This window comes from Danio rerio, chromosome 20 (assembly GCF_052040795.2).
Source record: "Danio rerio strain M-AB ecotype USA chromosome 20, GRCz13ab, whole genome shotgun sequence".
NCBI lineage: Eukaryota > Metazoa > Chordata > Actinopteri > Cypriniformes > Danionidae > Danio > Danio rerio.
In genome coordinates this window covers 20,958,283-21,102,461 of record NC_141040.1, presented here as the reverse complement: position 1 = coordinate 21,102,461, position 144,179 = coordinate 20,958,283, and the positions used below count along the sequence as shown (strand labels likewise).

At 36.2% G+C, this 144,179-nt stretch overlaps 1 long non-coding RNA gene across 1 annotated transcript; it reads right to left on the bottom strand.

The window, feature by feature from the left end:
• Positions 1-37,058: 37,058 nt before the first annotated feature.
• On the bottom strand, positions 37,059-126,997 carry LOC141379546 (uncharacterized). The gene is made up of 5 exons (XR_015518344.1): positions 126,713-126,997; positions 107,257-107,362; positions 107,026-107,182; positions 39,274-39,397; positions 37,059-38,533 (listed from the first exon to the last, which is right to left on the bottom strand). It is a non-coding gene; the product is annotated as an uncharacterized LOC141379546 (long non-coding RNA).
• Between the last annotated feature and the right edge of the window lie 17,182 nt (positions 126,998-144,179).

Below are 144,179 nucleotides of genomic sequence, written 5' to 3'. Positions count from 1 at the left end.
ATACAATATCACTCAAATTGCCAACAGAGGCAATGCTGAACTACTGTATGAATTGATCAGCGGGGTGAGACAAGGGTTACAGACAGATACTTCAGATAAATTTGGCTGTAGGTTTACTTTTTTAGTGCTGTGTAAATGTACAGTTCTGTCGTTTATAGGAGAGACAACTGCATTTCACAACCAAATTACCTCCCGAAAATTGCGGGTAGTGACAATTGCATTTACAGAAATGCAATGCAGTATGCAAAGAAACGAACTGAAGTTGATAATGGCACATTTAAATGTGAATCACAGATGTGCCGCTCTTCTGTACAGTATGTACAGAATAATAACCAATTTCACAGAGGAGAAAATTGCAGGGAAAGTGGATTTGTGAGGAATGTGCATTTCAGAAGACTCAAAAAAAAATTCATGCTTGTTCAAACTAATTTTTAAATTAGCTAAAACACAATTCTCGACTTGTTTTAAGGACAATTAAATTGTTTATGTTCAATCAACTTAAAGTTGTAAAAAACCATTAAGTTAACAATTTCTCACTAAAGCAAGATGGATGTATTGTGTGGAACTCAACATTTTTTACTGTGAACTAAGAACCCGTTTACACTAATGCGTTTTAGTTTAAAAACGCATACGTTTTGCTACGGTTAGGCCATCAGTCCACACTACGCCGGAGTTTTCGAGCCCTGAAAAGGGATTGTTTTGGAAACGCTGGAGAGGCCGTTTTCATTCTAAAATGCTACTGTTCCGTCTCAGTGTGGATAGGGGAAAATGGAGACATCTGAAAACAAAGGCACGGCTGCAGACATTTGCCTCTCTGATTGGGGCTTTTTCCTCAATATTAAGTAGCCTACATACACAATTCAGTCTTGCATCCTCTCCGTGTAAGTTCAGACTTCGCAAGTTTGATATAGAAAACAAACTCCCGAGTGTCATTTATAAAGTCCTTCACATCACCCTGGTGAACTGCTAATTTCATTTTAATATTAGCAACTTAACAGACATAAAAAATGTTGAGGCGTTGTGTAGCTGCTTAATATGAGCGTCATCTTCATGCATATTTATAACAAAACGAAGCCTATAACATTAATGCCTCCTTTCGTTTTCATTGAAAATACGAAACACACCCTCTCTTTCACTGAATATCAGTTTTAATAATCAATAATTGCTATTATAAAAGTATAACGTAACATAAGTTTATACAATAAAGAAAAAAAGGCAAGCAATCAGTCAATTGTGCAGAATTGGAGTCCGCAGTTACATTAATTAAGATATTAACCTAACTTATACTTGCGCTCAGCCAAAACACATTACCTGAGAACAAGTAATAGGTTCAAAAGACCAAAGTCGGGGGATCTGTTGTTAGATATAGACAACATGATGAATTATATATAACATTTAACAAATATAGAGAGATTAGATCTAACGGGAGATCCTCGATGAACAGTCCGACTTGCACAGCTCTCATATGGGTATGTGCTCAAAGCACACTGCAGCGCAGGCCAGAGTGTGTGTGGTCACTTGATGTGCGTTTTCTCCATTTTAATGTAAATGGTGAGCTGTTCAGAAATGCTGGACAAAACGCTAGTGTGGACGTGGATCGTTTTCATTTTAAAACGCCGTTTTAAATCTAAAATGCACTAGTGTAAACGGTGTCTGTGGTTGATACGATATGAATCTTGCAATACATCATGATACGATACAAATGTGAATGTGCGAATGAATGAATGTGACCACACGCAATGCTGCAGTGTTGCACGGTAAAGCACAAAATGGTCTAACACAAGAAGTACGTGACCAGCAGGGGCAGTTATGTAACATAGTGAACATACTGAACTGATATAGCAGTGCACACCCGGAAAAGCGCAAAGAAAATTAAATAGGCTAACCATGATTGTCTCATCAGTAGTATCATGAGTTTTTTTTTTTTTTTCACTAAAAATGACATTTTCAAAATGTTGTGGATCAACTGCTAAGAGTTTGAATGCTATTTCATTAGAAGCATAACAGTAAATACCTAAAAAAATATAATGAAAAGTATTTCACCGCGATCAAATTAACTCTTGCAACTTTTTTTTTTTTCATTCCATTTCAGGTTCAGCTTTTTTGCTTTGTCAAATTGTCAGTATTCTCCTTCAAATTACTGTCATGTTTTTTTTAAAAACTGTTTAAAATATTAACTGTACATGAAAGATATATATGAAGCAGTTACGGATAGGATATGATGCATCCTTCTTGCAATGCAGTACAATCCAATTGTGTTTTAAGTCGATTCAACATGATGAAATTGCATGTAATACAAATCAAATCCTCATTATGATGATGAACTAATCCACATTTGACGTGTTTTGTTTTATTCACACTGCGCTTGATCAGTGTTGCCATTTATTCATTCATTCATTTTCTTGTCGGCTTAGTCCCTTTATTAATTTGTGGTCGCCACAGCGGAATGAACCACCAACTTATCCAGCAAGTTTTTACGCAGCGGTGGGGCAGTGAGTAGCATGTTTGCCTCACAGGTCAGTTGGCATTACTGTGTGAAGTTTGCATGTTCTCCTCGTGTTTGCATGGGTTTCCTCTAGGTGCTCCGGTTTCCCCCACAGTCCAAAGACATGTGGTACAGGTCAGTTAGGTATGCTAAAATTGACCGTAGTGTATGAGTGTGTGTGTGAATGAGTGTGTATGTGTTTCCCTGTGATGGGTTGCAGCTGAAAGGGCATCCGCTGCGTAAAAGTAAAATTTGCTGGATAAGTTGCTGGTTCATTCCACTGTGGCGACCCTAGATTAATAAAGGGACTAAGCCGAAAAGAACATGAAATAATGAATAATAATAATAATAATAATAATAATAATAATAATAATAATCAGCAGCAGCAGCAGCAGCATCATCATTATCATCATCTTTGGGGAACATTTTAGAAATGTTGTTGTATTGTTGCAAAATTATAACCTATAATGTTCTGCATAAGTTATATTTAGTTTAGTAACCTACATATCATATGTAATAGATTAAATTAAAAAAGAATGTTACTAGAATGTTCTTATTTTGTTGGCTACTAGTATATACAGTATGTGTGCTAGCCATTAGCACTTAATTCACAAAAAAACTTACACTCATCTTTCACAGCTCTGTTCACTAATGTCCAGTGGTTTATCTTATAGTAGCTATTTGACATCTTTATCATTAGCAACAACATTATCAGAGATTTACCCTATATACTCTCTCTCAGGAGCTCAATGTTTTAGTCTGCAACTTTGCCGCATTATGCATAAATTAAGTGGCATCAGCTTTTGTGTGTTTTGCTGAGTGTTTCATACCATAAATAAACAGAGGATGGTAAAAGCGCTATTGTAAAGCTGTGGATGTAGACTTTAAGCCTCATTGTGGCCCAGCTCTATGACTAAGACATATACAGTAAACCCTGAAGAATCCATAAAGATAATACAGCTAATAACAGCTAATGCCTGTACAATGCTAATGAACGATCCCCCACTAAGGACTTCACGCTCCCACCCTCATCATTTCTCTCATTTTGCTTTATCAGCAGAAAATCTCTGACAAATCATAGAGAAACAGCTTTATAAAAAACACACACATACACACACACAATTAGCAGTTGCCCCTTGTGCATTTTGGAGTGTGTGCATGAATAAATTAAGTACATTTTTGTTGTTTGTGTTATGCCAAATTGGCACTTTTCTGGAGTAGCTGAAATGAATGGCCTTCACATTTCATTTTAAAACCACCCTTTGTCCGAAGCTCAGTTTATGTTAAACTGATGTGTTTGGTTTTACAATATGAGGTATTTCAGTAATGTGCTGTGGAGAGAGGAGAAAAAATTTAATGGTGCTTAAACCATGGTTCTCACCGGCCACTATATTAGGTACACCTGTCCAACTGCTTGTTAATGCAAATTTCTAATCAGCCAATCACATGGCAGCAACTCAATACATTTAGGCATGTGGACATGGTCAAGATGATCTTTTGCAGTTCAAACGGAGCATCAGAATGGGCAAGAAAGGTGATTTAAGTGACATTAAACATGGCATGGTTGTTGGTGCCAAATGGGCTGATCTGAGCATTTCAGAATCTGTTGATCTACTGGGATTTTCACGCACAGCCATCTCTAGGGCGTACAGAGAATCGTCCAAAAAAGAGAAAATATCCAGTGAGCGGCAGTCCTGTGGGTGCAAATGTCTTGTTGATGCCAGAGGCCAGAGAATGGCTAGACTGGTTCAAGCTGATAGAAAGGCAACAGTAACTCAAATAACTACTCGTTACAACTGAGCTATGCAGATCTCTGAATGCACAACATGTCCAACCTTGAGGCGGATAGGCAATAGCAGCAGAAGACCAAACCAGGTGCCACTCCTGTCAGCTAAGAACAGGAAACTGAAGGTACAATTCGCACAGGCTCACCAAATTGGCCGATAGAAGATTGGAAAAAAAGTTGCCTGGTCTGATGAGTCTCGATTTCTGCTGCCATATTCGAATGGTAGGGTCAGAGTTTGGCATTAACAACGTGAAAGCATGGATCCATTATGCCGTGTATTAACGGTTCAGGCTGCTGGTGGTGATGTAATGGTGTGGGGATGTTTTCTTGGCACACTTTGGGTCCATTAGTGCCAAATGAGCATTGTATCAACACTACAGAGTAGTGTTTCTGACCATGTCCATCCTTTTATGACCACAGTGTCCTAATAGCTACTTCTAGAAGGATAACATGCCATTTCATAAAGAACAAATCATCTCAGACTGGTTTCTTGAACATGACAATGACTTCGCTGTATTCAAATGGCCTCCACAGTCACCAGATCTCAATCTAATAGAGAACCTTTGGGATGTGGTGGAATGGGAGACTTGCATCATGGATGTGCATCCGACAAATCTGTAGCAACTGTGTGATACTATCAGGTCAATATGGACCAAAATCTCTGAGGAATATTTTCAGTACCTTGTTGAATCTATGCCACGAATGATTAAGTTAGTTTGGAAGAGGAAATATAGGTAAAGTGTACCTAATAAATAGGCCGGTGAGTGTATATAAAATGCAATTTGTTTACTGGAACTTTGAGAGTAAAAAAAATATACAAGCAAAACACAATACCCATAGTTTGAGACAATAAATTGAAGTCTTATGAAGCTCAGGACTGTCAGTGAGGCTGTGTATTAAAGCTAAAAACATAATGTTTCTTCAACTTCCTTCAACTCATAAATGTTTACAAAGATAATGCTCATCTTTTAGCATGTTGAAACATTATACAAAGTGTTTTAACCCAGTTGGTAAATGAAAATGTAAAACAAAAACTGCATTTTTTACAGTGTTGGATGCTGTACAGCCACACATGCCAAGTATTCAAACCTAATCTTTAAAATACATTCTGATGGTGGTTTGATTTGGAAAATTGAATCAACGGAAGATTGAACATGCTGACCTTCTACAACCAAATGCAATGGGTAGGCATTTTAAAGATCTTAAGGTACATGCACGATTAAACTGAGATATTTCCAAGGCTCATTTTTAGCAGGAGTAATTTTATGTCCTTCAATAGTTCAAAAGGTGATTTGGGGGACCTGAACAAAGTAGGATATCGAGTTTTCTGAATATTCGCAAGCAGTTCGGGTCGAGGTGCAGTCTGCCATCTTTTCAAACCATAGAAAAACAGTACAGTAGGAGAGCGGGGAATGGGATTGACTTGAACTCAGGTCACTTGAGGCGCAGCTGCACTATATGTCAAAGTAATGCCACAAAAGCTATGCTTAAAATGGTGCTATTATGCCCTCTTTGCAAACTGTAATATAAGTCTCAGGTGTCCCCAGAATATGCTTGTGAAGCTTCAACTCTAAATACCCTGCTGATCATTCATTGTACTACGCTGAAAATTCCTCTTTTGGGTGTTTGAATGCTGTTTGTGTGTGCGTGTATGTGTGTCTTTAAATGCAAATGAGATGCAGCTCACCATATTCTCTAAGCAGTGCAAATAAGGCAATGAAAAAATTCACCTCAATCAAGTCTTACATGCAAGTTTAAAAAATTCTACTCAAATGTATAAGCCTTGATTAAAAATTTAAACTATTTAACCTATTAACCAATTCAAAATTAATTCATTAATACTAATTTAGTATAATATTGCTCGGAATACTGTATAGCTTGTGCAATGGTTACTCCAGCAACAACAAACAAAACATGCTTTTCAAGTACCCCTTTCACACATACAGAGCTTTCTGAAAATTACTGGCAATTTTCCGGAAAGGGATCATGTGTGAACAGGAACTTTTTGAAAATACCGTTAAATCTGAAGAAAGAAAATTTCTTCAAGAAGCTCTGCTTCAGTTGGTTGACACGTGTGCATGTGAAGCAGCCGATGAGCACCAGCACACACACATATTATGTACCATCAAACATCAACAAAAGCCTGACCTCTTCTGTGTTTACAAATGAAGAGTTTGGTTGGAAAACACGATAAACACCATTTTTTTGACATTTGGGATTTTATTACTGGAAGTCACTGTTCAGATGTACCTTTATCTGTGAATTGCTGCTATTAATAACATTAAGGAATGTACATTTTAGGTTGAGTACAAGATGTATTTTTTCACAAAACGCGATATCTGCCAGACCAGTATCTTTACAAAATGCGATATAACAGTAATAGAATCTTCAGGATGCTGCGTGAGCTCAACATCCCCTGGGAAGAGAGTCACCATCGTTGAAGTGCTCTAAGTTTGGTCATTGATTTAGCGATAGAAGATGAAGCCTTCAACTTCACAAAAATGTATAAAACACTACAAAAGTGGAACAGAATCCTGCGTCTGTCAACAATACACAAATGCAGTGGAATAGTCTCCGCTGATGTCAATTAAGAGGAAGGCCAAGGAGCACGCCTTTTTTCCTACACTTCTCCCCAGATACCTGTTAGTAAGTTTATTTCTTTAATTGTTAAATCTTAATTATTTAAATCTGAAGATTTATGCGGTTGCACCTATTATTTATAGCCTAAAACCTCACGTTAATTCTTGTTGTTGATTTATTATAATGGAACAAAAAGGCACTTGTTGTTATGAAGTAATTTTATGTTGCATTTTGGCTTGGTTTTTGACCTATTTATGAACTATTTATGGACATAAATTAAATAAAAAATATCCTGGATTTGAAGAATATTGTGTTCCTGGCCTTCACTGAGCTCAAGTAGTAGTTTAATGTACAAAAAATGTGAATAAACTTGACTCTTGATGTTTTAAAAAATAATGTCAAATAACCAACATTTTTCAAAATGGATATATCTCGTTTTGCAACGAAACTCTTCAAATACAAGCGCAGCCGTTTAAAGCTCATTTCTGGTTAATGATGTCAGAATTTCACAATCACACGAAGTAAGTGTTCATAACAATGCCACATTGGATTAATATTAAAGAATGTTTTCTCTTGATTCCACTATCAAAACTGTGCACACATACACACACGCACACACACAATTATTCACATAATCTTAGTTAAAGTCATTTTAGTGGCCGATCACACCAAACATACTTATTTTGACTGAGAGGCGCCTTTTTGAATGATTTACTAATGGCCGCGAGCGTTTTGGACGCTGCTTATGCACCCTGCATGCCTTATTTTTTAACTGGCTGCTGCGCTTCGCGTTTTTGCAGTTATGCGTAGTGCGCTTGCATTTAACTCTGAGCGGAAAAAGCATGTTACGTCAACCGTGGTCTTTTCATTCTCCAATCAAATAAAAGCAAATGTGGGGTTTCCGTTGAGGTGACAGCAGTATTTGTGTTGATGGAGGAGAGACTAGCGGCCACTCTTTTAAACTATCCGGAGCTGTATGACTTCACAATTCTTGAATATCAAAATACAATTAAATATTTCAATTATAACAATATCTACAGCAATGCTCGCACACTATACATAGCTGATTCAGTCATTGTCTAGAGACATAAAAAGCAAACCACACTTTTTTTTTGTCAGCAAAAAACAGCAGTGCAGTGCACTTAGAACAAAAAAGCACATTTGGTGTGATCAACCCCTTACTCACTATTTACTCTCCCTCAAGTGGTTGCAAACCTTCATGAAATTCTCTTGTTTTTCTGCTCAACACAAAAAAACATATTTTTAGGAAAGCTGAAAACCTGTTACCATTGACTGCAATTTATTCATTCATTTATTTTCATGTCGTCTTAGTATCTTTATTAATTCGGGGTCGCCACAGCGGAATAAACTGCCAACTTATCCAGCAGGTTTTTACGCAGCGGATGCCCTTCCAGCCACAACCCATCTCTGGGAATCACCTCATCCACACACACATTCACACACACTCATACACTACGGACAATTTAGCCTACCTAGGCTGCGTAAAAACATACTGGATAAGTTGGTGGTTCATTCCGCTGTGGTGACCCAGGAATAATAAAGGGACTAGGCCGAAAAGAAAATGAATGAATGCACATTGTAAAAAGAGTAAAAGGGTTCATCTAAATAATCAGGAACGGAAACACAATTTCGAATAAAATGTCATGTAGTAAACTTTAAACCTACATCACTAATCAGCTGTCACCATTGTTAGCTCTTTTTATTGTTGGTTGCTAGGTTACCAATACTACAGTCAGCCACTCTAAAAGCTTGAGGCAAAAGCACCTAAATTGCATCTGCTATTTCTTCTTTTAAAAACATTAATAAGATTTGCTTCACATTAGGATGGAATATAGTCACTTAAATATGGTAACAAATAAAATAAAATAAAATAAATAAGATAAAATAAAATAAAATATAAATACAATACAAATTGTGTATTTGGCCATTTGTAACATTGCAGGTGTTTTTATTGTTCAAATAGCGTGTAAAAACAGGACCACTTTAATACAGTCAAATAGCAAAAATGTGTTAAGAGAGAAGTCTGGGGTTTCTCTCCTAAGACTGCTGCCCCCATGACCCAGCCCTGGAATAGGCAATGAATGAATGAATGAATGAATGAATGAATGAATGAATGAATGAATGAATGATAAAGTTTTCAGTGGGTTGTGGTGGCACAGTACAATGAATGATAGTCATTGTTTCGGGGACATTAATAAACATATGATGTTTCCAATAATTATTAGTGTTAAATTAGCGTGATCTCAATATTGACTAAGTTAATCGTGATTATGATGGAGGAGCACTCCACCAAATATCTCCATCCATCTGTAATTTCTGAAAATGACACTTTTACAAGAAAAATGGTCTCAAGCACCACTCAACACCTCTTGTTAACAAATGAACATTAAAAGCGGGTTGTTAGTAAGAGCTTGTTAGCCTGGTCAAAATGAAACACTTTCAAATATGAGCTGATTTATACAAGAAAAACCTTGATTTATATAATTTAATCATGAACATTGGGTGTATAAAAATCAATTGAGATACATTAGCGAATTTACTTAGCAAATTTACTTCTCGTTTTAGTTCAATAAACTGCATGTAAATGCAACAAGTGGATTATTTGAGTTGCCCAATTAAAGAGCCTCAATTTTATGCTACAAGTGTTCCTGACATGGCTAATATCTCTAGTTTTACATTTGAGTCGCTCTACTTATTTATTTATTATTTATTATTATTTTTTTATTTTTTGCTTCTACCAGCCTGTACTAGCAGCAGGACAAATTAGCATTTTAAAAAATAAACACATAATTCATCATATTCAGTTGTGAAATTTGATCTTAGACATTTTTAAATGCTATAATTATTTCCTATGCATTATCTTGTCCACAGGTCCAACGCAACAATCAACTGCTAAACATGATAGACCTAGAAATGTCCAGCCAAGGTAGACTTTTTTAAATTTTTTTTTGTACTGGCAGAAAAAAAATGACGTTGTATACATCCAAATGCATTAAAGGGGGTAAGTGATTGTTCAGTAAAGATGTATGCGTGCATGGGCATAGTCTCTCAATAAGCTAAAAATGTTTGTTCACAATGGAGTAGCAGGACAGGTCTGTTGTAGTTTTCATCTAAATAGTGCTTACTTGTGGTTTTAAGATGATTCATTCTGTTTGGAAAAAAAAAGTGACCTCAATTCGTGACCACTTTTCATAGTTTCCAAATGTTTTATATTCATAATGTGAGTGGAAGATCTTCAAACTGACAAACATGTTTTTACAAGAATTTTTAGCTGAGGCAATTGATTAAAGGCAATCATGTTGTAAATATTATTCAGATTCTTCCATTTTGTTTAAAATATTTCAGCTAAAAATGACATCTTTAAGGTTTTATTCCTGAAAAGCAATTACCTAAATGTTGGTTGATCAAATATTATTTTTAGCATATGCGCTCTAAAATGCTGGATTGACAACCCAATGTGTGGTCAAATATTGACATTGTTTTTTTTTTCAAAAATTTTTTTTTAACCTAATGGTTATGGGCTTGTAAATATTTAACCTAACACAGGATTATGACAACCCAATGTTGTGTCAAATATGAACAAAAAAGCAGTTTTTAGAGTGTATGGGTGAAAATCCCTTTATCCCATTCCATTTGATCAATTTATCAAATTAATTTATTTAAATTTAAACACTCATTTGGGTGAAAAAAAATCTGACACTTCTATTCTATGAGTTTCAATTTTATTTTATTTTTAATGTTGGAAACCACTAACTCATTAACCTAAATTTATTCATTTTTTTGGTCAGGTTTTTCTTTTTTTTTTCTTTTTGGACATACACAAACCAAAACTACAAACACAACATAAAATGCCCGACACAAAACAAAACTGCATATACAGAAATATAAACATGGAAAAAGCCATAAACCTTTGTGCTACAAACAATACAATATGGTGGGACCAGTGAGAATTTAGAAGAAAACGGAACACATGAATGAATGTCTGTACATTATGTACCATACAGTGCATGAGCATTATGTCATTCAGAGTCTCAAAATGTCACAAACAGCAAGGTTTATATTGTCTATCTAATGAGAATTAGTTGGCAAGTACATTATAGATGCAAAAGAGACCATGCATGTAGACCAGCAAAATAAAGTGTTTATACCAAAGTGTGTACACCAAAATAAAGTGTACACCAAATCAGTTGTGGAGTGGCTAAGACTTCCAGGGGAATCGTTTCTTGAATGATTGATTGCCATCCTTTCATGGGGTTTATCATTGATCCATGACATCATTATTTATTTTTTTATTTGTTTTTTTCTGGCAGCAAAAGTTAAAAGGCAGAACTATCGTTGTTCATACTTGTTTCTAATCAGTTTGGAAGGAAAACCCAGGAGAAGGGACAGAGAGTAACTCAACTTAAAACTCTAAGGCAATCAGCTTCAGGATATTTTTTGAGTTGATTCAACTTAAACCGAGTCAAGTGCAGTACTTGAATTGAAAGTTGAGCCAACTCAAAAAAGTTCTACAGCAAGTTGCTTACAATCTTGAGTTGAGTTAACTTGGTTTTTCTACTATGAAAGTAAAAGGTTGCTCTGATGACCCATGATTGTTGTGCAAAACTTAATCACATTATTAAATATGCTGATGACAGCACAATAGTGGGTCTCATCCAGGATAATGATGGGAGGAACTACAGGGAAGAAGTAAAGCTCTTTACAGAGTGGTGCAGTGATAACAATTTAGTTTTGAATGTTGAAAAAACTAAGGAGTTGGTGATCGACTTCAGGAAGAAACGCCTCACTTATTCCCCTGTATATATTAACAACACTGCGGCGGAGACTATATAGCAGGTAAAATTCCTGGGGGTCCATGTTACTGAGAACTTGACTTGGTCTCTCCATACCACTTTTCTTACGAAGAAAGCGCACCAGCGACTGCACTTTCTGAGAAGAGCACACCTCAGCCCATCAATTCTCACAACTTTTTACAGAGGATCTGTTAAGTGTTCTTACTAATGGCATCTCCCTTTGGTATGAGAATAGCAGTGTGTCTGACAAGAACACCATTAAGAGGATCATAAAGTCAGCTGAAAGGTCTGTTGGAGTCAAAATGACATCTATTGAGGAACTTTATCAACGACGTTGTCTGTCTAGGGCAAATAGCATTTTAAGGGATCCAACCCACCCTGTCCATAGTCTGCTCACGCTCATGCCATCAGGCAGGCGTTACAGAAGCCTGAGGAGCAAATCAGTGCGATTTCGGGATAGTTTTTATCCTGTCATTATAAGAAGTTTGAATAATAACATTTCTTAAGCATTGATGATAGCTAATTTTAAATAATAAATCAATAAATTAGTTAAACTAGCATAAACAATTAATATTACAACAAATGGTGAAATATGTATTTAAATATTAAGTTATTCTCTTCAGACATTTTTTTTTAAATAGGTTATATCTTATATAACTATATTTTTATATTTTTATGGAATTATAAAAGCTTATTTATTATGTTAGGATTTTATAGTGTTTGTATACTGATGTTTTTTATGTTCTTGTTGGGTCTGTTGCAATGTAATTTTGTTCTGCATTACAATTCTATTGTGATGTGTTGAATGACATAAATAAAGGAATATGAACTGAAACTGAACTGAAACTGATGGGTTTCTAACACTCCTTAAAATATCTTATGTGTGCCTGCGTATGCGTGTGTGCATGTTTAACAGAAAAAAAAAAAAAAGTTTGTAACCAATTGAAGGTAAGTAAATAATAAGTACATTTTAATTTGTGGTTGAACTATAAAATAGTATAAGCTAAATTGTGTACAAGAGGTATATATTTTTAGATTATTTTTAATGCTTAAACGTCAACAGTTAAAACCATATTTTAACCGTTAAATAAAACTGACATAAAACACAATACTAGAACCAAACACTAAACTATTTTAGTATTGTGTTGGGTTGCCTCTTGATGTCAAAATCCTGAAGCGAAACCAGTCGAGAATCACTGAACTAGAGATAAAGCAGCAGGGTGGGAGAAATAAGAGGAGACAGAATCAGAAAAAAAGAGAGGGTGATCTGTTGCAATCTTTCAAGGGAAAAAGCCCTACACTGGCTGAAGTGTTTGAGCCCAGCAGCGCAGACCCCTCAGAAAGCAGAGTCCCCTTTCACCGTCTACACTTTCTCTTTTATACGCTCTCCCCTCATCTACCTCTGTCTGTCTGAAATAGATTGGTTATGATTCCTTTTCACTGCAAGGCAGGAGAGCCGCTCTCCTCAACCGTACCTTATACGCACACATATACACACACACACAATCAGATTTTCACTCCTCTACATTCTCCATTATCACTTACATATACACAGCCTCAGAGAAGACACAGCTTTAATATCTTTGCAGGCTGTTCTCTCTCTCCCTTTCTCTCTCTCTCTTTCTTCGAACACAAGTTCAGCCCATAAAAGAGAAGGCCTCGGGCTGCAGACGCTGGATTTAAAACTGGACACATCTCTGAAATCCTCAATCAGCCAGAAACGAGAACAAAGAGCCTGCAATTGGATAGTGTTCTGCTATATGTTGCGCGTGAGGGAGCAGAAAGAATGGGCTGGTCGCTAATCGCTAGCTGCTAGCCGTCTGGTTGTTAAATAACGACATAAATGGAAATCTTGTACGGCTATATTGTGCGGAAAAGGCCTTGAACTCTGTGCGTGAGTGCATCTATATGAGCGTCTTGCTGATTTTCTATCACGAAGACATCCGCTAACCATCTAAGACACATTAGCGACAACCCTGGCGCGCTCAGCTTTCAGCAGATGTTAATGTGCTTTTATGCTAGCTCTGAGCACGAGGGGAATTGGGTTAGGTGCTTGGCGAAGACTGCAGGCGGCTGATGCACTGCTTGGATCTGCACTTAGCGGTTCACGGCTAGCTCTCTGTGGGGCTTTAGTTTAGCACTTACACAAGTCTCACTTTTGTTCCCGCTAGATACTGTAGGTACTGCTAGCCTTTCCACGCTAGCCAGATAGCAAAGAATCCGCAAACATGCAGCTCTTTTAATGTAAAACAGATGTTTTAATGTGCCATGCAGCATTGATTTTCCAGCATTGCTAATCTGCTGCATTAGCATAGCTCTTCCACACTCCTGCGTTCAATAATGCATGTTATTAAATGGAGGAGGCTAAGAAACCCTCCCTCGTGTCCTGCTTTTCCAGTGACCTCAGACGAGACTGAAAGGTTTCCACCAATCTCTCTCTCTCTCTAAGAACTCTAAGAAGAAGGAAAAAATCAGAGGTAGTGGTTTGCTTTGTTCACATCTGGCAGAGCCTGGCTCTAATCCCGCACGGCGCACTGGAAGAGAGAGCAGTGGATTATGGGAAGAATAATCTGCACTTAGATTTTGAGCCTTGCAGATTTGAACTTGAGTTCGTCTGATGTGGCTAAAGCTCAGTAGCGCAGCTGTTCAAGGAAAGGCAAGGAAGCATTTATTAACTACAGGGATGAAGTGTAATCTTTCAATATTTCTGATTATAAAAAAGTAGCACATTACAGTACACATATTTGACTAAGTTTACTTAAAAATACGATTGAAATAGGCTTACAAGGTTCTGTGTATTCGTTGTTCTTAACATGCAAGACAAAAGCAATTCAAATAGATTTATCTATAAAGGTAAAAGGTCATGGAGACAAGAGTGACTGTAGTTTAAAGACTACGCAGGGTTATTGAAGTGTTACCTTTAAAAGGTTGAGACCCAAATGTCTGTTTCGTTTGGAGGCAGAAATAATTATTATTTTTTTTTTTTAAATCACAGTATATTAGAAAAAAAGCAAAGAACATATTGTTAACAAATTAAAAGGGAAAACATAAATTAAGAATATGAAAACATAACAAAAACACATAAAAATCAATGCAAAATTAACAATGTCCAAGCAAATCAATATAAAATAAACAAAAGGCAAAGCAAAACAAAACCTAAAATCTAAAAAACATAAAAATCCATCACAAATATTTTATTTATAAAAAAAAAGCCTTAGTTATAAATAAAAGTGAATTATTAGCCCCCTGTTTATTCTTTTCCACAATTTCTGTTTCAAGAGTTCACACTCATCTAATGATTAATTATAAAGCGTGTTTGTCATGCCATCCCGGGAGAGAGCCCTGAGTTCATAAGATCTTCGATCCCCGGGCTCCCTCCTGTTTACAAGGCGAGAGGGGAGTTTGAGCTCAGGTAGATCTCAAGGACTCCCCTGCTGTAGTAGCTAATGAAGAGATAGTGATTGCTCTTAAGAGATAACTGCTTACTAGGTGCAGGAGGAGTAGGGGTGGAAGGGGGGATTCTTCTAAACAAAAATGGCTGTGATATGGAACTCGGTATTTATAGTGGCTTAGGAATCGTCTGACTGGTGAATCATAAAATGAATAATGCGGGACCAAGCGCAAGCAGTCATACGCATGTGATCGAAATTAGTTTATAAATTAACTTCACTTAATGGTTCTTCAACACATTTCTAAACATAATGGAATATGTTATAACTCATTTCTAATAACTGATTTTATTTTTTTATCTCTGATTATAGTGAATAATAGTTTACTAGATATTTTTCAAGACACTTTTAAACAAATTAAAGTGAGATATAAAGGTTTAATTAGGGTAATTAGGCAGGTTATTGTATAATGATGGTTTGTTCTGTAGACTATCAAGAAAATATATAGCTTAAAGGGGCTAATAATTTTAAATATGGTTCTTAAAAAAAATAAAAACTGTTTATTTTAGCCGAAATAAAACCAATAAGACTATCTCCAGAAGAAATAATATTGTCAGACATACTGCAAAAAAGTCTTTGCTCTGTTAAACATCATTTGGGAAAAAATTTAAAAAGAAAAAAGAAAATTTAACAGGGCTAATAATTCTGACTTCAACGGTATCATATCGTATTATCTGTTTGCAGAATCCGAGATTATTATATTTAGATGTCACCTATTATTTTACAGGTAATATCTAATTGTGTTTTTCTCACTAATGATGGCACTTTCCAATATATTAATAAAAAAGTGTCAGCAAAAGCCACATGATTATATTTATTTTGAAGCAATAATGTGCTATATTTTAATTGTTATGTTTCATCATTGCACAGGTTTTGTTTTGTCATTAACCTGCATATGTTATTTTTAGATGTGAGTTCACAGCTAGCATCGCTGCATGATTCTTATTAAAAGTGAAGACTTAATAATAATTAATAAGAAATACTGAAGTTTTCTGTCTAATGGCTGGTTTCCAGCAGCAAACATAAACAGGCAACAGTTGTTGGGTTTTGTTGGATCAGTATGTTAACTCTTTTGTCGTTTGTCGGTGCCTGTTTTCACTGGCTGAACATGTTTAATCAGGTCTGCCAATGTTTGCACAGTATGGAGTGATTTTTCCCATCAAAACAAATGACATAATCTGAATTTATCACAAATGGTTGCCTAGAAAATGTATGAATATTGTCCTTTTCAAATCAACAGCAATTATTGTCCATTGAAATGCAAACCAAAATCTAAGCCTTAGGGTTTTTCAATGGCAGACTTAATTTAATTAGGTATATTGTATAAGTATCTGACGATTCAATTTATCATTTTAGCTTGTTGATGTACGTCTGTACTTTGTACATGGGTTATTTCTAAATGTAAATAATGTATTTTTGTTTACTTTATTGATATTATTTTAAGGACGTCACAGTGGTGCAGTGGGTAGCACGATCGCCTCACAGCAAGAAGGTCGAGGTTCAAGCCTCAGCTGGGTCTGTTGGCATTTTTGCATGTTTTTTTTTTTTTTCGGGTGCTTAAATTGCCCGTAGTATATGTGTGTAAATGAGTTTGTATGGAGGTTTCCCAGTGATGGGTTGCAGCTGGAAGGGCATCCACTGCCTAAAACATATGCTGGATAAGTTAGCCATTCATTCTGCTGTGGCAACCCCATATTAATAAAAGGGACTAAGCCGAAAATAAAATAAATGAATCAATTTTTGTGTAATTGTTATTTCTTTTTCTTTTCTTTTTTTTATGGGAGGAGGGTTGGGAATAATATTTGATTAAATTTTCTGTAAAACTATCCTGCTATTTGCAAACAAAAATAAAGTTGCAATAGACTCACTTTGACTAAATATACCAATGCACCGCAACCCCCTTCCCATGAATTTCATAATGTTAAACATTTCATGAATGTTTTTTATTTTTTTTACTTGCACATTTAACTTTCTTTGGACAATTAAGTCAGCACAATTAAGGGCATGGCCACTTGAGTGACAACTAGGTCTCGCTGATCACCGTAACATCACCTTAGCTGATTCCGGCCGATTAGCCGCTGAACTCGACATATACATTGTATTTTTGTTTTGTTTTCTGTGGCTTTATACAGTCAGTTGCTTTTTGGAATTATTTCCAACAATTATCAGATAATATGGCTGGCTCTGTGCATTTAATTGTGCTCACAAACCATTCAAGTTGTCATCATTTCCTAGGTGAGTGCAATTATATACATATTTACCATATCTATAAATGTATTTGCTTTATTTATCATTCATAATTTTCTTTAGAGATGTAATGCACTCCAAAATCTAACAGACTGAATAGCTGTAAGCTATAGAACAGACATCTGAAACGTTGTCATACAGTGTTATGCCTGGATTTCATAAGTAGCCTTACATTTACTAACACAGACTGTATTTGAAGTGTTTGGAAGTAATTCACCTTTTCCTCCTGTAGAAAAAACATCATAAGAACAATGTTTAATGTAATGTTTAGTACGTATTACAACAGTGTTTTTTAAAGACTAAACACTTTATGGATAAAGCACATGTGGTCAAAACACAAACGAGTCACATGCAGGTAATGAGCTATTAAGCTCTTCTTCCAAAGAAAAACCCATTTAAGCAAAATGCTAGCTGTCATCTGTAGCTCCACTAATGCTCCGCCTCTTTGCTCTTTTTTGGTCAACCCTGCTCGGTGCGATGACACTCTAAAGCTGCGCTCTCATTAAAGTTTGAGCATGCGATATTCTGTCTCGTGGCGCTGCAAAAAGGGGCGGGATTAAACAAGCTTATTAGACATTTTAAAAAGCGAGTGATCACTCTATGTTTTAAATTTATGACCAGAGAGGTCATGTTTTGCAGTCAAGTGATGTGATTTCGCAGGTAAGCGTTCACCAAGCTTAAACTTTGCACCTCAGCAACTAAGAAACTTGACGCATGAACCTGCGTTTCCGGTCTGACGCATTCGCGTGCATATGAATGGAAGTCTATCGGGGGAATAGCCCAGAGTGACCGCAGCTAAACAAAATGTTGATGGTTGGTCACGCCTAATTGTAGTTTCATTTTCGCTCTTCTGAAACCTATGGGTGACATGACGGTTACTACGTCCATATCTTTTACAGTCTATGATTTTTACAGTTGGAATAGTGACAGCCAGCAAAAATGATTTTACAATTAATTTTTGTAAACATTTTGATCATGGATTCCTCCACAAATTTTCAGTTATTTTCAAAAGAGTAAATCAAAATTCCATCCATTATGTATTAACTATCTTAAGATGTCTAAAATGCTGGAATATCTCCCAACATAATCACACAAAATTTAGCATTTCCAGCTTTCCCACCCTCTCTTTAGCTATTGAATCAAAAAAAATGGCTGTTTGCTGGGTCAAAATAAGGATAATCAACTTACAAAACATTTGAAGAGTTATTGATTGCTTGTCCAGAATGAGCCAGCATCAACAACTCACCACTAACATCGCAATCTCATGCATATTAATGCTCAAGCAAGAAACCAGATTGGCTAATTTCCAGCTGACCAATAGCAGGCTCTGTTAGCATAACCAGAGGGGAACTACAAGCAGAAACCATTTCACGCTTAGGCAGGGTGTCTAACAAGAAAGGTGCAGCATCCAGATGAATACAGATCCTTTAAATAAAAGAAGCAAGGACAGCTCTGTGAATGAAAGATGCTGATGAAGGCACTTATCGCCTGTTCATGTTTGTGTGTGTGTGTGTGTGTGTGTGTGTGTGTGTGTGTGTGTGTGTGTGTGTGTTTGTTTGTGTTTATTAGTTAGCTCATTGTACTCACTCCTGAGAATGATTACACTTAAAGACACTAATGATGTTCTTTTTCTATGCCACCACCAGACAATGCAATTAGCATCAAATCAATGTTTGGGATTCCTGAGGGCCATTATTCCCTTAACTTTTTTCCTCTTGCCCTCATATTATTTCTTTCGCTCATCTTTGTGTGAGAGAGTTTGTTTTGTGCATTTTTTTCCTCCTGATCTCAAAGATGCAATATGTGTGAAGTATTGAGTGTATGTCTGTGAAAAGCCTGAACAAAAAGAGAGACGGCGTTTGACAGTCTTTCAAACTGCGCATGCAGTATTTAGTACGTTTCCAAGAAATGCCTAAAGAAAGGCTGTATTTGTGACAAAGTTTTCCTTTTTAAATCCCACGCAGGTTTTAATGGACAAGACACATCAGAAGAATGTGTTTCTCTGCGAAATCTCACTATAAACAAGAGCGCGCCGCACAACATGATGTAAAACTGCAATCTAGCTGGCAGCTTTGTGGAGTCCGTATGAAGTCGGTGGAGAACGAGACCAAAGCCTGGTCAGGGAAAAGAGAAAGAAGTGTAGCAAGAGCAATCATATTTTGAAGCCTTGATCAGAAGACTTTGCTGCCACATCCTGCTGGTAACTTGCGTACATATGGCCAAAAAAACACCCCTCTGGCTCACGGTTGCCATGGCGATGCGACTCCGCTCTCAGTATGTCCGCATGAGACATACAGTGTGAATGTATTTTGAAACAGGTACTCATTTAGCCTGGTAAAAAAAAAAAAAAAAATTAAGAAATAAAACTAGCATGTACATGCAAGCCTCGGCATGCACAGACTTGCACTGACACTCAAATATGCCCAATGCTCCAATTATCACATTTCACATTTGCTCATCAAAAACTGAAAAATTGCAGCTGAGCTAAAAAGGGATTTCAAATAATAATAATAATAATTATGATAATAATAATGATAATAATAATAATAATATTAATATTAATAATAGTTTAGCATTGACAGTATAGCAGTCAATTTCTGTGAGAATTTGTAATATGCTGTTATTTTGTTAGTTAAAGGCACATTATGCAATTTTCACCACTAGAGGGAGTCCATTCACAACAAACAAATCCATAGTTTGATTGGACATCTGGAGAAATCATGTTCATGGATGAACTAAAGTTTTCAAAACTAGTAACAAGTATTATTATTGTTATGGTTACTGCTAATAATTGGGGGAATTATGCTTAATTTGAACTTTGATTTAAACAAATTTAATGTAATTACAAAAATTTAGTTTAGCAAAAAAAAATAAATAAATAAATAAACAGTTGGAGCAACAAAAATATGAAGTTATGAGAACTACAAAATTCAATTTGATGTAAATGCAAAAAAATATTTGCAACAAGTAGAGCAATTATGTTGTGGAGACTAGAAAATTAATTTGTAGCAAATTGTTGACAACTACAGAAATTAAGTTGTAGCAACTAGAAATATAAGGTTATGAGAACTAGTAAAATAAAGTTGCATAAGCTAAAGAAACATTTGCAGCAAGAGGTTGTGAGAATTACACAATGAAATTGTAGTAACTAAAAATAGGTTACAGCAAATTGAAAAATTAAGCTATTTGAAAAAAATATTAAGTTATTATTAGCAAAAATTAAGTTGCAATAACTAGACAAATTAAATTATGAAAACTGATGAACAATTGAGTTGCCGTAACTAAAAAAAAACTTAAATTATGAGAAATAGAAAAAATAAGCTACAGTTACTGGTGTGGCTGGCTGGGAACTGCTTTATGAAGTCAGTACCACAGCAGACCCATTGGTCTGCAATGCTTAAAGGTTCAAGGAACCCTGGATAATTTTTTTTTTGAGAAGTTAAAAAATTTGTTTGTGTTGAGCATCAGTTAAGCCAATGTTAGCACCTGTTAGCTTTAATTGTGGGGAAAACTAGATAATTTTGAGCGTTTGTCAGGTAATTTCTTGTTTCGGGTTTAGAATAATTTTTGGGGCGGGATCAAAATCGGTGACCTAGCGCAAAACTGCAAATGGAGTGATGATGCGTCGGTTTCTCATTATTATTCATAGTGGAGTTTTCTTATCCTATGAGAAGAGCATGCTTCTTAATTATTCATGAGCGCATGCTTTCCGAAGGCAAAGCAGACCTGCCAAGCTGTGAGATCCAATGACTGGGTGAGATCATGATCATGTGTGTTTTTCCCATGATCCACAGGGGTTGTTGCATGTTTTTCCCCGCAATACTGTCCGGGCCGATACAGTAAAGCTGTTGGTTTGCATTAAGAATGTTTGTTGGGAGAGCTATATGAGAATTGGAGACGGGCGGACTTGTCTTTTATCAGTGGAGTTCGTTACCATCAGGTTAGCATTAAGAAACATCGCCCATATCCGTGCTGCTGTATTCGCACAAAATCCTCCAGATTACCGGCAGGGTTAATGGTTGGAATAAACAGGGCAAGAGACTGCATTGCTATCCACTGTGTCTGCATTTAGACCCGGGGATTGAGAAGGAGAAAAGTCCTCCTCATTTATAGTGTTTATATAAACACAATCATCTTTATAATGATTTGTGGATTATAACAATTTGTGGCTATGTGTATATGTAATTACGAATGACAAATGTAGCAGGGCATTACATTACTTATTGTTTATTTCATTTTATTACATTTTAACTTTGTAAACTATAAAATCAGTCTCTTCACGATTAGGATCTTAGTTTGTGAGCCAACTGACTGTTCGATTAAATCGATTTTCCCCCTGCACTGTCCGCCACACCCACTCAACCCTCTGCTCACAGCGCTGCTCCACGCTCATCTCTGAGCATTTTTTGAAAAATTTCAAAATGTACCCATGTCCCATGTACATTAACTTCAAACATGTATATCCTAATTTACTTTATACAAGACTTGCACAATCATGCAAAATGTATAATTTCATAAAATGTAAAGAACAGTATATGCAGTGTCACGGGTTGTCACAAACAATAATTAATTTAAAAGTAGGTGTATCATGAATATTGATAAGTTTTCACTGCAAACACTATTACAAAATTGCTGTTCTAATTATGCAGTGAATTCAATAGCTTTAGGACACAAAAATCAGCATGAAGCCCTGCAAATCCTGCTGATTTAATTATGTCTGTTTCTCTACCAGAGATCTGTTGTAGCCCTTCAGTAAAACCAAACTTTAAATTAAAATGATTACTGAATTAAGAAATGGATGTTACTGGGATGAAAAACCCTTTTGGCACTGTTACATTTGTGATCAAGAAGTGCACGCCTGGCCTGTGAAAGTCAAGCAGACTTGAAATAATCAGATGTGGGAGCTTGACTCTATAAATAATGATTACGTCCATCACAGACACTGTGATAATGTGTTAAGAGCAACATGACACCATCCACTGTTATCATCCACTGTCTGCTTGACATGCTCGATGTGTCTCATCACCTCAGATGAGCTTCTACGCTGTTATATTTTGAGCCGAACTGTAGAAAGCATCTTGGTTGTATATATTTATGAGCCTTACTTTTAATGGAAATTTGAAACACTGAAATTATATTAAATGTATATTTATTAACACTAATACAAATAGGAAAAACAGGATTATGTATAAAATAACCTTTTCATGCAACGTTAACAGTAAAAATGATGCACAATTAAATTTTAATAAAATTATGATAACTTAACTAATTAGGTTAATTAGATACTAAATCTAAATATATTTAAGTAAAGAATGATAAATATACAAGCTCAGAAAACTAATACTCAATTTAATTCACCTTCATTTGTATAGCCCTTTTACATAGCAGATTGTGTCAAAGCAGCTTTACAAAGAAGATCATAGTGAATTAAAACAGTGTCAGTCCAGTTTTCAGTGTTTAAGTTCAGTTAAGTTCAGTTCAGTGTGGTTTAATAATCACTACTGAGAGTTCAAACACTCAAGAGCAAATCCATCGATGTGCAGCTCTACAGTTCCCGAACCATGCAAACCAGAGGCGGCAGCGGTGAGGAAAAAACTTCACCAGTTGACGAAAGTGAAGAATTAAAAAACCTCAAGAGAAACCAGGTTCAGTTAGGCACGATCATTTCTCCTATGGCCAAACGTCTTGTGGTTTAGGAGCCATAAATGACAAAGCTCGACTGCTTTACTCGACTTTGCAGTTCGAGGTACTACGAGAAGCCCTGAGTTTTGAGATCTTAAAGAGCGAGTTGGATTGTAGCGAGACAGAAGGTTGGTTAGATAAACAGGAGCTTGATTATTTAAAGCTTTATGGGTAAGAAGCAATATTTTAAAATCAATACGAAACTTAACAGACAGCCAGTGCAAGGAGGATAAAATTTGTGTGATTTGATCATATTTTCTAGACCTGGTAAGAACTGTATGTAACCCTGCCGGTCCTACACCAACTCCCTCTTAGCAGGGATCAAACTGGCAATTCTTTGAACGACAGTCAGTTGCTCTAACAAGGAGGTTAAAGACCATGGCCTCTAGTGTCTGTCACTACAGCATCTTTGGAGGTCAGAGGAGAGAAGTTTACCTGCACAGCACTACACCAGCTGGCCTTTGCTACACTTACCCACTTTAACCTCACTCCCATTCGAGTCACGGCACCAATGTAACCTCGCCAGTCCTACACCACCCAACCTCCTCTGAGCTGGGATTGAACCAGCAATTCTTTGTATGGGAGTCAGTTGCTCTAACAAAGAGGCTAAAGACCCTGGCTTCTAGTATCTATCGCTACAGCACTTTTAGGGTGCTTTCACACTAGCACTTTTGGTCCACACCTGGGTTCGTTTGATGTCACAGTACGGTGCGTTTAACAGGTGTGAATGTGTTGTCTGAACTCGGGTGCGCACCTGTGAACCGTACCCGAGTCCGCCTGAAAGAGGTGGTCTGGGGTACGGTTCACTTTTGATGTGAATGCATTCTTAGCAAATAACGGAAGTGAATCGCCGACTGAATATCAAACTATCGTTTTCCTAACATTCGTTTGTGTGTGTGACGCAAGCGTACCGGGGTTCAGAAGGAAAAAAAGACAGTGTGAACACAATCCAACCGAGGAGGTGGCAAGGGGGGGCAATCGAACTTGGGTACGGTCAAGGCAATTGAACCAAGTGTGAAAGCACCCTTAGAGGTCAGAGGACTGAGGTTTATCTGCACAGCACTTCACTTGCTGGCTTATGCATGTACATCTACTAACAGACTACAGTATATATAACATTTACATTAACATGATGAAAACTAAATAAATAAACCTAAATTTAGTAGAAATATTATTGTCATTGTTTCAGTAGTTTTTTATTATCATTTTTTTTATTTAAAAGGTTTTTGATTCTTTTTCAGAACTACTCATTGAAATATCTGCAATAAAATTGCTGAAAGTTGGCTAATTAAGTAAAATGATATTAAACCAAAATGTATTCGGTTTAATAATTATTTAAACACAGACTGGATGTCTGCTAAGAGCTGCAACCCAATACCTGCATATTTTAAGTATCAATAATTACACAAACATGAAAAATGGCTTATAAACAGCATTGATTTGAAGCCAAAATTCTGAAGATCAATGTCACAATCCATTAAATGTATGAAATAATATATTTTAATCAGCTTGATCTCACAAGCAAACATAACTATTGTTCACGAGTTTACACTCACAGATATTTGACTGAATAGAACATGCGTATTTAGCGTGCTGTCCAGGGAGGGGGCTCTGAGCTCGAAAAGATACCCTAACTTGTTTCATTCCCCTTATCAGCATGGAGAGCCAGGCACCAGAGTGCTCCCCCAAAATTTAAGTGGGGTTCAATGAACCGTTTTCACAAGCCTGTTATGATGCATTTAACAGTTATCAGCATCTTAAATCCTTTTCTGAAAGTTTTTAGAACATCATCGTGGAGTTTTCTTTAATTTTTTCAGCAAATAGGGCTGTATAAAATATTTGTTGTACTCTGCCATCCACTGCGGTCTTTTAGTTTTCCCAACTATGATGACTTTCTACTTTTCTACTGAGAAACCCAGAAATGTAATGGCTCTATACTATAGCATACCCGTAGCCATGGCCAAAAGGTCCAGAATTTGTCCTTTTAATTATTTTATGTAATTTAATATATTTATTATATAATTCATATAAAATGTTTATATTTAATATATATATTGTAATAAGGTGTAATTGTAAATAACTCTGGCCAGTAATTTGAATCCCATAGAGCAGAGGTCACCAATCTAGGTCCTGGAGGGCCAGTGGCACTGCAGGGTTTAGCTCCAACTTGCCTCAACACACAGCCTGGATGATTCAAGTATACCTAGTTAGACCTCGATTAGCTTGTTCAGGTATGTTTGATTAGGGCTGGAGTTTAAATCTGCAGGACACCGGCCCTCCAGGAACAAGCTTGGTGACCCCTGCCATAGAGCCCTCAAAGCCACAATAATGTGACGTGACATAACCTTTCAATCTTTGATGCGACATCCATACTGAGTAACGCTGTGAATTGAAAAGAGCAAGAAGGCCGAAAAGGCATTATTGCGAAATATTGAACATATGATCAAAAAGACTGCCAAACAGGGTAAAGCAAAAGTTACTTACTTCGTTTAAATCCCTTACAGATGAAAAGCTGCTTCTATCCATGAGTTCTTGGCTAACTGGCCGCATTAGCCGGGACGTCCAGTATATTTCTTGACTTTTCCAGTACATGACCTCCCTTTCCCTATTTTTGATTTTTATTCATTATTTTTTTTTTAAATAACTGTCCAACGAAGGCTTTAATGGGAAGTCCTCAGCTGTCAGATGTCACTTCACAGTAAAAGGTGCTAACGTTAATCCCGTCTTGCCTGTGTTTTTGAGGCTTTTTGGTCTCTTTATTCGTTTCATTCTGATCGGATCTAAATCCATTCGCTCAAACCACTTCAGAAAGTGATCTGGGATGCATCCCAGGTGAAACTGGACAGGTCTAATCATTTTTTAGACAAAATTAATATTAACAAAATAAATCATGACCTGGAAAAAATCTGACCTGCGCCTGAAACAGCTGTAGGTGCACTTTTGTAGCCAAAATTCTATTAAAAACATGTTTACTGTAAGCATAAAACCTGTTCTAACTTTTTATTCCTGTAGCCAGGGGGATTCAGGTGGTTTGGAAGACCAGAATGTGTCCCATACATGACCTCATTTGTCCTATTTTGACTGCTATGCCATCATAAGTAATGAAAATAATCCATCCAAAAAGGCTTTAAGACAAAACGGAATCATTTGTCGGCTGTTGCTTTGGTGGGACTATAATCTGATGTAAGGGAAGTCTTCTTTCATTACTGTATTGTTTTTAAACAAAAACATTTTACAGGTAACTTTTATTCTAAATCCAGTTCAATGTGCTGGCCAGTTTTTTTTTTTTGTCTAATAAATAATAGTAGGCTACAGTTTTTTATTTATTTATTTATTTATTTATTTATTTATTTATTTATTTATTTATTTATTTTTTATATACTTTAAAAGTTTAACAGATTGCTTTTTCCTAATGATATCATCTAATAAATTTTTATTTTCAAAATTAGCCTTGTTTTAACTTTATTGCAATTTTTTTGAAAATATTTTTAGTACATCAAAAAGCGTGGTTATGATGACATCTGACATCAGCAAAAAATGTCACTAAAATGCAATATTTCAATCTCATAGTTAAAGAGAAACTGAGGCGTATAACTGCAAAAAGGTTCTAAATTATAGGAATGAGATCGTATTAATTCATCCGAATTAGCCAGTTAATCAAAAAGGTACGAATGGATGTGAGATTGTGTTGATTATAATATATAATAATAAATATAATTTTGTTCAATATTATATCTTGATATTAAATTGCAATTAAATTAAAATACATTTTTTTTGTACCATTATATTGGCAGATATTATTAAATTTAATACGACTACTACTACTACTACTAATGATAATGATGATGATAATAATAATAATAATAATAATAATAATAATAATAACAACAAAATTTAAGTAAACTGGATGTGCCAATTTCTCCACCACATCTCATAGGATATTTGGATGAGACAATCAATTGAGCCCTGGGTTCAATTATCCAGCATTACAGAATGGCATTTGGAGAGAAGATAGAGGGTCTCAAACCAGGCCAAAAGCCTCATCTCTGTTTGCTCTGACGTCCAACATCAAATCTGAGAGCCTTCAAACTAAAGACCTCATCTGCTCTGACACGGCGGATCTTTTGGAAAACTCTATCTAGCAACACTTGAGTCTTGAGTGTCAATGCTAACAACATTAAAGTCTTCATAATGACATTACAATTTCAAGCAAATCAGCCTTATAGCCTCGCGCTGTGCACACAGATTTGTGGCTTTTATCTCAGATTGAACACATATAGTTTTCTCAGCATGACTCAATGAAGATTTGCGCTCTCCGTGCGAGAGGCTAATGTTACGCAGATCTCATCGTTGGCTAATGAATCGACAGAGTTTAGCCGAGCTCTGCCTGTTTGAGGCCATTCCCTGTTTGTTTGAGTGTTTGGAGGCTTGTTTATGATCGCAGCATGAAAACAGGCATGCTCTGCATTTCCCTGCTGCTACTTAAACTTGTCTCGCTGGGTCTGAGACCTGAATTTAAAGAGAGGCTCGGCGTTAAGCACAGCGCAGAGGAGTAGAGTCACTCCCTGTGGCTAAGAGAAGAAGAAGAAGACGACGACTAGAGCTTGCGGACCTGAAATAGTAATTATTGTTTACCCAACAAAAGCTGTTTTGTTAATAGCATGTCCGGATGAATTAGCTACTTGATTGTGGAGGGTGAGACGTTCTTTGTGCCTTTAGGAAAGGGAATAAACCTGGCCAGAAAAATCTCTAGATTTGAATTAAGTAATTACTGTTTTTGTGAGGCAAAACATAATGAAAACAATAATCTTTTGGCAGGATTTACAGGAGACGATCATTACAATTTCATTTAATGTAACAATACAGTAATATACATGTTAGAATACACTAACCTCAAAGGTCCCAGGAAGTGCTTTGAAATGTGCATTTTTAAATCTATGTTTGACATAATATCAACTAAAAAATGAAGACAGCCAATAGTGTTTTGTTTTTATCATAGCACTGCCAGTGAGAGTTGTTGAGCCCAAGCGCATCAAATGGAAAGCAATTAAGAAGCGCCTAGAAAGTATTTCATTGGTCATGATTTGATGAGAAACTGAAGTATAAACTGATGTGAACTAAATCTTTGATCAATTTAGGCGGATGTGACAAACTGCAAACTTCAGATGTTTATATCAGTATTATACAATACTATACAGTACAATAACCTAGTGGTTAAATGCGGAAACACATGCAACCAAGGTGCTCATGGTTTAATTCCCGGCTCATGGTCCTTTGTCTGTCAATTCTCTTCATGGTTCCATATAATAAATGTTTTTTTTCTAGGGTCGACGAAATAACCTCTCTCTATTCTCCACCTCCTTTTCTATCTCTCTCCTCCGTCCTGTTCCAAGGCCCAGAGTGCGAAGACCATCCACACCAGCACCCAGACTGCAGTGCACTGAGGCGGATCCGCAGCAGGTCCCGCTGAAAGGGGGTGCCTATCAGGACGGAGGGGCGGTGTTTCCACCCCTGGCTGCTTCTCAAACAACACCAGGGCTCTCTCCGGTTCAATCGGTTGGTCTTGCTGGCCCAGGGGGTATAGTGGGAAGGTCTGGGCCGATGCATTGGCGCCGCAGGGATGAGGATAGTGCACCAAAAATCTGCTCCGTGAAGGAGGTAAGTGCGTTGATTCGCATCCCAGACACCAATTATCACCGCTGGTTGCAACGGGCTATACCAAATACCTGTGAGTATAAAAGGGGGTACATATCACGCTTTGGTGGATTCGGGGTGAAATCAGGCCTCCATCCACCAAAGCCTGCTCCAAGACCTGGCAATTCATATGAGCCGCACGGTAAGGGTAAGGTGTGTGCACGGTGATGTAATTCACTACCCATTAATTGCGATAGATATTCAATTCCAGGGTAAAAAGCAAAGCGTTGAGGTAGCGGGTTAACCAGCACCTCAAACACCCGCTCATTCTGGGAACCAATTGGCCTGGATTTAATAGAATTTTAGGGATCTTGGAAAAAGAAATCACGGGAGAGGGGGCCGGTTGCTCAGCTGGGGGAATTCCAAGCCGTTGCGCACTGACTCAGGGGAAGGGCGGAGAATTTCCTGGTCTAAAGACTTTGCCAGGGAGCAGTCACGTGACGACACGCTGAGACATGCACTCGAAAGAGTGCAGGTCATTCATGGACCTCTCAGATCCCCTCTCCTATCCGTGTTTTGCGATTATTAATGACAGGGTGTATCGAGAGTGGAAAGGTTTAATTGCATGTTTAAATCAATAATCCGTAAATTCATTCATGAGGATGCGAAAAATTCAGATAAGTGGTTTGAGCCCTTGTTATTCGCTGTGCGAGAGGTTCCCCAAACCTCCATGAGGTTTTACCCTTTTGAGCTTCTCTACGGCAGCCAGCCCAGAAGGATTTTGGATGTCGTTAGAGAGGCTTGAGAGGACGAGCCTTTTTAATAGTAAAAATGAAATTCAGTATATTCTGGACCTTAGAGCAAAACTCCACACACTGGGGCGGCTCTCTATGGAAGAATTTGCTTAAGGCCCAGGATGACCAACACCGGCGATGTGACAAGGGCACTAAACTACGTAAATTTTTAAAGGAAGATAAAGTCCTTGTACTGCTACCCACTTCCAGCTCTAAATTACTTGCCAAGTGGCAAGGGTCGTTTGTGGTCACACGACGAGTCAGTGATCTCAATCATGAGATGGTTCGTTTGGACAGGGCTGATTCACATCAGATCTATCACGTTAATCTGCTGAAGCAGTGGAGGGAGCCAGAGAAAGTGGCACTGGCTACGCTTACTAATGAGGAAGACCTTGGGCCAGAGAGCCCCGGCTGGGAACGGCCTAGCACTCTAGTTACAGGGAGGCAATCATCTCTCAGCGAGCGAGCTCCTCGACATCCGGTACCTTCAACGTGAGTACTCTGATGTGTTCTCGCCCCTGCCCGGTCGTACTGATTCAGCACCATATCGTGACTGTCTGGGCATGGTTGTTAGGACCCGGCCGTATCGCCTACCTGAACACAAGAAAAAGGTAGTTCAGGAAGAATTGAGTAACATGCTGAAAATGGGTGTAATAGAAGAATCCCACAGTGACTGGGCCAGCCCGATTGTCTTGGTACCCAAGACTAAAGGCTCTGTCTGGTTATGTGTGGATTACAGAAAAGTTAATCTTGTAAAGGTTATTGTTTTGAGATTCGACGCATATCCAATGCTGTGTATTGACAAGTTGATTGACCTGTTAGTCGTTTCTCGATATTACTCGACATTGGATTTGACAAAGGGATATTGGCAGATCCCCTTAACTCCGGTGTCCCGCGAAAAAAAACGGTCTTCACGACGCCGTTTGGATTACATCAATTTGTGACACTTCCGTTTGGGCTGTTCAGGGCACCGGCGACGTTTCAGTGTTTGATGGATAAAATACTCGGTCCTCACGTGGCATATGCCGCTGCTTATTTATAAGCAACATATGCAATACCTGATGGCGGTATTGTCAGCGCTGAGACGGGCCGGGCTCACGGCCAACCCACGGAAGTGCGCAATTGGGCGAGTGGAGGTAAGGTATCTGGGCTTCCACTTAGGTCACGGGCAGGTGCAGCCCCAAATTGGTAAGACTGCAGCTATTGCAACCTGTCTGTATTGCAACCTAAGACCAAAAAGGAGGTGAGACAGTTTTTGTGGCTGGCGGGATATTACAGGCGTTTTGTTCCTAACTATTCGGCCTTTGTCAGCTCATTGACAGATTTCACAATAAAGGAGGGTCCAGATACAGTCGGAGCAGGGCCAACAGGCCTTCTCAAAAGTGAAATCTATACTTTGCGGGGGGGCGCTATTGTACGCTCCTGATTTTGCTCTCCCTTTTCCGTCACAGACGGGTGCAGGACAGACGACTCCCCGGCCTGAGGCGGGTGGTGGGGGGTATGTGGAAAGGTAAGCATGATCGAACACCCAATGAGGGGAAAAAGAGTATGCTCAGAGCCCGGCGGCTAATCAGCAGGCCAATCAGAAATAATAAATAACACCTGTTTGTTCTAGTGATTGGGCCGGAGAGACACCCTTCTTAAGGAGAACAGAGAGAGTAGCCGGGGGAAGAGAGGAGAGCACACACACACACACACAGCTAAGCTTGTGTTGTGCGTTTATAAAAAATAAACTTCTACTTACCTTATATCGCCGACTGTGTCTTCTTCTTCCCACACAACAACTAACAGTATTACACCCCCTAAATTAATTGTATGTAAAAAAAAAAAAAAAAAAAAAAGCCAACATTATATATATAATCAATTTCACAGGGGACAAAAAGGACACACCAAGCTGATGGCCAGCCATTATACTTCATCACTACAACAGTCAGGCTAGTTGGGCTCTCAGGCTGTCATTGGGTCAGTGTGTAGAATCAGCTCTGCGGATCATATGATACATTTTTTTACAGTGTACACTTCTCAAATATTTGCAAACAATATGGATTATTAGATCATTAGACATGTTTGAACAACAAAATCCATGGTGAGAGACAATAACTGTGATAATGGTACTAAATTCCTCTTTGCTTAGACTTTGTCTTTGCGCATCAAAAGTTTGGTTTCCCTTTGCAGGATAATACCAGATTATTGGCCAACTCAGGTTTATTCTAAAACTGTACAGCAGTATACATTTCTAGAGAACGTCAAATATATCCCAGGAGCTATGTTTGCAGTTTTTGTTTTCGCAAATCCATCAGAGGCATCTGTGTATGCTTTTTGAGATCTCAAATATCTCTCTTGAGGGCCATTTGCGCCTGCTGTACTCGTGTAAATCCACCAGAGGCCGATGTCGACTGACTGACTGACTGACTGACTGATCGACTGACCCACACTCCTCCTTCCCTAAACCCAACCCATAGTGTTTTAAAAAGCAATACAGAAAAAAAAAGTCCTCTCCTAATTTTTACCAATTTTTCAGATTTTATCACATTCTCAGCCTTTTATTTATTTGTTTATTTTTTTTTTTTTTTGACTTACCTGCTTTCTGGAACCATTCTTCACCACACTCGAACCCTGTCAATGTGATCAATTCCTCTCTGCATCTCAAATCTGCCCATGTACATGGCGAGCTAACTTGACAAACTGTAGCAGCCGTCCATATGCAGGTAAGTGGTCAAAAAGTTTAAAAGGAATGGCTTCATACCATGCTATAGTATACGTACTTCTGGTTACATAATTTGTGACCTCCCGAAATGTATATAGGCTATGTTTTCAGACTGAGCCTGCATTGTTATTGCCACCTGTGAATCAGAAAGATATGTGCATAGAATGTGGATTCAGTTTCAGTCAGCTTTTTTTTGTTGTATGTTCACAAACAACGTTTTGGTCCTGACACAATCCAATGCGATGTGATCATTGTTGACATAAAAATGTTTAAACCTGTTGCTTTTAATGTGATTAGTTCATTTTACTTAAAAAAAACGGGTAAACCCGCTGCTTATATATTAATATGTTGACTTTACTATAAAAAAATCAGTAAACTCATTGTTTTTTTTAAAGTGATTAGTTGACTTTAAAAACCCATTAAATACAGTAAAAAAGCCTGACGACAACATTTTTTTTTGTCTTTGACAAAAAAATTGTAATATAATTGTAAAGATAAAGATAAAGATAATTGATAAAGATAATTGTAATTATCTTTACGCTCTATATAAAAAAAAATTAATGCATGAAGGAATTGTGTGGAACCCAGCATTTTTAGAGTATATGGACACTTTTTTGTTCTTTTTATGTTTCCTAAATCAATCCAGAAGAAATGTACGCAGAGATGCATTTTCAGTGTTTCAGCAGCGGAATGATTGACATCCAGGTGCACAGTGTGACATACTGTACTGTCCTTGTCTCATTTTCGCTGGCAACATTGAATATGCCGTCTGTGGTGTATGACTGAAAACTACTGCTGTTGCACAAAGCCTTTGCCTTTAAAAATCTTTTTGGAGTGAGGAAAAAATGGAAGCATATTGCAACTATCAATCAACAGTGAAGCATTGGAAAAGAAATGTCAAGAAATCTGAAGCATTCTGAAAAGTGATAGATCAGAAGAAATAAGGGCAACCTTTAAAACAACACTTAAAAAATGTAATAACATATATATTAAAAAAAATAATGTAAAGGTGAAAAATCCAACAGGAAAACATATAAATATCAACAAAACATGGTGTCCACTGTGTTTTTACTCCATATTGTGTTTATAGCCAGGGACTGATACACATTTCATAAATCGATTGAATACCAGTTCATGAACTCTTGATTTAGTCTGATTCATCTGGAAATATATCAGCTATAGTACCTATTGATTTCACTCTAGAAAACCTAATGCTGTATAAAGAACATTATCAGTCGGTACACTATAAAAGGTTAGAATAGAGTCCCATAGAGTCCAGCTGATATTTATATACAAATAACAATTCAGATGCAGTGGCGACACGGTGGCGCAGTGGGCAGAGCTGTCACCTCACAGCAAGAAGGTTGCTAATTCGAGCCCCGCCTGGGTCAGTTAGTATTTCTGTGTGGAGTTTGCATGTTCCCCCTGTGTTCGCGTGGGTTTTCTCCAGGTGCTCCGATTTCCCCCACAGTCCAAAGACATTCTTTATAGGTGAATTGAATAAACTAAATGGGCCGTAGTATATGAGTGTGAATGTAAGAGTGTATGAGTGTTTCCCAGAGTCTCTTTGCCAGGTTGCAGCTGGAAGGGCATCCGCTGCGTAATAACATATGCTGGATAAGACAGCGGTTCATCCTGTTGTGACAACCCCTGATTAATAGAGGGACTAAGCTGAAAAGAAAATGAATAAAATATGCATACTTATATTTACACTTTTATATAATTGTATACTTAAACTTGATAAAAAACATTAAACAGTAGCTTCCATAATAATAATAATAATAATAATAATAATAATAGTAATAATAATACTAATAATGTAACATTTTGCAAGAATTTTGTACATTATTTTAATGCATTAGTTAACATGACTTATTTATGATCAACTCATTTCTTAAGCAATAAACCTGAGCTAAACCTGAGTCATTGTTTATTATTTGTTCAGAGTAAGGTTTTTTTTTCTATTTCTCATGACTTCATTTTCTTGTTCTCATTACTTATTTTTTCTAGATACCACAGCTAAATATTTCTAGTTACTGTTAAGTCATGTTTACTAGTTTATTAGTCATGAGTATTTAATAACTAATATGACCTTATTGTAAAATGTTTTGTAGTTTATTCATTCATTCATTTTCTTTTCGGCTTAGTCCCTTTTTAACCTGGGGTCACCACAGTGGGATGAATCGCCAACTTATGTACATATGTTTTACGCAGCAGAAGCCCTTCCAGCTGCAACCCATCACTGGGAAAATATTTTGTAGTTCTCATGCATTTTTAGTTTTTCTGTCATACTTTGTTTTGATGGTTTGTTTGTTGAATTTAAGTTACATTGCATCAACATGCCAACTAATTCTCAATAGATTATAAGTCGACTGTTTGGTTAGGGTTAGGGTTGGAGATAGGGTTGGGGTAAGTTGGTAAGGTAAGTTGACATATACTTGTGAAGTTTCTTATAGTCAAAAGTCTGTTAAAGTATCAACAGATATTAAGCAGACAGTCTACTTATACTCACTAGTCATTAGTATACTCGCAGCATACTAATACTAATAGAGCAACAAAATAAAGCATTACCTATTTTCTTGTTAATTTTTTCTGGCAACTTTTTCAATTTCTTTTAATTTAGTTTTTTAGTGACTTTTCTAGTTCTCGTAACTTATTTTATTTATTTATTATTATTATTTTTTTATTTACTTTTTTTTGTAGATTTCATAACTTTTTTCAAGTAAAAAAATACTAGAATGAGGCTAGACGAAATTGTGTGCAGGGGCCTCTGAATTCTTAATACAGACCTATGTGTACGGTTTTTCTTTTTAGATCCAAACTTCATATAAAAGAAAATTATTTTCTTGTGTTTGCACTAGTCAGAATACTGTTTACTCTGCTAATATTCTATGCAGTCCAAAAATGCATTTGTTAATTTATTTTGCAACTGTGTTGTTAGTAGATAAAACACCTGACCATAGACTTAGCAATTCTTTTTTTTTTTATTTGAGTCAAACTAAGATTTTCAGCTTTTTACATAATAATAATAATAATAATAATAATAATAATAATTATTATTATTATTATTATTATTATTATTATTATAATAATTCAAGGCTAAAAATTGTTGAAAGAAAGACCAAAGTCCCGTAATGCAATTTATAGCATAAATAAACAGGGTAAAAAAATAATGAATTACAAAATACAGAATACTGCTGCTTTATGGATATATATATATATATATATATATATATATATATATATATATATATATATATATATATATATATATATATATATATATATATATATATATATATATATATATATATATATATATTATTACATTGTAGTTAATCAAATTAACCTAGTTAAGCTATTAAAATTCACTTTAAGATGAATAGTAATACCTTGAAAAATATCTAGTACAACATTATGTACTTTTATCATGGCAAACACAAAAGAAATATGTTATTAAAAATTAATTAATAAAACTAGTGTTCAGAAATATGTTGCAAAAGATTCTTAAACAAAAATTGGGCAAAAGATAAAACAGATTTCAAATTTAGCAGAAGGGCTAACATTTCTGAGTTAAACTGTATTGCTAGACACCGTATCTTTTTCCACACTGACATTTGAGTCCAATATATTATTTATACATCTCTTAATTTACTCTTGAGTTTAAAGGAACACATCTAACCAGAGCGCTAAGAGCGCTTTAGGTCCAGTTCCCCAACATTACAAGCCTCCTGTCAGACACTGCAAGCACAGCTGGAAGACACTGATCACCATGGAAACACGCTAACAATTAGGACTGCTCTTGGTTAATTGTGCTGAAAATCTCTGCACCATTTATCTCTCATATGATGTATGCTTTCATATACATAACTATATATATATGCAGTTAAAAGACCCAAACGTTTTATCCAAGAACTTTGGTTCTGTCATTCTATTTTTTGTTTTTGGAAATGCTGTTTACCAAAGAATGATAGGAGCCCAGTCATTACAAAGAAATTAAGCTTAATTATAAAAATTACCTGTAAATTTTACAGTAAAAAGCTGGAGTTGCCAGCCAGCTACTGTAATGTTAGTTTAGAGACAAATTTACAACTAGTTTTGCTTAAAGTTGACTGCATCTGTAATTGCTTTATATCCATAAATGTATTGCAACAAGTGTGCTAATATGCACAAAGTTCATGTGTTGCCTAAGCGCCAACCTCCTGCTCTCCCTCGTGAAGCCAATACGGAAGTAACTGAAACTGCAATTCATCGACTCACCATTAGGGACTGGCTGCAGTAAATCTAGATGTTCTCTGAATGCAATGCTAAATTGGCCAATTTTACAGCTGATAAAAAAAAAACATGTTTAGAGCCTGGTACAAAAGATGGTTTTGGAGTATAACTTATCCGTTTCATTATTATTACGTTATATTAAACCTGCATAATTAAGGGCGTAGCCACTTGAGTGACAACTAGGTCTCCCTGCTCACCGTCATGTCACCTCAGCTGATTCTGGCTGATTAGCGGCTGAATTTGGCATTTGCATCATATTTTTGTTTTGTTTTATGTGACTTTTGGAGTTTTTCCTACAATTATCCGATAACATAGCACACTGTGCACTTAATTGTGCACAAAACCATTCAAGTGGCTTTAAGATAATTTATCATTTATAATTTTCTTTAGAGATGTAATGCACTCCAGAATCTGACAGATTGATTAGCTGTAAGCTATAGAACAGTCATCTCAACTGTTGTCGTACAGCGTTGTGCCTGGATTTCATAAATAGCCTTGCATTTACTAACACAGACTATATTTGAAATTTTAAAAGTAATTTGCGTTTGTAGAAAAACATAATGAGAATAATGTTTAGTGGCTCAACAAATTACAACAGTGTTTTTAAAAGTCTAAACACTTCATTGATCCAAGCACATGTGGTCAGAACACAAATGAGTCACAAATGAGGTAATGAAGTATTATGTCACACATGGGCTCTCTAAGAGAGACATAGGATTGCATGAGTTATCAAACATGTAGATTTACTTACAAACACTCACTTGGAAGACAGGAAATACATGTGATTCAGGAACGACATGGAGTGTAAACAATGCACAATGTAGAATACCAGACAATGGAATAACTAATCACAAGGGTATAAATACACATGACTTAATGGAACTAATGACTAGCAGGTGTAAGAAACAACTGGAACTAATGAACCTTAGGAAACAGTGGGGAAACAAAACAAAGGATCACATGGGGAAGGTCACATGATGAAAACATAAGCACATGGAACGCAGGACCTGACATTAAGCGTTTTTCCTAAGGAGAAGTCTATCAAAGTAAAATGCTAGCAGGCATCTGTAACTTCGTACAATTTGTTTTAAAGACAAAATGCAACCATACGTAGTTCTGGCTACATAATTAGCGATCTCCAGAAATGTATATGGGGACATTTTCAGAATAAACCTATGTTGAAATAGTACATTCTACACCCTGCGATTTTTGCTAAAGTGGATTCAATATAAGCTGCTTTTATACTACTATGAACATTTTGAGTTCTGAAAGTTAATAGCTAAAAAATGTGTAAAAAGATCAGGCAGTTTGATTTCTCAAGTCATAAAATGCCCTCTTTAAGCTTAAATCTTAAAAGCTTGGATTTCAAGAAAAATCATGTTACCATAATATTTTTATAATTTTGGTATTTAAAACAAAAAATCTAAATTCATAATAATGAATGCATTTTAAGCATTTTAAAGTAAAACAGCTGAACAAAATACAAGCGTCATAGTATTGAACGTGCTAGCAGTGGGGGAAACTCTCTTTTAGCAAATCTGTTGTCTGTATTTCACTGTTAATAAGAGAAGAGAAGGCGTTTGAGGTAACGTCTTGAGTGTTTGCCGGGGGCGAGCATCAGGGTGCTGCAGAGATGTTTTTTGAGAGTCGGGCCCTTACGGCTTGTCCCCAGGCATAGAGTCGGTCCCCTGCGCTGACTAACTCATCTTCTGCTCGTCTTCACTATCACTGAGGCTGTCTTTAAGTATTAGCCATTACTGAAGACAGATCACCGCAGAGAAAAAACTAATACATCTAACAGCTCCACTGTGTGTGTGTAAGATTGCCTGTACAGATGCTGGTGTTTGCGAGTTGTGCGATCTCAACAAACGGCACCATTTATGTCCTTTCTGTCTCCTTTACTATGTTATTCTCCTCTTTTAATCTGTCTTCCCTCCTTTATTTGTCATCTTGACTGCCTCAATATCTTCTTTGTACCCTCTCGCTTCTCTCTCACCCTCTCCATCCTCTCTCCTCCCACTCTCCTTGGCAGTCTCGTTCATCTTGTTCTTATCCTGATAGGGAGCTTTGAGATATGCTCCTGTAATCACAGTGTAACTGGATTAGTCTACTACATCACACTTACTGAGTATATAACACACGTACACACATATGCACACATGATGAGTGGATTCTATGGGCTAAACGCACACTCAGAAGGACCAGATCTGCATAATAATATTGTTGCAAATTAATAAATGACATTGTAAATTACACTGCATGGCTGAGCAGATACAAACTAACCAATGACATGAGGATATCTGCTCTCCGCTGCCTGTGCTGTAAGGAACAGATTATGGCATAAAGTGGTGATGTAGAGACATCCGTTGTGTTCTAACTGCATAAGCCATCTTTTTTGTCTGTCTTAACATAACTTCAGTGAGAGTCATGAAAATTGATGATTTTTTTCTGTTTCAACTTATTTAGTAGTGGCCCATCCCACTGGGATATCCAACCCAGTCTCATTCTGATTACGTACCCCATTATACATTATTTTCTGGAGTGAGCAAAGTACATCCCGGGAGCTATGTTTTTGCAGTTTTTGTTTTCACAAATCCACCAGAGGCTGCTGTCGACTGACTGATCAACCACCCTAAACCCAACCAATAGTGTTTTAAAAAATGTAGATTGCCCCGCCCACCCCCTTTCCTAAACCCAACCAAAAGCAATCCAGAAAAAGAAAAGCCATCGTCTTATTTTTACAACGTTTTCACATTTCATGACATTCTCACCCTGTTATTTACTTGTTTATTTATTTTTTAGCATCAGTTTTTGTTTTACCTGCTTTCTGGAACTGTTCTTCACTCAAACCCCATTGTCACATTCATCTTCGATTTATGTCTCAAGTCTGCCAACACCACCCGGACAAACTGGTACGCGCGAAAAGGAAAGACATCATACCACCCTGTAGCAACAATAAAAGATAAAAGATTTAAAGATAAAATGCAGCCATACGTACTTCTGGTCTAACTTTACATTACAGAGTACGTACTGTGTGTACACAAAACATTGTCTAATCTGATACAAAGAAATGTTTAACTACAGTTTAGATCTGGCATAAGATCTCACTTAGTGAAGTTTTATGAACTAGTTTCGAGACATAATATAATTGATTGTGGCTGGTCTCTCGTCCGTAAACAGCAATAATCCAATCAGATTGATCCAAAATAGACTGAATTCACCCTACTGCCTTATCTTTGTTTTGGAAGAATCCCAACTCGGGGGAGTGCTCGAGTCCTACCTGATCTTGGACCCCCTTTATGTTAACTAATCAGGCAGTAGAACATTATCCGAGTTCAAGGCTTTGTCCGAGGACAACATGCCAAACCTCCTGATAGCAACAGGCAATATCTAAGTGTGAACTCTTAAACCTTAATTCAATGCCCCTTTCAATTGACTCTGTCCCATTAAAGAAAAGTTCCCATGTTTTAGAAAACTGATGCTTCTTATTCGGTAAATGGTACTGTATTCGTTCTAGATGGAATACCTTTGTGTGTTTGCTGAGAGGAAGGAGACTGAAAGAGGGAGGATATTTATTTTACCGAAGTTTAAGCTGTTAAAAGAAAAATGCTTTTGAGACTTGGATAAACCAAGTGCATGGCTTGAAACCACAAACAAAATTAAGAATTAATGTAGTTCAATAGTTTGATTTGTGCTTCCGGGGAAAAAAAAGAAAGATCTTGCAAGTCTTGAAGAGTAGGACATAAAGCTTAACTATATAAAGCGGGATTGAATCAGATATCTTAAATTAATCACATTTTGGGCAGACAGTCCTGTTTTGTTTTAGAGAAACAGACTGGAATACAAAATAACAAAATAAAATCTAGCATGCTCATCAAAACAAGTCATGTGATTTTGTTTAACAAATCATGTGATATCAAAAAGGGCTGTAGTAGGACAGTGTTAGTGGACTGGCCACACTGCAAATCATCTAAAATCTTGTTTTAATCATTCTTAAATCCCTTGTCAAAGTCTGTCATCAGTGGTACAATATTATTACATCCCAGAACTTGATTGGCTGTGCTCAAAAAAAAAAAAAAGGTCCTCAGTGGCTTCTCCCAATGCGCCAAAAGATAAACTTGTTCTTGTTGACTCATTGGATGAAAATGGTGCTTAATTCTCAAATGTTCTATGCAAAGTTCTGAATTTACACATTAAGTCTAAATCACATGTTTGGTTGTAAACATAGCTAATGATAGACAGAACAACAGACACAATGGCCTTCGGCTTCCTTCAGCTTTGTCCCTTTTTTACCATGGGTAACCACAGTGGAATGAACCGCCAACTATTCCAGCATATGTTTTACATTGTGGATGCCCTTCCGCCCACATCTGAGTACTGGGTATACACCCATACACACACACACACACACACACACACACACACACACACACACACACACACACACACACACACACACTCACACACATACACACACACGCACGCACGCACGCACAAACACACACACACACACACACACACACACACACACACACACACACACACACACACAGACTAATTTACCTATAGCTCATGTCTCTGGACTGTGGGGGAAACCGGAGCACTGGAAGAAGTCCAGTTAAACATAAGGACAACAGGCACACAGAAATGCCAACTGGCCCAGCCAAGACTTGAACCAACAACCTGCTTGCTGTGAGGCAACAGTGCTAACCACTGAGCCACGTGCCATCCTCTTTTAAATCAAATAATATCAAATAACAGGGAGAATGACAGACAGAATGTCAGACATGACAGAAAGATAGAAAGGCAGACATAATTACACAGACATATTTACAGACAGTCAGAACAACAGACAAACAGAACAATAGATAGAACAACAGACAGACAAACAAGAATATTACAGACACAATGACAAAATCATACAAACAGAAATACAGACAGAACAGCTGACCTAATGATATACAGAACAACAGACAAATTACTGAAATATAGAAGGCTATGACACACATACTGAAACATACATACTCTAGACACAGACAGAACAACAGACAAAGGAATTATAGATATAACAAAGATAGAAAGAATAATAGACAAACAGCAAAACATCAATACAGACAGAATGACAGTCAGAAATACAGATAGAACAACGGAGAAAGAATAAAAGACAGAAAATCAGACATAGCCATAGAAAGAACAAACAAACTGACCGAAAGATAGAATAACAATAGGCAAACAACAGACCTTATTATAGAAAGATAAATAAACAGACAATATTATACAGACATTATTACAAACAGACAGAACAACAGACAGAAAGAAAGAACGATAGAATGACAATGACAGAAAACAGAAAGAAAATGACAATTTAAAGACAGAATAAAGACAGAATTACGGATAGAACAACAGAATGGTAGACACAATAGCCCCTTTCACCCATACAGATCATGAGTGAACAGGCCCTTTTTAAAAAAAAAAAGACTGGTAAATTCGTTCAGGAAATTTTCCAGAAAGTGATGTTGTAACATTACCAGTAATATGCCAGAATGCTGCGCTGTGTGAACGCAGAGGGAAGATTGCTGGAAAGAGCACAATCACCTCTAGAACATGCTGAAGTGAGACGACTACTCCAGCCAATCAGAAAACTCAAACACATTCACATCCGCGCTGTTTATGAAAATAAAAGCCTTTGAATATTTTTCCAGACACATTTAGCTGCTAGATGTTAGTCCTATAATGTTTCTATGTTCCTTCTTAATGCCAACTGTGGAAAATATTATTGATAAAATGCTTATGATAAACCCTCGTTTGTTTACCTTCAAGCTCTGCTTCAGTTGTTTGACGCGTGCATGTGAAGCAGCTGGTGAGCAACAGCGCACACACATAATTTGTACCATCAACCCTTCTGTGTTTACAAATACAAGTGCAACTGTTTAGAGGTCATGTCTGGTAAATGATGTCAGAATTTACCAGTATTGTGGAATGGATGTGTGAAAAATTCCGGAACATTCTTGCCTGTGTGAGGAGCGCTTTTTTAAATTTACCAGTAAAGTTGTTCCAGTAATTTTTCGGATATTTACCGGTATCACTATATTCAGAACAGGTAGAATTTGCTTAATTTTCTCCATCTATTCAAAAAAATTGCAACTAACACTAGCAAAATCCCCAAATTAGACTAAAACATCCACATGTTTTTGTCTTGGCAGTGTTTGTCCTTTAGGTTCAAAAGCAGAGAAGGTAAGAAAATGAATGTGTTTTGTTGTCCATAATGTTGTTTTATGTCTGGGCTGCAGGTGTGTGCGTGTGTGTGTGTACAGGGTCATCGGCTCCGGCGAAAGCCACGGACTGCACACTTCACTCCGCCAACAGCTCCTGCAGCAAGGCTAATGCACTGACCTCATAGTTCACAGACACACAAAGAGAGAGGCCGGACAGCGGAGATTGAAAGGGAAAAGCAGAGAGGGCTAAAGACTGAAGGTGACATCCCAACCCCCTGTTCTCCGACAACATCCCTGAGCTGGCTTCTCATTAGGCTTCAGATTATCACATTATTTCCTCCGGATCGTAATGAATGCTCTCTGCTGACCCCGTGGGCCGTTACATCATCAGCTTTAACCAGTCAAAAACAGTCCCTTCTCTATCTTTTATTAATTTAACAGCATTTTTTGTCTTCAGGCCCATAGCCAGTTATGAGGTCACTAAGGTGTAGACCACAGCAAATGTTCATGTTCAAAGCAAAAATATAAACGTTTATACATTTAAAGGGCATCTATGATGTAAATTCATCTTTTGTAAGCTGTTTTGATAGAACTGTGTGCAGGTATAGTCTGTCATACCGTCACAGTCATACAGAGATCATTTAAAGACAACACGTCCCTTTTTTAAAATAAACTGACATTAAAATAGGATCCAAATCCCTCCCATTTTGATACCCACTGCAAAGTGACGTAGGAGTGCAGTTTCTCCACCCACCGAATTGACTGATTGCTGCGTATTAACATGTCTCCGTAGTAATGTGTATAATTATATCAACAACACAGGACAAGCGCAAAACAACTGGGTGTAAAAATCTGTTCAGCTTTCTGTGAGTGCATGTTTGTAATGAATTACAGCAATTTTACTGTCTTTATCACCACAGCCCCATGTCAGTACAATTATAAAAGAAGACGCTTAATCCCGGTTTGTGGACATTAAATCAGTTTTGTTTTGTACATTAACATAACGGATATCCATACAGCAGTGGATATTAACGTGTATCCTGTCATATTTAAGTATAAAAAAAGTGCAAATTTAACTGTCTGTGTGTGTGCATGAACTTTGTGACGACATTGTTTGTGATTCATTGTTGCAGAAAGGGTTGAATAAACTTCACAAAAAATTCATTAAGTAATCATTGGGAAAGTTCTTACTGTGGTATTAATCACAAATGTTATTTGAGAACTGCTTCCTTCATGTCTGTCTCTCTTATCTTTATCTGACACAGACGAGGCGGAGATTAGGGCACACAATTGATGCACACTTTAACAGGAAAGTGAGAATGATAGGCGAGTAGAACCAGCATTAAAAGCACAGGCAACAAAAACAGCTACATAGTGTTCAGAGCAGAAAATGTCAACATTCTGAAAGGTATATTAAATAATCTGATAGGTGTCTTGAAATTTTACAGAAACATTCTGGAGACACAAAAGACTATTTTTGGACCAGCTATTTTTTTTTTCTTCAAAACATACTAACCACACATTATATATATATAATGATTACTTAATATATATATATATATATATATATATATATATATATATATATATATATATATATATATATATATATATATATATATATATATATATATATATAATTCTGACTTCAACTGTATGTGCTATATACAGTTGAAGTCAGAATTATTAGTCCCCCCCCCCCTGAATTATTACCCCCTCTGTTTATTTTTCTCCCAATTTCTGTTTAAAAGAGAGAATATTTTTTTCAACACAATTCTAAACATAATAGTTTTAGTAACTCATTTCTAATAATGGATTTATTTTATCTTTGCCATGATGACTGTAAATTATATTTTACTAGATATTTTTCAAGACCAGTCTATACAGCTTAAATTGACATTTAAAGGCTTAACTAGGTTAATTAGGTTAACTAGGCTGGTTAGGGTAATAAGGCAAGTTATTGTATAATGATGGTTTGTTCTGTAGACTATAGAAAAAAAAATAGCTTAAAGAGGCTAATAATTTTGTCCCTAAAATGGTGTTTAAAAAATTAAAAGCTGCTTTTATTCTTGCCAAAATAAAACAAATAAGACTTTTTTGAAAAGAAAAAAATATTATCAGACATACTGTGAAAAAAAATCCTTGCTCTGTAAAACATCATTTGGGAAAATATTTTAAAAAAGAAGAAAAAAAATAAGGGGGCTAATAATTCTGCTTCAAATGTACATCAATAATTGTCACATATTACTGTAGCACAGTTTGTGCTGAATACAAATAAAGTACATGTTGGCCAATACTTTGTAATAAGTAGCTGAAATAAGCACACATAAGGACCCCAAAAATCACCTCAGATCTCTGTTTAATACTTGGGTTAATACTTGAATAATTAACTCATTAATTAGGACATTACTAAAGTGTAAAGAGGGCAACGCAGTGGATTGCGCTGTCGCCTCACAACAAGAAAGTTGCTGGTTTGAGCTCTGGCTGGGTCAGTTGGCATAGTGTGTGGAGTTTGCATGCTCTTGCTGTGTTTGTGTGGGCTTCCGTCGGGTGTTCCCGTTTTTCACACAGTCAGAAGAAATGCAGTATAAGTAAATTGAATGAGCTAAATTGACCTGTGTATGTGTGAATGCAAGAGTGTATGGATGCAAAAAGGTTTGGTGGTATTGCTTTTGTTTGTTTTACATGGCAATATCAGCCAACACTTTGAAAATAGGCACTTCAGCTGACAGGAAGAGAGTGAAATAGGGACATGTGGATAGTTTATGGCTGCGGAGACCACATTGGGTAAGACAAATGCAATGATCATAATATCATTATTATGGAACTGTGCCAAATGCTATCAACAAACAATCATTCATTTTCCTTCGGCTTAGTCTTTATTTCAGTGGTTGCCACAGCAGAATAATCCCCCAACTATTCCAGCATGTTTTATGCAGTGAATGTCCTTCCAGCCGCAACCCAGTACAGGGAAACATCCACACACCAATTCACACACATACTCATACACTACAAACAATTTAGTGTGTAAATTCACCTATAGCATGTCTTTGCACTGTGGGGGAAATCGGAGCACCCGGAGGAAACCAACACCAACACAGGGAGAACATGCAAACTCCACACAGAAATGCCATGTTATTAACAGTGATATAATAACCTTCGTACAAATAATCTGTAAAAAAAACAGAAGCAAAAACAGTGGCCGCTTACAAAGACAAGATAAAAATAAAGGGATGGTTTACCCAAAAATGACAATTTTGTTACTGTTTACTCACCATTCACTAAATATCTATTTTAATTCACTACATAAAACCTGTTTTAGTTTCTTTCTTCTGTTAAACTTAAATATATATAATAAAAACATATTCTCAGTCAAAGTCAGCCAGCATTTTTCAAAATATCTTCTTTTGTGTTCTACAGAAGAAGGAAATGTATAATTTTTTAAGACCTCACTTTATTTAGAGAGTGAGTAAATGATGAGGTAATTTTAAAGTTTGTATGAACTACCCCTTTACCAATGCACACTTATATGTTTTATTATTGCAGAATTTCTAACAACCAACAGACCTCACTGATTTACAAAACCTGGCTGCAGCCATGTTTAGTCTTCCTCTTTCTTTCTCCCTCATGTCATTTCTGTTTCTCAGAAAGGTTTGTTTGAGGGACTCTGTGTCAGCTTTTATTCAGGGACTTCTCTCAGCTTGTTCCAGTTCCATATGTGTGTGTGTGTGTGTGTGTGTGTGTGTGTGTGTGTGTGTGTGTGTGTGTGTGTGTGTGTGTGTGTTAGAGAGATGAAGCCCTTGATTTTTACAGCTCAGTTCAGACCTTAGTGAAGAAGCTCTTAGGCCATCTGACCCAAGTGAGAATAAGACTTGTGAACATGAAGAAAGAGCTACTGAGAAAAAAAAAAAAAATCCAAACTTCTTTAGTCATTGTAGCCCTGCAATTCACAAAATATAGTTTTAAAAGTATGAAGGTAGTTTAGAAAAAAGGTACAACATATTTCATAGCCTTGTTTTGTAATAAATACATATTTACCTTTTAAGATTATGTTATGGATGGATGTAGGGCTCATGGGGATTAATCAAAAAGTAATCAAAATAAACATTTAAAACCTTTTATCAATCTAATTTTGCCAGGTCAATTTTTTTCAATTAATTTCTCTACAGTGTGTGGAGTCATGTGACCCCGTTCTGTTTGTACTTCTGCGTCGAGTGCACACATATGATCCAGCACAGTCTTCGCAAAGTTGGATACCTCTCGCAGTGGCTGACACCAACCCTGAAGTTATATATTAAAACAAAAAAGGTGATAATTTTAGGCATGTATGTTTTAATTTCAGTTGTTAAATACCGATGTTCAATGTATAAGTATAGATATTAAATAGTGTGTGTTTTCTTAAATTATTTTAAAATCAAGTAATGCACACTTCATTCAAAAATCTCTAAGTTGTAATATATGAGAACATTTACTGCACAAAGAGTTTGTTATTTGAGATGTAAACAGACACTGCAGCGCTGCTGAAGATTGTGGGTGTTTACAGCGGTTTAACTGATAAATATGAATCTGGCTTTGCTAAACTAACCTAATTGCCTGAACTCCAAATGAGCCAGTGTCTCCCTTTGCATTGAGCATTGAGTGTATTACATTTAGAGATCTTGCTCATGTTCACACAGCTACTTTACACATCAACTAAAGTTTAAAATATTGTATCGTAATGGATCACCCCGTTAAATTAGATGTTAAACATATTTAGGGTAGGCTACCTAAAATGCATATTAACATGTTTCTTTTTATTGCATGACTTGAGATAAACAAGCAGTATTTATGAGAACATTGAATATATTGAATATGTCTTTCTCCATATGAGCTGTTGATCAGAAAACTGCTCTAGGGTGTGATAGCTTTGAGAATTTTAAGTCAAACTAATCTAATCCGTTGTTCACTTTTTTTTTTTTTTTTTTTTTTTTTGTTCTGCAGTACATCACAGAGATTAGGAGTGAATGAGAGAGAAAGACAGTTTAACTGTGAAGATGAACCAAAACAGAATTTGTCTGATCTCAGCAGTGATTGCATCTGAGGTCACAGGCTTTTTGTCAGCTTTGTAAACACATTACTCTATTTTCCCCCTGACAGAGAGAGATTTACACAGATATATTGAAGAAATAATCAAAAGAAAACATTGCTGTTCCAAGAATTTCTCATTTAACTTTAGCATTTTCTAATACAATGGATTGTGGGAACATACTTTTACAACACAATTGCAGGAATGAGAGTCATTGAATCTCAGAGGTAATTTGACTGACTATTGTGAGCTACAGTACAGGCAGTGACAGATGTATCAGCGCATTTCATTTAGCTAGTTAGCTGTTAGCAATACAGATAATAACCTGCTATTATTTTCTTTATTGAAAAAACAGTAGCGCACACAATGGTTTAAGGCTAAAAGGTTAACTTTTAATTAACAAAACCATACCTGTAGGATCAGCATGTACTTGAACCAACCAAAATCCACATTGAAGGTGCTGTATGTGCATTTTTGACTCTTCTAAAGCATAAAAATACCATATGTTTATGATATTTAAGAAACATAAAGAAACTGATAATTCATTTTTTAGATGTTTTAGAAACATCCTTGAGCAAGTGAACATTATTGTTCTTGTTATTTCTCTGAAAAGCAATGCTAAAGTCAAATATTCTGCTTTGAAAATTTATGTTACGTGGCAGAAAGTCTGTCTTTGTTTTAGGCATGTAACCCACCCAATGCAAGTTTAGCTAATTATATTTCAGCCCCCAAGGTTGTCTTGGTGGAAAACTGCGTATTTCATTCCTTCAGTCAAAAAGGCTCTGAATGTGTGCGTGTTCATGACCGAAATGCAACTTTCAGTAGAAAGTAGCAGACTCTGAATTGAAACATAGATTCGGAGTTCCACATGAGGTGGTTAATAATTTGTGAATAATATAAATATTACGGATGTAAAGATTAGGTGAACTGGTTAACATTGTAACGTTGTGTCCTAACAACATGCTACATGAGATTTCATAAGCAATTTGGCTGTTAGCACTAGACAAAACACGACAGAAATTTAAATACAGCTATTCAGAAGCACAGAATAGTGCACTTACTGCACCCCAACGAAATGGTAAGGTTTATAATCTAATTAATACACATTAAACCTCTTTACCATTATTGAATGTACATGCTGAATCACACATATGTGTTGGCTTGCACTGAGGAGCAGTTCTAAAGTTCAACTGAAAAAAGTATTTTTTTAATTTCAAGATCTGAGGTGATCTGTTGCTGCTTTCAGTAGTCTGGAAATAAATGTCATGTGAAATAGCATTCAAACTCACATTAATTAGAATTTAGCGTCCTTGTCAGCTTTCTGTTGATCACCAGTGAAAATTAGATCCCGTTTTTAAATAGAAATTTACGATGTTGGTTAGAAAAAAAAAAATCCTTCTATCACACGCCGTTGCTTTTATTTAGAAGACAGTTTAAATCAGCCTTTAGGCTTGACAGTTAGGCACACTGCTGTTGCTGTCGTCAATCTGGCAACCTGCGCTTGCGTGTGCAAAAACACCTCACTCCACAGCATAACATTTTGCATCATGTTACTTTAAATGCTAATGAAGCAAGTTTGTTTGGGGCAGGCACTTGTGGTAGCTGATTGCAAATAAACTGGCACAATTCAAACAGGTCAATTATGACACATAAATACACTCAGTTTATATAAAAAAAACAAGCTATGTGTTTTTTTTCAACTTGTAATGAATGAGCAGATACAACATGAACTTAACTAAATAAAAAAAACAACCAACCAAAAAAAAAAAAAAGTTATAATGTATTTCACCATTAATGTATGTCACCTTTAACATGGATGGAATTATTCTGATAGTCACAAAACTTCAGCTGAACATTTTGAGATTGTGTTACAAAGACAGATAACTTTTTCACCTTTTCACCAAACTTTTGCTTTCAAATGGCAAAGCTAAAATCCTGTTTAGCTATCAATCTGTAACAGCATGTCCCTTAAGACTCATGCCAGCAGGCTGACAGTAAGTGCTCTTTTGTGGCTTCTTGAATGCATTTAAACACATGAGTGTCTAGCAAAAAAGTAAAACCATACAACTGCATTTTCGACTGCCATTTGACATGTTCAAAATGTTAAAAATTTTGTTTACACCTGATTTTTGTGTGCCAACAAATGATGGATCAACAAAAATGCATCTTATTATTATTATTTTTTTTATCTGATTATAAAAAAGTCCCATGTAAGGGGATTAGTTAGATGTTTGTGAAAATAGGAAGCAAGGATGACGTTAAACCACTTTTTTCATGTCTTTTTAACACGTTTTGAGGATAAAACACTGCAGTAGAGCCGACTCATTATTCTGAACACGATTTCTCTTTAAACATATTACAAACAACAGAAAGACCAGAGACAGCACTAAAAACATATTTTCACCACAGGAGTCCTGGATACTTTTATTGTGCTTTGTCAATTTTGGAGTCGCATACTAAACGCAAAATAAATAAAAAAATAAAAAAATATATTGTGTCTCAAATCAAACAGAGCATAAAATGATAAAGTACCAAGCATGAATGTCATACATTTCATTTGCATAATTTAAGTTTAGTTGTAAATTGAGTTGACACTATAGTGACAAGTCAAACTAACTTTAAAGTCACAAGAATTATGTTTCCTCATAAGTGTGCGTAAAACACTTTCAACATTTACTCGGCAAACCTCTTAAAGGTTAGAGTTTAAAAGAGCTTGCATAACATGAATGATCTGAAATTACAGTGGAAAGTAATTTATTGTTAAACAACAAGAACATACAAGCATGTGTCTTGCGTGATATTTCTGAAAGATTTCAATGTCACTACTTAGTCCCTTTTGATTATTCTAATAGGAGGAAGAGAGGTCTTATGAAAGCATATTTAAGAAATTTATATACTTTATTTTCTAAAACAGTTCAAAAAACCTAAATGAGATATTTAAAAAACTCTGATCAAAATTAGAAAACAGTTTCAGATTCCTCGAAGTTACTGGTGTTAATCTGCACATGGTGGTAATTTCCCTATTATATTATTAAGTTTCACTGACTTAGTGGTGAAATGACTGAATTAATCATATCCCTTTATTATTTGAGGGTCACTACAGCGGAATGAACCACCAACTTATTCAGAAGTTTTACGCAGCAAATGCCCTTCCAGCTGCAACCCATCACTGAGAAACACCTATACACTCTCATTCACAAACATACACTATGGACAATTTAGCTGACCCAATTCACCTGTAACATGTCTTTGGCCTTGTGGGGGAAATCAGAGCACCCGGAGGAAACTTGCACTAATACAGGGAGAACATGCAAACTCCACACAGAAATGCCAACTGACCCAGCCGAGGCTCGAACCAGCGACCTTCTTGCTTTGAGGTGAGAGCTCTACACACTGCACCACCTAGTCATTTTAAATTAATTATTTTTTAGAATATCACATATTTACAATTTTACCACTCAATCAATTCTCCCATTAAAGCTGGTTGTCCATGAAAGACAAAAGCATGGGACAGGAGGATAAAGAGAATCGTAGTGGTCAGTCTGTTAAACACTGGGAGGATGTCTCTCACAACATATACTGTCTCAATGTTCTTTCTGACTGAAACCCTTGCAGTGACCAATCAGCAGCCTCCACAGAAATAATCAAAAAACAAGACTAACCTTCCCTGAGAAATGTGGACAGAACTTCCGAACTGATTAAAGTAAATTTAGTTTATCTGGGTTCAATGTGAATCTCTTAGCTCTATTGTAATGATCTAAGCACATGGTATAAAACACACAGTGCGTGTGCACTCAAGGCATGCCTGAATCTGCTTTTGTTATTTTAAATATAGGAAGAAAAAAAATGGTGCACCCAGCGCATAATCTAAAATAGTTGTCTTTATTCTCTTAATGACCTATGTGCTTGTTTTGCATGTAACTTGCAATAAACTTGTAAGATACTCTTCTCCCATTGCATTTATGTGTTGTGGTCATGCTATGGCTAATGAATGAATCAGATATCTTTGTGCATGAGGTTAAAGCATGTGAGCACACCATCGGAATGAGCCAGATTCCATTAAAGTCCCCTGAGATGAACAAGGAGTAGTAGGAGGTAGTGATTTTTAAATGCAGACAAAAATAATTGTTCAAATTTAAATATAATATTTTTTTTATATTAGAAGATCAGACCCCCTAGTTTTTCTTTTTTTTTTTGGTGTGAGATTTCTGCAACGAAAATGACTGATTTGTGGCGATAATTCCTAGAAATTTGCGAACAATTTTGCATTTAAAAAAAAAAAAAAAAAAAAAAAAAAATATATATATATATATATATATATATATATATATATATATATATATATATATATATATATATATATATATATTTTATTATTTTTTTTATTTTAATATATATATTATTTACCATATTAGGTAGCCTACTATGTTAGGTGTCCTATCTTTTGGTCTCTTGTCAAGACAAGATTTTAAACGGTATGGATTAAGCCCAAGAAAGATTTTTATCTACAATTTTACCTTCTCTCTTTCAGATTTCACTCCCTGGAGCATCTGACATCATGTACCTCACTCAGGACATCCCTACCATGATACACTTAAAACACGGATTGCTGTAAAACTAGTCAATGGCCGGGAAACATTTTCTCGCGTTAACTGTAGGGAAAGAGTTAAACGAAATAATTTATCAATTTGACGCACATCATAATACCAATGTAATGATTGTGAGGGCACACGTGAGACATCACTTTTTGAGAGACGCTCAAATACATCACACGTGCTGCATATGCAACATCTATAAGTCATGTAAAACAAAAAATTGCAAACTGAAATAAATAGAATTTGATTATATGGTTTGGAGTTGGATGTTTTATGAGATTATTTACATTTTAACGATTATTTTGCATTTAAATTAAGAATTTTGCAGGATCGCATAAATCTGTGACTTTTTGTTTATTTTGCGTTGGATTGAGCGATCTCAAAATCACAAAAAACTAGGGGGTCTGAAAGATATATGTGTACAGCTGCGCATCCCATTGTCTGTAATATGCAACATGTACAATGTGCTCTTTAAAAAAAAAAAATTAAAAAAATGAAATACTGCAGCATTGACTTTAGACCAGCCTTCATTTGGTCAATGGAGCAGTCTTTTTCAGTTTCCTCAAAGTAGCAAAGCAGTAACAATGTCCTGTAACTAACCACAAAATAGTGTATTTCATAAAAACGAAAACCAATTTATTTAAATACTGTTCAAGAGTTCACACTTAGCTGATGATTAATTATAAAGCTTGTTTGGCATGCTGTCCAGGGAGAGAGCCCTGAGCTCATGAGATCCTCGAGCCCAGGGCTCCCTCCCGTTGCAAAGCGGGAGGGGAGTTTAAGCTCAGGTAGATCTCGAGAACTCCCCTGCTGTAACAAGTGAATGCTCTTGAAACTAATTACTAACTAGAAGCGTGTCTATGTTGACAATTTGGATTGTTCAATTGACTTAATTGCATGTTTTTAGGCGGTGGGAGGAAACCGGGCAACCCGGGGGAAACCCACGTGAGCACGGGGAGAAGTGCAAACTCCGCACAGAAATGTCTGCTAGTTTTGCTAAAGCCAGGAACCAGAGACATTCTTGCTGTGAGGCGACAGTGCTAGGCACTGGGCCACCGTGTCACCCTTCTAAGAAGGAGGAGTAGGGGAGGAAGGGGGGACTCTTCAAAACGAAGATAGCAATGGAATAAACCCCAGGGTATTTATAGTAGTTTAGGAGTCATCTGATTGGATCGTAGTTAATTGGATAATGCGGGTCAGCTGCTAGCAGTCATAAGCACGTGATCCTCTCGAAATTTGTTTATACATAAACTTCACATACCAAAATCAAAATACTGTTTACGCCTTAATTTAAGAGTCCAGACGAGTTCAAACATTTCCACAGATCATACATCATCTTACATAAGCCCAACAAAGTTGACGCATCCTGTAATTAAAAACGTCCTGGCAAATTGAATTCCTGTTGTGTTTTCATTTAGTTTTAATTTGGGTTTCTCCTTGTCACCATTCATCTTTTCATTATCCGCGGTCGCCCTTGGCATCTTCTGTTGAAGCTGTTCTTTCTTCGCTGTGGCTGTTGTAGTTTCTGATGTGATTGTTGTGCTGTTAGCCTGTTCCTCGGGGACTGCGCCTGCACCTTAATGCACTAAGTCAAATCCATTAGAGACCCATCACTATCTAATTACTGAGTTTTCAGCTAAGGACAAGACGCACACACACACACGCAGAGAGACAGGGAAATACAGAAAAGAAGAGTCTTATGGGAGATGAGTGTTTGACCTCCCACATCTCTCCTTCTCTACTCTCCAGAAATGGAAGTTTGGGAGGAGGATTTGACAGGCAGAAATCTTTGGCCCATTACATCAAGATCGATACTGAGAGTGTAAACATGGTGATATATAGGTCCTACTCGGCTGCTGGGTAATTAGAGTGTCAAGGACAGCGCCATGTGCCAAAGTCTTTGAGCTGGAATCTAAGGTATCGCCATTTCTTACCATTTGAAAAGCAGCAGACACGGGTTACAGGACATGTGCTTATCTTGAAAACGTTCAGTCACGTTGCACTTGTTGACGCTTTAGTTTAATTAATTCTTTTAATTCTATCTGTCTGTTTATATCAGCCAGCAGCCACTCTGCTCTCAGATATACTGACAAGTTGAACTAAACGATATTGAGGAAAACGATATTGTGTTTCTGTTTCTTCGTTATTTAAAATATGTGTAATTACTAGCGCTGTCAAAATTAACGCGTTAACGCATGCGATTAATTTTAAATAATTAACTCGTTAAAAAAAATTAACGCATTTAACGCAGTTGCAGGTTTTTTTTTACTTTCTGTTGTGGTGGACATGTGTTCAACATGCAATAAATGTGAATAATATCAAGGAAGCACTTTTTGAAGGCAAGTTTCAGTATAAAACAATTAGTCGCATCACCAGGCTCTCCAAATTTTCATGCAATTTCGGGTGTTTCATTTTTAACTTTTGACTTCTGTTGTAAGTTGATACCGCATGGCGAACAGAAAGAAAATCTTCCGCATTTCGTGACTCAGTGTTCCTTTAAGGTAAGGTTCCTTTTAAGGCTTCACGGTAGAATTTTAATAAGATTATTATCTTAATCATATTAAATCGGAGTATTAGTGTCCTATGTGAATGTACTCAGAACGTCTCTGGTGAGGTCGTGAGCTGTCAAAGACAGGGCATTACTCTGCCTTTCAGCGTGAGCCCTCCAAGTTAGCGTGTTTCCTCATTAAACGCAACGAAAGCCTATGCTTCGCGTTGCTGTGTCAGAATCCTTGTGAAATACAGAAATACTTTAGGACGCTTAATTTAAGCAAATTTGATGAACGTGATCATGCGTGTTGAATCTGAGGGGAGTCGCTCCAGTATGGAAGGCCGTAGGCCAAAACGTCTGCAGCTCGTTGAGTGTGTGTCTGTGTGTGTGTCTGTGTCAGGGGTGGAGTGAGCGACGTATTTGAGTAGGGGCGAGAGGGGTGTGCAATGTATTTAATGACCGGTTTGCTAGAAATTATCATTCATTTGCGGGCATTTGGGAGTCTCTGTGCACTTGCTGGATACTCCTTGTCTTAGCAACTGGATGAATGTAAAAGAGGATTGAGCAAAATTGTTTCTACTCTATAACTAATGTTCTCAACTCACAGCAATAAAACTTTACAATGAGTGCAACAGTTTGTATTCTATAGTTTATTATTATAATTTTTCATTTTCCATATCTGCAATGCCTGTATTTTGGCATTTTTTTGCAGTCCACTTAGAATCCAACATGGAAATCAATGTTTTCTTTATTGGCATTGATTGTTTTGAAATTTAAATGTCATTAACATGCCTATATTTTAATTTCTGTAATAAATATGGCTGTCAAGCCAGGATCTTGATGGTTTATTGTGGGTATGTTGTTTACATGAAGAAATCTGTGTTACAAGTTAAACAAAATTTCTATCAAACAATTATATTTTGAATTTTAATTCTAAAAAACAATTATATTTTGAATTTAAATAGTTTTTGTCTTGCGTTTACATAAATTTTACATTTAAATAGCCAAAATTACAAGTTTCAGTATTTTAAATGCGATTAATCGCGATTAATTTTTTTAAAAAGGTGCGATTAATTAGTTAATTTTTTTTTTAATCGATTGACAGCACTAGTAATTACTCATACTTAATGGAGTTAAAATACTCATACTTAAAGGATTTCTTTCGCATTCAAAATTTGTTACAGATTTTTAGTGACAATTGGGTTGAGAGGAAGGAGTAAAGTAAGACCATATAAGAAGCAGTTTTTTAAACTAGAAAATACAACCCTAAATAAATTAGAAAAAGTTGGGACAGTATGAAAAATGCAAATAAACAAAGAAAGAAGTGATTTCTAAATTTACTTTGACTTGTATTTCATTGCAGACAATATAACAGCACATTATTGAATGTGTTCGTCAAGATTTTGCACATTTCAAAAAAGTTGGAATAGTAAAGCATTTACCACTTTGTAATGTTTCAATTCCTTTTCACAACACTTAAAAGACATTTAGTGTTCTGGCGACAGCAATGAAGTGTTTCAGGTGTAATTTTGTCCCATTCTTCCTGCAAACAAGTCTTAAGGTGGGCAACCATATGAGTTCTTTGTTGCTGCATTTTGTGCTTTAAAATGTGCCACACATTCTCTATTGCAGACAAGTTAGGTTTGCATTCAGGCCAGTCAAGTACCTGTGTCCTCTTACTCTGCAGCCAGGACTCTGTAATTTGTGCAGAATTTGTTTTTTCATTGTCTTGTTGAAAGATGCATGGATGTTCCTCGAAAAGCATATTGTGCTCCAAAATTGCAATGTACTTTTCAGCATTAATGATGCCATCACAGAAGAACAAGTTACCTTTGCCAAAGGCACTGGCACAACCCAATACTATGACAAATCCTGGCTATTGTACTTGTTGCTGGTAACAGTCTGCATGATCCTTATCTTCTTTGGTTTGGAGCACACAGTGTCCTTTTCTCCCTCAAAATTTTCTAACATACTGATTAATCTGACCACAGTAGACATTTCCACTGTGTAATGGTCTATACCAGATGCCTTCGAGCCTAGAGAAGTCGGTGGTGCTTCTGGACACTGTTAACATGGGGCTTCAATTTGTCACAGTACAGTTTTCACTGGCAATTGTGGATGTAACTACACTGTAAACCCCACTCTTGTCATTACTAAAGATATTAAATTAATTAAATTTGACATTATTTAAAATACTAAGTTTTAGCATCAAAACTTATACAGGCGTATTTAACTTATTAGGCAGCAAAAAAATGTAATTAATGATTTAAGGTCTCTGAAATCAACATTTTAATTTCTTTAAACGATTCACAATATCTCTATTTAAAATCACTGGTTGCACTTGAAATTCTGCCTTGACAACCGTGCTGATTGGTCAATATATGTTGTATGATAGTGCTGTCACCTCACAGCATAAAGGTTGCTGGTTTGAGCCCTGGCTGGGTCAGTTGGCATTTCTGTGTGGGGTTTGGATGTTTTCCCTGTGTTGATGTGAGTTTCCTCCGCATGCTTCAGTTTCCCCCACAGTCCAAAAACATGTGGTATAGGGGAATCAGGTAATCTAATTTGTTCGTATATATGTCTGTATGTTCTGGTCCTCCAGGTTGACGGATGAGCATTGGGCTAACAACCCACCTTGTAAAAATTAGATGTTACAAAGCACTAACACGGTGCGCCTAAATATCAACTTCAATATAAACAGCCCTGGGAGTAAGTAAGTAAGTAAAGAATATAAAACCTGAAAGATTTGGAAGTTTAGTCTATTAGCCATTTTAAATTATCTTTAATTAAACATTTAAGTTAATTCAGTGAAAATACCACATTTGCTCAATTAATTGAATTGTTAATTTTTCTCAGTTCATTTGAGTAATAGGAATCCCTTTCCTCAAATCATTTAAGTAGACTCTTTATAGGGTTTACAGTGTATGCATAGTGGTACTTGACAAAGGTTTGGCAAAGTAGTCCTGAGGCCATGTTGTAGTATCTCTTGTACATTAATGACAATTCCTGAAGCAGTGCCGTCTGAGGGATCAGAGATCACAGTTCAGCTTAGACTTGCACTGTCCTTAATGCACTGAAATTCTTCCAAATTTCTTGAATCTTTTAATCATGTTATGCACGGTCGAAGAAAAAATATCCAAGTGTCTTTCTATCTTTCTTTGAGAAACATTGTTTTTTTATATATATATATATTTAAATAGATTTCTCATGTATTTGTTGGCAAACTGGAGATAATCGTCCATCTTTGTTCCTAAAGCACTACACCTTTCTTGGATGCTGAATTTTGTACCAAGTCATAATTACAATTACCTGTTGACATCACCTGTTTCAAATCCCATCATTATTCAACCGATTTACCTGATTACTAGCCCTATATTGCTTAAGTCCCATTTTTTGCTATGACTTTCATGTTTGAATGACAGGAAAGGATGTATATTTACAAATGAAATGAAGTTGATCAGACAAAACCTGATTTATTTTGTGTTCATAATATATGCAATGAAATACAAGTCAAAGTAAATTTGGAAATCACAATTTTTAATTTTTTTAATTTGCATTTTCCATACTGTCCAAACTTTTTCTGATTTAGAATTGTATATTAAATCATATAGCACATCTTCACAGAAAACAAATTTAAAAATGCTGAAAAAGACTTTTTTTTTTTTCATGTGACGAGTAATTACCCTGTCAAGGACGACTACATGTGCCAGGGTCTGTGCTTTAAATGCACCACATCACTATGTCTCACACTGAAAAGCAGCAAACAGTCTTTCCAGGAGATCTACTTATCTCCAAAATCCCCATGACTTGCTCCCATCTCGAGACACCTGTTGACACTTGCTGTTTCTTCTGGATTTTCAGCTGATCCACCATCAGATACTGCTGCACAAAGTGGATAAAGTGCTGCTGTAAGTGATTTAGATCTTCAGATCAGACGCCCTATAGTGTCTTTTTCGTCATCCTCCTCTCTTTCAGATACAACCATGTTCACGAAGAGGTGGTAAAAAAAAAAAGGGCTCGGGCTTTACGACCGTGACCGTGTTTCACAAAGGTCGCTAAATGAGAAAACATTGTGGGAGGCTAATCAATTATAAACAGCAGCTAGCCTGAGTGGCCAAGCGCGACGGCCAAATCAGCCAGACCGCTGATAATTTATCTCCCCGAGACTTTTCATTTTACCCAGAAGGCCATGGGGCATCCAGCTGCCTTACTTAGGGCCGAGCAGGGCATAAATCTCATTGACTCATGGGAAATGGAGAGTACACTGATGCGTATGTGTGTGTGTGTGTGTGTGTGGGATACGCAATCCCAGTGTGACTCAGGTGACCTATGACTGGACACTGTGCCATCCTGCAGTTTTATTGTTTGGAGGAGAGTAATTGAAAGATAAAACCATGACCATATAAAACACTGGAATTAACTTCACTCAAACATTGGAGTCATCAGTCAGGATGAGATGACACCCGCAGAAGCCATCTTTAACCCTGCATACCTAGAACTGTACTGTCTACTACTACTACTATTAATAATCATAATAGTAATAATAATAATAATAATAATAATAATAATATTATACATTTCTGTGTGGAGTTCGCATGTTCTCTCTGTGTTCGCGTGGGTTTCCTCCAGGTGCTCCGGTTTCCCCCACAGTCCAAAGACATGCGCTACAGGTGAATTGTGTAGGCTAAATTATCCGTAGTGTATGAGTGTGAATTGGTGGGTGTGTGGGTGTTTCCCAGAGATGGGTTGTGGCTGGAAGTGCATCTGCTGCGTAAAAACGTGCTGAAAAAGTTGCCGGTTCACTTCGCTGTGGTGACCCCGGATAATAAAGGGACTAAGCCGAAAAGAAAATGAATGAATGAATGATTGAATGAATGAATTAATTATTATTATTTTTATTATTATTATTATTACTATTATTCAATCATTAATTAATTTTCTTATCAGCTTAGTCCCTTTATTCATCCGGGTTGCCACAGCGGAATGAACCACCAACTCATCCAGCACATGTTTTACGCAGCAGATACCTACTGCGCCACTGCATCACCACTATTATTATTATCATTATTATTCATTCATTAATTTTTTTGTCGGCTTATTCACTTAATTAATCCGGGGTCACCACAGCGGAATGAATCGCCAACTTATCCAGCAAGTTTTTACGCAGCGGATGCCCTTCCAGCAGCAACCCATCTCTGGGAAACATCCATACACACACTTATACACTACAAACAATTTAGCCTACCCATTTCACCTGTACCGCATGTCTTTGGACTGTAGGGGAAACCGGAGCACCCGGAGGAGACCCACGCGAACGCAAAGAGAACATGCAAACACACAGAAACGCCAACTGAGCCGAGGCGCGAACCAGCGTTCCAGCGACCTTCTTGCTGTGAGGCGACAGCACTACCTACTGCACCACTGTGTCGCATTATTATTATTATTATTATTATTATTAATATTATTATTATTGTTTTCATCATTATTATTGTTATTATTATTATTATTATTATTATTATTATTATTATTATTGCTATTCAGAAAAAATGAAACCCCCTGCCTCCTGCAGTTTGATTGTTTGGATGAGTTAAAAACATGACCAATTAAAACACTGCAATTAACTTTGTTCAAACATGCTAGTCATCAGTCAGGACGAATTGACTCATTAACCATGCTTACCCAGGAGTGTTCCTACTCTAGCTGACTGCTGAATCACAGACAATAATAAACTTGCATTTTCTCATCCGAATAAACAAGGACAAATAATTACAGTCTGACTACAATGATCTCGAAGACAACAAACAAGCTGTTTGGTAGCAGAGATTGTGTGATTTTGCCAGAAGCCTTTGCGTCTGTTTTCATTTTTGTTTCATACTAGTTTCATTAACACTCAGTCATGAGCATAACACGGTAATGGGGCGTAATGTCAACATTTTTTAGCCATAATTACTTATTGCTAAAATGAAGTCTCTTCAAGCAGTGTCTGCCTGTGGTAAAAAGGAAAAAAAAAGAGTTGTGTCCATCTAAAGGCAAAGTCAATATTCAAAATAGCCTATATCAAAAAATAAAAAATAAAATAGTTAAGTATGGCTTCTGCAATAGTAATATCACAAAGGTTTGAAATCAATTAAATGGGACCTATTATGCAAAATTCTAATTTTATTTTATGTGAAAACTAGCCTACTTACTCCCAGGGTCGTTTATATCCAAGTTAATATTTAACTGCACCACTTCATTAGCTCAATGCTCAACCCTCAACCTGGAGGAATAGGACATACATAGGACATACATAGGTGACAGCGCCACCCAATGCACCACCATGGCATGAAAACTCACCTATAATGGTTAAAATCACCCCCTTCTTCTTCTTTTTCTTCTGTATTATTATTATTACTAATATTATTTTAATAATCCCCATAATTTTTAAACCATTACCCCAAATGCACGGTTAAAGATTTATCTTTTTTCTATATATAAGAATAGGAAAACCCCGTCCGTGACTAGTGACAATCCATCCCATTAGCATAGATTTATCCTTAATTAATGCAGTTCTCTATTCCACCACCAGTCTCATCCAGTAGTGTTAGACTTGTAAACCGATATTAAATATCTCCAATCCTAACCAAAAGCCCACCCAACCAACAACTTGTCAGAGTGCACTGCAGATGGAGAACCCAAGCCTACTGGGATCATTAGGTCATATCAGATGAGAGCAACACAGCAGATATTTCCTTCCCTGAGCTAGAGCCTCAAGACATGTCTAACCAAGTGCAAGAGCCAGTGTATATCAACACGGGAGTCCTCGGGGAGATTAGGGGTTGGATTGGGACCTTGCCCACACTTCCATAAGTGATTCTTTGAATGAAGATATTTAGCCAAACACAGTGGCTTCATCTAGTTCTAATAGATGTAACCAGGGACAGCTATGGTCTGATATATAGAGTGTTGGACTGTGGACATTAAAATGGGTTTAAATAAAATGCCCTAAAACCCTGAACACCTGGGAACTACACTGTTGTGATACAATCACATTGCATTCTGGGTGCTAACATCTCACATATAGTAAACATATAAAGCTGACCTGCTCCCTCTGCCAAATTTGATGGATCAAGAGTATGTCCATGTAAGCTTTCCTCATTGACTTGATGAAGTGGAGCACGCTTTAAACTGGTGGCAGGGGTTTCCCTGAGTGGAAGAGAAGTTTGCATGTGCATCTCTTAAAGTAGAGTGGAACCCATCATTGCACAGTTTTCCACCTGCCACCAACTTGATTTGTCTTGCTGGGCTTCATTCCTCTGGATAGCTTCATTGGGTTCCTCCCTCGGGCACTACCTTGGTGATCTGTTGCTCTGACACTGCTGTGGTCTCCCAGATCTCCTCTGGTTTGTGTTACAATGGTTCCAAATTTCTCAAACTCTGCTTTTGCATCCATCACCATTGGTTCAATCAACTTTGGTAGTCTCCCTGTGTCATCAGCCCCATCCCACCATTGGATTAATTATATTTGATATCAAATACTTGGTATCATTTGTGTTCCTTATCCATCCCAGACATATTTTTGTTCAGACTCAATTAAGCTAAGACAAATGGTCTGTAGGGTATCTTGGCTAACAGAAACATTCTGGGGACAACAAAGAGTTATATTAGTTATGCATATTAGTTATATCATGTGAAAAGGCATAATAGGTTCACTTATAAGGAACATTCCAGTTTTTGTAAAAATAGGCTCACTTTACAAGAGTTGAACAGTTGAGTTTTAGGATTTTTTTTATTCCATTCAGCCAATCCCTGGCTCTGGCAGGAGCACTTTTAGCTTAGCTTAGCATAGATCATTGAGCTGTACATTGATGGATTTGCTCTTTAGTGTTTGGACTTTCAGCATTGAAATTTAAACCACACTGAACTGAACTAAAGTTAACATTAACTCTGAAAACTGGACTGACAGTTTCAATTTACTAGAACTTCTATGTGAAGCTGCTTTTACACAATCTACGTTGTAAAAGCCCAAAAGAAATAAAGATGAATTGAATCAAATTAAATCATTAAATCAGAATAGACAGAATAAAGTGAACAATAGTAATGTTAACATCGAGATGTGCAGCAATGTTCAATGCCTGCTGACAAACAAAAACTGCTAAATTATCAGTTAATAACTAATAGTAATAACCAAATAGAAATAACTACCATGGTGTAAACTGTGGTGTTTTGTGATGGTGTATCAGCTACTTATATAGAGTCTAAAACAGTATTGGATACAGGGGCGTTGCGAGGGGGGGGGCTTTGGGGGCTTAAGCCCCTGATGTATTGTCAAAAGCCCCTGATCTCTTGGAATATGTTGCACTTAAATAAAAATATGTTGTATAACATTTATTTTGTTATGTACGTACTAAAAATTACCACATACATCACGAACATTCCACTTAACGCAGCGTTTGTGTCAGGTAATTAAACCGTCAGCTGTTCAGCAGTACCTGTTTCTACCGGCAGGTGGGAGTGGCTCTGTTGTCACATGGTGTTAAAAAAATCCCTCTACTGCACATCATTCATTCATTATTTTGAGGAGCTGAAGCTAATGAGGTAATAATACAACTCTTTCGCGAAACTGAATAGTTTTAACTACTGATGAAGCTTGTTTCCACAGTATAAAATGTGTGTAGTTTTGGTGACATAAAATAACTATAATCAGTAAAATGTGCATCATATCAATGTAAATACAAGTAAAAAAAAACGTAAATTGTACTAGCTTTCTAGATATGATATGTTTATATGATATAGCAAGTCACATCTGTTTCTGTAATAGTTAAATCACAGTGAGTTTATGCATCTAGCTTATTATTATATAACTCTACTGTAACATGCTATGTCAGTTTGAATCAAATTATATATCGACTTTCTTATGAAAATACCTAAAATGGTTGGAAGAACACACAGTTGAAGTCCCCGTTTATTTTTTCCCCCAAATTCTGTTTAACGGAGAGAATGTTGTTTTCAGCACATTTCTAATCATAATAGTTTAAATAACTCAACTCTAATAACTGATTTATTTTATCTTTGCCATGATGACAGTAAATAATATTTGACTAGACGTTGTTTAAGACACCTCTATACAGCTTAAAGTGACATTTAAAGGCTTTAAAGGCAGGTTAGGGTAATAAGGCAAGTTATTGTATAATGATGGTTTGTTCTGTAGACTGTAGGAAAAATATATAAAATCTTAAAGGGGCTAATAATTTTGACCCTAAAATGTTTTTTTTTTAAATGTAAAACTGCCTTTATTCTAGCTGAAATAAAACAAATAAGACTTTCTTCAAAAGGAAAATATTATCAGACATAGGCTTCTGTGAAAATTTCCATGCTCTGTTAAACATCATTTGGGAAATATTTAAAAAAGAAAATAAAATTCAAAGGAGGACTAATAATTCTGACTTCAACTGTATAAAACAATTATTGTCGCAGTCGTGTAAATGATCAATTAAAGCCTTTTTATTTTTATTCAGATCGTATTTTTATTCTACTACAGCAACAGCTGGATGCCTTCATCCATATTAGGGATTTCCTAGAATGTTCTACTACTTTTGTGAAGAATATATATGGAATTTCTGCTCAAGTATGAATAAAACAGGCATTACATGCATTTAAAGTGCTACAATGCCCACATCACCCTATTTTGAGGAAAACTGGAAAAAAAAATCCCTCTGAAAAATTTTAAAGTAAACATATTTCTAGCATATAGATCTTTATTTTTATTTTTTTGTAGCCTTAGCTAGCCTACTATTTTTGATAGAATTGTTATTATGTAAAAAATAGTAGCCTATTGAATATCAATATTTTGCAAGGTATTGAATTTAGAAATTCCATTATTTTGACAACACTACATCTCAGTTAATCACTCTGTCCAAATGAACATTGTAGTGAGTCAACGGATCGTTCCAGAACCGAACAAGCCACAGACCATGTTATCCTTAAAAGATTGGTTGGTGCCTACGAGTCTGAGATTGATTTCATTTTCAAAGCAATCCACAGGCACCCAGCAAAAGGCAAATCCACAGGATAACTAGCCAGTCAACATCACAGTTGCGTGTTAATTAACTTTACACCTTAAAACAATAAGAGGCTCTACAATCAAAAACCCACCAAACCGGTTTTTGAGAAGTACCTTTTGGTTCGCGTGCCCTTTGGCGTCTGCAAGGAATACACATTCTCAGGCAGACACAGAAGCGATCAGAAACAGTTTAAACATGATTTAAACCAAAGAGCTGATTCTTACAACATGTTTGTAGCTTTGTATCACATTAGATAACAACTCACACTATAAAAATAAATCATATTTTCAGGGTTCTTTGGGGCTAAGCCCCTTATCCCTTTCGACCCTAGCAACGCCCCTGATTGGATAATTTGTTTATTATTATAGTTGTATTACCAGCAACCATAAAAATGCCATAACAGTTTAATTCAATTAATTTACTATATAATGGTTTAAAATCACTATATTATTCAATACAAATTACTATAGTTTTTATGTACTTACATTGTCAACTGTCTCAATTGCTGGCAAATATTTTCATTCAATAGAAAACTTGCTCTTCCTCATAATATAAGGATCATGTCCAACATATGTTGTTATTTATATTCTATTCATATCTCTTTTGAAATATAGTATAAACCAGGAAAAAATAGACTGTCTATGTTATCCATCGTTTTTTTTTTTTTTTGTTTGTTTTTTTACTTCCTATCCTCCATTGGAATTTCATGTATCACCAGATTTAGCAGTTCACAATTGCAAACAACCTATTGGCCTAGAAAAGAGCCACTTTTTTTAGTTAGTCTTAGTGAAAATTGGACAAATGGATTCCAAAATGTTAAACAAGTTATTAAATTAGTCTTTTTCCCTAAAATGATTCAATTTTCCTTTCCCTCACTTATGTGTTCTAAAACTTACAACTTATAGCCTGTTTTATTGGAAAGTAAACCGTATTATTAATGCATCTGTAGAAATCAGTGGGCAACAGAAGCTGATCATTTTCAGACCATTAAACACACTACTTATTGCCGGCGCTGCATTTCCTACAGTTTTTTAATTGCTTTGATAAATTTGGTTGTGCCTGTTATGGTTAGGTTTTTGTTTATGGCTCTGAATTTTGTAAAATGACGGCCTGGACTTTATCTGACAACAGTTTTTATGCACTCTGCACTCTCCGTCTGATGCCCAGTGCTTTGGCAGGACTCATGACCACCTCTTTGACCTCTCAATCGAGACACACTGTCATTGATTGGTTCCTCTTCCTGGTGGTCAATCATGTTGTTCACAGACAGCAAATCCTCACACACGTTGTCAAAATGTGTGTATCTGGTAAATAATATAGGTGAGTTTTTGCTAATGTTTTGCAAATCCACCAAATAATCCAATCTGCATACAAAAAAATGTAGTATACTGGTACTGAATTTTCTGGAATATAAGCGATTTTTTTATTTTATCATATTAAATGTGCTGCAGCTTATTTTCCGAGGCAATGTATATAATGCAATTAACTTCAAGCACGCAAAATGTGCAAATTACACACACACACACACACACACACACACAGACACACTTCATTGGTGCTAAGTGAAAGAGTCAAGACTATTTGTTTTTCATTTCCCCCACGCTGCTTTTTTCACTTTAAATGCATTTGTTTAGGCTTGACGTTTATAATAAATGTCGTTTATAGTGAATGCCACTTTAATTTCTGTTTGCTCATTTTACCGTCCTGAATGCGATTAGACTTAAAGGACTTCTCTAGAGTGATGGAAATGCATGATTGCTTGTAAAGTAAAATGTAATTTAATGCTTACGGTATCCTATTTTACATTATTTCTAAATAGAATTATAAAGTCTGAGGCATGAATCAACATGGGCTTTTTCCTTTTTCCTCTAGAAAATTAATATAATTTTAAGGTGTGACTTATTTTCCTAAAAAAGAAAAAGAAAAAACCAACATGGTATGTTAAAATATTTAATCACTTTTAGTAACGATATTAAAGAAAAAAAGAAAGAAAGAAAGATTTAGCAATAGTAATATAACAGTATAACAAAACAAAATAACAAAAGAACAAAAAAAATGTAACTGTCAATAAAAATAAAAATAAATCCATGTTCGACATTTTGGACAGTTTTACAAAAGCAAAAATCCAATAAATCCCTGCAGTATCCTGGAGATTGATGAAATATGGTGCACGTTCAGTCCTCAAAACATTTATAAACCATTGCAAAAAAAAATAATAATAAAATAATAATAATAAAAATTTAGAGCACATTAATTTTGTCACCTCATTTGACCCTCTACCATGAGTGGCAACATGGCAAGTTATCATTTTAAACAGACCATTTTACAAGTCTCCAGTACAGTATAGCCCTTTCTAAATCCTGTGGAAAATATGAAAAAAATAACAGCTGTTCAGATAAGTTTACAGGCTTGATATATTCTAGCCTTATATCTTCTAGCCTCTTCATAGTCTTTGCTGTGCTGCTTCTATCTAGTCAGCCTCAGCTTTTAGGGAGCATTCCCAGATTTGTAGAGTTGGTGTTGGAGAATAATTAACTATTTCTTCATCTGCCCCACTGATGCCCACTCGCCAACACACTGTTGCATGGAGCTCAAGCCAGAGAATGCTTGACCAGGTGTAAAAGCTAGAAACAGAGAATAGTCAAGGGAGTGGATGTGGAGATTAAGGACATGAACAGAAGCCACACTCGAGCTCCAATTGTTGAGAATGACCTGTTGCTGGACTTTGAATAACTTGACTGAGCTATGGAGGAGTATATATGCTATCTTCTTTTCTCACTGATTCCCTCCCAGTTCTCCATGCCCTGAGATTCACTTGTACAACCCGACTCTTTATCTCTATCCCCTAAGTATGAATTGGTCCCACAAAATTCCTCATCTGTTTCATCAGCCATCTAAAGTCCAAAGGAGGTAAACACCAATCCTCCCTCTCCTGCCTTTTTTCAGACATCAGTCAGTTCTCTAGCCAATCTCTGTTGGCCTCTGTGAGCCCCTCTGCACAACCACAGCCTACCCCTCCTGAAGGGTAAGGAAAATCTTCTGGAGATCCAGTCACAAACGTCTAGTTGTAAGAATCCCACTTCTCTGCTTCTAGCCTCCAAGCAATGTTTGCTCCTTCAAGCTAATCAGCTTTACCTAGCCTTTACGTTTCCTTGTCTCCATTGTTGGAGAACTGACAGTTTTAACCCAAAATTGATGGGTGAGTCAAATGAAGAGGACCCAAGATTTCAATCAAAGAAAATTTACTGTACATACTTTGCAGATTCAGCAGAAGGCAGCTTCAGAAGCCAGCTACAGCACTCACACAGAATCCGTAGGCCACTCAAATTAACAACATTTTTACTCTAACACAACTTTACTAACTGCATCATACATATAGGTGTTTAATCCAGTTGGTTAAAACACAGAAATAGAAAATTTCCATGACCAGGTTCAATTCCGTATAAATTCTGAACAATATTTCCAATGATTACTTAGGTGCCAAGCATTAAAAGGTCAGATAGCCAGAAGGCTATTCAGAGCTGACCCCGGACCTGTTAGAATAATCCACAACAAAATAGAAGAGCACACACATAAAGTACAAGCTGTTTTATAGTCAAGGCTGTTCACCATCTTGTACAGTAAATCCACCAGCTCCGTCAGGCTTTCTTGTTCCTCCAGCTTCGCTTTGGTCAGTTGTCAACCTGCCACCTCTTAAGCACTCATTCATCTGTGCCTCATCTTTCCATCCCCTGGGTTCTGTTGGGTTCCTCCTTCACCTCAGCTCCAACTTGGTACTCAGTTGCTCTGGCTCCACCTTGGTCAATTGAGCTGTCATCACCACCTTGACCTTTCTGACCCCATAGTGTCTTCTCTCTGTCATCTTGCACTCCACCAGCATTGGGTTCATCTCTGTCACACTACTACAAGTACACCACAACACATCCCCTTGATTCTGCCAAGGGCAGTTGCCATGGCTGCTCTTTGGGTCCCCATCTGGCTCTCCCTGCTCCTAGCTCCTTTCATCATCATCACTACCCTGGTTTTTGTCTCCTCATGCCTCATTCACCTGCTCCACATCCTCCACCAAAGCCATCAGTTTGGAACTGTGTTGGGTTTAAAGGCATGCCTCCTATGGAGAGGGAGTAATGTCACATCCCTGCCTTGTTTTGAGTTTACCTTTACTTAGCTTTTTTTTCAGTTCACAATTTGATTCAATTCCATCAATTTCCAATCGACGTGAAGTTCATAACTTCATCATAGAATCTTGCAAATATGTGTGCTTGCTTTCTTTTTCATATTGTAATATATGGTTGAGCTTTATTAAAGAAATGTTGCCTTCATTGTTGTTTGTTATGGTATATGTAATTGTGACATTATTATTATTATTATTATTAATATTATTATTATTATTATAGCAAAATTAGCTTAATTTATGAATATTAATGATCAATAATAAGTCATTATTAATTATAAATATTCAGAATAAACTTATGGTTCATTTAAGTTAATAAATACAACAATGACTTTGCCCGCTCATCTGAGCGAACTCTGTAATTATTTATTTATTTAGAAAGGGGATTATAACTACTTTGTGTGAAGTAGATGAAAAGTTTAGAAGCTTTAATAAATTAACAAGCTGGTTGCAAGGGTCCTTTACTTTTAAAGTGACTGTTTCTTTTAGACAAAGTAAACGCAATCCAATTTGGTTGTAGCGTGACTTATTGAATAGTCGTAACATATATATATATAACGAACAAACATACAAAACATAACAACAAAGACATAGACAAGTGAGTAAAATAGAGAGGTTAGATAAAAAAGCTCAAACTTTAAACTAAATTATAATTTGCTGGAAAACAAGAAACGCAGACTCAGGTGAGGCCTTCTTTTGTGTCTGCGGCCTTCTGCAATGACTTGGGGGTGTAACAGGTATTTAAAGGTGTTGTTCAGGTAACTCCCAGTTTTTCCTGACTGACCAATGGCGCGAGAGGAAAAGTCACGCAGGAAACTTTCTTTGTTCCTCATTGCTGGTCTGTGTTGTCCAAAAACAGACCAACAAAACTTTAACTGATTGTTTGAAATTACACCTAGCATACAGGTTATCAGCCTATGTCCTAGATCATGAGCTGTAGGATTATGTATACATAAAAAATAACTCATGCATTCTTAGTTTGTCAAATCATCACCTTGAAATTATAAGGTTTTGTCTGTGTTCTGAATGATTTTGAGATATTGAGCTTCAAACTTTTTGCATTCCATAGCAAACAGTATGTGTGTAACATTTGTTTTTTGTTTTTTTATTAAAAGTCCTAAAATGTTAACAACTTATAAAAAAAAAATCCCATAATGTAAATAAGTTATCATTTAATAAGAATATTTCAATAACTCAATTTTGAGAAAAATGTCAAATAGAACCTTATAATTCTAAGCTGACGAAATGTCTTGAAAAGGGCATATACAGGTGTAAGAATTAAGAGATAATTAAGGGAAAGAATACAAAAGTTACAAACACGTTACATGTGTTCATTGCACATATCTCTATCAATCTTACATTGGTTGCTGATTTATTTTGCACTGATGTTGTATTTGCACTGTCATTTTATTTGCACTGTAGTTGTATTTTGCACTGTTGTTGTATTTGCACTGTATTTTGTACTGTCTGGAGCCAGCACCTAAGCTTTTCACTAATCACAGCACACGTGCTGCTGTTGATGTGACAATAAAAGTGATTTGATTTGATTTGATTTAACTTTGGGCTGAATTTTGAGATTCATTTCAATAGTGCGTGTCTTTGTGTGTGTGTAGGTTTAAAGATGGTGTTTTTTTTTTCTTTGTATTGCTTTGGGGTAAGGCAGCGGCGCAGTAGGTAGTGCTGTCGCCTCACAGCAAGAAGGTCGCTGGGTCGCTGGTTCGAACCTCGGCTCAGTTGGTGTTTCTGTGTGGAGTTTGCATGCTCTCCCTACCTTCGAGTGGGTTTCCTCCGGGTGCTCCGGTTTCCCCCACAGTCCAAAGACATGTGGTACAAATAAATTGGGTTGACTAAATTGTCTGTAGCGTATGAGTGTGTGTGTGAATGTGTGTGTGGATGTTTCCCAGAGATGGGTTGTGGCTAGAAGGGCATCTGCTGTGTAAAACTTGCTGGATAAGTTGGTGGTTCATTCCACTGTGGCGACCGCGGATTAATAAAGGGACTAAGCCAACAAGAAAATGAATGAATGGATTGCTTTGATGATGGGACAGCTCTAGTTCTTGCCACCATCTTGGTAGATAAGATGTTACAGAGTGACTTTCACCGCCAGACTTGCTGGCACCAGGTGTCATAAACTAGAAAGAAGCCAAACCTTTTTAGGGGTAACAATGGAATTTCACCTCCAGACTGTACAGTATATTACATTATTATTATAATTATTATTAGTAGTAGTAGTAGTAGAAGTAGTAGTAGTAATAGAAGTAGTAGTTGTAGTATTAGTGGTAGTATCGGTATTAGTATTGGTGGTGGTATTTTTTTATAATAATACAATATCCAACACATTGTAATGCAACAAGGAATTTTAAGATTTGCAACGTTTAATAATAAAATGCTCTGCATTTGAAAGATCTGTCCTTGAAACTCTTGTGAAAATTATGTGTTTCAAAAGGACACCAATGGTGGAGCTCAGCAGCAGTAGACTATTCTGATTAAAAACCTCAGCCCTTTTTTCCGCTCATGCCCTCCAGCATCACAGGTGCTTAAGCAAGAACAAAATGGTACCAAGTGAGAGTGACTGATGCCCGATACAGCTCTGAATTGTGATTCATGTGGTGACAACCGTTTCAAAAATCCTCCACAATTAAACCACATTGACTTAGAGTTGTATTACATACAGTGGAAAACAAAAGCAACAACACTCTCATAAAGCCAACCATCTCCTAAGAGATTTGCTACCCAGTTCACAAATTTCAGCATGCTCTGCACACTCCTGGACCATTCACAACTAATCAGCAATTAGAGAACTGGATCCAGAAGCGCTCTGACATTCAGCATCTGAATTAAATCAGATGGCCCCGTAGACTTGAGAGAGAGAGAGAATGGGGACAGATCGAGGGGAAAGGGACCCTACAGATGAGTAGAGATGGTTAAACGAGGTTAAGACACCATCATGCCCCATTTACATGACATTATGCAGACCTGCGGATGTGTATCAATGAGCCTATTCACTAAACAAGCCCCGCAATTAGCCAACGACACATCCCCCTCACACACAGCCTGTCAGATTTCATTACAGCTCTCATCTGAAACAAAAGCATTAGCTGACACACTCATCACATCCTCTATCTCTCTCTCTGTGTGTGTTTGTGAAGATCGAGAGTGAGACTTCGGTGGTCGGGGAAAGAGAAAATTAGTTTCTCTCATTGTATAGTTCAAATACTGTAGAAGACAAACAAAAACAACATAAAGTATGAAGAACTTTGTTTTTAGCTATATCTACAAAATTACAAAAAGGTCTCATTTGAAATTTTTTTTCCAGGATTTTGAGTTAACTGATGATTGCTTCAGTAACCTACCCTACAATGTGGGATTAGCCAACTGTTTAATATTAAAGTATAGCATTCAGTATAGTTTGAATTTGGCTTCAATAGCTGCCTACCTAAATCAAGTGAGCCAGGGCCTGTCACGTTTCCATAGTCACTTCCAGGGCCTGATCGGGCCAAAGCGGGGCTTTCTCAGGGTCAGCGGCCTGCTTTTTTCAGCCTGCCAATTACCTTGAGCCAGCTGGGGCTTCGTGATGGAGTGAAAACAAAGGCGGAGTTTCCAAGATGCTGTGCTGCTGTCATTACACTAGTTTTCCCATCACGCACGAATGAATGTGCCAAAAAATAAATAAATAGGAGAAAGAATAAAACATAGCTACAGATCAGTTTAAGATATCCCATGCAACACATTATAGGCTAGGGGTCTTTTTGCTTATGATCACCCTTATGTTTCCCTTTTTAATTGAAGACTGTTGCATAAAATAATAACTAAAGTAGTTTTTAATTTAAGAAGTTATATTTCTTTGCTGCTTCCTCCTTGATGTTTCAGTAAAGCACAATAATCTTTACACCAAAGACACAGCAGCCAGTAAATTTCAGTTGTCAATTTATTTATTTGTTTATTTATTCAATTTATTTTGGTGATAGTACAATATATGAATACAACATGAAGACAGAAAACGTTACAAATTGCGTGTCCACTTTTTAGTGTCATAGATCTAGATAAAACAAGCGATGAAATGGCTACTGAAATCATTAAATAGAATTACAAATGTTAATTAAAAACAGTTAAATAAATAAACCAGTATAAGACAAACAAAAGCTATTACAATGTAGGTATATACAATACAATTCATTTAAACAGTTTTAAGCCATTTTGAACTTCTATTATACAAATCTAAAAAAAAGATTTTAGATATGTTCTAAAAAAAAACAAAGGAGGAGTTTTAAAATATTATTTATAAAGTATTTGGATACGGTGATATTAATCAAATCATGCAAACATAGCATTTTTGGGTGAGCAAAACCAACAAAAACAACATTTCAATTATTTTCTCTCATTTAGTCCGGCAATGCTTTAAAAACAGATTTGGGAAAAACTGCTTGTAAAAAAATGTGTTCTATCCTCAAACAAATGTTTATGTTTTTACGTGACGTGTTAAAATGTAAAAATGTCATTTTAAATGTAGAGATTTATCAGAAGGATATTTAATATTTTAAGTTGTAACTATGCTTTGGGGAGAACCAGTCTAGATATGCCGTTCTGCTGAAAAAGAATGTTATAAAAAATGTTTTATACAGAGTTATTAACAGATCATTTCTGTGGTTTTATATTATGAATTGTGCGCTGGGTCATTCCTCCAGTTGTAGCGAGACCATTAGATGTATGATGCCAACAGTCGGTCAGCGAGTAAACAAATATAATGAATGAAAATACAAAGACCTATGCATATAGACATATAATGTAATGCTGTACAGCAGGGGTCTCCATTCTCGGTCCTGAAGGGCCGGTGTCCCTGCAGGGTTTAGCTCCAACTTGCATCACCACACCTGCCTGGATGTTTCAAGCATACCTAGTAAGACCTTAATTAGCTTGTTCAGGTGTGTTTGATTAGAGTTGGAGCTAAAATCTCTAGGGCACCGACCCTTCAGGAACAAGTTTGGTGACCCCTGCTGTCCAGTAACATGTAATTAACTTGTTTCTGTTGTGGTGTGCTTTGTCTGCCTAATTCTCGCTGAGCTAGGCAGGTTGTGTTATGTTTGATTTGTGGGGCTTTTTGGGGGTGAGGTTTGTGTGCCATGTGAAGTTAATTGGCCTGACAGTGGAAATGCAACATGATTTCGGCCTCACTGCGCAATTGTCGTGGTCCGATAAAAAAAAAAATAATAATAAATTATTAAAAAACTTGTTAAAGTGTGACTTTAACATCTTCTCTAATAATTAAAATATGTTCTACATTGAGACTTTTTTTTACTTAATGAAATCTTTCTCATTCACTATTGGTTGGACGTGCCTCTATAACTTTGCGATTGCATACTCAGCAATGGATATTTGATGCTGCCTTAAAGGGCCATGAAACCCCCTCGTTTCAGCAGGGTGTTTTCACACCTCTACTTTGGAAAAAGTCAGAAAAGTGGGCGTGTCCAGCTCTGTTTAGGGGGGAGTGTCGGTGGAAGAAAAGTGGGATGGTGTGGGAGTGTCTATTTGGGCACGCGCGAGTTTCAGAGTCAAAATACACACACACACACACACACACACACACACACACACACACACACACACACACACACACACACACACACACACACACACACACACACGCACACACACACACACACGCACACATACAGGAGGAAGTGATGGTGTTTAACCTACATGGACATCTGTAGTCGAATTATTTGCCAAATTATTAAATGGTGGACTTTAACTGCAGTTTGGCTCTTTCATTCAGGGAATTCATTCATTCCCCTCGCGACACACGAGATATTTGATTCGAGGAGCTGCTCTAAGCGTGTATTTTTCATGAAATGTTTGATACCGCATGGCGAATGAGAGAAAAAAAACCATCAGCATTTCCCAGAAACTTAGATGCACTCGGCAGGTAGTGTCAGAAAGCCGCGCGTGTTATTCCGGTCACTAAATGCGGTAAAAACCCTACAAGAGGTTAAAGTTTGGTTGTGGTGCTAACCTGTTTACACTCTGTGCAATAGTTTGTTAGATACGACCAAACTGAATAAAGGAAAAGCACTGGTCACTCACTTACCAAATCTGTAGAGACAGGACAATCACCAGCAACTAGAGCCGCGTCGTTATGAAGAAAATACTACAAACGAATCCAGATCTCAGCGTTTGCAGATGAGAACAGCTCTCAGGTAAACAATAATCCTCCTTAGACACGTAAGTTGTTGTCGAGCGTCGCGTACACTGTTAATCCACACGTGACTCTGAGCTCTCACAGAGAGAAAATGAAAACGAAACTTAACTGCAGCAAACTATAAAAGCAACACTTCATGCTTGTTTTGCCAATACAACGTGGCGTCTCTGTCCTGAAAACACGGTGATAGTAATGAATATTAATGAAGTTGCACAATAGAGCGCGCTGATTGGTTTGAACCAAGCCTTACTCATGCATTAATGCATCACACTGTAAGACGTAATAAGACTCACTCTGGCACAGACGCCCAGTCTGCACGCTGGAATACACGCTATTATGTCATGACCGTGACGCAGCTTCAAAAATTCGTTTCAAACCGGAAGTACGAATTTGCTTGAAATAACGCAAAAACAACCAATTTACACTTGTTAGTGAAATATAGGTGTCTTAATAGTGTTTTTAGCAGTGTGGGACACATATACGACTGTCAACAGCTCAAAAAATGTGTTTTTGTGTTTCGTGACCCTTTAACATTCTGCATGAAAATGAAAAAAAAAGGAAAGAAACGGCTTTGGCTATACAGTATTATATACTGATATTCACTTACACTGCCTGTGTCTACAGTGAATTTTCTTAAAGCCATTGGGGTGGTGGTAGAGGCACTGGAGCCTGTGCCTGTCATTGCAGCCTACGGTTTTATTCATTCATTCATTTTCTTTTCGGCTTAGTCGCTTTATTAATCTGGGGTCGCCACAGCGGAATGAACTGCCAACTTATCCAGCATATGTTTTTACGCAGCGGATGCCTTTCCAGCTGCAACCCATCTCTGGGGAACAACTATACACACTCAGTCACACTCATACACTACGAACAATTTAGCCTACCCAATTCACCTGTACCGCTTGTCTTTGGACTGTGGGGTAAACTGGAGCACCCGGAGGAGACCCATGCGAACACAGGAAGAACATGCAAACTCCACACAGAAACGCCAACTGACCCAGCCGAGGATCAAACCAGTGACCTTCTTGCTGTGAGGTGAAAGCACTACCTGCTGCGCCACTGCGTCGCCAAAGCTTTATTTATTGTTATAAATTATTGAAGTTATACAATATTAATGTTATACATTTTTGTTGGAGGGATGACTGTGCCAATTTCAATCTAGATTTATATTATTACCAACTTTCTGCTGTGTTCCTGTCATTTTACTGATGATTAGTAACATACCCTGCAATACAGAATCCGCTGGCCATTTGGTATCAAAGGAAGGATCAGACCTGAAGATTAGTATACACTCTCAGAAATAAGACTACAAAAGCTGTCTCTGGGGTGGTACATTTAAAAAAAAGTACACTTTGGTACCTTAAAGGTCCACTTTTGTACCTTATTATGTATTAGTACCTTTTAAGTACAAAAGTGTATCTTATAGGTATAAAAGTGCACCTTTTGAAAAGGCACCACCTCAGTGAAAGCTTTTGTACCTTTATTATTGGGATTGTAAATGTTTGGGACTTTGTCAGACCTTCAAACCTTGTCGTCAGCATCTAGACTGCAGCTCTGCACAAGACGTTTAGCCATAGGAGAAATGGTCGTGCCCAACTGAGTCTGGTTTCTCGAGTTGTTTTTTTTTCCTTCACTTTTGCCAATTGGTGAAGTTTGTTCCTCACTGCTGTCACCACTGGCTTGCATGGTTCGAGACTTGAACAGCTGTGCATCGATGGATTTGCTTTTCAGTGTTTGAACTCTCAGCAGTGAAAATTAAACCACACTGAACTGAATTAAACTGAACTTAAACTCTGAAAAGTGGACTGACACTGTTTCAATTTAATATAATCTTGTGTGTTAAGCTGCTTTGACACAATCTACAATGTTAAAGCGCTATAAAGATTAATTGAATTTAATTTCCCAGTACACAATTTATATGGACTATTTCTTCTTCCTCCACATCCCGAACTGTAAGTATAATTAAAATGATTCCCTCTCAGTTCTTTGTAGCTTGCAAATTGTGTATTTAATTGTGTGTTGTGTTGTGTTTTCATTACGCAGTTTGTGCTGTAGCTCTCTGGGTAAATTGCTATTGAGCCATTCGCTCCTAAAATTGCATGGAATATGTGATGTGTACTTCTTCTTTTGCCAATTTCTTCTGAGCTTCTGATTCTGTGTCATCTGTCATTGCTAGGGCATTATCAGCTTTTCTTACACACCAGACAAGGAAAGCCCTACTTTCGCTTTCATTTTACTGGTTTGAGCCACTCCAACCAAAATGCACCAGCAATGAGCTCGAACTCACTGCCGTAAATGTTCAAAATACTTCAACTTTTGCCACTCTGTAGATTAATACTGAATGTATGTTGTTGGTATTACTTGGTTTTAATTGCTTTTTAAAAGTTATTGCATTGAGCCCATATATATATATATACTCTCTACTGTGGCTGCTTGTGCTGCAACACTGTCTTGATAAGTTGCGATGGGTCTTTCGTTTCTAACTTGCACACTTCATGCTGCATGCAGTAGACCAATCTTCAAACCAATCACAGAAAACTTGCGTAATGGAACAAATTATATGGGTAATGGATTATATGGGTTATATGGGTAAATAGTGTTCAGCATAATTGAGTACACCCCATTTTGAAAATGAATATTTTTTATCCATTTCTCAGTAAACATAGGCAATGTATTTTAGTGCATTTAGGACAGGTTTATTAAACAGATATATTTATTAAAATAACATTTTAGTCAGATAATACAATACAATTCAAACAAAAAATAAATAAAGCAAACAACTGACAACTTACAAAATTTTTATTAAATTTATTTATTTATCTAACGTTCTAGTTTTTAGACCATTATCTTTTATAGTTTTTTTTTTTTTTGATACGCTTCAGTACTGACTAATCTTATGTATATGTTCAAGTATAATATTGCATAGCTTCCTATTAAAAAAATATGAATTCAAAAGATAGATTTGTGAGGGGCGTATTTATATATGCTGAGCACTGTAAATGCATACTATAAGAAAATGAAAATGTTTTTGCCCTTATATGCCAGGGCTATTCAATTGGCGACCCGCGGGCCAAACCGGCCCCTGAGGCAATTTGTTCCGGTCCTCCAAATAGTGCAACCAAGACATGAAAATAGATTTAGTTCAGTGGAAAAACGACTGTTATAGTTATGAAGTGACGTACGTCTGTTCAATACAGCACGAGCTACAGAAGCTGCGCAGAGCGCGAGTCACCATAAGCAAGTGGCGTGAGCAGAGGATGCAAATGATTAGCAGATTTCACTAACTGCGCTTAATTCGTCACAGTTAATTAATCAAAAAGGCTTCTCAATGTCGCATTTCTGTTGCACGGAATGAAATGAAACTTCTGCAACTAAACCAAGTTATGCCAAGTTGCCAACTGTGCACTAGTTTAAAGTTCCAAGTATATACACTGAGGCTAATACGCACGCACGCACACCGGATTAACTATAGCAGCGGCCCTTCCCATATCACGTCTTTTCTGCTTGCAAGTTTGTTATTTCTAATGTAAGAATATATGACAATATGGCACACAAGCGGAGCAACGTGATAGCGTCTTTCCGGGCGCACACAGTAGATAACATCTCACAGTGAGAGTTGTGCGTTCAGTGCAATGTAAAAAAAAAGATATGTTAGACGAATTATTATTAAAATGATTATGTATGTATGAATGCAGATGGCAAAAACAGTTAATCTAAATAGCTGCTTACCTCATATAAAGCTTTAATTTACATTAGACGTGATAACCGTAAACCAATGATTATTCTTTAGACTATATAAACGTACAACCAAAATCTATAATTGTTGCATCCCTAGTTGTAATGCATTTTGAAAAATAACATATGAATGTGTTTGAATGTAGAACAGGCCTACTTCAGCAATGAACTGCTTTTGTTGTGCTCTGAAATACAACATTTGAATATGGTTGTATAAAAGAAAAAGTCTATTGTACACTGCACTGATATTATGTAGTTTCAAAATACAACATATTCACATATTAATGTAGAAAAACCAAACATGGGTGTCTTAAGGAGGAAAAATACAGCATGTGGACTCTTATATGCAGTTTTGTTATTACTTATATAGCAAGTCATATGTCTCCAGCCCTTTGTTTGGGATTCTTTTCATGAACCGGCCTCCATGACAAACTAATTGAAAAGCCCTGTTATATACATATCAGCCTGTAGGGGAACCTAAAAACCAAACTATGACCACTATTTCTGAAATCCTAATCCTCTAAATGATTGATAAGCTACATTAATGGGGGCAAGTGGATAAGGGAACACTTCCCCAAAAGATTCCGTAATTTGAATGGACTCTACAGTAGTCTGTCTGTTTCTCCTTGTTCCGAGGTTCAGATCATTTTGGATCTAATTCATATCCAGAGCATATGGTTGTAATGGTCATTGATAAGCCAAGAGCACAAGACTGATAGATGAGAATCTGCATTGATTCTATCGGCTAGTCTGCATTTGTATTAAACTGAACTGAATCACTTTAACTAGAACTACACCAGTATTCCTCTACAACTCTCCTGCTTATGGCTTTTTATTTTATTTTCGTTGTCTATGTTAGGCTGCTTTAAAACAAACTAAAGTACTATATAGGTAAAGATGACTTAACATGTTTAAAACAATTGTGCAACTTAATATTATTTATATTTATTGTGGAAACCATAAAACTGACTGAACCATTTACATTTTATTATCATTAATTTAGTTTTGGATTGAACCGAGTAAATAATCATAAACTTAGAGTAAATCAAACCTTTAAGTTATCATTATTAAAATAGAAAAACATGCCAGTAATGCAAAAATGATGCCTTATGATGCAGCGTACATGCTGTAGGCATCTCGCCAGGTTTAGGAAGAGAGCATCTCCTTGTCAAAGGGATCAAAGAGCATTGCTCATCACAGCAAAACTTCACAATGGCACCAGTCGAGTTTGATTGTCCTGTTCAATCAGCGTCTCGCATGCTAACGGGCTAAATCAAAGCAAAGCGCTGCGATTCTCTCCAGCTATCTCTAATGACCAGGTAAATATTGAATAAGGAGAGAAGTCCTGAACATCCATTCTGAGCCCTGACCTGTCTATCTTGCTTACGAATAACACCCAGCAAATGGAAGATAATTATCATTTCAAGGTGATTGGTAATCACTGCTGACAGCTTTCTCCTGGTAAGCGGCATTGTGATGTCTCATTTACATGCTCTGAGCTCCATGCAAGCTGCGATTCACCAGCGAGAATGAATCCTCCAGCCAGCAGATGTGAAAGCGATACATCACACTATTTACTTCTCCATGTCTCGAGAAGCAGGCAGCAGTGTTGAGGTAGATCTCAGGTGTGTGAGATCACACATGGAGTGTCAGGCACACACAGGCTGAGCCGAGTGCATTCATACATCACATGCACTGCAGATGAAAATGCTAAAAACAGCATGATGAATGCTGGCAAATTTATTTGATCATATGATTGAAGTGGAGTTAAAGAGATTAACTTTGAATTAATGTTTACAATGCAAATCCAATTATTAATATTATTATTTTTTTATTCCTGAAGCATTACACTTTATTTTGAATCCAATGAGATCAATGAGACCAGTTACTCAACTGACTCTGAACACCTGAAATAACTGAAAATATAAGCAGCAAGAGCTAAAAATCATTACAATGATGAAGGCTCAAAGTCTTTTCTTTTCTCCTGTGATTCATTAAATAAAGTGTGGACCTTCTTTGGGATTTGTCATTTGAGAAAATTAGTTATAGAAAATCTTAGAATCATGCACTGTGATGTTTTTCCTTTTTTCCTCAAAGACATTTATTCATGATATGTGTAAAATACTATTTTTACATTTCTAAACAGTACCTGTCAACACCTGTCAAACGTACAGATGTTGATCAGGAACTTTTGATTTAATCCCAAACAGATAAGTAAATCTTTAAGCCATTGGTTAACTTCAACAAAAGAAGTATTATTTTATTATAACTATTCATCTATACTCTTAGATTTATCTTTGAATAATTGATGTTGTGCATTTATTTCTGAACTGGCTTTTATAGTTTGATTCATAACTGGCATGATACACTTTTATCTGGAAAATAAAGTGTTAAGTTTTGATTCATTCTAAAATAATTATTTAGTAGATTATGTGGAGTCTGCACTACCTATATGCGGTGTACATGATTTTAGAGAAGTTAGGCTCATTTGATTGTACAAAGCAAGAGGCACAGTAGCATGAAGACCTTTCAATTTATTTTTAGTCACGGATATTAGCAAGATGTACAACTAAATTAACTACACATTTAGTATGAGTGAGTAGAAGGCAACTGGAATAAGAGTAAAAGTAGTCAACCCTGCATCCTCGGACTAACTTCAGAATGTCAAGATAGTGTTTGTGAGAACACAAGCAAACCCAGGACATGAAACTCTCAACAAAATTTGGTCCCTATGAACATACAGGTAAATTGAAGAGTATGGAATCAGATATACAGTTAAAATAATTATTAGCCCCTCTTTGATTTTTTTTTTCTCTTCTTTAAATATTTCCTATTTTTTTAACAGAGCAAGGACATTTTCATAGTATGTCTGATAATATATTTTTTTTTTCTTTTTGAAAAGTCTAATTTTATTTTTTTTGTTTTTTCAGCTAGAATTAAAGCAGTTTTTAATTTCTTTAAACACCATTTTAATGACAATATTATTAGCCTCTTTAAGAGATTTTTTTCTTGATAATCTACAGAACAAACTATCGTTGTGAAATAACTTGCCTAATTACCCTAACCTTCCTAGTTAACCTAATAAACCTAGTTAAGCCTTTAAATGTCACTTTAAACAACTGTATAGAAGTGTCTTGAAAAATATCTAGTAAAATATTATTTACTGTCATCATGGCAAAGATAAAACAAATCAGTTATTAGAAATGATTTATTGAAACTATTATGTTTAGAAATATGTTACTTTTTTTCTCTCCGTTAAACAATTGGGGGAAAAATAAGCAGGTTGGCTAATAATTCTAACTTCAACTGTAAATCAAAACTCTAAATTGATTTATAAAGCAAAAATTTGGGTCCCACTTTATATAAAGTGGCCTTAACTAATATGTACTTACATAGGAATTAATAGTTTGTTACAATGTACTTATTGCATACATGTATACATGTATTTACTGTGTAATTATGCTTGATGTATGTAATTACATCTGTAATTAACTTTTGTCATTGCATTTGTAAACACACTGTTGACCATGCCTTACACCTTAACCTAACCTTAAACCTACCCTTACCACCAAACCTGTCCATAACCCAACCTCTATTCCAACTCAAAAGCACCACAGGTGTTCTCAAATACATTGTAAACACAGTAAGTACATTTTATTTATTTATTTTATTTTATCTAAGTACATAGTAGTTAGGGACACTTAATATAAATAGGGTCCAAAATTTGATCCATTCCTAATTAGAAATACAGTCTAAGTTTGATGGTCACTTAAAATTGGCTTCAGATTAAACTTGTAGCTGGAAACAAATATAAAGAAATTCTAATAAATAACAGAACTCCTTTCAGAAGTGCTAGAAAAGGCTTACACACATTTAACCTTCGACCATTCATCGGATTCTGTTGTTGGAACCCTACAACATTTATGAGCACATTTGAAGTAAATATTTGTCATAAAATGATAACTTCTCCATTATTTTATTTTATTTATTTATTTATTTTTAGCAGCGATTTTTAGATTTTCATCTCACAGAAATATATGGCATGGTGAATAAATAGATGTGCTTACTGTGTTTACTGTCCAAATCAACCCATCAAAAGAAAACTTGCTGATTCCACAAACATAAACATACAACAATCTCTTCAGCATCTCATCTTTTTTATTTTAATGAGCCGGAAGGAAATAGAAGCGACTACTTTTCTGCACAATCCTTTCAAAGTGCTTCTGTTGGACGCTGACAGTTAATTTTCATCTCTGGAGGGAGAATAAACCCCTTCATGCTGTCGACATAATCAAAAGAATATCACACTGTCAAACCTTAATCAAAGCACTCAAAGCTCGCACTGCACTTAGAAAAGACGCCAGAACCATTTCCAACAACATCATAAATGAAAATAAAATAGACGTGCATCGGTCCCGGTGTGTGCGCCAGTGTGTTTTCATGCATAAAGAAATTACCGTTTTCTTTCTTTTAAGCGTACTTCACTGTCAAACCTTAAACAAAAGCTCTTAAATGCAGCCTGGAAATGTGAGAAGCGCTTTAGTGACACTTTAATTTGCAGGAACTGACGACGTTTCGAAACGGAGCAGCCTTATGCAAATGAGCTACGTACAAACAATATTTTGGCTAATCCGGTTAAAGTCAAAGGATACCAAAAGTTAACATACCTGCCAAACGCATAATTCATAAATATTTACATTAAACTATAAAAACTGTCATTTTTATGCAGCGTAATTGCATGGAATGTAGATCACTGTGTCACTTACAGTATTATATTGGCTTTCAGGTGCTTTGTATAGGATGAGACACACTCTGTAAAACTGCATCTGTCATATTTGTGTTTTTATGACACTTATGTTTTTGTTTTGGTGCTTTAACACTTGGAAAACTGTGCATATGCACCACATGGAGTTCATAAAGAGAGAATAAAAATAACAAAACTTCAGGTGTCCTTGGAAGACATAACATTTTCCACCGAAGTAAATGTCGCTAGAAGTCTTCACACTATATGATCTTATTATAGAGAATGTTTTATATAGCATGCGTATGGCTTTGATTGGATTTCCTCACAATGTTTATGTTTTGTAAAACAGTGCCATGTTATTGTTTCATTCTTTTTTCTTTTATTTTGATGTAAACCATGCAAGATGTTGTGATTTGCAATAAAGTTTCCAGCCAAAGGGTTGGTAACTCTATATTCACTTGTCAAAACTGATTTTCAGCATCAGCTTTTAACAACTCAAACGAACAGCAAAAAAAAAAAAATAATCTTTTTTTCAAAAACGTGACTTTTTACAGAAAGACGATAGTAATATTTCAGAAACGTACATCAAATCTCTGTGTAAAAAGTATGTGTCAGCTCATCAAAATTGATCTGGTAAAACAAACCTGCTCTAGATGCAGTTTGTGTTCATCTAATGATTGAAAAAAAAAAGTTAAACAGTGGTTAAACAAAGCAAGCATTTAGTAGTATTTCAAAATTAACATCAGAAACAAACAAGTCTATCCATCCTCAGGCCATGTTTACTCATTAAAAAACATTCAGAGAACACGATATAATATTATTTAAAACAGTTTAGACCTGCTAGACATTAAACCTGCTCTACATGTTTTCTATTTTCACTTTAATAAATGAAAAGTTACACATATTTAATATATTAAAAATATAATAATAATAATATAATATTATATAACAATAATAACATTATTATTATTATTATTATTATTATTATTATTATTATTATTATTATTATTATTATTATACTGCTGAACAAAACTGTAGTAAAACAAAGGTAAGTCCATTTGGCTTTTGGAAACAAATTTAGTATTTGATATTAATTTTAATTTTACAAAAAAGATAAATAAAAAACTCAGTTGACAGTGTCCGTTGTAAAACCAAAATTCCTTTTCAGAATCTTTTTGAAGCAAAATCCTTCTTTACATGTAGTATGGTTTCACTCTATTAACTAAAAAGTTTTTTTTTTTTTTTTTTTTTTTTTGCAAGCAATTGTTACAGTATATACAGTGTAAGGTACAAAAGCACATCAATATCCTTTCCCAGTTCATATAAGGGCTGAACAATATATATTTTGAACAGCAATATCGCAACATGTGTTTCTGCAATAATCACATCACAGGATTGGATAGTTTATTAAAGATTAAAAGATACTATTGCAAATAACAGCACAGTTCCAGATCTACCAAGGAATTAATGCTCAGACATGATATGATGTTTTAGAATGGCCATCCCAGTCCCCAAACTTGAACATCATAGAAAATCTATGGATTGATTTGAGGGCCGTTCACACTCGGCACACATCAAACCTGACTGAACTGAAAAAAAATTGCAAGAAAGAAGGGTCCAAAATGCCTTCAGCAAGAATTCACGCACTTGTCCGGCTGTTATTTCAGCAAAAGGCGGCTGTACAAAAGATTGATGTCATTATTCTGTTGGGGTGCCCAATTTTTTGCACCTGTTTGTTCTTGTTAAGACTTAAATTGTATTGTACCTGTTGATTAAATAAGTGTTATGTCAGAACTGAAATATAGCTTTTTTCCTTGGGTATAAAATATATAAAAATGAAATTATTGATTTAAAAGGCCAGCAGCCAATGGCTTCCAATTATGAAAATTATCAGGGGTGGCCAAACTTTTCCATAAAACTGTTTGCATATAATCTATTATATTTTATGCAGATGCACTGGATAAAAAAAGACTTGATCATCTCAGACGATCAAAATGAAAAAATTCTTTCTTATTTAAAAATTCTGGTTGAGGTATACATATGTCAATATACATAACAGCAAAACAAAATATTTTTGAAAGAATTGTGTAGTCCTCGTTTATTTTTAAATGTGCAAAACTTATATGGAGCACAAAGCAGTATAACTCTAATGACTGAAAATGTACACACCCAAAGCAATAAAAACATTGTTTTGTTTTTAACAATTATTTAATAATATTTGAAAGGGATAATATAAAACACACACAATTCTTTAATCATTTCATTATATAAACTAAAAAATGGCAAACAAAATCTTAGTTTGGCCAAAATGGATTTTAAGGCAAATGGCTGCATGCTGAGAAAAATCTTGAGAATAAAAACATTTTTCCATGAATGTTTCGCCTCTAAAAATGTTAAACTTAAAGAACCAAAAGCTCCAGATACTTCAGTTGGAAGACATGAAATAAATGTTTATTTTAGAGTAAAACACTGTATGTCCATTGAGTGCATATAAACTCTTCACTGAGGCCGATGTTGAGGGTCACTTGACAGTCTAAACATATACTGTATAAAAGACCAGCGCATCAATAGAAAAGTGAGGTTAGTCATAGACAGTTAATGGATGGTTACTGAGGTTATTAAAGGCCATGTACTGTACTGTATGGTCAAAGGCTGAATACTTATGGCTACCAATTATTCTGTAAAAGGTCACTCATAAGTTTCCTTTCAAAACTTGTAATAGATTTTAGCAACTAGCAACAATTTGTACCATATCTACAACATGTATACAATACATTCTCTCACAAGGAATAATTTATCAAGCTGTGTTTTTTACTGCCACACAGGTCAATAACACAATACAATACATGTTTGCATTTTATATGTAAAAATATGTAACAATAAAGAAATAGAGTTAACATTTTCATCCTATTTTATATATATATATATATATATATATATATATATATATATATATATATATATATATATATATATATATATATATATATATACATATATATATATATATATATATATATATATACACACACACACACACACAAACATATATATATATATATATATATATATATATAATCTTTATACATTTAGGTGGATTAAACATAAAACTGTTAAATTGACCACGGAAAATACTGAAGAATTGTTATGTTTCAGCTCATTATAAATAAGTAGTTTGGCTTTCATAACACAACCTCAGATTTAAGCACAACCTCAACTTACTGCTGTGTCCTAAAATTGAACTGCTTGGGTAATAATATGCGATATATATGCAATAGTTTCCACTCCAAACAAGATAATGCCGCTAGATATTTTCTATGAATATGTTTGCATCTGTTACTAAAGAATATCTTAATGGCAAGGAGCCCTTTTCTTTTTACACATGATTTATTTCTTTTTTCTTAAGGCCCTGCAAGTCGCCTCTGTTCAGATCTCTGAAGTGCTGATTTCTATTTTTTTTTTTTTCGGTTTGCCCCATGTGAAGCCGCATCTCTTCAGACAGACGCGATGCCTGCGAATAAACACAACATCGGAAAATCTGTGCAGTGATACACACACACGATCACACCTCCAGGCCCCGACGAGACCAACTGAAAACACACACACAGACACACATCCAGAGCCAGAGAGAATGGGAAAAAAAAGTGTGTGAAAGCGCAGGGGGGAAAAAATAAGAAAGGTAGAGAATAGAAGAGCATGAAAAATGCAGTGAGAGACCATCTATTCTGCAGCTGAATAATGCATCCGCAGTGGAGACTTTAGCTCGTTGTTGGTTATAATGCTTCTCCTTCTGTCTGTCTGTTGTCACAGATATTTATTAAAGACAGTGGCCATGACCAGCTGCAGTGTTGCCAGAGGATGCCATCCACTGCATTATGTATGAAAGCCCTGCTGAATTGTCAGGAAGAGCACAAAACTATCGCCTCAGCCATCGCACTAGAGGAAGGTCAATCTCTCTTTTGTGCTGAGAACGGAGAACATCGACATTCGCATTTGTTAGATGGAATAACTATGCGCTTCAGTTCATCTTTGTTCACATTTGTTGGAGTGTAACAATAATAAGGTAGTAGGTTTGTTTGCTTGTTTATTTTTTTAACTGCAGATTCCATTTTCTGAACTAAGTATTTTTATTTAAAACTGAAGACTGAAGGTCCATTGAGTTGAGGGTCACAAGACCAAACATATTATACTGAATAATAGACCAGGGCATCAATAGAAATGTGAGGTTAGGCATACACAGAGAGTCAATGGATGTTTATAACCATTTACTATGGTCAAAGGCTGAATTCTTATTGCCAGATAACACAGAGCACATTTTTTCCAGTTTTTTTTTTTTTTTTTTTTTTTAAACACAATGCACAACACACTTTGTTTTCTTTACTTTTTCATTTACTTCACTTAAAAAGAACATAAGTGCACTGTTATTTTATTTTTATTTTAAGTTGCTAGGCAACTACCGAATCAGGAGTCCTGTCTTAACAAAAAACTTGTAGTTTTCTTTTATTTTATTCATAAAATTAGCAAAGAATTATTAAATTTTGACTAAGTGTTGAGGTGCTGGTAATAGTTAATGAACAAGCACATAAAGAGTACAGCGAAAAATGGCAACAGAAAAAAAATATAAGAAAAATGGGTTAGCCTTAGTTTAGGTCACAATTCATGCTATTAACAAACCATTAACTAACACTACCAGCTTAATAAACTACTTATTGGCTGTTTATTAATAGTTAGTAAGGTAGAAGTTAGGTTAAGGTTTAGGATAGGATTAGATGGGCAGAATAGGATTATACTTTATAACTACTTGTGAACAGTTAATAACATAATAACAAGAAGGTATTAAGCCAATAGTTAAAGGCATGAATTGTAACCTAAACTAAAGTATTACCAAAAATGGGTCTCTCTTTAAAATAAGGGTTCATTAGTTAATATTTTTACTAACATGAATTCATTAGGAATAATAATTGTACAGCATTTATTAATAATAGTTCAACATTTACTAATGAGTTATTAACATCCAAATGCATGCTTTTAAACATTAGTTAATGTGTCGTGAGTTTAACAATGAACAACTATATTTTCATAACTAACATGAACAAATACTGTAATAAATGTTTTGTTCGTTGATTGTTCATGTTAGTAAATGCATTAACTAACATTAACAAATACAACTTTATTATAAAAAGTTAAAAAGGTTTCAAAATGCAAAATATTCATAATTTTTCTTTTTTTTGACAGCTGGCTAGTTTTAATGTTTTTATTATTACATTGTTAAAGTCTTAGTTCACCAAAAAAAAAAAAAAGTAATAATAATAATTCCTCGCCCTCATGGCATTCCAAACCCCTGAGACTTCTGTTCAACTTTAGAAAACCAATTAAAATGTTTAAGATTAAATATGAGAGCATCATTCATTTTCCTTCGGCTTAATCTCTATTTCAGAAGTTGCCACAGTGGAATGAATTGATAATTATTCTAGCATATATTTAAAGCAGCGCATGTCCTTTCAGCTGCAACCCAGTACTGGGAAACACCCACTATACACTAAAGCCAATTTAGTTTATTCAATTCACATATACCGCGTGTCTTTGGACTGTGGGTAAAACCGGAGCACCCAGAGGAAACCCACGCTAACATGGGAGAACATGCAAACTCCACACAGAAATGCCAGCTGGTCCATTCAGGACTCGAACCAGCAAACTTCTTGGTGTGAGGTGACAGTGCTAACCACTGAGCCATGCTGCCCCAAAGTTCTAGATAAAATACCAAAAAACATTCTGAAAACAGATCACATGCATTTCGTGTTTCCCTTTTGTGCACCCTTAACCCAGAAATAGTGACTTTATTCAACAGTTTTTTTTTTCTCCTTAGTGTCAGTATATTGCCCACGTCCTTAGGTACACTGCACTGTGCACGTAAAAGGATATTGTAATTCTAGGCTCTTTTAAAATCTTGTAAGTCAGTCATTGCACAGTGTGCAAATCAAGCCCACTGTTCCGGCCCTTAGTATTTAGTATATTGGGCAGCCAGCTCTCTACAAATCTTATATGGTCGACTTCTGAAGCTAAGCAGGGCTGTACCCGGTCAGTACCAGGATAGAAGACCACATGGGAAGCCTGCGTTGCTGCTGGAAGTGGTGTTAGTCAGACCAGCAGGGGGCACTCTACCTGCAGTCTGTGTGGGTCCTAATGCCCCAGTATAATGATAGGGACTCTATACCGCACAGTGAGCACCGTCTTTCGGATGAGATGTTAAACTGAAGTCCTGATTCTATGTGGTTGTTAAAACTCCCAGAAAGAGAGTAAGGGTTTAACCCCAGCATCCTGGCCAAATTTGGTCTCCTATCCACCAGTCAGCTGGTGCTTTGTGTGCAGTCTGGTGCAATATGGCTGCCATCCAGGTGGATGCAGCACACTGGTGGTGTATGATGAGATCCCCCTCAAAATAAAAAAAAATGTGTAAATCGATTTGAGTGTCCGGAAAAGTGCCATACAATAGTAAAGAATTATTATTATTATTATTATTATTATTATTATTATTATTGTTAATTTTATTCAAACATTAAAAAAATTATTTAACATATATATTTAACAGATAATAATACTTTTTATTTTTGAATGTTTAGTTACAAATTTGACCAATTTTTCAAATTTTTTTGACCAATTGACCAAGAAGTCTAATGTATTGCAAAATCATTTAACTGTTATTCATATATCATATTTTACTGCTGTTTTCCTTTGCTGAATAAATAATCATGTATTAATAATATAAAAGTCAAGCTTCAGAAGACACTGAAGAAAAAAAAAACAGCAAAAACATTTGCTCTCCTATAATATAGAGTATAAACATCTTCAAAGCAGTCATTTGTTCTAATTGTTGAACAATTATAGATGGGCGAACAACACAATTAAACTTTAGAGAATAACACACTTCCTTTCTCAGTTGAGTAAGTGCAATAAATCCTTTTGGAGAATATGAAGAACACTTCAAAAGAAATAATTTTTAAGGGTCTGAGGAAGATAACGGCTGCCGGTGCTGTTCATTTGGTATCCAGACAGCAGCTGGCGTTTCTACACTTCTAGCTTTCTTTCCAGTTGAAAACAGTGGAAAAACACTCAAGTCAAAATAGTCTTTAAATATTCATTAGACCCTCCAGCCCTCAAAAGACAGAGTTTAGAATTTTAAATAGACCAAAGCCATCGCTTTTAAATGATTACATTAAAGTATCAAATTAGTATCATACGCTGCAACATACGCACACACACACACTCTCTTTCTCTCTCTCTCTCTTTAATATTTCATGCTGTCTGCCATCAGTTAGATGATGATTTGTGTATTTAGTGAGTTTCAGCTCTAAATAGTGACATGACCATGCATGAAAAGTTTTCCCAAGAGATTTCCCCGCCTCTAAGATATCTTTGATGATGTGTGTATATGTGTGTGTGTGTGTGTGTGAGAGAGAGAGAGAGAGAGAGAGAGAGAGAGAGAGAGAGAGAGAGAGGCCTATATCTGATGATGCCATCTTTCAGCGAAGGTAAAGGAAACACAGACAGGCTGCACTGACACGTTGCCTAAATGGATGTAGAAACACACACACGCACACACATAGAACAAGTCCAAAGTAAAGCACTGCCAGTTAAATGGTGTATCTGGGCTGTAAATGTCATCCTACACCTTCATGAGCGATGAAAGAGAAGGACTTGAAAGTCCATCGTGTTTATTCCCGGCCAAGAGAGTCGTCCGTGCTGCTCCATCTCTTCGCCATTTTGGTCTCTTAAAAGGAAACATGGCATTAAGGACAGAGATGATGCATGCTGGCTTCAAAATTCGAGTCAACATAATTAAGCTGATCTGAAATTCTTTATCATTATTTAGTCACTTTCATGTCGATCCAAAGTTGTAGGATGCAAACTGAGACGTTTAGCCAGAAGGTTCATATACTGCTCTTCTCCATTCAGCAAAGGTGAATGCTAAACAGAAGTTCCAGAAAGTTTTTCAAATGTCTTCTAAAAACATGTGATAGCTTTGTGCAGTGAAAAGACCTCCTTTATTAATAATTTACTGCTTAGCCATTAAATTGATAATTATGCAGTTTTTTTTCATGCATTCCCTCTTATGTAGGGTGAAATGTAGCTGCTTGTAAACGTAAAAAGTCTACATAGTTTCAAATTTCAAAGCGCAAATGAAGTTATTGTCTTCTGAAGTAATTAAATTCTGCCTGTTAGTAAATACAACTTTACTTACAGCACAAGCTTACATAGGGTTTTAACAAACTTGCATAAAGGTTCATTTACAGTAAGCACGATATATACAGTTGAAATCAGAATATTTTACCCCCCTTGATTTTTTTTTTCTTTTTAAAATATTTGCCAAATGATAGTCTACAGAAAAAACCATCGTTATACAATAACTTTTTACTACCTTTTACTACTTATTAATGACTACTGCCCAATTACTTTAACCTGCCTAGTTAACCTAATTAACCTAGTCAAGCTTTTAAATGTCACTATAGAAGTGTCTTGAAAAATATCTAGTAAAATATTATTTATTCTCATCATGGCAAAGATAAAATAAATCAGCTATTAAAATGAGTTATTAAAACTATTATGTTTAGAAATATGTTGAAAAAATAAACAGATTTATAATCTTTAAGAACAGTTTGTAATCTTATTTTATTTATTTACTTTTTTTTTTTTTTTTTTAATAGAGATTGCCAGACCTAACACAAGCACAGGTACAGTACACTGTAAATAAATACAGGATTCCACACAATTCATTCAAGCTGTCCTAACACAAACCAATTAAGTAAACTTAACTAATTTAAGTGGATTGAACATAAAACAATTAGGTTATCCCCAAAAAGAATTGTATTGTTTCAGTTTTTTTTAATACATGGTTTGAACAAGCAGTATTTTATTTTTATTTTTTTGCAGGGTTCTACATAATTTCCTCATGTTGTCCCAACACTAATCGATTAATTAAAGTTAACTTTTTTGATTTTAGAAATGTAAGTAGACTGAACATTTTTTTTTCCAAAAAACCCTAAATAATTGTGTTGATTCATTAAAAAAGGTAGTTTAAAACAAGCAGCAAAGAAATGTATTGAGTGTAATAATCATTTTGAAAAGCATGTGCTCATCATTGTCTTGTCAACAAACGGAATATTTATATGATTTATACTTATAATTATAATATTATTTATATCCAACAGGGAACACATTAAATTACAAATTTGAGGAAACAAGCAGTCAGTGTGTTTTTAAAAAAAAATAATTACATGTTTACTCACAGGTTTTGGAGGCAGGTGATCTTAAATTTATTGTAAGCTGGAGAAAATATTTACTCTATTTTCGATGTTCAAAAATATTGAATGGAGTTGATAAAGACAAAATGGATATAGTCAGAATTATTAGCCCCCTTATTTTATATATATTTATTATCAGAATAATTTCCTTGCTCTGTTACATATTATTTGGGAAATGTTTCAGAGAGAAAAAAATCAAAGGGAAGATAATAAATCTGATTTAAACTGTACATGTATATACTTTCATCACACCCTGAAGCCCCAATCATCCATCACAATGTTTCACATTGGACATTGTACAATGGTCTACTAGTTGACGTTGCCCAACCCTAGTTTAGAAAAATCAAATCATTGAACAAAAACCATTGCAGAAAAGCAACATGTAGCACACAAATTGATTAATTTTATATTTTATTATTCATTTATTTTTATTTTTTTAAATGGATATAAACCTATTCTAGGCTGCAGAGCCATTCTGCTTAACATTTTTTTTTTGTGTGTGTTTTACACAAGAAGGAAACTTTAAGGTTTGGCATGAAACTAAATAAGAGTCTTTTCATTTTTGAGGTGAACTATCCCTTTAAAACATGTTCTCGTGGGCTTATTTGTTCTATGATGTGGACTAGTCTGAGGGAAAACTTCATTGCTGTGTGTTCACACTGTTCGAATCCAGGAAATGATATTTTTCATCTTGTTCTCAGTAGACCAAAAAGGTAGGGCTTTATCATGCCAGGATATTTTCCACTGGCAGAAAATGTTAAAACAAATAACTTCATCCTGACATGGGTTCCCACAGAGATGAAAGGGATTGTGGGGACATCTGGAGGGCAGATTCAACCAGGTGAATGGAATAAGATACTCAGAAAGCACGAAAACGAAGAGAGTGGGAGAACGACTGGGATCGAATGGAGCCTTTATTAAAACCACCCTCAGCAGTAACAGTGAGTTATTTTGGACCATGAACAAACATCAGGCTTAAAAACAGCTCTTTGCATGGACCAGGAGCTCACTATACCCACCCAGATAAACTCGGTCAAAAGTGCACACTGTAAGCGAGCATAAGAAACAGATTTAGGGCTTTGTCAAACACATTCCTGACTCCTGATTGGCTCCAGGTGTGCTTATGCTGTTTGTTAGCTTGAAGAACTTGGGAATGTTTAAAGGAAAATCTAGAGCAAAATGTAACTTCTCCAGGTTTTTCAACTATCTATTGTTGCAATGTAGGTACTATATGTAAATGAAAAGTGCTTACCCTTTGAAGATTGTGAAACTCGTGTTTATTTGGCAGCAAAAATCCATCAGATGAGGCGTTTTGACAGCTCTAAGGCTTTCATGAAAACTACAGAAGTTGCATCAATAAAGAGAACTATGCAGTGGATGAAGTTGCCGTAGGGCTCTGAAATGTTACTGACACAGTCATTGTAGGAGTAGATTTTTACACTTAAAATTGAATTGTACATAGTCAGATTGACACAGTTTCACAACTCTGGCACAACACAACTAAAACCAGAATGAAGAAACATTACAGTGATCAATCCATAATATAACCAAGGCTTGGATAAGATCCGGAAATATTTCAGAAAGATCCTACTTAAGTAAAAGTACCATAACTTGCCTAAAAATGTAGTATAAGTAGAGTAAAATTATCTGTTGTAAATTGTACTCAAAGTATTAGTAAAAAGTAGACCTTTCAAAAGTTCTCTGATTAGTGAGTATTACGCTGTGAAAAGCTGATGCATTTACATGTGTATTGCATTCTGCCAGCAGACACACATCATAAGATGTTAATATTAAGTCAGATTTAGGTTGTGTTGTCGGGTGACCAAAATTCAATGTCTAGCCGGTGTCAAAGGACATTATTTTGATGTCCAATAACGTCAAATGATGTTGATATTTGGTTGATATTAGGTTGTGTTAGAAAGTAAACCAAGTTCCAACGTCAAGCCAACATTTTAAACCAACATCATATTGACGTCAAATACTGACATTTATTCATCAGGTATGGCAACTAAAATCCAACGTCTGAAAGACGCCATAGTGGTAACATTCGCACACCGCCAAGCTGTAACATCATTAGACATTGATATTTGGTTGATTTAAGGTTGGACATTGAACATTGACATCGGGGTACATTGGCTACAACTTCAATCTGACGTCATGTTGATGTCTTGTGCCTGCTGGGTGTTTAAGGCCATTTTGTCATCAATACAGTAAACATCTGTCATCTTCTCATCAGTGACATGCATCTAAACAGTCTCTGGGTCAATGTGTGTACAGATTTTGGACATCTTCCTGGACACTTTTAATGCTTCCAAACAGTTTTCTGCAATTATAAGGCACCTATGTCTTAAGGTAGTTCAGTATGATGCAATTTACCTTCTAAGTGTGATTTGATTGGACAGGAGTCACAGGACTGATTTTTACAATCCCCATAGACAAGACAAAATAAAGTTGTGACTGCAGGTTGAAGAAAAGTAGTGGAGTAAAAAGTATCGACACTGCATTTAAAAAAATGCACTCAAGTGAAAGTAAAAGTACACGTTTATAAAACTACTTAGTAAAGTACAATTCCTGAGAAAAACTACTCAATTCCAGTAGTTTGAGTATTTAGGGACCAAGCACCAAACGGTATATCCAGACACAGTTATAGCGCCACCTGCTGGCCACAGGAAATGACATGTTTTACACTGTAACAAACTCCTCCCACAAATTTTATTGTATCAGCACCAAAATTGGGTGGTGTTATCTGAAAGCTCTAGCGATGATATTTTGTGAAGATCTAGAGTTTTTGCAGAGGGGCGTGTCCGTGGCGGCATGACAAACCTCAACGCTTCGCCATGGAACAGGAAGTCATTATAACTCAACCACACAATGTCTGATCAGCCTGAAACTTTACAAGGTTGATGAAAGTCCTCTCCTGAACACATCTACATGCCAATATTGAGTCTGTCATAGCGCCACCTGCTGGCAGAAGGAGTTTTGGCGTATAACTCAACCACACAATGTCCGATCTGCCTGAAACTTCACATGGTTGATTACAATTCCCTCCTGAAGACATCTACATGCCAATCTTGAGTCAGTCATAGTGCCCCCTGCTGGCAACAGTAAGTTTGGCTTATAACTCAGCGACACAATGTATGACCTGCCTGAAACTTCACATGGTTGATTAAATGCCTCCACCAGCTGGCAACAGAAAAGTACTTATAACTCAGTCACACAATGTCCGATCTGCCTGAAAATTTACATGATTGATAAGATTCCTCCAATGAAGGCATCTACAAGCCAATCTTGATACACAGTTATAGTGCCACCTGCAGACAGGAGGCAGCTTAGCATAAATTAGTGCTTTTTTCAGGTTCTTATATACACATCGGCTTAAATTAATAATGTTCACTGTTCTCTGTCATCCTGAGGCCACCGGGTGGCGGTGAGCCCAGGTGCGAGGTCCCTATCATCGCTGCTTGCAGCTTTAATTGTAATTTGTTACTTTACACCACTGATAGGAACTTCAGCAATATACTGAGAGAGAGATGGGTGGAGTCTTCCAATAATACTTAAAAAAACAATGCATTAGGCTGCATTTACACTGCAGAACTTGATGGTCAATTCAGATTTTGTGACTATATCTGATTTTTTTGATGAAATGCTAACCTCATCTTTTAAAAGTTGCTCTCTCTCATTAACATGCTTAAATACTTGTGCTAGATGACAATATAAAAGCTTTTTTAGTCCTTGTTTATGAGATTTAAGGTTTGCGCCTCTGCTGAAGTCTGTTCTGAAATGAAAGTGTCAGACTTGACGTCATTCGCTATGGTTTTCAAAAATCCGATCTACCTGCTTACACTGTATACATGAGGACACAGATCCGATTCATATCAGATAAATTTCCAAATATAAACAAGGTTTTCCTGCTTACATGTACATGGGCCATTTCCTATTTGTGCCAGATGGTAGAAAAAAAAAAAAAAAAAACGGAATTGAGTCACTTGAACCATGCAGTGTAAATGTAGCCTAAATGTTTAGACTTTGATGTCTTGCATCCTGAGTGCAGACAATTGTGAATAGGGATGCAACAATTCATTCAACTCACAATTCGATACAATTTACCAACCCAGGCTCCTTCTGAAAGCGTAGCTTTGAATATGTGCCAGGAGCTATGTTTTTTTTTGCAGTTTTTGTTTTCACTAATCCACCAAAGGCCGCAGTGTATGCTTTTTGAGATCTCAAATCTCTCTCTTGAGTGTCTTTGCGCTGACTCTTCTCGTCTAAATCCACCAGAGGCTGCTGTCGACTGACTGACTGACTGACCGACTGATCGATCGATAACCCCACCAACCCTCTTCCCTAAACCCAAACAATAGTGTTTTAAAAAGCACCAACTGACCCGCCCACTCACTTCCCTAAACCCAACCTACAGTGTTTCAAAAAGCAATCCAGAAAAAGAAAAGTCCTCCCCTAATTTTTATACCATTTTCAGATTTGACCACATTCTCACTCTGTTATTTACTTGTTTATTTCATTTTTATTATTATTATTATTATTATTATTATTATTATTATTTTTGGCTTTTATTTTTGTCTGCTTTCTGCAGCCATTATTTGCCGGACTTAAACCCTATCATTGCGGTCAATTCTTTTCTGTGTCTGCAGTCTGCCGATGTATGCTGCGAGCCACTGGAAAAACTGGTTACAGCTGGAAAGCCATCTATATGGAAGTAAGCAGTCAGCTGCTAGCGCAAAAAGAAATGTCATACCGTGTCATACCGCCCTGTAGCATTTGTTTTAAAAAAGAAATGCAGCCATTTGTACTTCTGGCTACATAATTAGCATTCTCCAGAAATTTATATAGGGCTACATTTTCAGAATGAGCCTATGTTGCAATTTACGATTTACAATTTACAATTATCTCTAATATTTTTTCCACTATTTTACTAATAAAATTAGCGATTTTAGTTAAATGTGACCGTTTGAGACATGAACAAGTGCCCTTTCATTATTTCTCAAATTTCTTAAATTTCTTTGTAAAATAAAAATAATAATTATTATTTGTCAAACAACAAAATTGAATTGATACAGTGCTCAGCATAACTGAGTACACATTTTAAAAATAAATATATATTTTTTTCCATTTGTCCATGAATATAGGCAATGTATTTTGGTGCATTTAAACAAAACAGATTTATTAAACATATTTATTTATTAAATTAATGTTTTAGTCGCCAAACGTGTGGAAATTGAAAGATAATTAAATTGAATTCTAGCAAAATATTACAAAAAAAAAAAAAGACAACCTGCAAAACTTTTTGCTTCTCTTGATTTTCTCAGTTTTTTTAATTTTTACTTAATATTTTTCTATAACAAATAAATGTAAGTAACCTAGTTTTTGGACCGTTATTGTAAGTCATTTTTATAGATAAGCTCTAGTATTGACTTATCTAATGTATATGCACTGTACATTTAAATGTATTTGTAAATGTGTGTATGTAGTACATGTTGCCTACTCGATTGTTTAGTTTTGATTACTATTATTATTATTATTATTATTATTATTATTATTATTATTATTATTATTTAGAAAACATGAGCATATGCATATTTTTCTGGCACAGGCTGATATCTCCTCACATTTGCAATGTCCCCTGCTGGTAAAAAAGGAAAAAGGGTTCACTTATATATGTGGGATGCATCTCGAGTAAAATGCTCATTAAAAGTGAGAAAGAAAGAAAAAGAAACCAAATTTCCTAAGCATTCAAATTGCTTTCCACCGCTGTCAACTTTGCGCTCTGTATGTGTCATGTTTACTGTCATCAATTTAACAATAAGAAAGAGACCCAGTGGGATGGCATGATGGCTCAGTGGTTATCACTGTCACATTACAGCTTGCATGTTTTCCCCGTGTACCGGGTTGTGGTTGGCAGGCCATCGGCTGCGTAAAACATATTCTGGAATAGTAGGGGGTTCATTCAGCTGTGGCGATATATATATAAATATATATATATATATATATATATATATAAATATATATATATATATATATATATATATAATATATATATATATATATATATATATATATATATATATATATATATATATATATATAAACAGCCATCTGCGGCAGGCGTCACGGAGCTGCTGAGCGAACACAAAGGGCCGGCCGTTTTCCTCCAGCTCCATGGAGCGAAAGCGCTGGCGTTGCTCTTCCGGGTTGCGGCCGGCCCGCTGGATAATGGCTCGCTTTAGGTGAGCGTACACCAGGAGATTCCGAGCCGGTAGCTGCTGTGCGGCGATCTGTGCTTCTCCCGACAGCAGCGGGATGACTCGTACCGGCCACTCGGCCCGCGGCCAGCCACACGCCTCCGCTAACCTCTCGAAGAGGTCCAAAAATCGTCCTCCGGTGCCATCTTCTGTAGCGAGATGGGAGGGTGGGCGGCAGATGTCGGAGCGGGCCGGATCTCCTGGTTCAGCAGACTCCGGATTAGCTCGCGGTCCTCCCGCTGGGCCTCTACGAGGACTTGGAAGCGTCGTTCCAGATTTTCCCTCAGCTCCACCAGCGCATGATTTTGTTGTTGGTGGAGGACCGTGAGCGCCTGGATGACTTCCGCACATGGATTAGTAGACGGAGTAGACATTCTGGCAGCGAAGTTTCTTCTTCTTCCCGGGTTTCGGCACCACTGTAATAATGTTCGTTGTTGAGGGAAGAAGAAGACAGGGTCGGCGATTCAGGTAAGCAAATATTTTATTTATTATTTAATGCCACCACACAGGTAACGGTGTATGTGTGTGTGTGTGCTCTCTCCTCCCCCGGCTGCTCCTTCTCTTCTCCTTAAGAAGGGTGTCTCTCCGGCTCAATCACTAGAATAAACAGGTGTTATTTATTATTTCTGATTGGCCTGCTGATTAGCCGCCGGGCTCTGAGCATGCTCTCCCCCCTCATTGGGTGTTTGATCATGCTTACCTCTCCACAATATCATTTTAAGTCAATTATAGTAAACAAGAAACATGAAGTCATACATCATTCTGTCTATGTGATGATGCAGGCCACAAATCTGACTTCTGCAGGCCAGCACTCCAACGATTTGAATAACTATAGAGCTTCCACAACATCAACATGCACACTTTGTGGCTTTAAAACTATTGACTATAGTTTGTTTACCACTATTGCACATGCTAAGTGAGTTTTCAGTATAAACACAATGGCCCTTACTTGTCAAAACATTTATCATGATTCATTTAACATCCCAACTGACTTGGACTGTCAAATATTTTGATTTTCACACTACAAGACAATATTTGACTTAGTCAAGTGTAAGAAAGGCCAGTTAGAGGTTCAGGGGCCTCATGTATCAACGCTGCGTACGCACAAAAACTTTGCGTACGCCAGGTTTCACGCTCAGAATCGCTCACGTTTGGATTTACTAACAATGAACTGAACGTGGGAATGTGCGCAACTTCACGGCAGCTTTCTGGCAGGCGTACGCACATTTTTTGTGCGTGTCTGTTTTATTTCCATTGGCGACTCCTAGAGGCAGTTGTGTTAAATTGCTCTCTACAAAGTGTCTGAGCCTTGCAATGGCAGCTGTATGAGACGGGTTCAGCAGGTATATAAGGTTTCCATACCATACAGTTGACCAGCTAAACATTAAAGCACAATTTGCAGCGGTCACCTGTTTTCCCAATGTAATCTGAGCGATCTACCGCACGCACATTGCTATAAAGACACTATCTGAAGATGAATTTGCATGCGTGAATCAGAAACATTTCCATTCAATATTATTATATCTGTAAAATGTTGCAGCACCCTGAACAGTCTCAGTGGCGCGCTCGTAAGACACATGTGAACATGTTTTGACACGTTCGAGCATGAACTCGGCTCGAATCCAGCGTCTGATGAACTCTTTCTTCTTTTTTCCCCCGCTACATATCAGATTTTGCCTACTATTTATCACGAGAAAGACTAGTAGGAATCATTAATAAGTTTGTGCATCATATTTTATTTGCACATTTATTGAATGGAAATGTTTCTGATTCACGCTTGCAAATTCATCTTCATATAGTGTCTTTATAGCAATGTGCGTGCAGTAGATCGCTCAGATTACATTGGGAAAACAGGCGACCGCTGCAAATTGTGCTTTAATGTTTAGCTGGTCAACTGTATGGTATGCAAATCTTACATACCTATCTGAAGATGAATTTGCATGCGTGAATCAGAAACATTTCCATTCAATAAATGTGCAAATAAAATATGATGCTTATTGATATGAACTTATTAATGATTCCTACTTGTCTTTCTCGTGATAAATAGTTGACAAAATCTGATATGTAGCGGGGGAAAAAACAAGAAAGAATTCATCAGACGATGGATTCGAGCCGAGTTCATGCTCGAACGTACCAATTCCTGATCACATGGGTCTTACGAGTAGCGCCACTGAGACTGTTACCCATCCTGCAACATTTTACAGATATAAACCACAATATTTCTTTTTTCAATGCACTCAGTGCGATGTTCAGACCCAACTGTGTTAACCGCATCAGCTAAACTCTCCCGCTCTATTTATTTCTTTTATTGTTAATTCCGGAGAACAAACTTGCAAATAACACCGCTTTTCTCCGGTCTACCTCTGAAAGCACCTCCAATTCACATTCTGTTCAAAGTTTCTCTTTTTGCTTGCTTTTGCCATTGCTTTTTCGTTGGGTTTTGCCATTAGCATAGTCATTAGCATATTCATACGGGGGAGGAGGCAGGGAGGGGTTTTGTGCTCGTGCATGTTGCGCTCAGTTTCACGTTCATTCAGATGTACAAAAGAATATGCGTGAGATTCGGCGTACGCAGTGTTTCATACATCTGAATTTTTTTCTGCGTACGCACATTTACAGCTTTGTGCGTACGCAATGTTTTAGTAAGATTTCCACGCAAGTCTTCGTACATGAGGCCCCAGGTCTTTAGTGTCCTTGTTAGTGATCCTTCTTCCCATTCTAGAGGCATTGGTTGAATTCCACTTTGAGCAGAGCTATAAGGAATAAAACCAGAGGGGTTATGTTTGAGCTGTGACCTGGATGGGAGTGAAGTTTAAGAGGGAGTCCGCTAGCAGGAGATGTGTGAGAACTGCTCAATCTCCTGGCCTAAAGAGATATAATATCAACTGATGCTAGACGCTGCAGTCTTTAGGGTTTTTGTTAGGGCCAGAGACTGGTTTGAATCTCAATCAGAACTAGCTAATAGATCTGAATGAGGCAAACATTGGTGACGTAATCACATGGGAGTGAGGTTTGGAGGGGTGAGAATAATGTAGGGTAACTAGTGGGAGCTTTGCGAGTAGACCTTTTGCTTCTGGCCTAAAAGACTTGCAGATTATGTTCTTTCGTGGTTTGTAATGTAATGGGCATCACAAATGTCTTGATACCGCAGGCTATTGATGTAGCCATCCACTCTGCAAGCCCACATACTAAATGTAACCCCAAACCATGATTTTTCCTTTACCAAACTTGACTGATATATGTGAGAATCTTGGGTCCATGCAGGTTCCAATAGGTCTTCTGCAGTATTTGTGATTATTGGGGTGCAGTTCAATAGACGATTCATCTAAAAAAATCTACCTCCTGCCCCTTTCTAAATGATCGACTAAAAGTCAAGTTATTATTTGTTGCTCTTACAACTGGAATCCAGGGCAAGACTTTTGCCAGGTAATGTACAATACACTTTAAAAAATCTGTTAATGAACAGTTTATGTGATTCGATTTACTGTTGTGAATTGCATCATGGGACCTTAATCTCTGCTCTGTAGACTTTTAATGTTTAAAATTTAACTCTAAAGTTTAACAAAATGACTTTTATTGACATTTTAGTCATTTGAATTAATATAATGTATAACAAATAATATAAAAAGAAATTAGTCTGAAAATGTACTGCAATTTATTACAATGTTTTTGTAGCATAATATACAAAAACAAGCCAGGCAATATTTCACTTCAAACTATTAAACATGTTTTAAAAGTCGCTTTCAAATTTTTCAAGGTTGTTGGGAGAAAGATCAAGGTCAATAATGTAATTTAAAAGCATTAATAAATGGGAAAAATAAAAAGTAAAAGCACGAATCACAAAACAACAGAATACCACTAATTTGCAGATGTTTTTACTGTGTAGTAGAATAACAACCTAACCAACAACTCAACCAGTTGCAGCCTAAGTCAAGCACTATTATTAGAAATTATTTCCACCATTCGCTCTGTGAGTTTATTCTACTTTTCTCTGGTAGTCAGTTTGTGGTAGAGTGAGGCCAGCTTGTAAGTTCAGTGCAAGTAAACTTTTTTTTTTTTTTCCCATGCCTAAAGAAGTGCAAAACTTAAGCTAGAGGCTACAGTCTTTAGGGTCCACATTAGCAAGCATGCCTTCCATGCCAGAGACAATGGTTCAAATCATACTCTGAGAAGGGAAAATACATATTGAGGGGTATTATTTGTGCCATGACCCGCATGGTAGTTATGTTTTGAGGGATGAGAGTAACAGATGTCAGTTAATAAGAACCGAGTAAGAAACCTACCTCTCCTGGCCTAAAGAGGTGCACTAGCAACTGACACTAGAGGCTGTGATCTTTAGGGGGCTAGATATAGCATGCCTTCCATGCCAGACACACTGTCATATTCAATACAGAGCAGGGTGAGAAGGACCAGAAGGGGTGACATTAATGTTGTGACTTGATTTAAGGGGAGACTGTAATGATCGGGTTAGTGAGAACCTGTGATTAGAACCAGAGGGCTTGCAAGACTATCCACCAGCAGAATAATGAGAGAGGCCTTGGATGGCAACATGCCTAGTTTATTATGGATGTTTTTTCTAGCTATTTGGCAAAAGGGAAGTCTAGAGTAATCATCCCTTTTTCCTAGAAACCTGTTAACTCATTAATGCTTTGTTTCTGAAATTACTGTAATAAATATATAAGCCTATTTCCTGTATTTAAAATGACAGTAAAGTCTTTCTTTCTTTCTTTCTTTCTTTCTTTCTTTCTTTCTTTCTTTCTTTCTTTCTTTTCTTCTTGTTTTTCATCAAAACAAGTTTTTAAAAAGTTCCTTTGAACAGATTGTTATTAGAATAAGTTAGGTAACACTTTATTCTTATTGTCCACTTGAGTATCAGTAGACTGTCTGCTTAATATCTGATACTGCTCCTTCAACAAACATTTAACTGACTATAAGAAACTTTACAAGCATATGTCAACTTGCATTATCACTACCCCTAACCCCAACCTAACAGTCTACTTATAATCTAATGAGAATTAATGGGCATGTAGATGCAATGTAACTTAAATTCAACAATCGGACTATTAAAATAAAGTGTTACCATAAATATTATTATTAAATATTTTAAACATTTATAAGTGTAAATAAAAATAACAAACTAAATGTTCATTTTAACATGATTGTGCCTCTTCAGATAACTTGGATTAAAGTAAAAAAAAATGTCTAAAAAGCATCAAAGTTTTGGCTGAACAAACTTTAAATGAAGAGACAGGCATCTCTCAGATTTGATTAAAATATCTTCATCTGTGAGATGAAAGGATTTCTTATGAGTTTGGGATGATAAGATGAGTAAATGGTGACAGAAGTTTCATTTTAGGCTGAACTAACCCTTTAAACTTGTGTTGAACTCAGAATCAAACACTTTCAAAGTCCTCACTACATGAACTGCAAAATGTCCTGGTTGCGAGATGTAAAGCATTACCTGAAATGTCCCTCCAAACATGGACATCAGCAATCGAATGATTTAACTTATTCTCATAGAAAAGGCAATATTATGAATAAGATGATCACGTGAGCTGGAGAGTATTTCAGTTTCTTATTTCAGAATTCTTGCAGGACTCCCAGAATTCATCAAGTTTCTTAGGATTCATCTTCAATGTCTCCTCAATCTTACACCAGACATGCTCAATAATGTTTATGTCTGGTGAGTGGGCTGGCCAATCCTGGAGCACCTTTACCTTCTTTGCTTTTAGTAATTTTGACGTGGAGGCTGAAGTATGAGAAGGAGTGCTATCCTGATGGAGAATTTGCCCTCTCCTGTGGTTTGTAATGTAATGGACAGCACGAACAGCACAGTTGTTGATTTTGCCATACACTCTGCAGATCTCTCCCACACCCCCATACTTAATGTAACCCCAAACTATGATTTTTCCTGATTCATGATCGGGATTTAACAAATGATTCATCTGAAAAATCTACCTTCTGGCACTTTTCCAAATGATCAATTAGAAGTCAAGTTATTATTTGTTGCTCTTACAACTGGGATCGACGGCAAGACTTTTGTCAGGTACTGTATAATACAATATATATTCATAAAGCATGTTTAAATACAACCAAAGTTAACCAAAGTGATGTACATAAGATTACTAAAGACAAAGAGGAATACAGAATAATAAAGAAAACATTTGTTAGAAATATTAATAATCATAATCTCTCAATTTAAGCAACCAAAAGGTTTTACTAACTACTAAAGTTCAAATTAATTTAAAAATGTTAAATGTTGTTATATCAAACTTGGACTACAGGTAAAACAAAACTGTTAACAGGCCATCTGAAGCATAAACAGCAGTGTTACTCTTCTGTACACTGGTAACCTCAAAATCCTTTATTAAAACACTTCTAAATTGCCAAATGAAGAAAACATTGATCTCTAAACAAGTTTTCTCTTTATTTAAAAAACGTAAGATTGGAAAATCTACAGAAGAAAGCCATGCCCTATAGTAAATAAGTCAATCATTGATCACTATAGACTGAAGGTTATGTGGAGGAGGGGCCTGGCCCAGACGTGTTTTTATGCCAGTTTCTGCAGCTTCTTGTTTTATGAAACATGCTGGAATCTCGAATACTTGCCTCACAGACATAAGAAATATATCAACATAAAGCCTATTTTATTTTTTCACATTTAAACATACAAAATACATTCGAAAAAAAATCTCTTCCGTTTTTTTTTTTTTCTGTATGAAGCAAACATCTGGCAGTCTTTCATGTGTGAGCCATAGTTTGACCTTATTATTTAAAATTTCTTGCTTCTGCTGAAGAGTTTGCTGTCATTTTGCAAGAGGATTTACTGTTAGTAAATAGAAAATACAATGAAAATTACCAATAGAACAGTGCAAACAGACAAGCCATTATTTAGAGGATATTAATGTGGAACATGCGATTTATTGATGATTACATTGTTTAACTGTTTGTCCTCTAGAAACAGCCATAAAAAGTTGGTGTTGTGAATGTGTTTCTTACAAATTTGCAACCCAGGCTCCTTATAGATATGTACCCAGTTCTATATTTTTGGGGACAGTGAAATATACAACTAGAGGTTCCTCTGCTTGTAACTAATGTGGCGGATGACCATTCTTCCACCCAGCAGAGAGAGCTCTCTCCCAAAGATTGACTGGGTACTACTTCTGTGGTACTTCCTGGTAGGCACCATTTACTGTATAAGCACATTGTTTATGTCTGTACCTTGCAAAGTATTGCCAGTTTCACTGCCTTACTGAGTGTTTTCCTACTATTGTGTTTGCCATTGTGTTATGACATTTTTGCCTGTCTTATTGACTACTGCTTTTTGAATGACTTTAGTTTGCTATTTCGGACTGCCTCTTTGTTTGTTTGACTTTGTCTAACTAGGATTATGTTTCTGCTTGGGTTTGATGTACGCTGTTTGTTTAATAAACATGCCTTCCTCCATGCCTTCCCATATGGCTCCCTCACATTGCTTGCAGTTTTTGTTTTTGCAAATCCACCAGAGGCTGCTGCATATAATTTTGGTTGATCTCAAATTCCTCTTCTCACGTACATAAACCAGAGGGTGCAATATACACTTCAGTCAACCAGATCAGCTTGCTGAATAACTGACTGACGACTGACCCACCCTGTCCCTAAACCCAACCAATAGTGTTTTCAAAATTAATCTAGAAAAGAAAGCCATCGCGGCTGCGTGATTTCACCATGTTTTCAGTCTGTTGTTTATTTATTTTATTGTTTATTCTTTTGTTTTACCTGGTTTCTGGAACCGTTCTTCACTGGACTCGAACCCCGTCATTGCGATCAACTCCGCTCCGCATCCCAAGTCCATCAGCATATGCGGCAAGGTACTAGGCAAACTGGTAACACCGAAAAAGCCGTCCATATAAAGGTAAGCGATCAGCTGGTAGCGCTAAAAGAAACAGAAGCTGTCAGCGGTGTCACCTCGTGTTGTTCATTTAAAAGACAAAACACAGCCATACGTACCTCTGGCTATATAATTTGTGCTCTCCAGAGAGAGCAACAGGGGCAGATATCCACAATGAGCCTGAATTGCAAATTTGCTTGGTTCAAACACATTAGCTTGGGCAACCTGAGATAATAATAATAAAAAAATTGTCATGATTTGAAACAAAATTAATGAAAGAGTTAAATTTCACTGCAGATCCAAAATAAGACATGTAATCCTAAGCTTAGCAAACAGTTTTGAAGGATTTGATATTTCGACATTTTAAACAAAACTATATTTACTTAAAAAGACTAATTCAAACAATTAATAAAGACTGAAGTAACTCCAGAAGAATTTGCTGGATCTCCAAGAGTCTATTCGTGTCACTGTCACTGTATTATGTCTGTTGATTTACTGTGCAGCATGCTGTAAAATAAAATGGCTGACTCACGAGCCTGCATTCTCCACTATATGGAAACACTCTAACACAGCCTGCTCTTCCCTCAAACTCTTTACATGACTTTCCTAGTTTTAATAAAGGAAAAAAAAGTCTGAGCTAAAGCCAAATTATGGAGGCGCTCTGCTTTCTCTGGGTAAGGGTGACTGTAGTTGTGGAGGCCTGGGGAGATTTTTTAAGAGCAGGCTTTAGGAAATGCTTTCCTCTAAGAGCTCTTAGCAACGGAGCCTCAGCAAATTTGATTATGAGTGGTAAGAGTGTGAATGTGACACAACTGCATGTATCACAGCGATTACATTTAATCTCTCACTCGCTTCTCTCTCTCTCTATCTTTCTCTCTCTCTCTCTCTCCATCCCTCGTTCTCTCTCTCTCTCTCTGTGAGTATTTATTTGAGAGCATTTAAAGTAATGGGGCTGACGTTTGCAGGGCAACAGGGATGAACAAAATGGAAGACTCGCCACATTAAATAGACGAAAGCATTTGTAAGTCAAAAATTGTGGTACTTTTATTTGTTACTTTCATTATATTTTAGCAATCTGTTTATATTGCTAAATTGATATTTTTTATCCATTCATTCATTTTCCTTCAGCTCCGTCTTTTTATTTATCAAGGGTTGCCACAGAGGAATGAATCGCCAACTTATCCAGCATATGTTTTACACAGCCCTTCCAGATGCAACCCAGTACAGGGAAACACCCACAGACACTCACTCACACTCACACATTACGGCCAGTTTTAGTTTATTCAATTCACCTATTTGAGGTGCATGTCTTTGGACTGTGAGGGAAACCGGATCACCTGGAGGAATCCCATGCAAACACGGGATGAATATACAATCTCCACAAAGAAATTCAAACTGACCCAGCCAGGAATCAAAAAAGCAACCTTCTTGGTGTGCTAACCACTGAGCCACCATGTCAACCCATTGCTATTTTTAACGGGTTGGTCCAGAATGTATTTTTAAGGCTTGGTTGTGTTTATAAGATGCAAAGCAATGTGTGCTCTTGTTTCACTTGAAGAAAATCATGTTATTTTTTCATAAATCTCACTTTGATTATATACAGCTACTCAGCTAACATTAAAACGACTGATATATTTCCTAGTTCCTCTAAAAGGCCGGCCCTCAAGTGACTCTGATTGGTCTTGTGTCATAATGTGCTGTGATTTGCGAATCGGCTCCACGTCACGCCTGTACAAGCTCTCTAAAATATCATCTGACAAGTGTCTGTAACGAGTGAAAATGGGGTGCAGCTCCTTTAAGAGAGTGTGTGTGCGCGTTTATATGTGTGTGTGTGTATGTGTGTGCGTGTGTATACGGTGAGCTATATCGGTTACACGAGAAGCGCATGTGCACGGGACCGATGTTTATTGTTCTTTTTCTTTGATACTCAGATTATTATTGGTGCTGGTTTAAACCTCGGCTCAGTTGGTGTTTCAGTGTGGAGTTTGCATGTTCTCCCTGCCTCCCTGGTTTCCTCCGGGTGCTCCGGTTTCCCTCACAGTCCAAAGACATGTGGTACAGGTGAATTGGGTAGGCTAAATTGTCCGTAGTGTATGAGTGTGTGTGTGTGTGAATGTTTCCCAAATATGGGTTGCGGCTGGAAGGGCATCCGCTGCGTAAAAACTTGCTGGATAAGTTGGTGGTTCATTCCACTGTGGCGACCCTGGATTAATAAAGGGACTAAGCCGACAAGAAAATGAAATGAAAGATAGATTTGTGAAAGTTGTACTTATACATGCTGAACACTGTACATCATAAATCCACTAATTTCAGAAAAACCTAGACATTTAAAGTTGTCTTTTTTTCACTGCTGTGTTTATTGTTCTTTTTCAGTAAATATATATATATATATATATATATATATATATATATATATATATATATATATATATATATATATATATAAACTATTTTAGTTGTACAGTTAAGTTGTAAAACTACTCATCTGTTTATTAAACTGGAATTTATGGACATAATAACTAACTTTAATCTGTAGAATTGCAAATGATTGCAAACAAAATAGGTCAGAAACAGATGTTGCTGCTTCTGTTGTTCAGTAATTATTTCAATTCCACATAACTCTGACAAGAGACTGTCCATGTCTGAAACTATGCCACATTCCTTTACAAAAACACAGGACAAGAAAAACACATGTAAGGCCTTATAAAACACACAAATGCCAGAGAGAATGAGAAACGGAGGGAGGATGAGAAGAGAGTGAGAGAGAGAGAAGCCCTTGAGGAAAAATCAGATGGTATACGGGGAAAAAATGTGTACTTTGGGCTGGGAAAACAAGTAAGGAAAGATGAGACTGTTTGCTCTCACTCTCATCTTCAAATACCGCAGGTCCATTATTCTGATGTGGGCTGCTCTTTTATGCTTATTTTTTCAGACATTTTGCTCAGTGAACGTCCAGCAAATGGGCTTTGGCTATTCTTGAAAGCTAAAACAAATCACGCTAATTTTACTCCAGCCTAATGTTCTCTCTTTACTCTCTCTTCAGTTCAATTCAAATGTGTTTTATTGGCTTCAAAAAGGTGCAACAGATTACCAATGACTTTGTATAGAATACAAAGCATGCAAATGGAAACGAAAGAAAGACAAGTGAAAATGAAGAATAATGAACCTTCAAGAGTAAACGATGATGTGTGGAGTGAGTGTTGTTGGTCAACATTGGTATTATTATTATTATTATTATTATCATTATTAATCCTGCGGGTGCTCCAGTTTCCCCTACAGTCCACTACCACACAACTAATTGGCTGTAGTGCATGAGTGTTTTTTTGAATGTGAGAGTGTATGAGTGTGTTTCCTAGTATTGGGTTGCGGCTGGAAGAGCATCCGCTACGTAAAACATATGCCGGAGTAGTTGGCGGTTCATTCCACTGTGGTAACCCTTAATAAATAAGGGACTAAGCTGAAGGAAAATTAATGAATGAATGAATTATTGTTATTATTATTATTTTTGTTGTTGTTGTTTCTGTTGCTATTAATAATAATATTTAAACTAATTCAAAAATAAATAGTATTTAAAAATACAAACAATACATTTGTTATTTTGACCAATGCTTACTAAATAAATAGACCTTTATAGAATAAAATAAATGGTTACATTTTACTCATATACATTTATCTATTAGAACTCATTTATTTATAAACAATATTTGTATTTTGACGAAACCCCTAATGGGCGTGTGCAAAGCAACTGAGATTAAAAGATCTGTTCAGCTCTCTGTGATCATCAATCATCATTAAATGTGATCAAGAAGGAGTATTACAAGTTTAAAACATTTTTAAAACAGTGTATGCTTGTAATAATTACAGTAAAAATTGCTACGTAATTCAACACCACTGCCACAAACTAGCGTCAGTACAATTATAAAATAAGACACTTCAAACCTGATTTGTGGATGTTAAATCAGGCTTATTTTGTAAATTAACATAACAGATATCCATAAAGCAGTGTATATTAACGTGTATCCTGTCACATATGGCATACTAAAACAGTGCAAAGTGTGTATGACTCATTACAAAAAGGCTTTAAACAATTATAATATATATTTAATAATATATATATATATATATATATATATATATATATATATATATATATATATATGCCAGGAACTTTTCCACTGTAGAGCACCTTCAATAATAATATAAACATTTGTTTAGAGATGGACCGCAAGGTGTGCACAAGAGCATCTGCAGTTTGTTCACATACGAATATCGATTGAATAGATTAAAAAAATAATGGTGTGATGGGTTCATTGTGCATTGCGCAGGTGCATATGCAACCAACAAGAGTTGTGCATTTTTATTATTTTTTTAGCTTGTTTTTCCATAAGATACATGTTTGTGAAGGTTTTATTTTATGTGTTTAATGTGTTTTTAGTCATTTTATTCCATTCAAAGAAGCACTCAGACACAAATTTATCCTCGAAAACGTGGCATGAGAGGGATGCAGATAGTGATTAATGATTGATTTTTAGCATTTAATACAAAAAAATAATTTTTACATTTTATAAATTGAGTTTAATTGATCTGAAACTTTCAATTACATTGTCTTTCTTGAAAATAATACAATTTGCATCAGATTGATGAAAACGAACCTGTAACCTCGGGGAGTGACACCAACAACTGAGGTAGGATCCAAAATGCAGGTTTATTCGTAGTGAGGCTAGCAATAATCAATACAGGTGAAAACGGGTATGTGAAGGCAGTCCAGAACCATAATCAGCGACAGGCGAAAGGTCAAAAGGCAGGCAGCAGACAAAGACAAGGAGACTAACAAGGCTAAGGTTGGTACACAGGATAACAACACTGGGAAACACGTTGTAGTGCTGCTTACAGTAAACAAGACTCAGCAACAGTGAAAGTTTCTGTGCTGTTTATGTAGTGCAGAAATCAGTCTAGAAGCAGCATCAGCTGTGGGAGTCTAATCAGTGGAGACTTGGAGCAGGTGTGTGTGTGGCATGACTGAATATGTAGTCCATTTAGAAGCAGATTTGTAGTTCCATGAGAGTGAATGTTTTCCAGCGACCTCTGGTGGTTAGAGGTCGCTGGTGATTGTGACAGAACCTCTATAGACAAATTACCATTTTTGAAAACATTCAGGATCCGCGCGCGGCGAGATGGCAGAATAAACCTGGAGCATTTACAGCAAGGAAATGACATCCGATGCGGTACAGAGTTTGTTGTTGTCTTAGAAATAAGTAAAAAAAAAAAAAAAAAAAAAAAAAAAAATATATATATATATATATATATATATATATATATATATATATATATATATATATATATATATATATATATTATATTATCTACATAATGCTTTCAGCGTATTAACAGCTTGTCACCCAGTGATAAGCACAGTTATTCTGCAAAATTTACGTCACAGTGAGTGGCGTTCATCTGACAGGTCCATTTGCGATAGCACCTTCCCAATGGATATTGTATAAGATGAAATGGCCAAGCATCCAGCCCCAATATACAATCTCATTGAACCTTCAAGCGTTTTTACAAGGGAGAACTTAAAACCTACAACTCTTTGGGTGCCAACAATTTTGTTCTGTGTGGTCACGTGCAAGAAATAATGTTCCATGATTACAAGATTTAAAACTATGCAGTGCTAAAAACCAAGGTTCTGCCTAGCCAAAGACAAGGAAAGTAGGCGGAACTGTGCAAGGCCTGGGTAATAATCATCAACAGGCAAAACTACTGCATTCTGACAGCGAACTGCACCTGTACGGCAGTGTATGTGAACTTACACATAGAGGTAAAGTTGGTTTTATATTTGCACATTCTCATTAATAATATAATTTCATAAAAGTAATATTTGCAAACTCTAAATAGCAAAATCATATTAGCAGCCAATGTTCACAGTCAAATAGTGGTAATGTTGTTTTCAAGTCACACTTGCAGGTCATTTCAGACCGAATATTCAAAGTGTCATGGTAAACAATATAGAGAGTGTCACAAGTTGTCACTGAATAATTGTGTGAATATAAAACCAACTTTACCTTAATAACTTAGACTTTTACATTTCCTTCTGCATTCAGTTTCCGCAGTTTAATTAACCAAATGTAACTGTTTTTGCTGAAATCATTGCTGCAATCAAAAACGAGTAGTGTGTATGATTCAGCATAGCGTGAACTTACCTGATATAACATGAGAACTGCAGAGTTGAGCATTTTTAATTAGGTCGTCATTTCATTCAGCTCCCTTTTAAGCCAAAGACATCTGCAGTTGGCATTTAATCAGTGCGATGTATGGTAAAAGTTACGTTTTCGATTTTTGGAGTTTCAAATTTGGCATCCTACTGCACAACACAACATATTTGCTATTGCAGCCGGCCTTTATTTGCAACCAGGGACCCGTGTGAAGTCATGTGTGACGTAGGTTGGTAATTCATTAATACCTGCATAAACAGGGCAATAGCTTTTTTTTTTTTTTTACATTAAAACAATATGGTAGAGTACTTTCTATCTACATAACTAGCAAGACGTAAAATAATAATAATAATAATAATAATAATAATAATAATAATAATAAATAAAAAAAAATTGCTGAATCTCTGCGAATATCTGGGTAACTAATAAAACAGTTTAGTGATGTTAGTACTGCCTAGACAAATGCAAAGCAGAATTCTCCTGAGCTCAATAATCCACTGATGTCAGCCACTTTGTAATAGTTTTTAAGGTGGTTAATGAGGTTTTTTATATTACCTTGGGTTGTTTGGTCTAAACAGCAGCAAAGGTTACCTGATCAACACTGCATTCCTCAAAAAAAAAAAAAAAAAAAAAAAAAAAAAACATTTGCAATCTAGACGCAGTCACCTCATGCTTGTGATGTGGTACAATCTGCAAACTCCACCCATTAAAATAACGCGTTGATCGTATTATTGTAAAATCACAACAATATTTAACTATTGATCGTGGGCCACAAATATCATTATCGTGATAATAATATGATTAATAATGAATAAATTATATTATATTATATTATATTATATTATATTATATTATATTATATTATATTATATTATATTATATCTCGAAAAAGGGGTAAAAAAGGTGCCCTTTAAAATAAAAACAAGTGAAAATGCAAACTGGTTAAACAAATTGGTAAAACATAGTTTTTTTGCTCACTACATTACATTATGAATTACACACAAGGTATTGCAGCTTGTCCTTTTTCATTTCTTTCATAAAAATGCTGTAAGACATCAATTATTCAACTCTTTACTTTACACTCACTGACCTATAAAAACTCAAGTGTAACACTGGAATGCAATTTGTGCTAATTTGACATCCCTGACCAGTAAAGTTCCATCTTCTTTAATCTGATAGGTCATTTGAGTCTTCATGACATTGACGAGCGCTGTCAGAAAAGAGCAAAGCAGCATAAAATATAAGTTATTAAGCCTCACAGTTATTAAAAAAAAAAGAAGCGAACTCAGTCTTTCAGGCTACTTCACCATTGAAAACATTTCAACCTGATGCAAGAACAATCATTCCATCAAACAGGACCCAGAATGACAGCCTGTCAGATAAATGCAAGGATTCAGCCATTAAAACATAGTATTATCAGACATTTAAGACGGTCAGCAGTGCAGTCAAACCTCTATCATTCCTCCATTTTCTTTAGCTTGCTATACACTAAAGCACAGATCTGAGGGCCACACACACTGAAAGACATTTCGAAACTCCCTATCAACAAAAAAAGATGAGTGATATGAAACTAAGAAAGGCAAAGGACATCTGTATGCTCATCCTGACACGAAAGAAAGAGCTCGTGGTCCTGCTCCACCTTCAGAGAGACGCAGCATGAGTCCATGTGCTCATTTGATCATCTTTCTCTCTCATGCCCTATTGAGCTCATATGCTTCACAGACCCGTAAGTTTTACGACAGGCATGTGAGATCTGTTTAACTGCAGAGCTGGAATGATATCGTTCGGTGTGCTGTAATAGTATACGTGTCCAATGCAGAGCTTTGGGCTGTCAACGTTTCAGCATCTGTTTCAAACCGGTTCTCAAGCAGATGACATTGAAGAGATTCTCGCCATTTATAAATACAATTACTTGAATTTAGCACTTTCACAGTTTTTCAGTTCCTTGGTTTACCTTGATTTACCTTCTGATACTTGAATTATTACAGTTTATTAATAAATGCAATATGTGAAGCTATTTTTTAAAGGAATAGTTCACCAAAGAAACTGTCATCATTCACTCGCCCTTTACTTGTTTTAAACCTTTATGAGTTCCCTCCTTTGGTTGAACACACAAAAAAAAGGTGTTTTGAAAAATGCTAAAAGCATGTAACCATTTTTTATTAGCATTACAGTATTTGTTTTTGATCTTACTATGGAAGTCAATGGTTGCAGGTTTTCAGCTTTCGTAAAAAAAAAACAGCATTTGTGCTCAACAGAAGAAAGAAACTCATAAAGGTTTGGATCAAGTAACAGGTGAGCAAATAGTGAGCAAACTTTCATTTTTGAGTGAACTGTTTCTTTAAATTTTAGTTAATAAAAGAATACTAAGTATGCACCTCAAATACACACTGTTTAGGTAACAATAACGTTCACTCTATTCATTTGCAAGATAAACAGCCACTTTAAGAGCTCTGGTCTCTCCACTAATATAGCGTTGCCCATCATCTGCTATAGATTAAAAATAATAAATAAATTATATAATAGTATAGATTAACTAATATAATAATACAATATAATAATAATGAACTAATATAAATGATTAGGCTATTTAAATGTTGAAATACATAATCTTACACATTTTCAAGAACTGGAATATCTGATAATTCACAAAATATTTAGAATCTTTTTTTTTTTTATATTTACCAAAAAGATCCATTAATCAACACATTACCGTTTCATGTGATAAACTTGATTTCACCACAAAAAAAGTAAGCAATGCTTTCTAAATAATGATCATATATAAAACCATGAGTATTTAGAACTTACATGTCAAGACATTTTGAATAATTTCAAGCTCCCAAACTTGTAGGAACAGTTTAGGGGTTACCCCTTTTTGTTCCAACATGAATGCACACCACTGCATAAAACAAGGTTCATAAAGACATGGAAGAGCAAGTTTGGTATAAAGGAACTTGACTGGCCTGCACAGAGTCCTGACCTCAACTCTAATGAAAACCTTCGGGATTAATTAGATCAGAGACTGTGAGCCAGGCCTTCTTGTCCAACATCAGTATCTGGCTTCACAAATGCACTTGTAGAAAAATTGTCAACATTTCCTTTGAACACACTCCTAAACCTTGTGGAACGCCTTACCAGAAGAGCTTAACAAATGTAAATTGAGTCTTTTCATGACATGCTATCAAGTTATCAAATATATATATATATATATATATATATATATATATATATATATATATATATATATATATATATATATATATATATATATATCCCATATTAGGAGCCTTTGCAACAACCACCATGTAAAATATGTAGGAAAGAAATAAGAAACAGGAAATTATATCTTAGAGAGGAGCAAACCCTCATAACTGTGTGTCATGGTCCATTAGACTCTTAAAATATCAGATAATTGGACCTTTTTTTCTGACAAGGCAAGGTTAGTTCAGTTAAAAAAATTCTGTTATAAAATGTCATGCTGTGTTACTACATAAAAACATATTCATTTCTGAATGAATAATTCATGATACTTGCAAAAACATTTGACTAAAATAACGATCAAGATAAGCATATGCTCATTTTTATATACCGTTCTATATATCCAGTCACTTTTCTTTATAAATCTGAAATTAATTGTGTATATCTGTGCAGATGCATGTGTCTGCTTTTTGTCTATATGTGAAGCTTGTTTTGAACAAGACCTTCGTTTCAGCCAGTGCACAGGGCTCTGTACTAATTATCTAAAACGAGCCATTCGCCACCTCACTTCTGGTCTCCTTGGTTACACCAACTGAACTGAAGCTCTGGCTGCGAGTGCGACCTGGAATTACACTTAACTCCCCAAAGGTAATAGCATAACGACCAGATATATAGTAATTAGCAGGAAGCGAACATGTGACCTGCAATTACATGATGACTTTGAATGCGGATACGCAAGTGCTACATTACACTTGTGTCATTAAAGTAGCCTTGTGAATTCAATCAATCATAAAGAGAAAGGTGGGAACGGCTGTAATGAGACAACAGGTATGCCATGTGTGAAAATCACACTGCATATGAAGGAAAACTCTACGTGAGATCCAGGTTTGTGATGAGTTTTTACAGTACGGATGATTATTTTATTGTAGTGAATAGACACACATTATTCGTTTCATCTCCGGTTCTTGTTTGAGACATGTGCGTTTAGTCATCTGTGTACAGACACCAGATGAGCAACACATCTGGATGTTCCTGCAAAGGAAAAATCTAATATAATGAAAATATTATACGCACAAATACATACACAAAATGAAAGTGGCCCTTTCCATCGTAATCTGTCAGTTTTCATATATTATATGTAAGAAATATTCAAGGCACAACTAAACACAAAAAAAAAAAAAATGGCTGAAGAAAATTTAAAATCCTTCAACACAAGGCAAGCCATTGATTATTGCATTTTTTTTTTTTTTGTCATTTGCAAAGTTATAATAAAGTTAAAGCTAATTTAGTTTTTTGTCCAACACAATATTTGACAGAATTGTCATCTGTTATGACATGTTAGATCTCCCTACTTTTAATGAGCAGTCACTGGCAGACAGAAAAAGAAGCACACTTACAAGACAGATTGCGTGTGTGTGCTTGTGAATGACAAGAACATATCTAACAGCACATAGTAGCATATGCATAGTAACAAGTGCACTTATGTCAAACTGTGATCAAAATTAACTGGAACTACCTGTGTAATAAACAATTTTATCGTTCATGCACCAGTCAATCAAATCAAGTACATATTTACCACTGTCTTTTTAGCATTCCAGACATGCATTAGCTCAACATGTAATTGAAAAAAAAAAAAAGAAAATTACAAACACGCTGTGTTTCGCTTAAGCCTGCCAGGATTACTAAATGGCCGTTTAAATTGTGGTCATTTGATGTAACCATAACACAGTTTATAAATATTGGGGTTATTTGTTTGATTAGGCATGATGGATTGTAGATTATAAAAGTGGACAGTGATCTGCTGCAGGGGCGGAGCTTATCCATCCTTTTACATCATAGAGTAGAACATGTTGTTTTGGCAGACTTATTTCAATAGAAGCTAATTTTAGAGTAACAACGAAAATTTGAGCTCTAAAACTTGCAGGATTTTTTTTATACTTCTGTGACCTACTTTATGTCTAAAGATCAAGGACATTTGAGTTTCTCATTTCATGACCCCTTTATGACCCCTAGGTATACTCTTTAAATCACACTAAAGTGTTCTTTCAAAAACATTTATTTTTAAATCTAAAACTTAGACTTGCATATACTGTAATTTGTACTTAAAGGTGCAGTATGCAAGTTTAGCACCCAGTGGTTGATTTAGGTATTGCACACCTGGTTCAAAACACAGGCAAGTGCAGTTTTATTTTAGAAACAGTTTCTACTTGCAGATGAACAACAGAAAACTGCCAATGATCACCTAAACTACACATCAAGTCCTTTATTCAGTGTTAAATGCTAATAATGTGAGTTTGAATGCCATTTGATGTGACATATTGCCATCCTACTGAAAGCAGCAGCAGATAGTTCACCTCAAATCTTGAAAATAAAATAGACCGCTTGAAATTAAGCTTAAGAACTGTGACTCAGTATGAACCAACACATTTGAGTGATTCAGCATCTACATTTAGAATGTATTAAATAGGTTTAATATATATTCATTGGATTATAAACCTTACCATTTCATTAGAGTGTACTATTATGTGCTTCTGAATGACTGCTATTTAGCGTATTGTAAGGACACAGGGTTAAAATCTAACCTACTCACCTTAAGTTTACGTTTGTAATATTTATATTATTTGCTTATTAATAACCACCTTCAGAACTCTGAATCTGCATCTCATTTTGGAGGCTGCTACTGCCGGATGTTGCATTTCAGTTACTGGCATCTTTGTGACTGAAAGAATGAAATAAGCAGGTTTTCACCATGGCAACCTGAGGTGCTGAAATATAATTGGCTGAACTGGCAGTGGGCGGGTTGAATTCAGATAAATTCAGGTTTTTCAGATAAACAAGAATGTTCACTTAGCATGTTTCTTATATATCTGCAAACATATCATGGTATTTTCATGCTTTAACAAAGTTAAAAACTTAGTACATACAGCACCTTTAAATGTGATGTTCTTACTTTTCTGGTCACTAGTGCCACCAAAGGATTTTGTAGAAATAACTGTTGTTATATTTTCTGAACTCTTGCTATTGGTCAGATAAATGAAGATTCAATACAACTAATGACATTCGATGATCAGTGTTTTTGAAAACACCACAGAGCCACAATAATTCCAGTTTGCAAGGAGAGCAGATAAAGAACACACATTAAGGAGGGATATGAGAAAGTATCTTAGCATCCAAAAAACTACACGCCGCACCTATAAAAACATTCCTCAAGTCTCCAAAAAGAAATCGCTGGTCAGCTTATCTACAGCAGTTGTGTAATGAAACACAGTTGTGAGGCGTTTGTTCTGTGGACTAAAACCTTTTCAAGCTGATATTATGCAGCCAGAGCAGCTCACAGCAGGCTGACAGGGGACTTGGGTTGTGTGGTTTCACACAGAAGCATAAAATAGATTTATTTACGTGTCGGTTAAAACAAATCTATTTAATCAGTTCAATCTTTCAGCAATGGGGAGGAATTTGTCAAACAGAGAAGCTTAAATGCGCAAGTTGGGTTTGTTTAGGGCTTTGGGCTGCTGCCTGTTTGGGTGAAGTGGGGAGTAAAATTGAATTCTTTAATGGCAAAAATAGTAATGCATTTAGATGCAAGGCATTATTTGGGGCACGTAGGCGCAGCATAATCACATCCTCAAATTAATTAAACCCCACTGAAAGTTTGTATTGGCAAAGGAATAGACCCATCTCCAATTTGATTCCTCAATTTAACTGCAATGTTGTTCTGAGAGATTTCATCGAAGTCTAATTGCAAATCTTCACACTCGCTCTAAACAAATCTTTCGCAATTTCATGATTTCAATCAAGAACCTTTACCAGCTCATCTCTTTCAGGTGACTTATGCATAATCTTTATGTATTTCTGCTTAAGGAAACTGAGGAAAGATGATAAATCTGCGTTTTTGTGGTTTTTAAGTTTAAAGCCCAATTCAATAACATAATCACCAAACAAATGCATTCTAATTTGAATATGCTAACCAAAGCATAAAAAAAAAAAAAAATACATGTGCTTTTGTGTGGCAGGCTTTCTTTAAGCATCTTTTACATTGCATTCAAGTCATACTTTTTATTATTATTTTTTTTAAAGTGCTGTCAGAGCTACAAGACAATGTACTGTAAATAACTGATTTGCATTTTTAGGACAATATTTGAATACGTCACACCTATTATGAGGGTTTGATATTTATGTTATTATTTTATGTTTTGTTTAACTGTATTTCAATATTGTTTTTGTTATTTTTGAATGTTTAAATTGAAATGCAATTGTGCATATAAATACAATATGTAGTAACAAATCTGCAAGTAATCGGAACAGTGTTTTCCACAACGGATATCATTCACTGATTTGCTGACTCATTGATTAATTAATTTATGTAACGTTTCTTACAATATTTGAAAATAAATACAGTATCTGATCTGGAGTGCGGTACCTAAACAACGATGTGGCTCGCGACAAACAAATTGGGAAAAAAAAGTTTCTCTGGCACAGGTCCATAGTTTGAAGCACGTTAGTTATAACATAAAACGCTCATAATGATGTTCTAAATGGGCTGGAGTACATCTTCTTTGGTGAATAACCCCAAAAAGTTTTGTGCAAAGTATATTGTTTTTACATGCATTAAAAAAATATATTAGTTTTGGTAAAAACATGCACTCGTTTTCAATTTATAAGATTCCTTTTACAGCACTGATGTTGTAATGTAAGTAAAATACAATCAGTTAAATAGACTTAAGCGTTTATTTAATTGTTCAAGCATAAAACTAGATGAAAGACTAATGCTAGAATGCTAAATTCTAGCACCGTCAGTAGCAGCAGGCTAGCGCAGAAACTCTATTGAAAAGACTGTGGTAAAATAGTTTTTCACATTTTAAAGTCATGGCAGGAGAAAATGGAATCTAATGCAGTGCTTGTTGTCTGTTCTGATACCCACTTTATATTGTACATCTATCAGGCAGTGAAGATCACAGATTTTCAAAGAAATCAGATCTTAATTGTGGAGATTTTGTAATGGAAAGACAGTTCACCATCATGTATTTAGATATATTTAGAATTAGTTCTAAAAAATTATGATTTAAAGTTCATGTTTGAATGTTACGTGTTCAACTTTTTTTGGAGATCTTTATATTTAAGGGTTTTAAAATGTACCTAACAGGGACCGCCTTGTTTTCCATCCAAAGCCTCCAGGTTATCTGCCTCCCTTGGAGCCAGAGCCTACAGAGCTGCGGGCCAGGCTGCTTCCACCTTGCATTATGGCCAATTATCAGTGCACCAAACGCAGGCGCTGGCTCAGCTGCGCGAGGGTAGAGCTCCGCACCGCAACTGACTATGCTGAGTGTGCGTTGGGGAGGACAATGTCCACATTAGTGGTCCAAGAGCGCCACCTCTGGCTAAACCTGGCTGATATGCGCAAAATTGACAAACTACGCATTCTTGACTCAATTTTGCCCAGGAATTCAAAACGGTGAGAGAGCAGTCAAATGCGATGGGTAATGTCATCAATTGGTGGACCCTAAGCCCGCTCCGCCCGCCAAGCCATCCACATCCTACTAGAGCTGCCCTGTCCCGAAGCGGCTACGTGGAGCACCTCTGAAGCAGGCTTTGGTTTGCGGGCATCCAAATACTCAATTATCTTGACAACTGGCTGATTTTAGCTCACTCTTGGAAGCAATTGATTATGTACAGAGACAAGGTGCTCCGACACCTCCACTTGTTGGGGCTTTAGGTCAACTGAGAAAAGAGCATAGGAAGGATGAGAAAAGAGTTCCTGTGCAGAGGAACTCTTTTCTCGGATTGGAGCTGGACTCGGTCACCATGACAGCGTACCTCTTCGGAGAGCATGCTCAGCTAATGCAGAACTCTCTTCCTCTGGAGTGATACATGGCTGAAATCTCTGCAAGCCATTCAGATTCCTAACGAGCTCAACCGTGCAGCCGACGTGCTTTCATGAAGTCCTTTTGTCCAGAAGAATGGAGACTCAACCCAGAGTCTGTTCAACTGATATGGGCGTTATTCTAGGAAGCCCAGATCAATCTGTTTGCTTCCCCTAAGAACGCAGACAGTTGACAGTTGTTTTTTTTTCTCTGACTGAGTGCTCTCTCGGAACTGATGCACTGGCCCACAGCTGGCCTCAGGCATTCGCAAATATGCGTTTCCCCAGTGAGCCTGCTTGCACTGCACAAGGTCAGAAAGGACAAGGAACAGGTCTTGCTAGTTGCGCCTCTCTGGCCCTCCCCTGGCAGATTCCTTTAAGAGAGAACTTAGGCCCCGTTTACACTAGTACGTTTTAGTTTTAAAACGGCGTTTTAGAATGAAAACGATCCGCGTCCACACTCGCGTTTTACCCAGCGTTTCTGAACTGCTCTCCGTCCACACCAAAACGCTGAAAACGCACATCACGTGACCACACAGACGCTCTCGGGCAAGCGCTGCAGCCCATGTACCCAGATGAGAGCTCTGCTAGTCGGACTTCTCATCAAGCATCTCCCGCTGGATCTAATCTCACTATATTTATTAAACGGGATATTTCATTCATCTTGTTGTCTTTATCTAACGACATATTCCCTGACTTTGGGCATTGGAATCTATTACTTGTTCTCAGGTAACGTGTTTTGGCTGAGCGCAAAGATAAGTTAATGATTAATGTAACCACGTACATTCTGTATATTGACTTATCGCTTGCCTTTATTTCCTACAATGTATAAACTTATTGTATGTTATACTTTTAAAATGGCCATTATCGATTCTTAAAACTGATACTCAGCAAAAGAGAGGGGATGTTTCGTATTTTCACTGAAATTGAAAGGAGGCAGTTGTTATCGGCTCCGTTTTGTTATAAATATCCAGACAGTGAAGATGACGCTCATATATGCAGCACGACGCCTCAACATGTCTGCTGTCTAAGTTGCTAATATTAAAATGAAAATAGGCAGTTCCTTAAATCATGTTTACATTTTATTGTTGAGAAAGTGAAACAACGAAGGGTGATGTGAATGAAGTGTGAATGAAGTTATAAAGTACACTGTTCCCTTTGAAGATTTACCCGTGTCCTCGGTATAGTCTGCTTTTCCATATCAAACTGAGAAGAAGAGACTGCAGCCTTGATCAAACTTGCGAAGTCTGAACTTACACGGAGAAGATTCAGGACTGAACTGTGTGTTAGGCTACTTAATATTCAGGAAAAGCCCCAATCAGAGAGGCGAACGTCTGCAGCCCCGCCTCCGTTTTCAGATGTCTCCGTTTTCCATCATCCACACTGAGACGGAGCAGCAGCGTTTCAAAATGAAAACGGCCTCTCCAGCGTTTTCGAAACGCTCCGTTTTCGGCGCTCGAGAACTCCGGCGTAGTGTGGACGGTTGGCGTAACCGTAGCAAAACTTATGCGTTTTCAAACTAAAACGCATTAGTGTAAACGGGGCCTTAATCTCTCAGGGACAGGGCACCATCTGGCACCCTCCCCCAGATCTTTGGAACCTCCTCGTGTGGTCCTTAGACGCAAGGAAGACTTAGGTAACCTACCGACTGCAGTGGTTAATACCATCACTCAGGCTAGAGCCCCCTCAACGAGGCGCACCTATGCCCTGAAGTGGATTCTAATCACTGAATAGTGTGTCTCTCGCAGAGAAGACCGCCGAACTTGCCAGATCAGCATTGTGCTTTCTTTCCTTCAGGAGAAGCTGGACAGTTGAACAGCTGGACAGCTGTCGCCCTCCACACATAAGGTTCTCCACTCACTATGACACAGTGGCAGGCAGCACCATGGGAAGGCATAAACTCATCATCCGGTTCCTCAGACAAGCTAGGTAATTTAATCCACCTCGCCCCCTTCTTATGTCTAAAGACAGCTCTTCTGGTCGTGTTGGCATCGATTAAAAGGGTCAGGGACCTGGAGCATTTCCGGTCAGTGACTTGTGGTTGGAATTTGGGCCAGCCTACTCTCACGTTGTCCTGAGACCCCGGCCTAAATATGTGCTCAAGGTTCCTACCACACCGTTTAAAGACTAGGTAGTGAGCCTGCAAGCGCTGCAAGGCAGACCCAGCCCTTTCATTACTTTGTCCGGTTTGTGCTTTGCGAATCTATCTGGACCTCACTTAGAGCTTTATATCATCTGAGGAGCTCTTCGTCTGTTACGGTGGTCGGCAGAAGTGAAGTGCTGTATCTAAACAGAGGTTGGCCCACTGGATAGGAGTTTGTGCGCACACCACGAGCATTGCATCCTCTTGGGCGTGTGCACGCGCCGCCTCTCTAAAAGACATCTGTAGAGCTGCAATACATTTGCACGGTTTTAAAATTTGCGAATGGAGCCAGTTCCCACAAGGATATTAAGTAACCCTTAGTGATTGAGGAAACAACTTGGTTAACGTTTTGAAACCTGCTTGCTGTGCCATTCTCCCCAACACGGAGATACAAGCATTTTTTCACTCTGTCAGTAAAGTTCCCTGCTTAGGCGAGCCCTGCAGAGATTCCTCCGAGGCCCCCAGCACTGACTCAGCGAAAGAAACACATGCTGGCCGGTTACGTTGTAGGTCCTCCCTATCAAGACTGCACGCTTTCCCAATGTACTGTCATATTTAATTCCTAGTATTATCTAGACACTTTGTGGCTCCCGAAAAATATATCTAAATCTTTAAATCTTCTGTTAAAGTGGGATGAGTAAGGGCCAGGGAACACGCTAGAAGACCTTGCCTCTGGTGATGCAGGTGGGCTCATGCTCTCTTTGCCGGGCAAACCTCTCATCAGGGGTGAAGGTAAGGTTCAATCATTATGGCGTTTTGATACATTTCCCCATAGGGGAAGTTTCCACATACAGTAGCATTAAAGTTCCCCTCCCGAAGGGGATGGCTCTGGTTACTAAAGTAACCCTAGTTCCCTGAGTGGGAGAATGTAAATGCTATGTTCCTTCTCCATAATGCTTGCCCCTTAGCTGTGGGTTAAAGTCTCTTCAGCTAAAAAAGGATGCCTCACCTTGCTCTTGCTGTGCTTATATTGAAAAATTGTTTGCAACGAGCATCAGCTGCGCAAGCTGACTCTGCCAACTCATTAGCATTTCAATGGCCCGATTATATACTCTTTTAGACGACTGGCTTTCTGAACAAAATCCCCATTGTGGAAGTTTCCACACAGCATCCTGTGTGGAGTTTGCATGTTCTCCCTGTGTTCGTGTGGGTTTCCTCCACGTACTGTAGTTTCCCCCACAGTCCAAAGACATGTGCAATAGATTAATTTGGTAAGCTAAAATTTTCCGTAGTGTATGTGTGTGAATAGAAATGTATGGGTGTTTCCCAGTAATGGGTTTCAGCTGGAAGGGCATCTGCTGCGTAAAACATATGCTGGATTATTATTATATTATTATATGCAATTCATTCCTCATAATCTGTGGTGACCCCAGATTAATAAAGGGACTAAGCCGAAAAGAAAATAATTGAATGAATGAAGAATAATAAAAACATGCATACAAACCAACAATACAAACATATAAGTGCATACATAACATCTCATAAATAGGCCCATATAGGATCTGTGCGCACAGAAATATGCTGATTTTTGCAGATTTTTAGCCCATCATTGAGTGTGTTTATTTACTAGTGTAAATGTGTGTAAACTGAAAAGTAGTCAGGTTTTAAATTAATTTCAGCAATACTATTAAAAAAAATTGTAAAAAAAAAATTGATTTATTTACAATAAAGTTTGCAAAGTAATATGTTTTTGTCTTTTATTAGATATATTATATGAGAGACTTGCTTTATTTACCAGTTAGGTGGATCTAGATGGATTTGCATTGTAAACATTAAATAAAAGCTAAAAAGGTATTATTTTTCATTTCATTTATTAAGTTTTAAGTAATGATACTCCCAAAATCATTCCATATAAATCCACAGATTTTTAACAAAATTTGGCGCAGAAATAGATTTAAAAAAATGTCCACAGATTCTGTCTGCCCCTACTTATAACTTATTTTAATGAATACACATTAAAATTAATAATATTCATGGAAATAACATGACATGCCCCACTATACAACTTTAATATTCCTTAAATAAAAAACACAAAAAATGTATAGAAAGAAAAATATGAACATGTAACATCCACTACTTTATCTTTGAAATAACTGATTATTTGGGGGACTAATGGACAGCAGCTCTTCTAAGAAAAGAGGAGGAAAGAAAAACACCCAAACCTTGAAGATAACAGGATTTGTTGAAATGAATAATGACACAAGGCGTCCTCCTCATCCGCAATGTGATTCTTGATCTGCTGTCTAACGGGTAATTCGTTGGAAGGACTCGATAATGATGAGTCTCATCTAATCAAAAATAGATCTAAAACCTGTCACCATCTCAGATATTATATAATAATAGCTCTTTACCTCTAAAAAAAAAAAAAAAAAGACAAACACACAGAATACCCTCACCTGTCTTCTCAAGAAACTAGCCTGTACTAAACAGAAAACAAAGACTATCCTATCCACCACTCACATATTGATCATTTTAAAATGGAAACACTGCCCCCTTAAGGTTGGGAGAGACGCTGCAGTCCCTTTCTCACTGACATCTGTTTTCTGCTCAGCTAAATCAACAATAGCTGTAGATGATGAAGGAGACCGGGAGGTTTGCCAATACTCTGCACTGTGCTCTGTATTTTTAGAGCTCCATTCTGTCTCAGGCATAATCACAATGACAGAATGACACAAATGGAGTCATGATTTCTTCTCCGTTTAATTGTTAGTGAAACACTCGCTTACGAGTCCCCTCAGCGCGTCAGTCTATTCCAGTTAGATGATCTCTCGGATGTAGAGATGGAGTAGATTAACGGTTTGGTCGGTGCACACAGATCAAGGGAGGACATTTTACACTGAGTTTCTGTGTTGACATTAGCGTAGCTTCATTATTAGCACCCCGATTTCCTCTCTGATAGATGTTGTGAGAGTCATAACACTACATGGAGGAGATTGTCTATATGTCTATAAACCAGGCCTTCATTTGGGCTTCTGAGCATAAATGCAGGCTCTCTAAGGTTAAGTATAGATAGACGACTGTGTTTTTTTTTACACAACAGTGTTGGCAGGAATATTAAAGCTATGCACAGATTTGATGGATGGCATCATTAGGATTCTGGAGCAATCAAACATTTGAAGGCTGGAGAGCACAGGATGTGTGCATTTGTAGTGTAAAATTCAGATGTGCATTATTGATTCACCAGTTGCTGTGTTATTGCACAAGGTTGGTTTTATAATTGTCTAGAGGAGTCAGGAGATCATATTCTTCCTCTGATTAAAACAAAAAAGAGAGAGACGAGATGTTGAGTACAGAAAAAAGATATGGATTGAACCTGGATAACAAACGAGGTGGTTCAAAAAAATAATAAAATTAAGGGGGTTTGATGGATTCTGACAAAAGACAGTAAGATCTGCTGGTGTCTGATTCATTTGATCTTTGGGGAGGTTACCACAGCACCTGGCGAAAGTTTTTTTTTTTTTTTTTTTTTTTGAGACAGGATTAGCTCAGGGTATATGACACATAAAAAATGCATTAAAAGGAAACAGTAGTACTCCCAAAAATGAAAATTGCCTCATCATTTACTCTCCCTTGTGTGGTTTTTAAACCTTTATGAGTTTCTTTCTTCTGTTGAACACAAAAGAAGATATGTTGAAAAATGCTGCTTGCTGGCACCCACTGGCATAGGAAAAAATATTATAGAAGTCGATGGGTACAGAAACCATGGAAGTCAAAGTAAGAAACTCAAATTATGTCTGGGGGAACTAATCTAGCTAAAATAATTTAAAATAATGTGAATATTTATAACTCTATAAACACTAGGCCACAAGGTTCTAATAGTTTAGTTAAAGGGATAGTTCAAGCAAAAAAGTTTTTTTTTTTTTTTTCAGGCTTTTTTGTAATCCTGCAGCCATTGACATTCAGAGTAGAAAAAAATACTATGGACATCTGTGCTTACAGATTTTGGAACAAATCAAGAGTGAGTAAATGATGACAGAATTTTCATTTTTGGGTGAACTATCCATTTAACATTATTCTATTTATCTAAACTCTATCTAATTTTTTTTTTTTGTGCTTTTTCCTATTGTTATTCTTAAGGTGAATAAGTGAGTTTGCTCATTTTCAAGAAGAGTCAGATTTGCTTTCATGTTTGGAGTAGCGGTCCTTCTGTTGACGTCAACTTGAGGGTTTCCATGGCAACTTAATATCATTACACTCTCTTACCATTAAGTTTGCTATAAGGGACGCTGCATCCAAACTTGCATACTTTCATACTATAGAGTGCGTTAAAAACAGTATGTGTGAAATGTAGGATATTCACATACATAGTATTTTTAAAAAAATATGCGAGAATTACCCGGATGGCTTACTACTTCCAGCAAGATTCTGAAGTGCGCATCCAATGGATGCTACGATATCCCATGATGCAACATGAGAGAATTCATGAACGGGACTGAAACAACTCAACTGACGCGAGTAGGTCACATGACAATGACAAACTGTGGATGTTGTACATCTGAATTCAATTTACTCATACTATAGACACTACCTGACAAAAGTCTTGCCGTAGATCCCAGTTGTAAGAGCAAGAAATAAAAGCTTGATCTCTAGTTGATCATTTGGAAAAGTGGCAGAAGGTAGATTTTTTCCAATGAATCATCTATTGAACTGCATCCCAATCATCACAAATACTGCAGAAAACCTATAGGAACCAGCATGGACCCAATATTCTCACAGAAAAGAAACGTTTTGTAAAGGAAAAATTACGGTTTGGGGTTACATTCGGGATAGCGCTCTTTTTCATATTTCAGCCTCCACATCAAAGTTCCTGAAAGCAAAGAAGGTCAAGGTGCTCCAGGATTGGCCAGCACAGTCACCAAACATGAACATTATTGAGCATGCCTGGGGTAAGATGAAGGAGGAGGCATTAAAGATGAATCTAAAGAATCTTAATTAACTCTGGGAACAAAACGCTTTCTTTGCCATTCCAGATGACTTTAATAATAAGTTATTTGAGTCATTGCAGAGATATATAGATGCAGTCCTCCAAGCTCATAGGAGTCCTACACAATATTTATTCTTTTTTTTCCACTGCACCATGACTTTATATTCTATACATTATTTCTGTTAAGTGACAAGACTTTTATCTAAGCAAAGTCAAACCTTATTGTCCTAATTATACAATTAAAAATCAAGGCATTGACATATTTATTCTGGCAAAATGAGCTTAATTTAGAGGCATTTACCCACCATATTATCGACTTTTAATACCAACTGATCAACTGGAAGTCTTGTTAGTTAGACAAGACTTTTTGTCAGGTAGTGTAGAACATATTTTTTTTAATCATCGTGAATTAAATTCAAACGCAAATGTACTACTTGAGTTGTAGCCAATTTTGGAAGAAGCCAGAATGATGCGCAAAAGAAATCTTCTGCCCCTACTCAAGATCTAATTTCAGTTGGAAGTACGTCAACACTACTGAAGAAAAAAGCTTAGCAACTTCACTTAAACAACTTCACTTCACTTAAACAGCTTAAACAAACATGTTTAAATTAGACTTAATTACAAAGAGTAATTATTTTATTAAATGGAGGTAATAACTAATACAATTTAGTTGTATTTTAAAATTAATACAAACATAGTAACTGTTTTAATCTATGAAAGACTATCATGTCCTGTGGACTGTGTTCTATTTTGAACATTAAAAAAATATTTCATTCAATTTTAGACCAATATCTTAACTACATTCATCTACACATACACTCAATCAGTATCTCACAAGTTTAGTAATTAATAATTACAAAGAACATATGGGTGTTTGCAATAGCTTCTATGTTTGAAAGTGTTTCAAACATGTGGAAATGAATGATGCAGGTGTTACAACGAGGGCAAATATGACATGAGCAATTTTGTTTATTCAAGATCAAAAGCACACTGTACATATGCAAGCTTGTGAGTGTGACAGCCACTTTCAGTTTCATTTAGATAAGAGACATCTGGTTGTTTATGTTTAATTGTGCATGGTACTGTATAAGACTGAGAGAAAGTTTTATATTGCCAGCACTTTTGAGTAATCTCATTTAATAATAATACTTTTCACCAGCTTGGAATTAAAGCTCTATCTGACATTTTCGTTTGTATCTGAATTCAATTTTGGAAAACGTGATTCCGTTAACACTTGCCCTGTGTGGAAAGTATCTGAAAATCACTCATACATATTAGGGTTTTTATCAAACTGCTCTAAATTTAGAAAAGTTAGATAACATGTTACAGAAAATGTCAGGTTTTAAGAAATATCTCAAAAATAACATGACAAAATAAATGTCAATTATTGTTTCATTCATGTTGTTAAAATTCATTATGTCAATTCTTACATGAAAAAATACTATAGTAATTTATATTAATTAATTGTTTTGAATCATACCATAGTAAAGTGTATTATGCTGTATATATTGTATTAGTATTATTATTTTTACTTATTAAAATTATTATTTGTATGCTGTAGAAGAGTGACTCTTCTACAGCATACAGACATCCTAAGTCTCCCGGAAGTTGTGGGAGTATCTGCATATGCATATGCATAGACACTCCCGGATGCCAGCAAATGAATGCTAATCTCCCAGAAATCGCGCGTCTCCCGCCCGGTCCTTAAATACATCGCAAAAGTTGATCCAAATTTAGAAATTCAGATTTTGTTTCTGTAGGGACGCAAATTCTTTTCAGAAGCTCAAGAAAAGGCTTACACGCATTTAACCTTCGGCCATTCATTAGATTCTGTCGTTGGGCTAATAAAATGGAATCTTACATTGCTAAAAACTTTGCATAACAATTCTGTTAAAAGACTCCAAAAAACTTTAACGAAACTTTAAGGACTTCTCAAAAGGTGTCTTTTATTACTAAACTTGTTATAGAATGTGTGAAATACCCAAGGTAAACACAGGACATCACACACCCACACACCTTTATGTGGCCATAGGGCTTATGATCTGACAGAGCCTCATTTTTAGCCATGGCAAAGAGACTCCTGCTGTGGATGAGCTATAATAGTGTGTTGGCTCTGCTAAACCTCTCACCTCATGCTGGTTTTTGTTGCGTCACTCCAGAGAGCGGTCAGTTTGACCCTGACTCTGCACCTCACACCCATCATGCTGAACCATACGGCTGGGTTCTGACCTACCGAGGCACTTTAAAAAAAAATGTCTGCCACATCCTCCTCTGCCAAAGCAACTTAGCATTTACAGCTCCATTGTTTCATTATCATCCTATTTGCCCTCCTGTAGTGTCTGCCAGGCACATGCACACACACACACACGCACACGCACACGCACACGCACACACACACACACACACACACACACACAAACACACCTCTTTTTTCTCTGTCTGCTGTCACAAAATAAAGCTTCTTTCTCACTTCCATTTGTTTCACGCCTTCACAAGCTTCCTCACATTCACACAATCACTTCAAGCACACAACAAACACACAACACTGATGGGTATTTTCACTCTAACTGGATCATATTTTTTCATATTCACAAGTGTGAACATAAGAATGTGGCAGAATGTTATTCTTATACACAAACACATTGCAAATACATGCATTATTTGCCTTTAAACACATTAAACACATTAAAAATGAAGACGCATAGATTGCCTTCACCTGTTTCACTAACTTTAACATACAGTATCTTTCAAAAATGCTATTGTTGTTGGTGCCAGATGGACTGGTCTGAGTATTTTAGAAATTGCTGATCTACTAGGATTTTCAAGGTTTGAAAATGTGGAAATATCCAGTGAGCTAAAGTTCTGTGTTTGAAAATGAGAATGGCAGAACTGGTTTGAGCTGATAAGACAAGTGACCGAAACGCAAATAACCTGCTACAACCAAGGTCTGCAAAAGAGCATCTCTGACCACACATGTCAAACCTTGAAGCAGATGAGCTACAGCATTAAACAAAAGATCACCAAACTGACAGGCTTACCAAAATTAAATAAAAACAGATTAGTTGCTTTGTTTGATGAGTCTAGATTTCTGAAGCGCATTCAAATATTTAAATATAAATCTTTAAAAGATTAGCTCACCCAACAATTTAAATTTTGTTATTATTCCGACCACCTGAGACGTTTGTCTTTTGCAATACAATTTAAGATTGTGCTGGATTCAATTAGAGAGCTCCCTCATCCTGCATAGAAAGCAAGATATTTATAGGGCTGCCAATAATGACTCTTTATATTGATTAATCTATCAACTAATTTATTAATTATTTGACTATTCTAAATAATATATATATATTTTTATTTTTAGAATGAATCATTTCAAATAAAGATTTTTTTTTATTATTTTTTTTTTTAAATAAAGGTTTGTAGTTTAGTGGTACAGTTTGTTACTAGCCTACAGTGGTTATTGTGAAAACACGTTTTAAAAAATGTAAAAAATAATTTGGGGCTGCATGGTGGCACAGTGGTGTCACCGACTCGGTCCCAGTCACTCCCCTCGCTGGCCAGCAGAGGCCACCATCTCCGGACTTCTAAGCATTACATCATCCACTTACACTGATCCAGCACACCTGAACTGAATCCCGCTAATGACCCACGTACCCTTTATAAGCCACACTCAAACACTCAGTCTTTGCGAAGTCATGTTCAGCCCCGGCCAGCATTACTGAGTGTTATATCCTGCCTGATCTCCTGTGTATTACTCCAGCCCGTTTCTGACTCTGCTTTGCCTTCTGCCTGCCCACGACCCAAGCCTGTTACACGGACTCTGATACTCGCTGCCTGCCCTCGACCCAAGCCTGATACACGGACTCTGAATCACGCCGCCTGCCTCTGACCCATGCCTGGTAAATCACTCTGTGTCTGTCAGCCGCCAGCCCTAAGACCTTTATTACTGTTGTTGTTGTATGTTCGCACCTTTGTGCGTATTGATTGTTTGAGTGAAAGTGTGACTAATAAATACTGCATAATGGATCCCTCCGTGTCAGTCTCCCCATTACAAGTGGGTAGCAAGTTCGCCTCAAAGCAAGAAGGTTGCAGGTTTAAGCTTTAGCAGGGTCAGTTAACATTTCTGTGTGGAGTTTGCATTTTCTCCCCATGTTGGTGTTGGTTTCCAAAGACATGTGGTATAGGTGAATTGGGTAGGCTAAATTGTCCGTAGTGTATGTGTGCAATTTCGAGTGTTTCATTTTTAATTTGTTGACTTTCACACTTTGTCACTTTCACTTTAAAACTTTCATCTTTAAAAAGTGGCCATCTCATAAAGTGAAACAAAGTGAGTCCCGAGTATTCAAGTACAGTAGCAGAATGATTAAAATACAAATAATTTAATACAAGTAATCATAGTTAAGGTCAAAAATGGTCCAATTTCTTAAACCGGAATGCTTTTAAAATCATTATACAATCACAAGCAAGGAAATTTTCACAGCATGTTTGTTTTTTTTTTTCTGGAATAAAAGTCTTATTTGTTTTAATTCAGCTAGAATAAAAGCAGTTTTAAATATTTTAAACAGCATTTTAAGGATAAAATTATTAGCCCCTTTAAGCTATTTTTTATCGACTGTCTACAGAACAAACCATCATTATACAATAACTTGTCTAATTACCCAAACCTGCCTAGTTAAACTTATTAACCTAGTTAAGCCTTTAAATGTCACTTTAAGCTGAGTAGAAGTGTCTTGAAAAATATCTAGTTAAATATTATTTACTGTCATCATGGCAAAGATAAAATAAATCAGTTAGAAATAAGTTAATAAAACTATTATGTTTAGAAATGTGTTGAAGAAAACTTCTCTCTGTTAAACAGAAAATGTGGAAAAAAATAATCAGGAGGTCTAATAATTCAGGGGGGCTAATAATTCTGACTTCATCTGTATATCCTGCAATGTGACTTTTGCTAAATAGATGCTGAAAGGATATATTGTATATTGTGTAGCCCTACTTGTATTACACTTAAATCTTTCTCGACTTTATTAATTATTATTTAAAGTTCAACTGGTTTTTGTAATGAATTTAATGCAAGCAGAGTACTGCTGTTTGTAAAGCATACGTCACCATCTGCTGGTAAAAAAAAAAAAAAAAAAAGCTCAGAATCAATTTAAGACAGAATAGAGATGCATTTTGAAATCTCATAATCGGTTTCTCAAACTCTTTTTCTATTCATAGCTCTACTGCTGTTTTTGTACTGTTGCCATGGGCGTGGTAGTGGGGAAAAAGTGGACCTGACTACCCAGGGCGCCGTCTAGGGAGAGGGCCCTTTGAAATCCCACCAATTTTTTTTTTTTTTTTTTATTTTTTTTTGTAGCCTACTTCGAATCAACCTCCAATTGATGTCAATGTCATTATTTATTTCAAAATATATTAATAACCCCCCCCCCCAGAAATGGTTTAGTCCGCCCATAGACGGCAGCCAGCGGCAAACAAGTAACGCAGTGAGTAGAGCCTGATCATGCTGCGCAAAAAGCCCAAATCGGGCTTTAAAAAAAAGAAAGACAGAAAGGAAAAAGAAAGGAGGCAGAATGAGGGGAAGCAGCTAATGACTGCTTTCTTTTCAAAAGGCGAACTGAGTTTGCTTTATGAAACTACATCTAATTAAAGTTAACATAGTCAACTCTAGACAGCTGCTGCTAATGCAGGGCTCAATTGCGACCATTTTGGTCGCATATAATGCTAATTTGTGTACAGTCATTACTAGGGAAACCATAATATTTCAGCACTCCTAAAGCGCCCCCTTGTGACAGAGAATGAATTTTTATTTCCAATACATTTTTTCAGCTGTTTATGGTCAAATTGTTGCAATTATCGATCCATGTGTAAATGTGAAAGAAGTTAATGTGCCTTTTAAAAATCCAAACAATTAGGTAATACTAATATAAGAAATTATATTCTTGATTTATGCCTTTTAGTGGTATAAAGGTTGAAATACGATTGTATTAGATATTTTGTGTCTGTATACGTCTGTAAGATGTCTGTTAAAGATCTCTTGATCTGGAAAGCACTTGCTGTATACAAACGTCTGGCAGACGTCTGTATGATGTCAGTTTTACACACATTCTGAATCGCAAACATCTTAAAAATGTCTAATAGAAGTCTATTTCATATCTGATTGGAAACGTCTTGTAGATGTCTTGCAGATGTGAATGCAGACGTCAAAAGACTCGTCAGTGGGGATTTACTGGGATGTAGATTACATCTCATTTGACTTTTATTTATTTTTTGATTGTTGACGATTTGTATTATGGCAGGCTTAGCTTATTTGATTTGTTTCTGAGGGTACAGTTGTCTTGTGTTCTCCTGTTCAAAAATAAATGTTTTTAAATCAAAACTTGCATCAGTATCATGGATCAAAATGTCAGTACACAAACCCGATGTAGCCTATGGTTTAAAGGTATTTGAGCACAAGTAGGCCAAATTCATCAATTTGGTGGTGAATGAAAGAACCATTCATTATTATAATCTGATTTGATTAAAGATTAAAACACTATTTGTGCATGTTTATATTCAAATAAATAAATAAAAATAATGTGTAGGGGGCCCATTGACATTGAGAGGGTACAGGGCCCAGAATTTGGTGCTACGCCCCTGACTGTTGCTTCTCGGTAAACTACAGCTCTGTGTATTAAATGCTGCACATTCTAATGCACATATAATAACCAGTTTACTCCAATGTCACTTCATAACTTCAGTCGAGTGTTTGAAATAAATATGCTGTGAGATGATTTTGTAGTCATATGTTTATTAGTCAAGCTAAATCAATGCTTCTCCTGACAAGATGACAATAACATTTGTGATTTTAATTTCATTTAATTTCCCAGCCCTATTCCAGGGACCAATTTGTTTGATCTGGTCCACCTCAGTCATGGGTAAAAGAAAGCACTATTTATTCTCTCCCCCACCTACAAACCCTGCAGGTATAGGGAACTGACCAACTGTCAAATGTCAGAATTTCCAACCATTAGCCCCACAAAAAGATTTGAACTCTGGTCTCTACATAAGATCCGGGATGTAAACACAGAGCTTTATCTTCTTTGTTGGTCTCAGTAATCCCAGATAAACTGCAGTACCATGAGATCTACTGTATATGGTACTAATTCAACACAGTATAGTGATGGGGATGCTTCACTTTAAAAATAACTACAGTATTCTTTGGATTCAACATTAAAATAAAGTCTTGGATTTCTGTGATTTTTAAAAAAGCAGAGGTGCTCTTTAGGGTGCTGGCCAAATTCATTTAATTGGCCTTATTAATAATTTCCTCCCAGTAATCATCATCTGTTCATTCGGCTCAATCACTCTTTCTCCTTTCCCCCACCAATATGCGGGTAAATGTATTGGCACAGTGAGGAGAGACCCCCTGATTAATTGATAATTGTTCAATCAATTAAATGCCCCAGTGTACCCTGTAACCTGTGAAAGTTCTTTTCGTGCTTCATTAAAGAATGAAAAGAAGTTTGAAAAGGTTGGGGGAGGGTTATATATTTTTTTAAACCATCTGACACCCCCTGCGCTGCAGTAGGTGGTGTTGTAAATGGCCTGTAACATGAGAAGTGCTACATGTTATGATTATCAGCAATCTAGCGGTTGCAGATCTCTAACGGACTACAAATCTGCCATTATAGACTTCAAGATCCAGTCACACACCACACACTCACAACCAGTTTCTGATCATGACTGATTGGATACGCACAGCTGGAAGATCATTATGAACTGATTACATGGACTTTAAATACAGCACACACTAACTTCATGTCTGAGTCTTGTTTAACGGTCATTGTTAACATTTATACACATTGTATTTGCCTTGTCTTGCCTTCCATGTTTGTACCTTGCTTTGTTTGTTTGTTTGTTTGTTTGTTTGTTTTTTACGCTACCTGCTGCCTGCCTGTATTGACTATTTGCCTGTTATCAACCATGACTCTGGATTTCCCATCTGTTTGCTCCTGTGTTGACTGCTGCTTGCCTGAGCGTTCTCTTGTCAATAAACTTGCATTTGGATCCTCAACTCCCTTGTCAGCATCACTTCCTGTGACACTACACATCTTTACGTTGCTTTTTATTTGACACAGAGAGACACTGAATGGAACTCTGTTTAGAACTTTATCATAGGTTTTTACATTAGATGTCGCCTACGCTGTTGTTGTCTATTGGAAGGAATGAGTCAATAGAGCCGGCGTTTTAGTACAGGGAAGCGTTTCTTTAAAATTAATGTGAGACCAAGATGCAGTGGAGGACTGGTCACCCAGAGGCAAAGATAAATACACATAATTACAAATATCCAAGATCTGGAGTTTTCCTGGTGGTCATTATGCAAAAAAAAAAATTTTAATTACAAAAAATATAATTTTAGAAACTACATCTACATAGATGGATAAGTGATCGTACGGGCATTTCCGACAAAGAGTATGTGTTTGTGTGCATGGAATTGTATTATCCTCCCTCCCTATTAAATTTGATCTAATCCATGTCCTGAAACACACCCCCTCTCCTGCTTTCAGTTCTAATGCTAATGGAAGAAGCTATCCTTTTGCGAATTAATCTCAGTTATGAACATTTTGTTCACTTATCTAACAATATTACAAGTTTCTGGCACTGCAGCATCTTGTTATCATGTTTCTTTTACAATGCTTGCTCATTTAATTCAACAAAACTAGCATAAACCTTGTATTTAATGCGAGTTGGTGCTATTTTGCAATCAGTATAGTAAGAGATTGTAGTATCCTTAATTCTTGTTTAGCACAAATGTTCATAACATACAACATTATAAAAAAAACAAAACCTTACCTATGTAGTGTTATGTCTATGTGCTTTATTTCTTTGTTTGCTTGTTACTACACCCGTACCTAGCATCTTTACATTGACTTTAGTCTTAACTAGTGCTGTTGAATGATTTGTCTTAGGAGCACTGTAAAAATGTGGTGGCGCTATTAACACATTCTCAGGTTCTGTATGCGATATCTAGTATTTATATCTGAGAAACTTAATCAGATGTGGCGCAACATGGTAGCTCTTCTCACACGGTCCAAGTCTTTAAAATCTCTTTACAAATAAATCCAGAACAAGAATACATCCATGGATTGCATACTCATCATGGACCAATGGTAGCTTAAAGGTATTTAGGGGCCCAAACAAACTCCCCTAAAAAAGCTGTTTCAAAATGAACTCAAATCAAACCTTTTTTGATTTGATTTTGTTCTTTTGAGTTCTAAAATTCTTCTAAAGCAGAGGTGCCCAAACTAGGGTAACCTTTGATTTGAGCTGCCATCCAATTTGAAAAGAGAGGGAAAATGATAGGATGGTTTAGAGATTGTAATTCCAAACTTAATTAAACCCTATATTTGTTTGTTGTATTGTTAAGCTACAAAAAAAAAAAAAAAAAAGCTAAATTAACGTTTAAATAAATGAACGTTTTAATTCAAATGGTGTAATTTAAGCTGATTTTAGTTTAAATGTACATACTGTCACAAGACGGGTAGAGGACTTTGGTCAGCAAATCAAGTCAAAGGCAGATTCTGCTTGACTGGTGTATTCAGCGTTGAACTCCACTGTGTTCCAAATGTTATTGTTTATGATTTAATCGCAATAAATTATCATTAGAAAAGTTATACTGCATTAGGTAAAATGATTCAACGTAATGTTTTCTATTTATTTTGAAATATTATTAAATAAATTTGTAAATTACCCATGGCAACTTTAATGTAAAATTGTTTGGTATATTTGTCTTTGGCTCATGGCTATCAATGATATTTAGCTTTTGGCCCTTTATACAAAAAAAAGTTCTGAAGTATACCAGGGCCTTAGAGGGCGTATTCTTGTTCATTTATATATATATATATATATATATATATATATATATATATATATATATATATATATATATATATATATATATATATATATATATATATATATATGTGTGTGTGTGTGTGTGTGTGTGTGTGTGTCCCACATTGCTAAAAACAGTATTGCGACACGTATATTTAGCTAACAAGTGAAATTGGTTGTTTTTGTGTTATTTCAAACAAATTTGCTCCTCTGGATTGTAAAGAAATTTTGAAGCTACATCAAAGCGATGAGATCCTTGTGTAAATTACAGCATGGAGACTGAATGTCTGTACCGGCAGGTACAACGTGACGTCTTTGAGCTTTCATAATTCATGAGAAAGACTCCCTTTTTCATGCAAACCCTTCACTCTTTCGCCACTCCCACCTAAACAAAGCTGGACCCACCCATTTCCCTGACTTTTTTTTTAACTAGAGGTGTAAAAACACCCTGCTGAGACAGAAGGGTTTCATGGCCCTTTAAGTGTTTTTGGAATACTATATAAATACGTCAGTCATATACACAAGTAAGTGTTCACACTAAAACAGTCTATCCGGCCATTCTAGCCATTATTTTTTGTAAAAACACTTTCTTAAACTACTTTGGGTAAGAGCCGAAATGACACTGCAGAACAGAAATGACCCACATAATAGCTACACTTGCTCCAAGACCCACTGCTTTCAGTGACTCCTCATCTGACTGTACAGATTAAGGCTTTCAAAAAGACAGAGGAGGAAAAATAACACGAATAAACGCTAACACTCATTCCTGACTAAAAGCCGGAATAGGAGGCTTTGTTGAATCTAAACAATCCAATACAATTACATGATCCTAAGAGCCTCAAGAGTCAGGATGAAGAGACTGTTAGGAGCGTAACCTCTAAAGAGCCCCAAAGTGCTGTCAGTTTGGCTGTGGATATTGCCTTCATGATTACAAGTTTTACAAGGACAGAGGAAAGGCCCATAATGGCCCATAAATGACCTTGTCCTTTCATGCTTGAAGTGGAGAGAAACTTGAAGAACTTTTATATATGAAAGCTAACAGATCTACTCAACAACTAACCTTGATCTGTGGGCATTTCAAAACAACATTACGGGGACTTCAAGCAAGAGCCAGGACAATTTAACACCATTTAGATGTCTTGTGTTTTAACATGCAATTATATGCTGCGGCTAACGCTTGTCTAAACACTTCTTTGATGAAATGACCCTAAGTTGAGCATGGTATGTGAATCAGAATTTAAGTATTCTATCAGTTTTACTTGTTACTACAACTAAAGAAATAACAAATATGAATTTTTCTATGGCAAGGTCTGCACAGTAAGGAAAAAAAGTTTATACAAATGCATCCCAATGGCTTCATATGGTTATAAAAATGTTTATATATTTTTATTTAAAAAGTATAACTTGGTAATACTTTATAACAACTACAACTATGAAACAATTATTAAGCATTAACAAAAAAGTTAATTCATTATCTGGTAAGCATTAACTCATAAGCATATACTTTAAATATACTACTGTAATATTTAAACAATATATTTTATAACATTTTCTATACAACATGAATCACCCTTTTTTTTACTTTTAAATATACTAGCTTTACAAATTAAATACACTTACAAATTATTTAAAAATATAAGAGCATTTTCGTAATGTACAAGTGCATTAAAAATGGTTTAAAATATATTGTTTAAATACTAAAGTAGTATATTTAAAGTATATTTTAGTTTAACCTAATGTGAGTCAAAAAAGCACAGTCAAGTACATTTAGTTCATCCTAAGTTTACTTTAAATGGTACTAAAGATTACCAATTAGTACATTAAATACAATATTAATAGCCGAAAATAAAGCACTTTAAGTGCATTGTGGAAAGGCACCAAGTGCACTTAAAAATATATTTTAAGTGTACTCTTTTTAATCTGGGATGGTATTACGGTTATATTTTAAATAACTTTAAAGTGTATTTTATTTGTAAAGATAGTATATTTAAAAGTGCAATGAAAGATGGTTACTATTGTATTAAAAGTGGTAAAAAATCTATATTTTTTGAAATATTAAAGTAGGTTGTTTAAGAAAATTTTTAGTTCGACCTAATAATGTGTCAAAATAGCAGTCAAGTACACTTAAGTTATCTACTAAAATAGTACAATTTATTATACTAAGACTCAATTTGAATATTAGTGGTATTTAGTATACTTTCACAGTTGTACTAAGGTACTACTTAAGTAAAAGTATACTTTTAATTAGTATATATATATATATATATATATATATATATATATATATATAACTCCCATTCTATAAAAGCACAAAAGCCATTTTTTATTTATTTATTATTAAAATAAAATTGTACTCCACACTGGAAATGTGGGTGCCTGTGTGTTTTGAGGGAGCCTAGAAAATACTGAGCATAACAAAAACTGTCTGCTGACGCACACAGTTAATGTTGATTAATAAAATGAAGATAAATTATAAAAGCAATGTGTCAGAGACCCTAAAAAAATGTTTAACTCAACAATGAAACATTAAATGTAGCTAAAAGATTTTACATTGCCAATCAAATGAACTTAAACAATAAAAAATGCAACAAATATTTGTTTCTGCCCGAACTACAAAACTAAATGTAAAAAAAAATAAATTGCTTAAGTTGCACATTAGTTTGGTCATGTATAAATATCATTATAATGACCATATTGTATAAATACTATTGTCACTATAAGTCTACATCATGCTGACGATCAAAAACACAATGTTATGATATCTCCTGCGCTTGTCTTCTAATCGAGTGCATCGTAAAATGCATGACTGACACCCCTCATAGAGCTTGAGAAGCAGACATTCTTTAGAATTTGTAAAATAAAGCCTTGCAGGTTAAGAAAACAGCATAGGAAGTTGCCGCGGGCCGTGGTGCAGGTTAAAAGTAAAAAAAAAGTATATGTTTATGGACAGATAGATAACTAGATAGAATAGACAGGAATATATTGATCTGTGCCCCGCCGCAGAGCGCAGACGCAAAAGCCTGCTCTCCCACGGCGTGGACTCCCACGTAAGAAACTCTCTGCTATTTTGACAAATGCACACCTACGTACGTTATACAGAGCCCAACATGGAAGTTTGTGATTGGGTCAGCCCAATGTCAATAAAGAAATAAACCAATGGGCTGCAGATTATGTCACACGGCTGCTCTGTCCAGAAAAGAAACATCTTACTTTCAGAGTGTCACAGCTCACAGCACTGTCAATCACTGAGGTAGAAAAACATGACAGTCTGCTAAGTGTTTTATGGGCCGATCAGATAATAAGAAGATGATCAGCCCGGCTCAAAAAGTACATCGAAACAGCGGGAAACTGCCCAGCGTCTGCCCCTGGCCACAACAGGAAAAACTAAAAAATAAATACATTTGCGTTAATTGCGTAATTTTTTTTAACGCTTTAATTATTTCAAATTAATCAAATATATATATTTTAACTTTATTTAGTACAAAAAATAAGATTGTACTTACAATGTACTTGTTTGTATTTCAGTATAATTTTAGTGTACTCAAGGACACTTTTTTCACCTGGGGATCCTGAAAGCAGTGTTTAATTATTAGTATCAAGTAAATTTTGAGATCAAGTTTTATTTTTTGTATATATTTTTTGCTTTTATTTTAATTCAACAAGTTTTAGTGATATTTCTTTCCTTTTTTATGTTCATATTGATTTTATTAATTGTATTTTAGCTTTTATTCAAAATTTAGCATTTTTAGTTTTAAAGTAAAACTTTAAAATGTATTACAACATTTTTATGTCAAAAAACTACTTGTAGTTGAAACAAACAATTGGAAAAATAGTTTACCTTCTATTTACCTTTTTCTGCGATTCAGAAGTGTGATTGTTCTAGATTGTTTTTTGTGATTGTTTTAGAACCTCCGATTCAGTTGCCTATAAGACATTTACATTTACATTTAGTCATTTAGCAGACGCTTTTATCCAAAGCGACTTACAAATGAGGACAAGGAAGCAATTTACACAACTAAGAGCAACAATGAATAAGTGCTATAGGCAAGTTTCAGGTCTGTAAAGTCTAAGAAGGGAAGTATTAGTAGTATTAGTATTTTATTTTTTTTGGGGTACAGTTAGTGTGATATTGAGAGAGGCAATTGCAGATTAGGAAGTGTAGTGGAGACTAAATAGTTGAGTTTTTAGTCGTTTCTTGAAAGTAGCGAGTGACTCTGCTGTTCTGATGCAGTTAGGTAGTTCATTCCACCAACTGGGCAGATTGAACGTGAGCGTTCGCGAAAGTGATTACTTCCCTCTTTGGGATGGAACCACGAGGTGACGTTCATTCACAGAACGCAAGTTTCTGGAGGGCACAATCACTAGTGAGAGAAATACTAGTGATAAATAAATGGCAGAATCCTTTTTTTTTTCTACAAAGTAGCATGTTTATAACTATACATAAAAATAATGTCATAAAAAAATAGACGTTTGAACCATCAATCAGCAAAACAGGCCATTTTTAACATCTAAAAATCAGTCGATCTGAATGAGACAGTTGCGCCCACTCATACTTGAAGAATAAGGTCAATAAAACAAATAAAGTCCATACCAATAAAGTCCAATGTAAGCATACATTGTATTTTTTTTTTTTTAAATAAAGCAACATATAGAAGTCCTTCTCTTTCCTTCAATTCAACAGCATTTTTTTTTTTTTTTTTGCATGACTATGCAGTTCAGCTTATAGCGAATCGCGATTGTGTGCGAGAGCATGCGGTTGTCTGGAAGCCCGAATCCTTGGTGGGAACAGATTTAAAGGTCAAATCACAGTTGCCTGAGTAAACAGTAAACTG